Source organism: Triturus cristatus, chromosome 7 (assembly GCF_964204655.1).
Source record: "Triturus cristatus chromosome 7, aTriCri1.1, whole genome shotgun sequence".
Classification (NCBI taxonomy): Eukaryota; Metazoa; Chordata; class Amphibia; order Caudata; family Salamandridae; genus Triturus; species Triturus cristatus.
In genome coordinates, this window is record NC_140590.1 from 1,692,652,955 (window position 1) to 1,692,761,314 (window position 108,360).

At 47.5% G+C, this 108,360-nt stretch overlaps 2 pseudogenes across 1 annotated transcript; both read right to left on the reverse strand.

The window, feature by feature from the left end:
* Nucleotides 1-25,678: 25,678 nt before the first annotated feature.
* Nucleotides 25,679-26,308, reverse strand: LOC146812779 (complement C1s subcomponent pseudogene; annotated as a pseudogene).
* LOC146812780 (mannan-binding lectin serine protease 1-like) lies at nt 26,170-89,114 on the reverse strand (annotated as a pseudogene). The gene is made up of 7 exons (XR_014966895.1): nt 88,829-89,114; nt 85,856-86,072; nt 68,692-68,869; nt 68,295-68,429; nt 45,152-45,289; nt 26,954-27,028; nt 26,170-26,445 (listed from the first exon to the last, which is right to left on the reverse strand). The product of XR_014966895.1 is annotated as a mannan-binding lectin serine protease 1-like (transcript).
* Nucleotides 89,115-108,360: the final 19,246 nt, after the last annotated feature.

The window sequence follows — 108,360 nt, forward strand, 5'->3', positions numbered from 1 at the left end:
ATCCAGGCATTGTTGACATGTCAGACATGCCGGTGACTTGTCCTTCCCCATGGTTGCACTACCTGTATAACTCATTTCCCTTGGTGATGATGACATGAATATCCAAATGTGTGAAGCACAAATCTGGGGCATGTGTGTTAATGTTCTTTTAACTTTGTCATCCTCACAGGTTGATGCCCACCAGAAGCAGGAGATATGGCTGACCATTGCGCGGGCTGTTCGTTCGGTGGGGGTCTACAAGCGCCGGATCCGCAACTGCCAGAAGAGGTGGCAGGACCTTCGGGCTGGGCCCGGAGGATAGCTAGAGTCCAGCTGAAGCTGTCACCTCCACGCAGGAGGGGCAGACACCGGACCCTGACCCCCTATATGCTCCGGATGCTGGCGGTGGTCTTCCCGGACCTGGATAGGCAGCTGAAGGCCAGACAGCAGCAGGAAGGGCGTAAATCCATGCCTAATCTGTGTACTATGTCTGACATGCTAATTGCAGTCTTTTGGCCTGGTCACACTTCCACATTACGTAGGTCTTGTAGTCCAATACTCAGGTCCCTCAATTGTGTGATGCACCCTCCTCATCTGTTCCACAGGTGTGGCCCCTACAGTCTGTTGCTTGTGTCACTAGGGCTCTGTGTCCCTTCCCGTGACTCTGTTGTGTGTTTCATGGGTGGGTCAATTGTTTGCCCAATGCCTGAGATCTGACATGTGATCTGTGTGTGCCCTTGAGATGTGTTCCAACTGCTGGTCTGACTCGCCACATGTGGCTGGGGTATTCCAAACAAACCCATGCAGCAGGGGACTCCAATTTTGGGGCCTCAGGAGTATGTATATAAAGTATGTCACACTTGCTTAGCCACCTGACTACTGTCCAGTGCCAAACATTGTTTCATGTATTCCTGGCCAGTCATGCCTCCTCAAGGGCATTTAGAAACACTCTGTAATCCCACTCCTGTGTATGAAATTACAGGTTGTGCTTAGTGACATGTGCCCTCAGGTGTCTGCCTCTTTGTCATTAGGGTGTGGCTTGTTGTTACGTACAACTGGGGTGTCCATGATTCAGAGGGTCAGCAGGACATCTGAGATGTGACTGTGAGAGACAAGACTTGTGTGACGTATACGTGTGTGATCATCTGACAGCGCACAATGGTGTATGCAACTGTGTCCTTCATGCAGCTGGGTTACATGCATGGCAGACTGTGATGTGTTAATGTACATGGAGTTGTGTTTGCAGAGACTCATATGTCTGATTTGTATGATGTGGGTTCTTCTGGGTCTAGTATATGTTGTTTGCAGAGGATAGGCAAGTGTGCCGGTTATTTGCAGAGTTAGCTTTACCCCTGAGCTAGGATTGTGAGTCAATGCATATTGTTGTTGTCTGGATGCCCTGTCCCTGTGACAGGAGACAGTGTTGACTGACTGACCAGGCATGCCAGTGCCATGGCATTTAACTTGCTATGAGTGATTCTGCATTGTGTTCAAGTGTGCACCATGCACCCCATTGTGGCATTGCCCATCAGGACATGAGAACATCATAGTGTGTGTTGCTGGCATGCATCACAAGCATGTGAAATAAGTCTGCCCATCCCTTCATCCGGACACCTGTACTGAGTCAGTAGCAAGAGATGTGCTGTGTGTATAGTGACATACTCCTACGTGTTCACTTGCATGTCCAAATGAGGTGTGGGTGGTGCATGTCGGCACATTGGGGTATTAGCATCCAACATGCAACAGACATATGTGTGCAAGTCAAGGAGGGATATGTGTGCCATGGTTGATGTTGAGAATGACAATTGGCTTATTCTACACAGTGTTGGCACTTTGAGCAGTGTTCAGCTGATGATGCCATGGCTTGCCATGTGATGTGATGTACTCACTGTGGTGTGTGCAGTTGGTGCAGGTGACTGATGTTGTTCTCTTACTTCCTATTCCTATCCAGATACATCCACGGCCACAGGAGGGGACAGCTCCACGGACCAGGAGGAGCCACAGAGCCTGACAGGGACAGAAGGAGAGGAGTCGGGGGACCCAGTGGCACGGAGGGCGAGTGGAGCCACACAGAGGAGTCAGCAACATCACCCCCAGCTGAGGGCCGCAGCAGCTCTGAGGATGACTCCCTTGTGGAGGCAGGTGTCAGCAGCCACCAAACCCCAGCTAGTGAGGCTGTCCCCACCACCGCCACCACCACCACCACCACCACCATCACCACCACCCTCCCATCAGCTCCCATCCCAGAGGTCCCTGTAGGCTCCCGTGTTCGTAAGCATGTCTCCTTTGTGCCAGGCACCGCAACCCCTGCCCCTGTGTCCCCTGCTGCCCTGAGTGAGGGGTCTGTGGACTTACTTAGAGAGATCCATGTAGGGCAGACGTCGATGCTGAAGGTTCTCCATGCACACACAAGTCTGTTGACACAACTGGTGTCGTTCATGGAGGGCATTTCATCTGGTACGTCTGCCCTACAGAGGACCAATCAGTCCATGGCCTCCTCCCTGACAGCAGCAGTGTCCCTCCTCTAACAGTCCCACATGCCTCCTCCCCCTGCACCACCCACGATTCCTAGCAGCCTACCTGTCCCAAGCACACAAACATCCAAACCAAGGTCTAGACGTGCACACAAGCAAGCGCAGGGGACTGATACCACACTCACAGGGGCTGGTTTGCAGACACACACACAGTCATCCACAACCACTCCGCAGTCCTCCGAGACCTCTCCCTCCCAGCCCCCTTCCCTTGCCTCACCTGCAACCCCATCTCCCCAGAAGCTCTTCCTCTGTGACCTTGGCCTCTTCCCCACCGACCCAGCAGATCCTGATTACAAGGCGAAGAGGAAGTCCCCACACAGAGAGGGGAGTGCCCCTCACACCTGGACACCCTCCCCCAGGCGCAGTCAGACTGAGACCCCCACCCGCAAGTCTCCCCGGAGCCGGAAGAGCAAGACCCCCCGCCACCATGCAGCTCCAAGGCAAAGTCTCCGTCCTCCATCCCCCAGGCCACCACTCCAGAGGTTCCCCCGCCACTCCCTGCCCCGGGTACTCCCACCCACAGATACACCATCCCCAAAATGCTAAGGCCCTCCCCCTCTGCCACTTGCTCCTCCACACCTGGTCAGACGGTTAGTGCCACTGATGTGGGGACCGTGTCCCCCCCCTGTCCTGCTTACCTCACCTGCCCCCATTCCGCTCCCGTGGATGTAGGCACTGCAGTGGAGTCCACAACCACCCCGTCTGACTTGGGCACTGCAGTGGTGACCCAATCCACTCCATCTGACCTGCCCACTGGAGTTGTGCCGGCACCCACCCCATCTGACTTGTGCCCCACAGTTGTGACTGCACCCACCACTTCAGTCAGCTCCACTGCAGTTGCAAGTGTCTCGCCTGCATCTACCACCTCTTCACTGCCTCCTTATGCTGCACCCTGATCCCATCCCTGCTGTGCCTGGCCTGTCCCCATGTATGCCCCTCCGAGGGGATGACCCCGGTCCTTAGCAGTGCAGGCAAGCAAGGTGTGACAGTGGTCAATGTAGTTTACTCCTTGGCATTTGGACATGGACTGGCCATTGGCCTTTTGTTTGAACGGACGTTTAACTTTTAATATGCTGAATGAAGCTTTTTTCTTTATCCCTGTGAACTTGATTTAGCTGTACATTATGTTGATGATGTTTAACATGCCCTTGCACCTGTAATGCTTGGTTTCCAATGTTGAATACTGATGTGTTGCTGTGAGGTACTCCATGTGATCCATGAGATATGTATCCTATTCTAGTGGGTATCCATGCCATCCTTTGCAGCTACCTGGGTGTGTCGTGATCAACTATTTGTGGACATCTCTGTGAACATTTCATTTGCATGGTCACATCTCTGGCTTTCACCCATGCACATATGATGTGCTTCCCATTGTCCAATTTGTCAATTTCACAGACTTTGTGCGCATCACCACTTGACCTACAGTGGGCATCATTGGTATAGGAGCAACTGGGTCCTCTGTGCAACTTGCTAGACATATGTTTTGAGTATGTGCAGATGACTTAGGGGAGACTCACGTACCCAGGCTGTTGTGCCCAGAGCCTTCATTGTGTGGTAACTGATGGCTGACTGACCAAGTGTTCTGCTGACATGAGGGAGACGTGCTGTGAATATGTTTGGCACAGCTGGGCTTCCACAGGAGTTGGGTCCCCTCAAGTAAGTGTGTTGTCCCGTGACATAGCCTGGTCCCATGGTGTGTGTTGTATGAGCATGTGTGTGTGTCCACATCCCTGTTCATACACAGGCAGTGTTCCCTTGATATGTTCCTGTTGTTGATGCTTGCTGAGTGATACTGGGTTCATCCCACTACTTTGCCATGGGCTACCAGATGTGTGGGTGCATGACACACTACTGTTAATTGGTGTATCATCATTGGGATTTGTCAGTTCTGAGTGGTGATGATGTTGTCAGACACAGATGGGACACAGTTAGGGTTCCCCACGGCACTTGTTTATTTGCAAAATCATGTAGTTGGCCCTAGGTGGTAGTTTTCAGTGATTGAGACATTTGTATGTGTGTGTGACTGCTCCCACTTGTCGGGTTCATGGCTGCGATGCTGGCAGGTGTCAGCATGTTTGCCTTGTGGTTCTCCTTGGCTTCTGCATTGTCCAGGGACTGTGGAAGGTAGTCTGAAGGTTACGTGAGCTTTGACGTCATGGCCATGTATCGCATACTGTACAGTATCTCTGTTATTCCCCACGGTTGTAAACTGTCCTTGTGTGATGATTCTGTGCACTTTAGTTCCTCCCAACATTCCTGTATTTGTCATGGGTGCATGTGCAATGTCACCTGTGCATGTGGGCTTCACAGATGCACATTGTTGCAGTTCAGGGTGTGTGGTGTTGAGGGTGGACTGATGTAAATGTTTGCATGGATGGTCCCCTAGCTCCCGTTTGTCCATGGATGAGGGGCCATGCTGAGTGATTTGTGTTTGTGTATGTGTGATGTACGTTTGTGGAACAGAACACATGTCTGGGTTTCCCAGTTTGTACGACATCTGCCTTTGTCATCACAGTGGAGGTGTCATGAATGCTTGTGTCACTCCAATGTCCGGTCCCTGGGGGTAGTGCTGTTGTGTGTCAGTCTCTTGCTGTGTTATTTTGTGTTCATTCCAGCTTGTGTCACATGTGTCTGTTGCGCTCCCTCTCATATCACAATGCCTGATTGCCCACTAAGGGTGTCCCAATGATGGTTTACTTTTGTATGGCACTGTGTCTACATCTGTGTCACTGTGGTTCAACCCCCCTCATGTGTTGTGTAGTTGACTGGGGATACTGAGACACACACACACACACACACACACACACACATGTTGTGTCAGATGTGCAGTGTGAGGTTGCCTGTTTGTGATTGTGCATCTGCATCAGTGCATTGGTATTGGTGTTGTGGGCCATTGTCTGGATGCAGTTTCTGTGATTTTCCCTGCTGTCCCTGTGAGTCATATCACATCACATCATTGTGCACATTCATCCTGGTTGTTAGGTGCCATTGCTGGCATGGAATGTGAGTTTGTGAGCTGACACCTACAGTCTATACAGGTTGTTTTGATTAGTGTGTCTATTTTCGAGATGTGTGTATGCTTTGTGATGGTCACTTCTGCTCTTGTGTCATTGTACACTGTATGCATTGTCAGCCCCCATGGGTGGTGCCTGTCTGCACATGGCCGAAAGTGTGTTATGTTTTCACAGCACTGTTAGCCTCACCACATCTCTGTGGGAATGGGACACAACCATTACTTCGCCCCAGAAGTGTTTAATGTGTTGGGAGCAGGGATCACACATGCTGTTTGGTATTTGCAGCTTTGACCATGATGACACTTACCTTTTGGTCACTGTGATGAGGAGGGGTTTAGACCCTATCACCACAATGCGCAACACCTGCTGCAGTTTGGAACCCCACACGTAACTTTTGTTCCACACAGTGAGGGAGTGTTCTTTTTACATTGACACAGTGCTAGTGATGGGCAACTGGTCCCCTTTGGGTGGGGTGGCAGTAGTGATGGGCAACATATGCCCTATAGCTGGGGGTGGCAGCGGTGATGGGTAACATAAGCCCTATAAGTGGGGGTGGCAGTAGTGATGGGCAACAGGTCCCCTATGGCTGGGGGTGGCTGTAGTGATGGGCACCAGGTCCCCTGTGAGTGGGGGTGGCAGAAGTGATGGGCAACAGGTCCACTATGGCTGGGGGTGGCAGTAGTGATGGGCCCCAGATCCCCTATGAGTGGGGGTGACAGTAGTGATGGCCAACAGGTCCCCTATGGGTGGGGGTGGCAGGGGTGATGGGCAACATAAGCCCTATGAGTGGGGGTGGTAGTGGTGATGGGCAACAGGTCCCCTATGGCTGGGGGTGGCAGTAGTGATGGACACCAGGTCCCCTATGAGTGGGGGTGGCAGTAGTGATGGGCAACAGGTCCCCTATGGCTGAGGGTGGTAGTAGTGATGGGCACCAGGTCCCCTATGAGTGGGGGTGGCAGTAGTTATGGGCACCAGGTCCCCTATGGGTGGGGTGGCAGTAGTGATGGGCAACATATGCCCTATGGGTGGGGGTGGCAGGGGTGATGGGCAACATAAGCCCTATGAGTGGGGGTGGCAGTAGTGATGGGCAACAGGTCCCCTATGGCTGGGGGTGGCAGTAGTGATGGGCAACATATGCCCTATGGCTGGGGGTGGCAGGGGTGATGGGCAACATAAGCCCTATGAGTGGGGGTGGCAGTAGTGATGGGCAACAGGTCCCCTATGGCTGGGGGTGGCAGTAGTGATGGGCACCAGGTCCCCTATGAGTGGGGTGACAGGGGTGATCGGCAACAGGTTCCCTATAGCTGGGGGTGGCAGTAGTGATGGGCAACAGGTCCCCTATGGGTGGGGGTGGCAGGGGTGATGGGGTACATAAGCCCTGTGAGTGGTGTGGCAGTAGTGATGGGCAACAGGTCCCCTATGGCTGGGGGTGGCAGTAGTGATGGGCCCCAGGTCCCCTATAAGTGGGGGTGGAAGTAGTGATTGGGCAACAGGTCCCCTATGGGTGGGGGTGGCAGGGGAGATGGGCAACATAAACCCTTTGAGTGGGGATGCCAGTAGTGATAGGCAACAGGTCCCCTATGGCTGGGGGTGGCAGTAGTGATGGACACCAGGTTCCCTATGAGTGGGGGTGGCAGTAGTGATGGGCAACAGGTCCCCTATGAGTGGGGGTGGCAGTAGTGCTGGGCAACAGGTCCCCTATGGGTGGGGGTGGCAGTAGTGATAGGCAACAGGTCCCCTGTGGCTAGGGGTGGTAGTAGTGATGGGCACCAGGTCCCCTATGAGTGGGGGTGGCAGTAGTTATGGGCACCAGGTCCCCTATGGGTGGGGGTGGCAGTAGTGATGAGCAACATATGCCCTATGGGTGGGGTGGCAGGGGTGATGGGCAACATAAGCCCTATGAGTGGGGGTGGCAGTAGTGATGGGCAACAGGTCCCCTATGGCTGGGGGTGGCAGTAGTGATGGGCAACATATGCCCTATGGCTGGGGGTGGAAGGGGTGATGGGCAACATAAGCCCTATGAGTGGGGGTGACAGTAGTGATGGGCAACAGGTCCCCTATGGCTGGGGGAGGCAGTAGTGATGGGCACCATGTCCCCTATGAGTGGGGGTGGCAGGGGTGATGGGCACCGGGTCCCCTATGGCTGGGGGTGGCAGTAGTGATGGGCAAGAGGTCCCCTATGGGTGGGGGTGGCAGGGGTGATGGGCAACATAAGCCCTGTGTGTGGGGGTGGCAGTAGTGATGGGAAACAGGTCCCCTATGGCTGGGGGTGGCAGTAGTGATGGGCCCCAGGTCCCCTGTGAGTGGGGGTGGCAGTAGTGATGGGTAACAGGTCCCCTATGGGTGGGGGTGGCAGGGGTGATGGGCAACATAAGCCCTATGAGTGGGGGTGGCAGTAGTGATGGGCAACAGGTCCCCTATGGCTGGGGGTGGCAGTAGTGATGGGCACCAGGTCCCCTATGGCTGGGGGTGGTAGTAGTGATGGACAACAGGTCCCCTATGGGTGGGGGTGGCGGGGGTGGTGGGCAGCATATGCCCTGTGAGTGGGGGTGGCAGTAGTGATGGGCAACAGGTCCCCTATGGCTGGGGGTGGCAGTAGTGATGGGCCCCAGGTCCCCTATGAGTGGGGGTGGCAGTAGTGATGGGCAACAGGTCCCCTATGGGTGGGGGTGGCAGGGGTGATGGGCAACATAAGCCCTGTGAGTGGGGGTGGCAGTAGTGATGGGCAACAGGTCCCCTATGGCTGGGGGTGGCAGTAGTGATGGGCAACATATGCCCTATGGCTGGGGGTGACAGGGGTGATGGGCACCAGGTCCCCTATGAGTGGGGGTGACAGGGGTGATGGGCACCAGGTCCCCTATGAGTGGGGGTGACAGGGGTGATGGGCAACAGGTCCCCTATGGCTGGGGGTGGCAGTAGTGATGGGCAACAGGTCCCCTATGGGTGGGGGTGGCAGGGGTGATGGGCAACATAAGCCCTATGAGTGGGGGTGGCAGTAGTGATGGGCAACAGGTCCCCTATGGCTGGGGGTGGCAGTAGTGATGGCCCCCAGGTCCCCTATAAGTGGGGGTGGCAGTAGTGATGGGCAACAGGTCCCCTATGGGTGGGGGTGGCAGGGGCGATGGGCAACATAAGCCCTATGAGTGGGGGTGGCAGTAGTGATGGGCAACAGGTCCCCTATGACTGGGGGTGGCAGTAGTGATGGACACCAGGTTCCCTATGAGTGGGGGTGGCAGTAGTGATGGGCAACAGGTCCCCTATGAGTGGAGGTGGCAGTAGTGCTGGGCAACAGGTCCCCTATGGGTGGGGGTGGCAGTAGTGATAGGCAACAGGTCCCCTATGGCTGGGGGTGGTAGTACTGATGGGCACCAGGTCCCCTATGAGTGGGGGTGGCAGTAGTTATGGGCACCAGGTCCCCTATGGGTGGGGGTGGCAGTAGTGATGAGCAACATATGCCCTATGGTTGGGGGTGGAAGGGGTGAGGGGCAACATAAGCCCCATGATTGGGGGTGGCAGTAGTGATGGGCAACAGGTCCCCTATGGCTGGGGGTGGCAGTAGTGATGGGCAACATATGCCCTATTGCTGGGGGTGGAAGGGGTGATGGGCAACATAAGCCCTATGAGTGGGGGTGGCAGTAGTGATGGACAACAGGTCCCCTATGGCTGGGGGAGGCAGTAGTGATGGGCACCAGGTCCCCTATGAGTGGGGGTGGCAGGGGTGATGGGCACCGGGTCCCCTATGGCTGGGGGTGGCAGTAGTGATGGGCAACAGGTCCCCTATGGGTGGGGGTGGCAGGGGTGATGGGCAACATAAGCCCTATGTGTGGGGGTGGCAGTAGTGATGGGAAACAGGTCCCCTATGGCTGGGGGTGGCAGTAGTGATGGGCCCCAGGTCCCCTGTGAGTGGGGGTGGCAGTAGTGGTGGGTAACAGGTCCCCTATGGTTGGGGGTGGCAGGGGTGATGGGCAACACAAGCCCTATGAGTGGGGGTGGCAGTAGTGATGGGCAACAGGTCCCCTATGGCTGGGAGTGGCAGTAGTGATGGGCACCAGGTCCCCTATGGCTGGGGGTGGTAGTAGTGATGTACAACAGGTCCCCTATGGGTGGGGGTGGCAGGGGTGGTGGGCAACATATGCCCTGTGAGTGGGGGTGGCAGTAGTGATGGCCAACAGGTCCCCTATGGCTGGGGGTGGCAGTAGTGATGGGCCCCAGGTCCCCTATGAGTGGGGGTGGCAGTAGTGATGGGCAACAGGTCCCCTATGGGTGGGGGTGGCAGGGGTGATGGGCAACATAAGCCCTATGAGTGGGGGTGGCAGTAGTGATGGGCAACAGGTCCCCTATGGCTGGGGGTGGCAGTAGTGATGGGCACCAAGTCCCCTAGGAGTGGGGGTGGCAGTAGTGATGGGAAACAGGTCCCCTATGAGTGGGGGTGGCAGTAGTGCTGGGCAACAGGTCCCCTATGGGTGGGGGGTGGCAGTAGTGATGGGCAACAGGTCCCCTATGGCTGGGGGTGGCAGTAGTGATGGTCACCTGGTCCCCTATGAGTGGGGGTGGCAGTAGTGATGGGCAACAGGTCCCCTATGGCTGGGGGTGGCAGTAGTGATGGGCAACATATGCACTATGGGTGGGGGTGGTAGTGGTGCTGGCCATACAACCCCTATGGTGGGCTGTTGTTAGTGGCCAGGATGTGGATCCCCTGTGTGTGTGCCATTTTGCGGGTACGTGTCGTTTGTTTGTGTGGTAGGTGTCTGACATACCGCCTGCGCCGACGGCATCGGTTCTTGATCCGGTCATAGATGTAGAGTACTGGTATGACCTGCGCGATGGGATTCATGATGTGTTCGTGTCGTACACGCTGCTTGTTGCTCCGTCTCGTACCCGCTGCAAGCTGGTCTGTCTCGTAGCCGTGGATTGAGTTGTGGCGCGAATCGTAGCTGATATGCTTGTTTTCGGGATGCTGTGACGTCCCGTACTTGGCGACCCGTCTGGTGCGTAGGAAGTACGCATCGTACTTGTCAGGCCGGAAACTACTATGGATACTGCTTCCAGGCGACTCGGTTCAGCGTTAGGAGTTACGGCTCTGACGGAGAATGGAGCTTGACTCACAGCCTACGTGTTGGTCGGGTTTTTGGCAGTTATGCGCATCGTACATACTCTGCAGGACGGACCGGCTACGGGTACGTGTCGGTCGCACGGTAATGCTACGGACAGCTCTCGGAGAGCTGTCCAACCCGGGATCGGAATCGACCCCTAAATGTGAGTAATGAAAACGTGGATTCTGCTTTGTGGCCTGCTTCAGCAACTTCAAACAACACAGTAATTAACTAAATAGTGCGCAGTACCTGTCGTAGTAATTCATTGTGAGCAACTCATTGAGCAGAACAAGTTGAAACACTATCGTACTAAAAAACAAAGAGTTTCTAGTGACTGTATATACTTTTGTTAGGTGTGTGGGGACTTGGGTCAGTGAGGATACATTAATTAATGTATCATGGTAATGTGCCTCCCTTTTACAAAAGCTGCATCCTTCTCTTAACAACACCAGAGGAGATCACATGTCCTCTGGTTCATGGTAAACAACATACGTTCAAACATGCATGCTCTTCTGAGAACAGGAATTTATAATAGTTGCTTGAGCATTGTCTGTAGACATATGTTGATGCCAAGCCTTCACTGTGTCTTTCTGGATCTACTTTCTGACGCATGCAACCTTAATCCCCAATGGCCGGGAGGGTCGGCCGAGGACAAGGGGAGAGGTCTCCGGGGAGAGCCGTCTCCAGCGATCGTACAGACAAATAACTTCCCCCCCACAGACAGATACCACACAAGGAGATGAGTTAGCGTTCTTTATAAGCACTTCTTAAGGTACGATGAAAAGGTACAAGGAGGTCTGGACTCAGGGGTCCCCTCGATTCAAGTCCCTCAAGATGGGAAAGGGGGTAGCGGGACAGTCTGGTTACCAGTCTGGCAGTTGAGGTGGTATGGTGATTAGCTCACAATCCTCGAGCTTAGGTGGTCTAGCTGGTACGGGCCGCGGCAGCGCCAGCAGGTCCCAGTGAGGATGGTCGATACACGGGCCGCGGCAGCGCCAGCAGGTCCCAGAGAAGATGGTCGATGTACGGTCCGCGGCAGCGCCAGCAGGTCCCGGTGAAGATGGTCGTTACAACGGGCCGCGGCAGCGCCAGCAGGTCCCGACGAGGATGGATGTTGCAGAAGGCCGCGGCAGCGCCAGCAGGCAGGACGATAGATCACAAGATAGGGCTACGGCAGCGCCAGTAGTCCGTCAAGGCTGAGTTCTCTCGGTGTCTCTCGACTCCAGGATACAACTGCCTTCCTGCTCCGCAGCTGCTCCAGTTATAGGGCAGGTGCCCTTTGATGTCCGGACCCTCGCACTTGGGGGTCGGAGGGTCCGGGATGAAGGTGTCCAGACACCCAGCGGGGGGTGGAGCCGGTGCCTGGGGGAGCTGGAGGCGATCGTCACCTGGCGGGGGAGAGTCCTTGGCACTTCGTCCTCCCATTGACCTGCCAAGTGATCCGCTCACCTCCTGGGTGGATGGTGGTGCCGGGATGTCGGGGCCGGCCAGGCCCAGGGTTAGGGTCGGGGGGAGGCCACGTGGCCTCGTGGCGCAGGGCCCAAGATGGCGGCTTGACCCGGCCGAGGGAGCCGGTGGTGGCTTGGGCCCGTGCTACAGGGAGGTCCGAGGGCAGGAGTTCCGTCGGGAGACGGGGTGCGGGTGATTCTCGTGGGCCGCGCCTGGGGGGCCGGGGCTTGGGCCCTGTCATGCGGGGAGGGCGCAAGCCCTTCGTGTGGCCTGTCCAACACCACCTCTGCTGCAACTCCACTGCCAACTCCTGCAACAGCAGCGCGTGCTAACTCCATTCACCTGGCTCCTACAACAGCAGCTCGTGCTAACTCCATTCACCTGGCTCCTGCAACAGCAGCGCGTGCTAACTCCATTCACCTGGCTCCTACAACAGCAGCTCGTGCTAACTCCATTCACCTGGCTCCTGCAACAGCAGCGCGTGCTAACACCATTCACCTGGCGCATGGGGCAAGGTCTCAATAAGTTCCAGTCTATTTTCAGTTAAGTATTATTTTTGGCGATCACACATGCCTTCTTTAATATGCCTAAGGACAACTTGAGCTGTCAGATTTTAAATCATTCAATGGATTTAACTCCTACTGGTTGGGCTCCTCGATAGCATTGCCATTCACTACCACTGTATCTGGCACATTTCTGCAGTAGAAAGCTCTGCTCAAATTAGGCCCTGGCACAAAACATGAACAGAAGCCCTTCGCACGCCCAGTCGAATCAACTTCCTCACTGCTGCACCTGGAACGTGTCGCATGGGCACCTTTCCCCTTGGGTACGACTGCTTGCACCCGAGTTAAGCTGTCTTTTAAAAAATGCACCTATCTGGTCTTAAGACACATTTACGCCCACCGTTGCGTCACTTCTGTGACGCAGCGGCGGCGTAAACCATGCGACACGTTGCGCCTTATTTACAACGTGATGCATCTAGGGAGATGCGTCACGTTGGAAAGCCCTGCGCCACATGAAACCTGCGTTAGGTCTCATGTGGGCGTTCCGTCGCAGGGTGGGCGTTCCATCGCAGGAACGCCTCATAAAAATCATGCAGTGAAATCTATAAGATTTCACTGAGTCACCTTTCCAAGACTGCTGCGACAAAACCCTGCGCCTGCTTAAAGCAGGCATAAGGAGTGGCGCACCACGTTAGGTATGGGCGGCCCCTGTGAATTGCTGGAGATCCTTCACGCATGCGATGCGACTCCAGCAATGCGCCGCCCTTATGCCACAAGATGCGACACGCATCTGCCTATGCTTGCGCCACGGTGCGCCGCATTCTAAATGCAACTCCTCCGTGGTGGCACAAGGGGAAACTTGAGTGTCGCATCTGTTCTGGCGCATCCCTGCTGATTTGCAGAGATGCGCCAGACATTGTAAAAATGCCCCTAAAATGCTAGAGAGGCGTATTTTAAATTAGCATTTTATTAAGTGTATTGCAAATTAATAGGGAAAAAAGTAAACTTCGTGGCAGTGTCAAACCACATAATCTCCTGCCCCTGCTTCACTAATTAACCAGTTGAAGCCAATAAAACAAGGAACACAGGGGCATATTATCAAGAAACGGCGTTAAAATTATCGCTGCTTTAGTGGCAGAAAACTGCCGCTAAAGCGGCGATAATGGGCTTGATAATATGCCCTTAAGAATTCCCATAGAAGCCCATGTTCTGGTGTGAACATGGGCTTCTATTGGAACTCTCTGCGGCATATTATTAAGCCCATTATCGCCGCTTTAGCAATAGTTTTCTGCCGCTAAAGCAGCGATAATTTTAAAGCCGTGCTTAATAATATGCCCCTAAATCTGTATATTTTTTTTTTTTTACATAGGTCAGCAATGGGGTTCTAACGACCCGGTTTTGACGTTATGATAAGTAGCAAACTGAAAGAGGGCTTTTGCCACCGTAATTCCGACGGAGTGGCAAGAGTAAATTAAATACAATGGGGCAGATTTACAAAACCCTGGCGCCACTTTAGCATGATTTTTCCCATGTTAAAAATGACGCAAAAGTGGCGCAAGGGCCTTGTAAATAAGCCCCTATGTTCGGCTTGGTTGTTTAAAACAAAGGAAACTGGGAGAGAGGGACTAGGGGAAGGGCGAGGATCAGCTGAAAACACAAGCTGCAAGCGCTTGTGTTTTCAGCCGATCCTTGTTAGTTTGCAAGCACTTAACCGCTGAAAACACAAGCACTACTTCAATAAACACACACCTTTTCCCCTGCGAGAGAGAAAGTGGCGAAAACGGGTCTGGGGCAGTTGCAGGAGTACTGAGGGGCAGATTTACAAGGGCCTTGCGCCACTTTTGCGTCACTTTTCCCATGTTAAGAGTGACGCAATAGTGGGGCAAGGGGCTTGTAAATCTGCCCCTGAGTGCATCCGGAGCAGACGCAGCGCCATGTGTCCTGCAGAGGCGGGGTTGGAGTAAGGAAGGGGAGGGTTTGGCCAATATGGGTAAAAAAATAAAAGGCAAACACCATGAAGCAGACATGCAGCGCTAAGCTAACATAAGAAAGCTAGGCAGAGGAAACCAGAAGAAGTAGTACCTGCATTAAAGCAACAGAAGTGGACGGCAAGACAATCAGTGACGGGCCAAAATATACAATAATTAAAAAAAGAAGAGTTAGAAGATCTTTTAACATGCCCGGGGCAGTGATTCCTAAATCACAAATTTCTTTTCTCTTTCAGTCGTGCGCCTGAAACTGTATTTGAGGTCTGTGGAGACCGGTAATAACCGGCGCAGAGTGCCAGTAGAGTGTGACAAACAGGGAGAGCAGGCTGTGAACAGAAAAACACATTCAGCACTCATCCGAATAACAAAACATATAAATAAAGGTAGTGCTTTTTTTAAAAAAATGTACATTGCAGCTATCATACCCAGCATGTTGATTTTCCTTACCCGACTTTCTGTGGCTGCTGTTTGCATGCATCACTGTCTGTGTCACTCTGTCCAGATGGAATTCTTTTTCGTGCTTTTCTATGACTTCACAGTGAGGTCATCAGTGTGATCAATTACGACATTTCCTCTGGCTCGGGGCGGTACGGGAGAAGTTCACGTATTGTTAATGGTACGTGATTTCGCTCAGGTGACAGTGGGGGAAGCAAAGGGTGCAGAGGGCATTGGGCTCTTAGGGCCATATGTAGGTAATTTCTATTTACCGATTCCTAAATACCGAATTTTACTGATTCGGTATTTAAGAATCGGTAAATAGAATGTAGGTAAACAATCGATAAATTTTACCGATTCGGTAATATTCATTACTACAGATTCGGTATTTACCAAATCTGTAATAAGGAATACCTTCCCATTCATTCCTATGGGCCTGGAGGCCCATAGGAATGAATGGGAAGCCAGTCACTATTACCGATTCAATAGGGGGAGCATATTCAAGGGTGGCAGGGTGTCACACTGAATCGTGCATGTGTACACATGTGGCGCCCATATATGCCCTAAGGGCATGTATATCTGCCACATGGCACTTTTAAAAAAGCACAAAATTGCTTTTTAAAAGGTATTCGGTATTTACCACCAACTTGTAGTTGGTGGTAAATAACAAATCCTTAAACCAAAAATGCACTCACTTGAGTGCTCCCTACATAGGATTTCAGGATTCGGTAATTTACGGATTCCTTAAATTAAGGAATCTGTATTTTACCGATTCCTTAAAATAACAAATCTGTAAATTACCAAATCCTTAAATCCAGCCTCCTACATCGCAAAGGGCTAAATACCGGTCGGTAACGGGAAATTTACCGATTTTCGGCAGTTACCGACCGGCCCTAAGTCTCTTACAGCATGTGATAACATGAACACATAGGAACCAAAAGAAATAACAAGTTAACCGCCTTGATCAAATAAAATCCTCTCTATAGCAGAGGGTAGAGCTAATTGGCAGTAGAAAAATAGTTCTTCCAAACAACACATTTGCCGTGAAAGCTGGCGGAAACTGTACTCAGCCGGTGCTCCTCAGCCTTCTACGGAAGTGAGATATTGGCTGCAGGAACCATTCAGGAGGCAGGAAAGATGATCGACACTGGAGTTGGCTTAATGGGAGTAGGAGGTGGGAAAAACGTGGTTGTATTCATACCAAAAGGTCTTGCAGATGGCGCATGCTCGCTGATGCTCGACCTAAAAATGACAAAATAATGAGGTAATACTATCACATTATGCAGCATAGTTTGAGTCTTCTTGCCACGTAATTTAGTTACCCCGCCACATAATTTGGTCTTCCCCGCTGCATAATTCTAGTGGCCATATCTATAATGCAAGATGGCACAGAGGCAAAATGTTTCCTCATTTGCATGGTGTATTCCACCAAGCAAAGAAAGGAACACCAGCGCGCATTCAGCAGTAACGCCATCTATAGGACAGTATGGGTGGTAAAGGAATCTGCACCCCATCTGTTATACCAAAGTGCCAGGGGCACTAAAAAAGCAGGTGTACATGCCTGTCGCACCCCCGTCGCTTGTGTCATACAGTCCAAGTAGGTGCAGCCATAGTTCTTTTGCTTCCCAAGAAGGCAGCTAACAAGGCAACAGAAAGAAGCCCAGCTTTAGGTACATGAAGCTAGCCTGAGTTGAGTTTGGAAGTCTACTTAACCTGTTTAGGTCGAGCCTGAGCCAGCGCGCAAGCGCTGCTCTGGTGATGATCTGTTGTAGTGCAGTACGGAGAGTTGCCCCACCCACTCCCCGCCCATATTTTTCATTGGCTTGTGTCTTTATCCTGCGTAAATGCTGGCTTCTGATTCCTAAATAGGCTTGTTAGTCCCTCCTTGGTACGGCCATGTCTTCATTTGTATCCTCCCATGGCTACTGGCCCCTTCACTTAGTTGATACACTGTACGAGTACTATTTTCTTTATTGAGTTTCTCCTACATTAGGCACGATGACGTGCTTTGCTTACATTTAGCGGGCCATGCGTGCTTTCTTTTTGGAAGCAGCCGATACTGGCTCAGGTGGCAGGAGATCCGATGTCCTTAATACTGCTGGACGCCGAAAAAGCTTTCGATCGGGTCTTCTGGCCGTTTTTATGGTACACCTTAAAGGCTATGGGTTTTGGGCCCAGAATAATCCAGGCTATCCAATCCCTTTATTTAAAACCTACGGCTTATATCTCAATAAACGGGGGACTCACTGACCGGCTGAACATCACACGGGGTACTAGGCAGGGACGCCCCTGCTCGCCTTTTTTTTTTGCCCTGTACATAGATCCCTTTATTAAAAAAATCGAAAATAATTAATCAATTATCCCCATGACCATTCAAGGAACTTCGACAAAAATTCTGGCATATGCAGATGATTTAGCCATCACCACCCCTGATCCAGAAAACGCTATTAAGGTTTTTGAAAGTGAGGCAAAAAAAATTGGGAAAATCTCTGGGTATGCACTAAATCAAAATAAAACACAAATCATAATCAATAGTAAAATTATTTGGACCGATAGTCGAGTTATCACTAGCGCCAAGTATTTAGGGGTGACTATATCTGATAAACTGGAAGAAATCGTGCAGATGAACCTTAACCCCCTGGCCACTGAAATAAAAAAAGCCCTTAAACTCGTTGACAATTTACACCTAACCTTAGTAGGTAGATGTAATGTCATCAAAATTACATATTTTCCCAAACTACTCTACTTTTTCCGGTCTATCCCCCTTGAATTTAGTAAGACACAACTTCAAACATTTCAACAAATCTTCTCACACTTTATCTGGGCGTATTCACAACCAAGGCGGGCATTGAAACAGCTTTCCCAACCCAGGGAGAAAGGCGGCTGGGCATTCCCTAACATAACACTCTACTATTGGGCCTCGGTCCTACAATATAGTACCGAACTTTTAAAGGAGCAGTCTCCTCTGCTCTCTCACACCCTTCCATCTACATTTTGGTTGCTGTTAGGAAAGGAAGCTACCGGTTGTCTATTCAGACAGATTGCATTTGGCTACTACAAACGTGTACGATTTAAGACACTGATAAATTCGTTCAAAGCGCTCAGCAACATTCGCCGAATGTTGGGGTTGGGTAGATACAACTATTATACACCCTTAGATGCAAACAGCAACCTACCCACCCTCTTTGAAAACTCTTACCTTTCAGCCTGGTACAGGGCTGGCATCTTAAAATTCGGGGACATAATATGTTCTGAGGGAGCTTACTCTTTTAACGATCTACAAACCAGATATGGCTTGTTACCGCAGGATGCTTTTAAATACCTGGCAGTTCACGATTTTATAGCTCGTAAGACTGGTGGGCCCGCAGGGTTCTCAGAAATAGACTTATTGAACAAACTTAGGCTCCCAAAACCCCCTTCAATAGGGTTCATCTACTCTATATTAAATTTGCAGACTCCAGATGACTTAGAAAGAATAGCGGACAAATGGCATGCAAAACTAGAGGTCCCAAATGACACAGTCTACAACTCACTGAACATGCTCCACAGCAATCTGCTTTCATCCAAACTACAGGCTCAGCATTTTAAAACCATCTTTTTTTGTATATTATGCCTAGCAAAATCGCTAAGTGGGGGTCAGGAAAAGGGACTCTTTGTTCTCGATGCACTTTTTTTGGAGCTGATTCAATTCATATGTTTGCCACTTGTCCAAAAATCCTCCCTACGCTTCTTAAAATACAGGCCTTCCTAGGCAAGGTTATCTCCCTAGACATATTATTAAACTCCACCACTATAATGCTAGGCACTCAAGAGGAGATTAACAGGGCTAAGGGTGGGGCCCTCATTTTCATTGCCATGGCCGTATGGAGGATATGTGTTGCATCCCTCTGGCTTGATGCCAAATCTCCGTCCTTTCCTCAGTGGCTTGCCAGATTCATGGCCACTTACCATCAAGAAAAAGCCATTTCTGCCAGAAAGGGACGTAAAGGGAGGAAAAAGGGCCTTGATATCTGGGGCCCTCTTACAATCTGGTTGGAGCAACTGGATTAACTATGAACTTACTACAAACTACGAACTAAGTCATAATTGTTCACCTCTTTTGATTTATGTCTACCCAAAATCATTGTTTGTTTTTCAATGCTCGCAAATGATCAATTTATCTACTTTTCTTTTTTCTTTTCCTCTTGTAAAAAAAATGTTTAAATAAAAAAAAAAGTAGGCTCTGATCTGGACTCTCCCCTAATCTTGGGGATAAAGGCGAATACTGTGTCCCCAGAGCCTCAGATTAATCTTAAAAAGGAAAAAAAACCAAAAAAAAAAACAGGAACTTGAGAACCTTAAAAGGAGAATCATGAATTGAGGCTATTCGAACTACACTCTGGCCTCTGCAAAAGAGAAAATCAGTATGGTAAAACGATCTGACTTGTTACGTGATACACAACATGGTGGTTCCCTATAGTGCAGCTACTCCAGATCTCTTTCGTATTATGAACAAAACATTGGCACATATTGAAAATGGATGCCAGTGTAAAAAAAGTAATTACAGCAAGGCCAAATATCATACACAGCAGGGGAAAAACACTTAAACAAACACTATGCCATAGTTATTTGAAACCTATACTCACTAACACCTGGATGCCGAAACCGCCTAGTGGCTTTCACAGATGTGGACAATGCAGTATTTGTTACCTAGCAAAAATCAAACTGACTTCTTTTAAATACAATACACACAAAACATATAAAATCAATGAATTCATGACCTGCAATTCGAAATATGTGGTATATTGTATTTAATGCTGCTGCGGCATCATATATATAGGTAGCACTATACGCCCCCTGAAAGAACGCATCCAAGAACACGTCCGAGCTATAAGGAATATTAATCTAGAGTACCCACTAGCTGTACATTATAATGAACAACATATGATAAAAGGCAAAATAAATATCACCTTTCATGGAATTGAAAGCCTGAAAATATCCAACAGAGGTGGCAATAAGACCTTACACCTAAGACAGTTGGAAAGTAAATGGCTAATTAAATTGAGAGCAGTGGATCAGGGTCAAAATAAAAAAAGAAGCCACAGGGGAAAAAAAAAAAAGGAAGCAGCCAATACAATGGCGGCCGTTGGTTGCAATGTTATTGGTCTTGCATTTATAGCATTGCAAATATTTGTATTATATGTGAGGGGGGAGACCCTACAACAATACTGCACGCTGTACCCACACTAAGGTGATAAGCACACCAACTTTAGTGACCCTTTGGTTTCCTACACCCCGCTCTTCCAAAGAAAGTAATCCGTCAGCGACGCAAACTTTCAAGAGGCTTCGTAATGTGTTATTATTTTAATTTGAGTAGTATAGGATGGAAGTCGGTATCTTTCTTACATCTTACTGGTATATGCTTGCCATGTAATTCAATGCCTAGAAGGGCAGTGAAACCTGTGCCGGGCCTTGTTTCGTTTATCATGGCGGTGCATTCTGGGACGTGCAGTTTTGTTTTAGCTGGCCGAGCCTGTAAACGATGATTTGAGGGGGGGAGAAGAGGTGCATCTTTGTTACATTTTGTCACTGGTAAACCTACCACTTTTAACTGTAATCCGCCCCATGTGTTTTTAATTTCTAACATTACATTTATCTAGTGTTAGACCTGGCACCATCTCCCTTCCATTTTTTTACTGTTGCCTCCTGTATTTTTGCTATGTTTTAGATGGTCTAGATGCTTTGGGCACTTTGCCACTGCTATTCAGTGCCAAAGTGCAAGTGCTTCCTATTGTAAATGGTTGTAATGGATTAGTGACTCCATGATTGGCTATTTGATTTACTTGTCAGAACCTAGTACAGTGTACCATATGTGTCCAGGGCCTGTAAATCAAATGCTGCTGGTGGGCTTGCAGCACTGGTTGTGCCACCCACAGAAGCAGCTTGTAAAATATGGCTCAGGCCTGCCATTGCTGAGCCTGTGTGCAGTCTGGGACAGCCATGTCGCCATGGCAAGTTCACACACTTGCCAGTCCCTAAACCTTCCCTTTTCTACATGTTATTCACCCCTAAGGTAGGCCCATGGTACCCCCAAGGGCAGGGTACATTGTATGTAAAAGGTAGGACATGCCCTGATGTGTGTGGCATGTCCTGACAGTGAATTACAGCCAATTTAGTTTTTCACTAGTGCAAGGCTACCTGATTCCATAGGCCAGAATGGGCAGTTTGATTATAACATATTATAATCTTAAATGACCCAGGGAATAAGGTGGAAATTCGAGTTTAGCATGCCTGAACTCAGAATGTTAAAATACATCTTTTAGTGAGGGTGATTTTTACATTCTGTGTTTGAAAATACCACTTTTAGAAAGTAGGTATTTTCTTGCCTAACTATCCCGTATGTCTCTGCTGGGTTTGTGTATTCCATGTCTGGTTTGTGAGTGACAGGGGCTGGAGAGGGCCTTGGCTCCAGCAGTCTGATGGCTCAGGGCTGGGCTGAATAGGACCTGCATTGAATAGAGAGTAGGGGGAGGCGATTTCCTTTCACTAACCTGAGCCCTCATTGAATTGAGAGTATGGGGCGGAGATTTCCTTTCACTGACCTGAGCCCTCATAGAATAGAGAGTAGAGGGAGGAGATTTCCTTTCAGCTACCTTGGCCAGGTCTGTTCTCAAATAATGCTGTCTCCACCTCCTGCCAGGAAGCTGCACCCAGGAGGACAGAACTGGTTTTGACTAGGTACAGACACTCTCTGTCTTCAGAGAACAAAAGATTTTGCAGTTTACTTATTGGGACCCAGACCCCAGAACTTTAGATCACTTCTGGGAATCAAGATGAACCTTTGCTGAGGCTAGAAATCAGGGAAACCGAAGGAGGAGACTGCCCCTGTGCTGTTTGCTGTTTGGGGTTGGCCTTCAGGGGTTACTTATTGCCAAAGAAAGGAGAAAAGGAACTTTGTGTGTACATTTACTATCTTGAGGAAGATCTCCAAGGACTTGAAGCTGAGCTTGCCTCCTGTTCTGATGTCTTAGGGACACAAAAACTTCACTACCAGCTCCCCCCCTGAATTTCCTAGCTGGGAATTCTACAAGCAGTGAGGTGCCTGCTGTTGTTTGGGTCCTCTGAGGGATTGCGTGTCACTTGGAGCTGGAAGCGCGACGCAATGAGGAGAAGCCTGTCGCCGCCGCAGCAATTGCTGTCGCATCCCCGAAGACGCGTGCCGTCGCATCGCAGACGAAGAGTGTGCTATCACCGGAGACGCGTGCCGCGGCGGCAGAGGTCGCTGTCGAATCACCGGAGAAGCGTGTCGCAGGGTCTGTCGCAGCTCCAAAGTTAATCTATTATGCCGCACGGCCGTCGGGCGTGCACGCATCGCATCCACGTTGTCACATCGCATCCAAGACGCCATTTTGTCATATCGCACCAGATCGTCCCATCACATTGAGGCGCCCTCTTGTCACATCGCACCGGGTCACAGTAAGAAACCGACGCATCGTCTCCTCTCCGGTAAGGAACAGACACGTCACCTCCCCTGCGCTGCAGTAAGTAACCGACGCATCGCCTCCCCCAAAGCAAGGAACTGACGCATCACCTTCCCTGTGACCCTATTGTTTGTTTTGTGTGACCCATCCAAGGTACTTTGAGAGTAAAGTGTCGCATTTACCATCTACTTTGAACTAAGCTATTTCTACCATTTTAAAGTCTTATTTTTGATTACAGTATTGTGGATTTTTGTTGTTTGGTCTTGTGTTAAATCTAGTAAAGATTACTTATTTTTCTAAACTGTTGTGGTGTCTATTTGTAGTGTTTTCACTGTATTACTGTATGTGTTCACAAATGCTTTACCCACTGCCTCTGAGATAAGCCTGTCTGCTCGTGCCGAGCTACCAAGGGGGTGAGCAGGAGTGTATTCCCCTTTCCCTGACAAGAAGCAAGGGTCCCTATTTGGACAAAGGTGTATACCATTGCCAACTAGAGACCCCCATTTCTAACAGCCAGTATGTGCGGAAGAGCTTTCTTTGAAAACTGAATAAATCGATAAGAAGTCAAGCACGAAAGGCTGGGTTTGTAGCAAGGCTGCAATACTGCTGATTATAACAACTTTTTTTATCATTCATGATAGTCTTTTACTGAAGTGAAACCACGATATAAATGAAGGATGGCTGAATTGCAGCGTGAAATTGAAAAATCGGGGATTAATCCCAGCTTCCCTGCTTCACCAATGTGTGTGATCCTGGGCAAATTATTTTTCACCAAGCCGCCTTTGTGTACATCACATATGACAACAGCTACAAATGCGCGAGTTTGGGGTGTGCGCTGCTAAAAAACCTCTCTTGTGTTTGATTTTAATTATAATATTACATCTATAATAAATAACTAGGCCTGATATAGGGTTCATGAGACGACTGACTTTCCTCGTAGGTCACTAACAGAAATATCATCAGGACAGGAATGTTTCTTAGTTAATATTTTAAAAAAATACTTCTAATAAAGACTTATCAACGCAAAGAAAATCTGGAGTACTACTCTGAAAAGCTTCTGCATGTTAAAGAAATATTTATTTTACTTTAAAGACTTGTTATAATTTATTTTTTTTGCGTGATTTACATGCTGAATATTGGCGGGTGCTGGGCGCACATTTGCCTCGGGTCTCTCTGTTAATTTGTGGGCTCGCCCACCCCAAGATGCTACACTAATTTGTGACCAAGAAAAGGCACTATCTGGACTCCCGCTGAAGGGCAACAAACCTGTCCCTTGGGGTCTGGCGAGCCACAATAGAGCCCAGACAGGCATCCAGGTGCTACATTTCCACCTACCTATTATAGGCAGAGGGAAAGTATTGTGGTTTTAAGACAAAGCACTAAACGCATGAAGCTGAGCACACAATCTAAAACAAGTGGGTATTTTTTTGTCTGCAGCCGAGCTGAGCTCCAATACACAATTAATGGGTGTCGTCCTAATGCTTGCTAATGCTGTCATTGGGGTGCCGACCCTCTCGCCCCCTACAGTGTAGGTCAGAGGTAGGCAATTGTATTAACATAAGAATAGTCTCCTGCCTTCCCTTACACTTACACGAGCCGGATCCGGAGTGTTTTCCGACCGAGCTGGAGCCCTGCAGTCCGACCGAGCGAGTACGATGCGGCCGTATGCTGCCGGACTCGGTTCGGTCGGACTCCCATAGAAGTCAATGGGAGCCGGTCGTACGACGCGTACATGGGATCCCATTGACTGAATGGGTACGTCTCGCACAAGGGCGCCCCCTACAGTGGGTACGCGTCGGTGCCATCCGCACCGTACATGCCTGTGTTGGGGGGACCCTTGAGTCTCCCCCTGTGTCCGAGTCGTAGGACTGCGGGTGACAGGGGGTCCGACGCGGACCCCCAAAGGCAACCACCCAGACGTTTTGCGAGCCGGACACTCCGGCTCGCTCCGGCTGTCCAACGCATGCAGCGTACTGGCTCGGTCGTAAATCGCCAGACCGAGATGTACGGAGCGTTTCGGACCCGGAAACGACTTGGTCGGTGAATTTCACGTAGCTCGCATCGTACTTGCTCGCTAGTACAGCTGTACGAGTCGGGCGGAAAACACGCGTACGGCTCGCAGTTTTTCCGGGCGGATCGCGTTCTGTGCCCTTCCGACCCGGATCGGAATCGGCCCCTTAAAGTTCAAGAAACATTTGACATTATAAACATATATCAGGTCTCAAATTCTGAATGAATTAACATGCAGTACTTGAATCGAGTAAACATAATGTACAAATGAAGGCCAAGAAATATGAAAACTCAAAAAATTGTCCTTTTATGATATGGGATAAAAGAGGAAATATTAATCTAGTGGCTGAAAAGTACCCTTTATCCCAATAACGCAGCTTCAACACCTGATCAAATTGATCCTACGCAAAACGCTTCATTGTGCCTCGTTTTAATTTAGTGTCAAACTGAGACCACCTTATATAAATTCAATGCTATAACAATCATTTGCAATGCAATCGGTCTCGCATTCCTGAAAGTATGAGCTATTGGCGCTGCTAATAATAATGCAACGCCAAGAGCTCAAACTTTGAGCAATGCGAGAGCTATTGCATTGCAAATGTTTTTTTTCTTCTATTTATTTGTTTTTTAAGCGCGGGTGCCGCAATTACTTTAAAAAAGATAGAAAAAAAATTGCAATGCAATATCTATCCATTACTGAAACTTTGAGCTCTTGGTGTTGCATTAATATTTGCAACGCCAATAGCTCAAACTTTCAGTAATGCGAGACCGATTGCAATGCCAATGCTTGTTTTCTTTCTTTTACCAATGTTTGGTTCTATGTGTTGGAGTGGGCTGCTTGGCTTTTGACTTTCACAGTCAGGATATCACTCATGGCCCAGTTGTATGCACTATAAGCATGTCATGGCTGCACACCACACGTCACAGGCATAGCAAATGTAATGTCTCCTTGTGCACTTAAGCTGCGAGTCTCAAGTAAAGTTGGGTAGTTTTATCTGAGACCAAAACAAAATTCATCTTTAAGGAACTATTTCAAGTGTGACAAAAGAACAACTAAAGAGTCCAGGGATACAAATAGAATGATTTATTCTTTTTAATTTCTTTTAATTGCATTAAAACAAATTGTACAATGACTGAGGGAGGGTATTTGATTGCTACATTACAGAATACATTGCCTCTGATGGTAGTGTCTCCTTGCCCTGACAGGAGCACTCTAGATGTCCTTGTTTTCCATCATGGTCTTCTTGATCCAGTCCAGGGAGTTCCTCACATTGGTGTACAACCCAAAGGTGCCACACTTTGGGCCCCAGGAGACGATGCCAGCTGCGAAGTAGAGTGTATCATTGTGCGGGTCCCGGACAACGAAGGATCCACCGCCGTCACCACTGCAGCTGTCCTTGCCGCTACCTCCAGCGCAGATCATGTTTGATGAGAAGACGTACTGGCTGGACTCCCCAATTTCTGGTTTCTCGTTCTGACAGTGGGCCATCTTAACTGCGGAAATCAATGCCATGTGCAGAAGTCGTTCTTTGTATTTTGCCTCTGTTGCGCCCCAGCCAGAGATGTAGCCAAGCTCTCCTTCCTCCAGTATGTACTCAGGGCCTGGGCCAGGAAGGCAGATGGGTGAAACCTTATCACTAAGCTCGACCTTGGTCTCCAGCTTTATTAGGGCAATATCGTTGTCATAGTCTGTGCGAGGGTAGGGCATGCCTCTCTTCCACTTGTCAGGAAAGAAGACTTTCTTTGCAACAAGTTGATGTCTGGGACTGATGGCACGGAGATCTCTGATTCCCGCATACATTGTAGGGTTCTCCTCTTCCTCCACCACATGGGCTGCAGTCATAACCCACTCATCGGAAATAAGGGCTCCACCACCCCTTGGGTTCTGGAAGTAGACCTGCCATGGGAACATCCCCTCCATGCTTTTAGTACCCCCAAATATCCGTCCAGTGCCAGGAAGGTCAACGCTGACCCCACAGACTGCAAAGACAGAAAAGGCAAGAAGTCAGGATCGAAAGCAATGATTTGAGAGAGCGCGGTGCAGGTGAGCCCTCAGCCCTTTACTTCCATCTATGGACTTTGGGCCATTGGTGTGAGAAGTGTGAACACCAGTACACTGTCTTTACTTTCTCAATGTTTTATTTACACTTTTGTTAATAAATTACATACATTTAACAACACAACACAAGTCCTGGTACAAATGCAGGTGGAGCTGAGTACCCCAGTCATTGAGTTGAGAGCTGAAGGGAGATAGGTCATAAGGAGTACATGCTTCATCCAGATGGGACCAGATGGCATCTCTTCAAGAGACAGAGCAGAGCAACTAACCTGGACGCTTCATGTGCCCGCCGGATGTGGGTCAGGGTGGTGCTGAACTAGGTTGCAAAAAATTAATAAACTCTGCTTCTTCAAGCACATTCTGGTAGGAAGTGTGGTGTCTACTGGAAGCTTTTCAACATTTAGCCAGAAGAATCAAACAAAGTATTACCTGGAGCACAGGTTGGAAGCTCTGTCCCGGCTTGGCTGTTTACCCACTCACCATCAGCAGAGCAGCTGTAGATTCCTCAAATCAAAATTAAAATAACAATGTCAATTGTGCACTAAACAGCAGTGATTACAATGACTTCCATACAGTTGAAAAGAAATAGGATATTCGTATGTATCCAGTCCACTACATGTCTCACCCTTGTCCTGCTGAACATTTCACCAGCTTTTGATACTAACAACCACATTATACAATGTAATCAGACTCAAGGATGTGGGCATTTGTGGCATGGCTCGGAAACCATTGCCATCACCTTAAAGAATATCTCTAATTCAGTCTAAGCCCAGAGCCCCCAACTGTGGTGTCCAACAAGTTTGTATTCTCTTCACCTGCGGTTTAATCTTTCCATGGAGCCTTCGTCCCAGCTTCTCAACCAAATGGGAGAGAGATTCTTCATATGTGCAGATAACATCCAATCGGTCTTTGGGTTCTCTTGTAGATCCTCTATTGACTTAACCTTGGACCATACTCAGGGACACTGGAATTGTGTGATTTTGTGGTGTTTTCCGCATAATTCTGAATTTCTCTATTTCCCACCTGCGCAAATTTTAACAACAAAAAAATAGTTTTTACCTCAAACTGATGAAAATGCAGTGGCACGTGTTACTACGCAGTGTAAGCCCCTTCGCAAAATTTAACTGTCCACATTTCTGTTGCTTATTGATGAATTTGGAGGTTAAACGGGTATTAATGACCATGAGGTGAAATCTTTTGCCCAGACAGTGTTAACACTGGTTAGAATTACAAATATTACAAAATATGCTGCAGTACACCGCATAATTTGCTTTTTCTCGCCGCATAATTTAGTCAAATCTGCCACATAATGTTGTCCTCTCCTGCTGCATTATTTCACTGGCCCTGCCCATAGTCCAGCATTAATACACTGATAGTCTGCTAACTTTATGAATATAAATTCATTGAAAATTGAATTATTAATAACACCTGCCAGAGACATTTTCCAAAGATCCCTGCCTTGCCGGACACCATGGGCCAGTGTCTTGTCCCCTCATTGCAAGTATGTAACCTCTGGATTTTACTGAATTCTAAATTGTCAATCTTGTTTGGACTACTGAAATTCACCTGGCATCTCTCATCAAAATCTCTAACTCTCTCCAAGTAATTCAAAGTGCAACTGCTCAGTTTATTTGCAATATCCCAAAATACCAGAGTGTACTGTTGCACTTGCTGCCTACTGGAAGTAGCGAGGTCTTTAAATAAATGGTTATTCTGCATAGGGCTATTCATCAGTGCACCCCCGCCTTGTATGCCTGCAAGCCCTCATGCGATTTATGTTCTCCCTCCCTGTTCTTCATTAATGTTACCTGGGTTAGACCTACCGTGACATCGCATTTCTATCTTCCCAGTGCTTAATTTGTGCCGGTGTTTGCCAATGCTTGGCAACATTACTTAATTATTAACATTGGCACTTTCTAATGCCAATCCACCACACTGTGATGCTGTCTGACTATTTTCAGGACAGCACATCAGTTTAGCAATTCAATATATATTAACAAAAAATTAATAGGACCCCGTCCAGGCCATTGGCACCAGCGATTTGCATCACTGGCAGGGGCAGTGAGTGCTGCAAGCTGTAGTTGCATTCTAAGAAATACCGTGAGCCCTAGCACTTAGTTTTTGAGAATTAAGCATGATTTAGTGTTGGACTAGGTCCTTTCAACAGGCTTTTAGGACTCTGCTCACTATATCACTATACCAGTGTTAAATTGCCTGCGCTCTCTCCTTTAAACATGGTGAAATTGGCTTTACACCCAATTGGTGCATTTAATTTACTTGTAAGTCCCTAGTAAAGTGGCACTAAATGTACCCTGGAGCTGTAAATTAAATGCTACTAGTGGGCCTGTAGCACTATTGTATCACCAACTTAAAAAGCCATTTAAACATTTCTCAGGCCTTCCATTGCAGCCAGTATGGGCAGTTCTAAACTGCCATTTTGACCTGCCAAAATAAACGGGCCTAAAGCTTCTTTATTAATACATATAAGTTACCTCTAGGATAAGCCCTAAATAGCCCATTGAGCAGGGTGTGGTGTATTTAAAAGGTCGGATATGTCATTTTTAAGTTTTACATGTCCTGGTAGTGAAAAACTCTTACATTTGTTTTTCATTACTGTGATGCCTATCTCTTCGATGGTATAACATTGGGTTGCTTAATACACTTAATAAGTCTATTTTTTAATTGGAAACAGATGAACCTTTCATGTTTGCCTGAGAAATTGTAATCAAAGTCCTCTTTAATGGTAAAGTCGGAAGTTAAGTTACTATTTTGGAAAGGCCACTTTTAGAAAGTTGGCATTTTGTTGTCCTAACCATTTGGTGCTTGCAGCCTGTTCCTGGGTTACCTGACTAGATGTAGTTGGCTGTGGGACTTTATTAACTCTCCCAGATAGCCACACAATAGAGGGATTAGGTGTGCCTGAATATGCCATCAACTGGCAGGATGGGGAGGCGGGGCTGGGCACAGCCCACGTGCAACTGAATAGGCTGTGCCCTGCCTTTACACAAAGGACTTGTCACAACTGCACTGTACATGCAGCCAGCCTGGAGCCAGGACAGAGTGGGCAGAAAACTTCAAGGACTTGAAAATTAATTTTCTAGAAACTTCTCTTATTTTAAATTGGGCACCTGGTTTAAATAGTTGCTCCACAGGCCCAACTCATCTGTACACCTCTGGGCCTGTGGATACTACAGAAAAAGGACTGCTGTGCTGCTTTGCTGCCAGAAGGACTACTACCTTGTGGCTCTGTCACTCTGCTGCCCTGCTGCCTGCTTCCTGAGAAGGGAGACTGAACCTGTACCCTTCATCCCAGGCTCAAGTGACTCTGAGGGTCAGATGGCTGATCTCCTGTTCTGAGGCAGAGGGACATACCAAGCTCCAGAGGCCGTCCTGCAACTTTCCAGCTGGCCTGCTTCCTGGACCTACAATTAGACTGTCAATTGGACCTGCCTGAGCTCTGATGACCTCTGCTGGAGTGAGTTTCTTTCCCCCAAGAGATTCCCCTCTGTCCTCGACCATCAGGTGAGTACCTCTCCAAGATAAAGGAGAAATTCTAACGTTTTGGGGATCTTTGCGACCATGACTGGCCTGGTCGCACCTAGAGCTTGCCACCCACACCTCGCTGAAGTGTGAAGCTCTGGTGGACCTGACTATTCGCTCCACTATCTGTGACGCTCAGCAAAGCAAAACCTTCCCTTCACACTACAGCATCGACACCCCACAGTGACCATAAATGCAAAACTCCTGCAATAATCATCTGCGACACCCAACTGGATTTTCATGCTACAGCAACAACCATCCACGCTGCTCGGCTTGCTCTTCGCACTACATTGATGACCGTCGGCGATGCTCTGCCTGCTCCTCGCAGCCCCTTCCACTGCGAACAGAAGTCTTCATGCTAGACTATTGAAGGTAACTCTTTCAGTGGGACTAACCTGTTCCCTGTAGCTGGCACGCGCTCCATCATGGTCGGCCTGAACTTGTGACTTTCATCTGGTCTCTCCCAACGAGATGACCGTGAGTGGTGCTTTGTGCTTTTAGGCGCTTCAATTACCTAAACCTTTTAAAAACTCATAACTCCAGTTCTACAAATTCAACTTTCGGCATTTTAGTGTCAAATAATTTATTAAATTATACTTTATTATACTAACTTGGTGTGGGATTTTTCTTGTGTTGTTTTCACTTTATTACTGTTTGATGTGCTGCAAAAACACTTAACACATTGCCTCTAAGTTAAGCCTGACTTCTATGTGCCAAGCTACCAGATGGTTAAGCACAGGTTAATTTGGGGTTTGCTTGGGTTTCACCCTGACAGAGATTGTGATTGCTGCTTAACGAGTAACCCAATTTCCAACATTTAGGGACGAGGGGATTAGGGACATGCATGGTTTTGGGGTTCATACTAAGACATCCTAGGGCTGCTTTGACTTTGCATTCAGATTTATTTGTAAGTACTTCTTGGTTTGTGTGAATCTACTTATCTTGTTTCGTAGACTGCTATGGGCAGAACCAGCTCTCACTCAATGGCTTCTCTGCAATGCACTTTCCATGCAATCACCTTTTATACCTGTCAAGGTAGTCTCAGTTATATTATCCCTTGCTTGATGATTTTTTTTAAAATTATTTTTCAAATTTGCAATGGCTCAAATTTCTTGATTTTGCGGTACTAGGTTATGTTGATTCACTGCAACATCATATCTTTCATATTTCATTTACATGTAGTATATAGCAGCTGTTCCTAACACCTCTTGTCCTTAAGGCATTTTGGTCACTTGTGTGCATTTCATCAGGAGGTTGCAGAGTTCTGCTAAACAGTAACCTCTCTCTGGACCAATAGCTAAGCTAAAAATGAAAGACAAACAACATCAGATTGTTGTGCCCATAGATAAAAATCAATGTTGTCATGAGTGCCATGATTGTCCCTGTTTAAAAATACCAGGGGCCATTTTATAGAAGTGCCCTGGGGGTGCAACAGGCATTTGCGCCTGCTTTGTGCACCCCCTGGGCACTTTGGTATTACAGAAGGGGTCGCAGACTGAAAGCACTGGCGCACATGTATCGCCAGCGTTTCTTCAAGAGGGCGCTCCCTCATTTGCATAAGTCCGTGGCCCCATGCAAATGAGGGAATCCTTTGCCTCTGCGCCGCGCCGTATTACAGATGCGGGTGCAGAGGCAAAGTTGCTATCAGGCGGTGCACCCCCTGATTGCAGCCCTCTGGAGGGTGAAATCCCCTTGCCGGCAGGTGAAGTCACTCACGAAACGAGATTTTAGGGAATAACAAACAGGATTCTGTGTTTCCTCATCACTCTTGGTTAGTTTTGTCCCGAAGCTTTACACAGAGGTTGCACTTTGCTTTCAGCAGCTGGCATCTCTGTGTGAAAAATAGATACTGTATCATATTTGTAGCTCTGATGGGATTATAAACCCATTATTATGCAATTATTACCCCATCCCAATTTATGGGCCGTTCATATTCCTGGCGTCTTTGAGGGCTCTAAATGGTAATATCATTTTATTGCAGTTTTTTTCCTGTTCTGCACCATGCATCTTTCAAAGCATTAAAGATAACAAGAATGAGAAGCAGTGCAGGTGAGATGGACAGATGAAGAAAAATGAGTAAAGGGGGAGGGAAAGATTGTTAAATTATGTTGTTGCTTGTGTGTTTATGCCGCATTAAATCCGCTTCAAAGCTTTAAGGCTAGTACATTTTTATTGGAACCATAAATTATTCATTTTTGAACGTTCTTGAAGTTTTCATATATTAAAAAAAGTTATTGTTTATATGTCACTCATGAGGGTTGGGGTTATGTTTATATAATAATTTTTGGTACTACAGGTGTTTCCTTGCTACTCTATGTGTTCTAGCAATTAATCTGTTTAGGGTTAGTATGAGTAGTGAAAGAGCCACTCTTGTGGTTTGGCACTCTATGATGACCTTCGACTACCACCATTTTAATTGACTTTAGTGTTGTTATTTTAACCTAGCCTTAGTGTAGGACAGTCCTGCATACGCCTGCTTCTCTTCTCTCTTGTAATCTTGGTGTCTTTCAGTGGGTGCTGTCGCGGAGTGGACAGCCTTGCCAAGAGCAGAGCATGTGAGATGTGCATTTGAAGGCGTGAGAGGGAGAGAAAGGTGTGGAATGTCGAAGTGCAGTGTTGTGAGCGGTGATGCACACAAGTGCTCGGTGTTGTACAGTTATGAGAATTATGACTGCTTACTATTGGCTTTGACATGGCCTGATGTCATCTTGTTTTCTGACTTTGCCTTGCTGCATTTTTCCTGCGTGCACATTGGAGCTTGCAAGTTGTTTGGGTTAATTATGAGTTCTTACTATTAGCTTTGACATGGCCTCATGTCATCTTGCTTTCTGACTTTACCGTGCTTCAAGCTTTTCTGTGTGCCCAGCAGTGCTTGCAAGTTGTTTGGGTTATGAGAATTATAGGTGCTTACTATTGGCTTTGACATGGCCTTGTGTCATCTTGTTCTCTGGCTTTGCCTTACTGCTCGCACGTAGCTGCGAAGTGGAGAGAGCAGGTGTCTGCTCTTCACTTGTTTTTTGCTCTTCACAGACCAGAGTGAACTGGATATTATCTGTAGAATGTGCAACTCTGCCTCGAAGTCAAAATACGGGAGCTTGGCCAGCCTCCGTCTTGGCCTTGACGCAGACTGGTACAGCCAGCTCGGTTTTTCCCAATGAGAAGGGGCGAGGTTTTCTAGAAGCTTCGCTTCATGTTTAGTAATGATATTTAAGCTGGGAACCTTCAAGGGCCAGGTGGAAGTTCACCACAGAATAGACGTATTGCTATGGAGGTGACAGAACTTGAGTCCTGACTGAACTCCTTCCTGGGCTGTTGAAGGGGCTTCCCCAGCTAGAGTTGGCAAGGATGTTGCAGAATCAGTCGGTGAGGTGTTCCTAACTATTTCTGTACATATTTTCTATTCTTTGCTACTTAGATATATATATATTGCATTTTATTTCAATTGTTCATTTAATCATCCATTTGACATTTGGGAATCTGCATTTAGTGATATATTTGGCTTACCTTTCGAACATTGCATTAATAAACTTGTGTGTCTTTAGGGGGTGCTGCTCAAAGTGTATTATTAAAGGTGCAGTGGTATATCTGCCTCCAAAGTGGGAGTGCAGGGGTTGGGTGTGTCCTTTTAGTGAAAAGCACATTCATTACAGTATGCAAGCGAGTTGGTCAGTTGCTTGTTTAGGAATGTTTGGTTTAATATTTTTAAGTATCGTTCATGTTGACTCTTGTGGGCTGGATTTTGTCTTTACTCCATATCAGATGTAGATTTTTATTTTGCACGTTTGCTAGGTAGTGTTTTTGGCACATTTTAATTTTGTTGCACAAAGTGTTATTTTTAGATTAATTTCAGTTTTGTGTATTAGTTACAACATTTTCTTTCGAGGTGGTCTTTTTTTATATTATATGTAGTTCATTGTATGTGTCTTTATTTTCTTTTTCTGTTAGCATTTTTTCCTTACTGTAGAGGATGCGTCTATGATTTGGAAAAAATAAACACATAGCATAGTTGTAATTATTTTATAACTTAAAATACTATAAGTGATTTATTAATTTTAGCTTTCATTTATTGCCACACTTACTTTGTTTATACTATTTAGTGGTTCGTTTAAGTGTTGCAGTCTTCTTTTGTAGATCTGCATTCTGGCAGAGTGACGCTGTTCTGCCAAGAAACCGCTCGGTGTATGTGCGCTCTATAAATTACTTTTAACATAACATAACAAATCTTTTTTAGGAAGCATTTTGCTGTTTATTTTTATACCCTTTTTCACTTGTTTATTAATTGAAAAAGCATTTTCATGGGGTCACGTATGTCACATATGTCACAAATATGTATATAAAAAATTCCTTTTTGTACTGTATATAGATTCGGTGTGCAAACATGCTTTTTAAAGAAAAAACTCCTTTTGTAATGAATAAATATGTTACTCATTTCAGCTGAAGTGAGTAAAATCAGTTAAACTTTGCAGGCTACCTATTTTTCTGTATTTCTGAATATTAAATGTAATTGTACGTACCTAATTTACTCAGATCCTCTACTCTTATCCCTTCAGTTTATGATTGAATCATAGCAAAAGTACATACTTGCTCAAATCTAACTGTTTTTGAATACGTTCCTTCTGAACAATTGTTACAAACTATATACAATCCAAATAAGCCATTTAAAAGTAATATCTATTCTAAGTAAACACTGGCATCTGTTGAGAGGTGACGCCACGATTGGAGGTGAAATAACCAGGAGGCTACTTATCACATTCAGAAGAGCAAGGTTTATGAGAGACGTATTGGTCAGGAGTGATGTCAGGACTGAAAAGCAAACGTGGTTGAAACCTAGGGACAGCTTTGTCAAGTGTAATAAAAATAAAGCATGTAAAAATGGAGAGAACATGACAGAGACAGTAATCCCAGGCAAGACCAATAAAAAAATCAGAGGGCACTTCAATTGTGAAAAAGATCATGTGGTTTACACGTTATGATGTCCTTGCCCCCAAGATTTACGTGGGAAGCACCACACTATCTGTACACAAAAGAGTTCTGCAACACCTCATAGCTATAAAGAATTTGGATACCACTTATCCGGTAGCCAGACACTTTCACGCAGTGCATAAAGGAGATGAGAGAGATTTGAAATACAGCGTGATAGATGGGATATCTAAAGGCGTACAAGAGGGAAACAGAGAAAAACTATTGTAGAAACTGGAATCCAAGTATATTTTGGCATTAGACAGTAAAGAACCCAGAGGTCTTAATTGTGATGAAGAATTGCATGTTCATTTATGATTGAGTGAGGACTCTACCTTTTCCTTCTGCTATTATTGTCATAGTAACTGACTTTTACTTCATTAAGCACATTGCTATCTGTATATAAAGAGAGTTTTTTGTGCTTGAGGTAGTTGTTAATGTTTTCATTCTTCAACATTCTTATTTTTTATTCTATTGCAGATCAGTCACCCAGGGGAATTCCCCGACTTATGACAGTTTTTATTGTATGAAGGACAAGGAGCTAATATATCTGAGGTAACGCCCACTTGGGCTTAATTGTGTTTTTTGATTTCTCCATGTCTTAATTGTACACTATGTTATTGTGCTACTTTAGAAGTTGATTATTTTAATTTTGAAGCATGCACATGGATTCATGTCGTAATCAAAATGGTATGATGATAAGCAATAACCTTCATTCCTTGACATTAGGCTAATTGTCATGTGGGTTGTGAAAGCAGCACATGCCCACTTGGGCACTATGTTGATAATATGTATGATGAACTGGCCAATTTTGCTTCTTGTGTTTCATAACAAATGTTTGTGAAACCATTGTAACTTTTATTTTCGGTTTATAAATGTTTGCCACTTTATTTTGGTTTTCTATTGTAATAATGCGGTCACTGACATAGTATGACTTCAATGTTTTCTGTTTTTGTACATTTCACGTGATTATAAACATTGATACAAAACGCTTCTAACATCGTGATCAAGGCTGGTTGCCAGCCAGAATGTGCAGATGTTAGACACTTGCTGTTGTAGCAATAAACCTTTACCGACACTGAGCGAAAGTGCCGATCTTTACTTTAAAATGGATTTAAAACCGTCAGAGCGGAGACACAAGACCACAACACCGTCAGCAATCAGGTTGTGCATCTGCAACCACCAGGGTTTTCTGTACATAAATATATACATATATATGCAAAATAGGAAGCAGAGAACACTGGGTAGTTCCCAAATTTAGGTGGAGAGCAGCTCCTACATAGAGCACCCTGCAACACCAGCGACACTCTGAATCTGCTCACTTCAAATGTCTATTTTTCTAGCAGAGTTTTTAAGCAAATGATTTTGCCATCGACGCCGAGCTAGAAAGGGACAAAGGCTTTTGCCAACTGTACAGCAAAATCTTTAAGCATAGGTTTATCAAAGTGATATCCATGCCGAGCTGTAAAATGATAAAAGCCTTTTACCACTCCTGGCACAGTAGTACAGCTATGGATTGCTAAAATACCATCCAAACCAACCACAAATGCATAAAAGCAACCCCTGACCCTAATCCTATGCTTAAAGATGTTGCAGTTTTTCATGTTTCCTAATACTAATGTGTATGTGATATAGTTTTCTTCATTTTTATTTGCAATATTCTATTTTAAATATTTTTTCAGTAGTATTTTTGTCATCCATATTTGTGTGCTTACTGTTTAAGTATTAAGTGCAAAATGTATGATTCCATTTTTTGGGATCCATCAAGCAAATATTGATGGATCAACAGATGAAAGGATGTATAGGTGGAAAAGGATAGAGTTATAAATGGACATTGTTAGACAAGGGCAGTCTTCCCCCTAACCTTTTGCCTTTGCTCTCCACTTTTTGCTGAAAATTCATTATTCTTGGCTTTAGCACTCTGTGAACAATACCACTGCTAACCAGTGCAAATGTGCCTGTGCACACTCCCTAAAACATGGTAAAAGTGGCTTACACCTGGTTGGCATATTTAATGTAATTATAAGTCCCTTGTAGAGTGGTACACCATATACCCAGGGCCTGTAAATTAAATGCCACTAGTGGATCTGCAGCACTTATGGCACTTATGGCACTTAAGTAGCCCCATTGAATCATGTCCCAGGCCTGCCCATGCACCCTAAATGCAGTGTTAAACTGCCAATTCGACTTGCCAATATAATCCATCGCCAAGCCATACACTCCCCTTTTATTGTATAAACGTCACCCCTATGGTCGGCCCTAGGTAGCCCATACGGCAGGTGCATTGTAATTAAAAGGTTGGACATGTACTTTTAAGTTTTACGTGTCCTGGTAGTGGAAAACTCCCAAATTTGTTTTTCCCTACTGTGACCCGTACCTCTCCTATTGGATAACACTGAGGTGGCTTATTAAATAAGTGCTAACATTTGATTGGGAGAAAGTTAACATTTCATGTTTGGTATCTGAGAAGTTATAATTAGGGCTCCCGGTTTTATGGTATTTATTTTTTTGCCATTTCCGTCTGTATTTATCCATATTTACTTTTTGGGCATTTTATCTGTATTTATTCACATTTATTTTTGCCACAAGCAAAAGTTGACGCTGCTGCTAGTATTTCCCCACATTTATTTAAATTGACAATGCACACATGCACTCAGTTGTTATTGGCCAACACATTACATTCATCTTAAAAATTTTCCATTTGCCGAATGTCCCAAATACGGTTAAATGTGCTATCACTAGCCATTTGTGTCAGAGCCTTGCACTTTCTGTCATCGGCACAGAGTGTCAAATCCTCTCCCTCACTGAACACCATACTGCCCCGCTGAGAGAAATACACTCCCTTCAGCTACAACTCAATTGTGCCCTGCTATAAACACCTGGAAGCAACTCAATTCAAATTATGCACTAGACTAGAGTAATATGCTGCATGAAAAAAAAGTAACAGTGTACTGGAAAAAAGCAAACACTCACAGGGAATACACCATAATGCTTTTACACTCATTATTCAGAAATCAATGAGTGTATTTGCTTGAAAAGCTAACGACATGAAAATAAAAGTAGCGCTTCACTGGCAAACTCTGAAAGGTGGCGCTAATGTGTTTGGGTGTAAATAAAACCAAACTGGCCACTTTGCGACTACTCTGTCTTGTTTTATTTAGTTATGTATTTATTGCTCTCATCTTAAAAGCTTTTTTCTCTCCTCCTGAGGCTGCATTTTGGTGTAGAAAAATTTCAGACAAAGACATTTGCAGCAAACGTGTTTCTCCTTTTTTGGATCCATTTCACAGAGAAATGAATGATGGAATCATGGTTTTCTATAAGTGAGGAGGAGCGCAACAGGAAGAGGGAAGAAGAGGAAGAAAGAGAAGCAGCAGAAGTGGACACTGTCCTGGTCTTGTCCAGTAAATAGGAAGAGACCGCAACGGTTATGGGCTCTGCAGTCCAGCCACAAACTCTGCATACACTCCAGTCTGTGGCGTAGAAAGGCTTTGAATTTGTGGCTGGATTGTTCTTGCAGCCACACATACACAGTGTACTACTCTGCAGTCCGGCCACAAACTCGGCAACACTCCACTGATGCAGCTAGGCTTTGGCACACCAGGGGGTGCTGGCATTCGATTCCTGTTTTTGCCGCCCCCAAAACTGCATAGGCCACTGACTCCAGCCCCACACCCCTCCCCTCTTTCCCGAGTGCACTTACTTTTGTTTACGATCCCGGCAGCTAATTACCACAGAACAAAACAAGACCTGGCAAAACCAGCAACCTGGCATGCACAGTTAAACAATAATTATAACGAGGGCAGCTCTTGCACGCCATCGCCTTTAAACAATCTTACCTGTTTTTTCGTTAGCACCAGTCACTTCGGAAAGAGTTCTAAGCTTCCGGCCGGGTCAGCGCCCCTTTAAGGACTTTCGAGGTGCTTGGCGCAGTAGTTTGGAGACGCGCAGAGGTGAAGTACAGCTTTCTTTGTTGAGTCTTGGCCTAGGGCGTTGCACGTGCCCCGCTGGCTAAGGTTACCACATGTTTTTATCAGGCACATCTGGGACACGCTGTCTTTATGGCACTGAGCGAGCAAGTGCAGAGTTCAGGCCTTTCCGAGTTAGTGGTGCTGAGGGCGGGGAGACTGAAGTAACCTGTGTTGTTTTACTACTTTGCCTGGGATGTTACTTCGGGAAGACCACTAAGTTACACAGGGTTGATTAGTTGTCCTGAATTCTAGTTAGGCCCTAACACCAGTGACAGAGAAAACAGCTTTATTAAGATCATTCTATGCAGCAAGGACCTCTAGGCGCTCCTGAAAAATAGACTATACATTTGTAGAATAAGGATTTACCAGAATTAATTGTGGAAGGAGAGGCAGTGCCTCACAAAATATCTTTACATGGAGGAGTAATGTCCACAGACACTGTACCTGTCTCAGACGAACAAAATAGTTTCATTCCTCTGACTTCACCAGGTAAATAAACAAGAGGACGGCGAGGGAAGGTGATGTTGTCTCGTGGCTTGATTGTAGCTGTAAAAGGCTGGTGCAGAGCTCCCTCAAGGGGCTGAGCGGAGTCTCGGAAATGACTAGGCGCCCCCCTCGCCTAGGGGAGGGGCGCCCTTAGTCGCGCCATGAAACCCGAGCTTCAATTGCAGAGGCTGGTTTGGGTGGCCAGATTTCGTGATGAAGTGTGAGTACACGTTTGGAAACTGAAACCTAGCTAATTTTTGGTATATAAGGCAGCGTCCCTGGGGTCTCCTCCTCTTTGTCTCCTTGGACCCAGGGAAGCTGCAAGAGCGTCGGAAGCAGCGAGGCGTGTGGCACGGTGGGTCTAGGGAGGCCTGGCGTAGTGTTATGAGCGGTTAGCTCACCGCGGTGAGCTTTAGTCTTGTGTACGGGGGTTCGACCCTCACGTGTTTAAAAAGTAAAAGTAAGAATAGATAAGTTAGGGGGCACATGGGGCAGAGGGTACTTCACCGGATACAAATTTGCCTTCGGTAAAGTTCCGCGCTGGGTATCGCGGGTGGTCAGTTCGGGTGGCATGTTCCAGCTTCGGGAGTCTCGTGGGGTCGCGGCGGTCATCGGGATCGATGGTATGACCGGCAGCTCCCGATGGCGTCATTTTTCCCAGGGGGGCGGGGCTTCGGTGCCTTGAAATAAGCGAGCAGTGCATTACCGTGGTTTGGCGTAGCGGAAGTCCAGGAGTGATGGTGTGCACAGGGAGCGCATGTACAGCACTCCAATACCTCCCGGTGGAATTCGCGCTATTGTTATGCAGCGCAGCCAGGCACGCAAAACCCATGGCGGAGCACTGGCAGTTAACACCAAAGGGGGCATGCGCAGCAATGGAGGTTCAGCGACTGGATGGACCCCAAGAGGGGGTATGATGGAACTGTGCAGTGGATAGGCGGGGAGGGGACTGACCTACTGGTGGTCCTGGACTCTACTGCCAAGGGTAGGCGCGGGGAGGGGACTGACCTGCCGGTGGTCCTGTCTCTACTGCCCTATCCCGCAACGTATGGACTGTGTGGACTCTTTGGGAGGCTGCCTGTGTTCAGGTACCTCGGTGGGCCGGTGCGCTATGCGGTGCCCAGTATTTCAAGCAATTCAATGTTTGCTGTAGCGCGTTGGGGTTTGCCGGCACAATGTGCGCAGCTGAGTTGGTCGGCCGAGTCGGCCAACGAATTTAAGTACATATGTATGGCAAAGCTAAAATCAATTATAATGTTATGCCTAATTTCCTTACTGCCTTTGACATGTGGCAATGTTTGCTGTAGCGCGTTGGGGCCTGCCGGCACAATGTGCGCAGCTGAGTGGGTCGGCCGAGTCGGCCAACATATTTAATTACATGTGTATGGCGAAGCTGAAATCAATTATAATGTTATGCCTAATTTCCTTACTGCCTTTGACATGTGGATGTTGCAAAAAGTATTTTGCTGTGGATCCTGATATATATCCAAGTAGTACTTTACACCTGTAATGGTTGTGTAGATTTATATGATTTGATGTGAATAAAAGTCTACGCCTTGGACAACATAACCGATGTTTGGATATTCTTGGGCCAGTGGGCGCTGAGGGGTGTCAGAAGTGAGGGGGAGTGAGTGTTTCACTGTGCGCGTACTATGGGCCATCTACAAAAATGTTTCATGTTACTGTAGGCAGGCACAGCCCTGGAATCAGGAAGAGGGCTTGGCGAGGCAACTCTGCGGGGAGCATGGCAGTAGTATTTTCCAGTTTTTACATATAAATACAGACAAAGGAAAACTGGTTTTCCGTCTGTATTTATATGTAAACATCCGTTTAAACGGAAAACCGGGAGCCCTAGTTATAATTAAAAATCCTCTTTAATGGTAAATTCCGATTTTAAGTTACAATTTTGAAAATGCCAATTCTTTGAAAGCTGTCATTTTCCTGCCCTAGCTGCAAGTAGCCTGTCCTTTGTCTCATGGCAGGGGGTAATTGGCAGTTGGACTTTGTTTATTTGTCCCTGATAGCCACACAACAGAAGAATAAGGTGTGCTTGGCAGGATGGGGGGCAGAGCTGGGCAAAGCCCCACCTTTGCACAAAGGACCTGTTATCACTACATTTTCCAGGTTGAAATCAGGGTAGGGGAGTCAGGAAACCTCAAGCTCTTCAAAGGGAATGCTCTAGAAACTTTGCCTACTTCAAAGGGGGCCCCAGGTATAAAAATAGGACCCTCAGACCCACCCTTCAGTTTGCTTTCTGGACCTGCGACAGGACTCTCAGAGGACTGCCTGCTGCTATGGCCTGCTATGTTCTTGACAAGACTGCTTTTCTACATATGTAAGGACTGCTTAGCTGCCTGGAGACTACCATGAACTCTCAAAAGCCAGCCCTGCTGCGTTATCCTGTTTCATCACTTGAAACCAGGACTACTAGAGTAACTCCAAAGGCTAGTTGGCTGTACCCCTGATCAGAGCTTCAGGCTTAGGGACGGAAAATGCTCTAACCATCTTCAGCTGGCACCTGGACCCATCCTGAGTGAGTCCTAAGCCCCCAAGTGATGCCACCACAGTCCTGGACCCTTGGTTGGGGTGTGAAAGATGCCCAGATAGCCAAAATCCATAACATGGGATTGAGAAACTTTTTGGCTGAAAACTGCTCTGAAAACCTAGGGAAGACCGGGAACGACCTGCTTGTCTATCCTCCCAAGGTGCATCGCCGGTCGGCTTGACTTTGCGGCAGCTCACGCTATGTTCTTCTCCGTAGTAGGAAATTCTTCGCAGTGGTCCTTTGCCAAAGAAATACCCGACCTTGTGGAACTATCGTCGGCTACGGCCTCATCCTTTGTTCAACCCGAGGTTTTCAACTTCCAAAAAAGAGAATAAGGGCCTGATTACGAGTTTGGTGATGTGGCAGCGGGCCACCACACCAGCACCCCGCTGCCACACTGCCAAATTTGTCCGCACACCGCCTGCCAGATTACAAGTTTAATTGTGGTCTGGCAGGCGGTGCTTTGGCGATCCCACGGCAATGCCTTTCAAAGGCTCATGTGTGATCCTTAGAAAGGCACCGCAATGGAAGCACCAAAGTATGTTCCTACATAGAATGGACTGTGCAGTCCATGCCATGCAGGAACAGGAGGTGCACACTGACAGGGGAGCACAACATGTGACCCCCTGTATGCACACCCAGGCCCTGAGGCAACAGAGGCTGTATAGGGCCCCCTTAGTTTCCTCACCGCCACAGTTTTAATGGCGGTCTCAGCATCATGATAACTGTGGTGATGTAGATAACTCGCAATATGCTGGGCGGTGCCGCTGCAGCATTGCCAGCATATTGCGGTCTCAAACCGCTGCAAGACCGCAGAGGGATCACAGATCCCCGGTGGTAGCAGCAGCGGTCTTATGGCGGTCTGACCGCCAAAATCATAATTAGCCCCTAAATCTAAACATAGAAATCTTCACCGCAACTTTGTGCTGTTGCTCCCTGACGACGACGCTCCCTCCTAGGACACCACCTGCAACCTTGGCCCACTGGGACTTTACCTTCTCTGACCATTTTCTTTGAAATTTCTTCTAAGTCTGAAGGTAAGCGCTGGCCGGTCCCAATTAACTTTTTGTATTCTACTCGCGCTCCATCGCAGTCAGCCATATTTTTGCACTTTGAACCGATTCTGCACAAATAGATGCCCTCAATTGGTGATTTGATTTTTTAGGCGCTATTTTTTTCCTTAAACTTTAAAAATTCATAACTCCTGTTCTACTGCTTGGATGTTAGGCATTTTGGTATTAAATAGTTTAATACAATTTACTCTATTTTTCGAAATTGGTGTGGAATTTTTCTTGTGTTGTGTTTTCGCTTTATTACTATTTGTGGACTGCATAAATACTTTACACGTTGTCTGTAACTTAAGGAAGTCAATTTTTGTGCCATGCTACCAGAGGGTTGAAGCACGGGTTCATTTTGTGACTTTTGTGATTCACGCTGACAGGCATTGTGGCTGTTGCTTAACCAGGGCTACACCCCAGTCAACCAACAAGCCAATTTCTCACAGACCTAGAGAAGGAATTATGTAGAGATAGAAAAATCAGGAAATAAAAGTGAAGAATAGAAATAAGAAGGCTGGATGGATTGTAAAAGATTGAAAGTAGGATGGAGACAGCGATGAATGGGTGGAAAAGGACGAAATGATTGCGAGATGGATAAATAAAAAGAAAGAATGACAAATAAGGTAGAAAAAAGAATGGAAGGACAAAAAGAAGGAAGTGTAAAAAGACAAAAAATAAGAAGGTATAGAAGTAAAAAAAAATAAAGGTCAAATTGGTATGTAGAATGCTTGATGTGGCCGCATTTTTTCAAAATCTCCTTTGGAAGTAGTGACATAATCAACATCTTTGAGGAGGATCAGCCCCAGTAGGCATCCCTGGATGAATTTGATTATTTCATGGGTGTCCAGAGATTACTTCCTGAAAGGCCTGTAGCTATTTCAGCACATTCTTTGGGAACTGACATGTGAAAGGCGTAATTTGATCCAATTGTTTTAAGAATTCCTTTGCTGGCATATCCTCCTCACTTCCCTCTCCCTTACTCTCCAAATGAGTGCCGGCACTTTGGTTTACTCAGTACCATTTGGGATATGGTTCAAAGTGGGGGTTATTTTATTTCTCTAGCTACTCCTTTGACCTTAACCACAATAATTATGTAAAAGCACAGAAGGATGCATCAGCCTGCAGTGTCAGCTTCTGTTGCTGCACAGAATGAGGTGTAGATTTCTTCAAAATGCTGCCTTAGCAGGAGGGCAACTGTGTACACTCAAGCTGACTGACAGGAAATGAAGATGTGCAAGCAACAGACTGACTACCAGCTCACAATCGAACAACTGGAGACCCCTGTCCTAAACAATAGCTCTATTCCAGATCAGCTCAGACATCCACAAAGGCCATCAGATGTGTGTGAGATTGTTCTTCACAATAACCGTTCCTTACACCAGAATGAAATGTACCTTGACAATCAATGGATACTTAAGGGCTCTAGAAGTTGTGTCTCTCTTATGCCAGCCTTTGTACTGGAAGGCATGACCCTGCACAATCAAGATGAGGGAGCTAGCGCTGCTAGGTGATTGGCAAAACTGTCTTTTCAGTTTTTTCAAAGAACACTATTTTAAAATTATTTATGAGGTGAACGCCAGAGTGGAGGCCAGCAGACATGTTGGCGTGGGCCCCATACAATCTCCAGAGAGGCCTGACAACACAAGGCACCCACTCCAAACTAACTTCACCAGAATATATTCTAGAGCCTGAGGCTTGCCTTTTACTGACCCCACTATGCCATATATAAGAATATGGGACCTGTGATTTAAAAACACAGGTGTTCTTTATTTCAAAATAAGCAAGATATTACTTGGCTGATTTTATCAGACATTGTAACAGCACATTAGACTCTTCTCACTTAATGACACACCTGGGCAAAATTGTAACGTCATAAATCTGCCTCTTATTCACCACCCAGAATGCCCAGAATAGGTCTTCTAATGACCAAATCTCCATGCTGTCTTCTGGCTTACTTGGGGCCTACACCGATATTGTGATATTCCACACCCAGTGCTGGCAGCATTACCTACACCCGAAGTAAGGGGTCATAACCACAGCTGGGGGACATAAGAGGTGGGCGACATACCTTTCCCCGGGAAGGGCAGCTCTTGATAGCGCTCCACGCAGTGGTACTGAATAGTTGCTCCGTAGGTGGTTGAGTTGGTATGTGATAAGTAAGAGATGTAGCCATTATCAATTTCATCTGGACGGCCACAGTCGATCGCTGAAAACGGAGAGGATGTAAACAAATCAGAAATTGCATTACTCAGTTGTGTCTATCTAGTAATTGCTCTTTATGGTACTACATTCCAGATTTATAATTTAGGAATTTGATTATCATGATTAAATGTATGCACATTCAGAAGAAAATAAATAATGAAACTGTACTCAGCCTAACAGGTGCAAAAGTAGCACCATTGAGGCACTCAGGCTGGGCCTCCTACACCCACTAACCCTGCCTAACCAGTTCACAAGTAGATATCTTCTGGCCCAACATACACATGACAGCTGACAGCACACAAGCCATGACCAGATATACACCAGGTGTATAGGAATCCTGCAAAGGGCCTGCAAAGACACATCAAATACCATGTCTGTTAGAGGCTGTCCCAAGAAGTGGGACAAAAAGTGGAGTGGGTGGAATGCATATCGAGGACACCTATGTATATCCCCGACTGTGGAAATGGAAATGTCTAGGAATGATCGCTGTTCACCTGATATGCTTGATTGAATATATGTCTGCTGTTAAATAATATGCACCTGATGCCATAAGATCGAATTGTATGTTCATTACTGCATGTGCTGATTAGAAATTTGTATTTTCTTTTGATAACCAACTTTATTGACTTTTGTAAGAGACATTAGTGAAAAGACAAAAGGCCAACAGCAAGTGTAGATTTCAGCACATATGAGAAACATAGTGTCCTTAAGGCATTATATATGATCTTGATGGACAATAAGAAGCAGAATAATACCCACCACATCTCGCGAGTGTCCAAAGAGAGCGTTAGTCTTCTATCACCCCCACCCATTTATCCCACACCTTGCAATATTTCTTCGGACGTCTGGCCTCGTACAAGGGCCACTCTTGTGCCGCGCACTAGTCCACCCCTCTGCGTCACCGTGACATGGCGGGGGCAGTCGAGTTCAGGCAGTTCGCCGCAATGTCTCTCTTAGCCACCATCGTGGCTGTATTTAGAAAGAGTTTGTTGGCTCTAGAGCCGTCCAGCCCTTCAGTGATTCCCAGGAGTACATTCGTTGGGTTAAGGGGTACTACCCAGCCTAGGACCTCAGTCAGCTCCCCTGTTACTGATTCCCCAAAGCGTGTGATTACAGAGCAAAGCCATACCATGTGGAAGAAATCAGCCTGTGGGTGGTTACAGCATGGACAGGATGCCTGGGGATGGAGCCTTGCGCGGAGGTGGCGCAGCGGTGTGAGATAGGCGGTGTGTAGGTAGTATATTTGGACCAAGCGAAGCTGCGCTGAGGCTGTGATTGTTCTGGGGGCCATTAGCGCATCCCTCCAGTCGTCATCATCTAAGGACCCAAGCCATCCCTCCCATCTGTCTCTGAGCCAGATTGCGTGTTGGGGTGCTATTCATGAGAGAGCGGTAGATACGAGAAATCCCCCTTTTCCCCAGGTTGCCAGTCATAATCTGGGCTTCAGACGGGCTGTATTCGGGTATAGACGTGCCCTCTGGGATGTGCGAGTGGAGAGCGTGGCGCAGCTGCAGGTATCGGTAAAACTGTGAGGTATGCAGGTAGTACAGGTGTTGAAGATCCTGAAAGGTACACATATTGTCCCCATTCCAGACGTCCCCCAGCTGTGAGATCCGAATTAGGTCCCACGCTCTAAAGCCAGATAAGCTGGCGACCTCCCGGAGCTGGGCGCCCTGCCAAAATGGGGTGTACTGAGTCAGTTTGCCCGACCAGTGGGTGTGGTGCAGAGAGGCCCGCCAGGCCAGAAGCACCCCACGCTTGACCTCGGGTAGGGTTCTGGGGACAGTGTAACCATATATCATCCCCTGAATGTTGGGCATACCTAGGGTGTGCAGTTCCGGTCTATATGCCGGGTCCGACCAGACACCGTTGAACCAGTCATGCAAGGTAAGGAGCCGGGTAGCCAAATAATAGAGGTACATGTTCGTCATCCCCAGACCGCCATCAAAAGGCGGGATCCAGCACTGAGTGAAGGCCAGACGGGGCCTCCGACCCCCCATAGAGAAGGGAAGGGGTGTGTTCTGGAGTATGTAGAGAAACCTAGGCAAAATCATCATTTTGAATAGGGCTATTCTGCCCATTGGGTTCAGCGGCAGTGTTAGCCATTTGAAGAGGACAGCCCGAGCTTTCCTCACTAGGGGAGTTACGTTGAGCGCCCAGGCGAGGTCTGGGAGGAGGGCAACCCAGATCCCAAGATACATGAAGGACTGCCGTCGAAGGGGTATCGTGGACTGCCACTCAAAGCACTCTCGAGAGAGAGGTGAAGTGGGACCAGGACGGACTTAGTGGAGTTCAATCGAAAGGCCAGAGGTCTGTTCAAAGAGGATCAGTGCCCGGAGGCACCGGGGTCCCGACTGCGCGGGCTCCGCCAGGTATAGGAGGAAAGTAATCCGCGTAGAGAGCGATTAGTCCAGGCTATCTCTACCCCATAATTCGCTCGTCTGAGCGTATGAAACACACCAATGGCTCCATTGCCAAAGCAAAGAAGAGGGGCGAGAGGAGGCATCGCTGCCTCGTACCCCTTCTGATGGGAAAGGACTGCGACAGAGCTCCATTGACCAGTACTCGGGCCCTCGGCCGGCAATACAGCGTCTTCACTAGTTTGTAAAAGTATGCCCCGAATCCCTTTTCTGTCAACACCGCATCCACATACCGCCAGTCCACTGAATCGAAAGCTTTCTCGAAGTCAATGAGAAGAAGGGACAAGTATGGAGTCAAGCACTGGCGGTTCGCTAGGGCGAGGTGGAGATGCCTGAGGCTGTGTCTGGTGCCCCGCAATGGCATAAAGCTGCATTGGTCAGGATGGACTAGTTTGGCCAGGTACGGTCGTACACGGTTAGCCAAAACGGAGGCAAACACCTTAAGCTCCCAGTTGATGAGCAAAATAGGATGGTAGTCAGAGCAGTGCTTCAAGGGCGGCTGAGACTTGGGGATCACCACAATAGTGGCCATGTCGGTTTGGGTGTGAAACAAGCCTTTATCAGTCACCTCCGCGTACAACTCCAAGAAGTGGGGGACCAGCGTGTCCCGGTAGCCTGCGTAAAACTCCTGTGGGAGTCCATCTGGCCCCGGGGTCTAACCAGAAGCTGTGCGAGAAATTGCCTCATTGACCTCCTCCGGAGTAATCGGGAGGTCCAGCACCTCCACCTCAGGCTCACTAAGTCACGGAAGAAGGATCCGTTCTCGATGAAGCAGCTCCAAAAGTAAGAGAGTGGGGGTTGTGTGGTGTAGAGGGCGGTGTAGTATGCAGCGAAGCACTGGGCCACTACCGCCGGGAACCTTTGGACCTCGCCACTCGGGGCTATCACTTCGGGAATTATGCGGTTGGCCATCGGGTATGTGGCCAGCCGATGAAGGAGCTTCCCATTCTTGACTCCTCACCTGTAAACGTGCGCCACCGAAGACCTCCATAGCAGTCTGGGAGCCTCCAGGGAGGTTTGCCTGATCTCATCTCGCAGAAATGCCAGCCTACTGTCCAGGGCCTCGGTCCTCTCTTCGGGCTGCTGGCCTTCAATTAGGGTGGCTTGAGCTTCTAGGAGGGTAAGCCGGGAATCCTGCGCAGCACGTTTAAGTTTGAGCTGGCCCTTGGCGAAACCACAAATAGTGGCTTTGGCAGCCTCCCATAGGGTATCAGGGGAGGGAACGGAGCCCTGATTGGCAGTGAAGTAGTGACGTAGCTCGATGCCCACTGAGACTCCAAATTCTTGGTCCTGGAGAAACCAAGCGTTCATCCTCCAAATCGGGTACAAAGACTCCAGGAGGACACCCACCCGCAGTGTCACCGGAAAGTGGTCGGATATACCTCTAGGGAGTATGGTTATCTCTGTGATTATCTGACAATCTAGGGCCGGCATGAAAATGTAGTCGAGTCGTGCATGAGTGTGATGGGCTGCCGAGGTGTGGGTTTAGTGTCAGGCTATGGCGTGCCACAGTCTCCAGGCAGTTCGACAAAGGCTTGGCCTGGGACATTCTAGAGGTCAAGGGGGTTCCAGCCACATCGAGGGCAGGGTCCATGACTGCATTAAAGAGTCTCCCCCTATGATGGTCATACCTGGGGCAGGACAGCTATCAATGCCGCAATTTGCTTGAGTGTAGGAGCCATCAGCGAAGGTGGAGAGTATTCGGACAGTAGGTTTAGAACTCAGCCTCCTACGGCTCCCTTCAGGGCAACGTAGGTACCCTGAGGATCCGTTGTGACCTTACGTAGAGTGAATGGGAGGGCACGGCGCACAAGGATGGCTACACCTCTCGACCCCCAAGTAAAGCCAGAGTGCCAAACCCCATCATAGCCGTACCTTGCCAGGAAGGGGCAGTTGTTTTCTACCAGGTGGGTTTCTTGAAGTAGCAGTACTTGTGTGGCGCTGTGCATATCGCAAGACCGCTATTCGCTTGACCCTGTCTAGCAGCCCATTGACATTCAAGGATATTACGTGGAGTGACCCCTTCCCTTTGTGGATGTCAGTCATGGGGGATATAAGTGCAGGAGGAGACATCTTAAGTGGGAGTCAAGCGCGGGCGAAGTATTTGGCCTAAGTGAGGCATTGGGAGTATCTCTGTAGGGCTGATAGTGTGCGCACTTGCAATTCTGCTGGTCAAGGATGCGAGTGTGGTGTACGAGATGGAACAACGAAGAGCCGGGACAATGGTCTCTATTGTGTGTGCGGTCATCGTGCTGTTGATCAAAGATGCTAATGTAGTGAACAATGTGTGGCAAAGAAAAACTGGGACAACGCTCCCCCCCCAACCCTATCCCCTCCCCACTCCCTATACTTCAGGAACAGAAGCATCTGTCGCCCTAACAAGGAATAACTAAAAGAGAGAACCAAACTAAAACGCTTGGGAATCGAGGAGGACCCCTCCTCATAGCAGGATGTTCAGTGATAGTGTCCATCGAAAGATTGAAGTGATGATAAGCTGAAGTGCAGCACCAAGTGCCGCGGAACTAGTTACGGCCGAAAGGTTAGGGTGGGCTCAAGAGGGTCCCGTGGGAATGGTTGGGCTTCAGGAGAGGTCTGTGTCTGCTAGGTCCAGCACCAATGGTCGGGGTGAGGCGGGTCTGACCGGTTCGAGGAGCCAGTGCGCCTCAAGGCAAGGAGATCACTCGAGGGCGCTCCGGATGCTGGCTGACGAGAGGGACCCAGCGGTGAGTCCGAATGGGCCAACCTCGGGCCCTGCCTCCTGCGTGAGCGGGTGTGCTGCGGCCGTGGGCCAGGAAGGCCCACGTAGGTACCTCCAGTACTGTCTTTGGGAGAAGGATTCCGGGTGTTGAGCCTTAAGGGGCGCTCCTCTGTCACCCATGTCCAGGCCTCCTCAGGGGAGACGAAGAAAAGGGTTCTGTTCTGGAACACTACCCGGAGGCGGGCCAGGAAGAGGAGCCTGTATTGTATGTTGAGGGCATGCAGCTTTTGTTTAACTTCTCCAAACGAGCGACGTTGGCCCTGGACCTCGTGGGTATAGTCGGGGAAGATCATGATTGTCTGGCCTTGATACTTGAGGTGTTGCTGCTTGCGTGCTTCGGCCAGGATGGAGTCCCGATCTCTAAAGTTAAGGATCCGCATTGTTATCGTCTATGGGGGGCACCCGGCGGTGGTTTGGGTGCAAGAGATCGGTGTGCCCGCTCAATTGCGAACCATGGGGAGAGGGAGCCCTCGGGCATCCACAAGCGCAGCCAGCGCTCAGTGAAGTCAGCTGTCCGGCCTTGTTCCGCACCCTCTGGAAACCCCACCAAACGGAGGCTGTTTCGCCGTGACCAGTTTTCAGCATCTTCGGCCCGTCTGTGTAACTTTTGGGTATGAGTCTGAAGGCGAGCGACCTGGTCTTTAAGTTGTTGGACTTCATCCTCCACCCTGGGTATACGGGATTCCGTTTCCTGGATCCGGGGCGTAGCATTGCGGAGGTCTTGTTGGATAAGAGTCATGTCAACCCGGACTTTGACGATTTTGCCCTCCACCGAGGATTGGGAGGTATGAATGGCTTGGAGGATGGTGGAAAGAGGGGGTGTCTTTTTCGGTGGTCCCTCCCATCGCCCCGGAGTCTGTAGTAGTATACTGGTCCATTTTAGCCTGTGTGGTGGGGGTTTCGGTGCCTGGTCTCTTCCCATGGTTGCTGCTCAACACGGCTGGAGGTCAATGTTGTTGTCCGGCGTTCAGGTGGATGGCGAGCAGATGGGTAACCCTCGCTCCAGAGGTGTCCCAAGGGAAACCACGGCTGGGGAGAAGGGAAAGAGGAAAAGAGAGGAGGGGGGAACAGTCTACCCGGCTCCCCACCGCCCGAGCCTATGGCCGATGCTCCCTCTCAGCAGTCCCCCTCCATGCCACCAGAAAAGGAGACAGGCGTGTGGGCCCCACATTCGGGCCAGGATCGGCGCTGGGTCCGGAGCGCAGGGGCTGGTTCAGGATAGAGTACAAGAATAGTGTTCAAAGGAGATGCAGGGAGCAGGCCATCCAGGGAGGGAAGGAAGACCCCACTCACCCCGCCACCCAATGTGGCGGCCGGACCCCTCCGGGGGGCACCTGTCTACCCCAGGACCGCAGCCGAGCACGGCAGGTCCCACAGTATTTCTGCAGGGGAGGGAGGGAGAAGGGACTCCACCAGCCTGCCACCACTGTCCGGATTGACAGCCGAGACGCTCTCTGCACACCGCCGCTGCACACATGAAGAGAGCGTGCAAATCAAGGAATGTTCCACGTGGCAGCAGTCAGCCCGGAGCCAGGGACCACCACTTAGTCGGGGCGCAGGGGAGCCCCATGCACCATTAGCCCTAAGACATCAAAAGGGCGGGAGGAAGGACAGGACTCTCACTCTCTCTCTGTGCTGCCCGAGCCAACGGCCGATCTCTCCCTCCTGTCCTCTGCCCACCCCGGGGTCCACGGCCAAGCACGGCAGGCAGGCCCGTCCTAGGTCGCTCCCAAACTCCTCACCTCCTCAAAGCGGGCTCCGTGACAGGTCAGCGGATGGCCTTCCGGCTCACTGTTGACCCAGCACAGACAGCTCCTCAGGGCCTCATGCCCAACCCAGTCGCTTGACCCCTCCTGGGGGGGCTACCGCCCCACTTGGGGCCTCTGCTGAGCACGGCCGAACCTCTGTGTAATGTCGCGGGGGGATAAGTCCGCCACCTCCTGCACCGTTGTCTGGATGACAGCCGAGGGCTCCCAGCACCCGCTGCGGCACCAGAGAGAAAGCCCGCAGGTCTGAGGTGCTCTAGCCGCCGGCAGCAGGTCCAGATTCCTGGGCGGCCCAGCACTTGGTCAATGCACGAGGGGCAACCCCGGGCTCCAACTGACTGGATCACCAAACGGGCGGGGAGTGGAACACTAAGCTCCTCGCCACCCAATTGTAGGCCGATCTCCTCCGGCACATCGGGAGCCAACAATGAGCGTGGCGGGCGGGGCCGTCTCAGGCCGCTCCCGGCGCCCCTCACCTCCACCAGGCGCAGTCTTCAGCGGATCGATGGGCAGTTCTCTGGTCCCCAGCCAGGTCGGCACCAGCAGCCCCTCGGGGTCACCCCTCCTCGCACGGCACACCAGGCAGCTACAGACCGCGGGGGCGTCAGGAGGAGCCGGGACACCGCTCTGGTGGGGCCACCATCTTGGATTCGCCGCGAGCCGGGACTACCCCTCCAAGGCTGCCTGCGGCATCCAGACACCACCCACACTGCCTCCAAGAATGGTCCCGGGACCCAGGGCAGCTAGGCAGCAGGATTCCGAGGTAGGCACTCCTCGATGGTGGCGGATGAAGGAGCAGATGACGGAGGGGTCCGGAGCACTTCTAAAGCGTGACCACCATCTTGACGCTCCTGGCCACGCCCTTGGAAATTTGTATTTAATAAACACAATAAATAAAAATAAAAAAATACATGTCTGTTAAGCACCCATTCCCAGCATTTTAGTGAAACTTCCAATTTCATTTTAACATTGTAATAATGGTCTAATAAATCCTGGAGTGAAAAGGGCTTGGGGGGGGAGTAATAAATAGCTGGATGTGTCACACATGGAATATATGGACACCTGGCAAGCAGGATTGCTCACCAGAACAGTAATTATTTTAATATGTCTTTTTTTTTTTAAATAGACCCAATGATGCTGGACTCAGATCACAGCAGGTGAGATCTACACCACATACGTATAGGTCTCCTTCACATGTTGTCATGTGGAAGCAGCAAACACATAAGGACAGTTCGCAAACACAAAAAAGGGAGATTTGGAGAATACAATGGGGGGAATTTAATGTGCCCATTCGCTTGCGTTAGAGCAGTTGATGTTTTAAGAAATGGAAATCTAAAATAACTTCATTTTTTAGCTTTTAAAATGGGGAGTATTCCACCTAAAGTGAGATTGTTGGCATGTGTGATGAGCCAGATCATACTAAGCACCAGGAAAGACAATAAATAAAGATGATTTGTAATCATTTTTGGTCAATCAAACCTGAAGAGCTCACTGGTGATATCTTAAATTGCACACGAACAACCTATATTGAGATGCACAACAAGTTTAAGGATGCACTCTCGGTGACCTCTATGATATAGTTATGTACTAAAAAAAGAAATCATATATTATCAGACACTTATAGGGAATTATATGCATAATTGAAAATCACACGTCGGCAGAGTATCTGTGGAGGTTTCAGGAAGCAAGGCTTCCACAAAGTATTGTGAAAGCAGAGGTACATTGTAAGCAGCATTTGTTATATTATGAAAACTACGTGTCAGCACCGACAGAGTCCTGGAGAATTTAAGTTTTATGTTTTTAACTTCTTGCTGTTCTTTATAATATGACCTGGACCAACATAGGCGTTCAGTGTGGGGAAAACCTGACTGCCCTCTCACATTGGCCTTGCTCCAGACACCCCCTAGTTGGTCCTTAAAAACTCCAGTGTCCCCTCTGTGAGGTTCAGCAACCTTTAGCTGGCTGGCAGTCATGTCTATGTAGCTCTCAGAGATTGCCATCTTACTATCAGAGGCCTTAGCAACATTTCAGACACACTCAGTTGGCCCTACAAGGGCCTGATTCACAAAGGTCATTACGACAGAATTCACAAAGGTAAACTTAGGCCAAAAGTCTAAGTTTACTACTTTTAGTATTCACAAAGGTCAATTATGAGTAGTATCTTTACGTCTGTACTCGGGGGGGGGGTGAGTTTCTGCACTTGGGTAGAATCTCCACCCAAGTGCGGAGATTCCACTCCACACCCAGAGTGGAATCTTCACCGCCGCCCCAAGTGTGGAGCTCCAATCTGGGTGTGGAGTGGACTCTCCCAGAGTATGGAAAATCCGCCCCAAGTGCGCACGTAAAGATACTGCTCGTAACTTACCGCTTTGAATACCAAAAGTTGTAAAGTTAGACTTTTGGCCTAAGTTTGCCTTTGTAAATCTGTCCCATTGAGTGTTCAATGAGACTCAGAGAAGATATTTGCTGATGACTCTGCCACGACATGTAGCCTTCAACTTTTTGCAGACACCACCAGCCAACTCAGAAGCATCTCTGACCCACCCTTAGACACTCTGATCCAGCTCTTAGAGACCCTCAATGTGTCATCAGGCACCTTAAGCCTCAGTCAGCCTTCAGAGACCCTCATTTGAGTAACAAATACATCAGCCATCCTTCAATAAACATTCAAACTCTTTCCAGCTACTCACTGTACACCCACAAATGTCCCTCAGAATGTCACAGCATGCATCCAGAGACTGTCAGCCGGTCCTCAACTCTCACTCAGCTGCCATTCTGACAATCTGACTGATATCACCTGAGTCAGCTTCAAGACTGACCCTCTCTTCCAGACAGCCCTCACACCACCCTCTGCCTTCATTCCTTGCAGGGCTTCAGAGAATCAGCAATCACCAGATGACCTTGCGCTCCATAAAGACACTCCCAGACCGGCCCCCCAGTAGGCATCTCCATTTGATCATTAGACACACAGATTGCTCCCTCAACCTGCCTTAGGGCAACATCATCTGAATTTTACACAACTCAGATGGGCCTTCAGACACATCCTGCGTGACCTTAGAATACACACTCATGCTCTCATATCAGAAAGCCTCTACCTTTAGCTGGGCCTTAAAGGCCCCCAATTACCCCTCAGGGGCTGTTGGCGTGCCTTCAGATAACCCCACCCAGGGACATACCTTAGTCAATAATTTTAGGGAGTCTGAGATTTCCCAACTAGCAACAAGATGTATCCAACTAAAGAGGACAGGGCAGGCTGGGGCCACTGGCAGTGGTCATGGGACTGGGTTAGAGGGATTCGTTCTCAGTTATTTGGTAAAGCAAGGCCAGTTAGTATAGTGCCTCAGTGAGATAGTCTGGACTCTGTTTTCCGGTCTAGTCCTGTTCTTCCTCGCAGCAATGTGAAGCAGGGAGGCCCAAGAGAGCAGACTGGAATACGCCCATACATAGGATGAATAGACCAGGCTTAGGGTGGGCAGCAGGTCCAGACCTTTAGTAGCCCAGTCTAATTAACAGACCACACATGGAAGAGAAGAGGAATCAGAAAGAGCAGGGTACGTGAAAGCTGTAGAATAGTAGCAAATGCAAAATACCTGATAGGGTGTAATGACATAAGAAACCTAAAAGTATAGGAAAGTGAAGCTTGAAGCTATCTGGACCATAAAACACTTTTTATACCGTGGTGAGCTACACAGTAAGGAACCTTTAATCCCTCTTTTTGTCTCCATTTTAATAGAAACTATAAACACAGAATCACAAATTCAAAGAAATTAAGATTATAGACGTGGATTTGTGTGCTTAAGGGCAGTGCAATTTGTTTTGTGCTACTGGCTGTACAATTGGCCATTGTACAACTTGGTGGTTATGCCATTCTCTCTGTTTGTGGTTGTAGTGGGTTTAATCTAACTTTGCCACAATGGCTACATAGATTGATGATAGGATACCATTTGTCATTTATAGCTTGAGAGGATCAACCATTGAGGGAGAAAACACTTAGACGACTGCATGGCTGTGATTTGTATTGTGCTCATGATGGTGACGGCAATTGTGTCTAATGTGTTGTGGGATGGGGGTGTGTTAGAGTTGAGATAGTAGGGTTGAGCTGGATGCACAACTAATCTAGCAAACACTGAACCCCCTGGATGGCTTGTAAGGGACCGACCGCCCCAGGAGTTGTCTTCAAACACTATGATGCAATGGCTTGAATGGTGAGAATGATGGAAAGGGTAGATGGAGCCAAGATGATGAAGGAAGAGGATGGGAGAGACTGGGTCTCAGTCAATACTCCCACCACCACGTAGCAGATGGTGAGGGCCCTTTGGGTAGACTCAGAAGGAAGAGAGCATGTGCCGGAAAATGTTACACCAGGTTATCTATAATAAAACCATTAACCCACTGAGCTATTCGAATTAATGAAATCTAACACTACATGAAATGCTCTGGTGCATGTACATTAATCATCCGAGGTATTTCAGGAGGATTGAAAGATTTTAATGCAAAGTCCGATTTAACAAATCATGCAAATAATCAAAATCCAGTTCCCCCCTTGGAAATATAAACATAAAGCAGCAACAAGATGCTAAGATGCCAAAAGTACTTTAGAGTGGTGCAGTCTATTAACAAATATGTTAGTGAAAATAGAGGCAGAGTTGCCATATTAAAGAAAACTGCTAATTGCGTACCATCTCCTGGCTAATCCTAACCTCAGAATACACAGAAATGCCAGGTGTTTTTATCCGAGACAGGTGGCAACCCTTCCTGCAGTTCTTCAAAGACGAGGGCACCCGCTGGATGCGCACAGTCATGGTTAGAACCCACGACCAGATGCACCCCGGCAGTACGAACAGATAGGTACACACAAGTGGGTGTGATTAATGCCTGTGAAACATGGAAATGCAAGCTCCTGTCTGTCACAGAATAGGTACAGCACAAAATCTGCAGTACCAGTGTCCCTCGCAGAACAAACACAGCCAGGCAGTAGCAGTGCATTGTGTCCCTCGCAGATGAGACACAGCCAGGCAGTATCAGTGCAAGGTTCCCACTCTTGCAGAACAGACACAGCCAGGCAGTAGCAGTGCAATGTGTCGCTCATCGAACAGACACAGCCAGGCAGCAGGCAGTAGCAGTGCAATGTGTCCCTCGCAGAACAGACACAGCCAGGCAGTAGCAGTGCAAGGTTCCCTCTCTTGCAGAACAGACACAGACAGGCAGTAGCAGTGCAAGGTTCCCTCTCTTGCAGAACAGACACAGCCAGGCAGTAGCAGTGCAAGGTCCCCTCTCTTGCAGAACAGATACACCATGTGAATCAGTTGACAGGCGTGTCATTAACACAGATGAAGTACACCCCAGCAACCTTCACACAACCACTAGAGCTAGGCATCTCCAGTGCAAGCTTCCATCTCATGCAACAGGTACAGCATGTGCAGAAGTGCAAGCTTCCCTCCTTCATGGAACAGGCACAGCATGTCAACCCTGACACTACAGCAGCAGTACAAGCTTCCCACTGTCACAGCACAGATAAAGCTCAAGAGGTATCTATGATGTCTCCTCTCTCACATAACAGGTACAGCATGTGCAGAAGTGCAAGCTTCCCTCCTTCATGGAACAGGCACAGCATGTCAACCCTGACACTACAGCAGCAGTACAAGCTTCCCACTGTCACAGCACAAATAAAGCTCAAGAGGTATCTATGATGTCTCCTCTCTCACATAACAGGTACAGCATGTGCAGAGGTGCAAGCTTCCCTCCTTGATGGAACAGGCACAGCATGGCAACAGTGGAAGCTGCTTTCCCTGACACTACAGCAGCAGTCCAAGCTTCCCACTGTCACAGCACAGATAAAGCTCAAGAGGTATCTATGATGTCTCCTCTCTCACATAACAGGTACAGCATGTGCAGAGGTGCAAGCTTCTCTCCTTGATGGAACAGGCACAGCATGTCAACCCTGACACTACAGCAGCAGTCCAAGCCTCCCACTGTCACAGCACAGATAAAGCTCAAGAGGTATCTATGATGTCTCCTCTCTCACATAACAGGTACAGCATGTGCAGAGGTGCAAGCTTCCCTCCTTAATGGAACAGGAAAGCATGGCAACAGTGGAAGCTGCTTTCCCTGACACTACAGCAGCAGTCCAAGCTTCCCACTGTCACAGCACAGATAAAGCTCAAGAGGTATCTATGATGTCTCCTCTCTCACATAACAGGTACATCACAGTCTGCAGCAGCATTGCTAACACCCTTGCCTATTTCATGTGTATGTTTCATTGTGGCTATGTGGGTTGGTACGTGCATGGATGGTCGCGCAAGTAAAATAGCTAAATATAGAGTGTTGAGTGTAAACATTTGGCATTTCAGCCCCAAGATGCACCTTGGGGTGAACATGCACTTACAAATACGCATAGCACATCATGTTGTGGTAACTAGAGGTGTAAATGACGGTATTGATACATGAGAAGTAGATGGCGGAGTGAGTTGCTGGACAATTGAGTGGGAGGCTGGAGGGCTCGTGAATTTATGTTTTGATGAATGGTGAATTTGTGTGGATATATGGATGAGTAGATGAATGGAGAAAGTGGATGGAGAATAGAGGAGGAAGGAAAATGACAGTGGTTTGATGGGGATTTTAGCAATGATTGGTGGTGGTTAGTTTGTGTGTATGGGTGTATTCAAGGCCAGTTTGTGTATGTGGTACATATGTGTGCCTGGGGTGTGTGTATGGATGTGTGTACACATAGACAGGCATTGTGTGTAAGCGTGCACTAGAGCCCAGACACATATGTATGTGGATCGATGTGTGTAAAGGACCTTGATGCTGCTGCTTTTGGGGCTGCTTCCCTTGTGCACATGCTGAGCTGTAAAAAGAGGCTAGTGACTTTGAAGGGCGAGTGTATTTACCTGCTGGGCAACGAAGCACAAGAATTCTCTGTGATGGGAAAGCACTGTTAACAAATCTCACTAAAAATCCTGACACTGTACAGTGACAGTGAGTTGTCTTATGTGCACTTAGGAGTCATACCCCAGTAACAGAAGACTCTACAACGACACACATGATGTCTTGATATAGCACTGTGACCTGTCACCTGCTGGCCGTAAGAGAAGCTCATAACAGAAAGAATAGAAGTGAGCCATCTCAGAATTATGTATACATGGTGTTGATATGAATGTTCCAATTCTAAGGTCACACATGCAACTGTGACTCCAGCAATTGTGTTTACCATGTGCCCCGATTTATCAGAAGATTATTTACAGTGCTTCAGAACGACACTAAATTAAGAGTGTACTTGTTTGCTCTGCTATTCTCAGGGTAGATATGGAGCACTAGTCCTGTGACCCAATGGCACACTGCAGAGATAGATCAGTGGCAGTCCAGGAGGAGCCTAAGGGGAGCGGGTGGTGCATTGTGGGGGGTCTTTGAAGACACAACTTGTACCTGGGGAAAGTGAACAAAACTTAATTTTTTTATCCTCAGGCTGTAAAAGATAAAATCACTTGCATGCAGCTCCTATGTCTGGTACCTCTCATATACACCAGGGAATATAGATGGAGGCAAACCGATGCTGCAGTGTGGAACATATAATTTAAGAGTCAACTTCAATTGCTGAAGCACTGTCCCCCAAGTTTCCAAACACCACACCTGGGAGGGGCAGAAGCTCCAATGATGCGTGTTGACCGGATCACTGTGGTCATCATCCCAGGTGGCCATGTTTTAAGAGGATGAAAAGGATGTGAGTATCTAAAAGTGGCATTGGCAAAGACATTTAACTAGGAATCCTTCCCCAGAGGCACGGCCTACCTAATTATGGGTGTGACTTAAAACATGAAAACAAAAATGTTGTGTTTTATAAAGCATACCATCTGGTCAATAGTGAGTGCCTAACTCCTCTCATAGGCTAGCATTGAGAATTCCCTTATAAACCTTTAGACAGTAATTCGTGGTCAGAAAGAGTGGCGTTGCCATGTTTGGTATGTTTAGAATAGTGGTGATAAATCCTACTTACTGGTGTAGTTGGATGTTACATTACTATTTTAGACATGGCACTTTTAGAAAGTGGGCATTTCTCTGTGAGTATGATTTCTTGTGCTTTGCAGCCTGTCTCCAATACTTGTCAAGGTTGGGTGCAAGCTACACTTTGTACATACTTTCTAGACAACCACAACAGAGGAAGGGCTGGCTGTGACAGGGGATACATCTGCATTCATCTGCATACTGATAGTCTTGCTGGGCTGGGAGAAGAAGAGGTGGTTCACACTCACATCTGAATAGCTTGTGTGCTGCCCTCACACACAGGGCTGATTTGACCCCTAGTGATCATCTGGTGCCATGACTGGGCTGAAAGGGATTGTTGCACACTTCCAAGGGTTCCTTTGAAGTCAGCTTTTCATCATTTTTTAGATTAAGTACTTGGGCTCTGACCCCATGATTCCGGTCTAGGGAAGACATGGTTGGCAGTTCGGGCTGGACTGTTCCCATGAGGCACAGGGTCAAGACTGATTTGCATATGGCCATGTCTGAACTGGGGTGGCGTGGTGAGCAAAATAACAATGGATTAAACCCAGATCTGTGACTGGGGGTGAATGTTTTGCCAATGTGCAACATTCCGTCCATCATCTTGTGTGTTTTGCTGTTCGCCCTATGTGGGAAGGGTATGCCCAGACGTGGGTCCCATGCTCACTACGCCACTGGAGTCAAGCTATCCTGGCTGAAGAGGGGTGAAACCCTGAAACCGGTCCTAGGATGCTTGATTCTGGTCTAGAGAAGACATTGCTTGGCAGTTCGGGCTGGACTGTTACCATGAGGCACAGGGTCAAGACTGATTTGCATATGGCCATGTCTGAACATGGGTGGCGTGGTGAGCAAAATAACTATGGATTAAACCCAGATCTGTGACTGGGGGTGAATGTTTTGCCAATGTGCAACATTCCATCCATCATCTTGTGTGTTTTTTTGTTTGGCAGATGTACCACACACTTGCGGGCAGCTGCATTGGTATCGTGATAGAGAGGACCAAAAGCGTACTCCCCGTGTTGAACGTTATGTTTGTGCCTCCTTTTGGGACGGACCGTGGGGGCATTGTTTTTGCTCCATTTAGTGAGGGAAAATCTCTGGTGAGGACCCCTAAAATAGCGCCACGCCATATATAGAGACAAGACTACTTTAGGATTGGATATCAGATTACTGTATCACATCTTGGAGGTGCGCAGGTGCGCTGTGCCCTACATTTTGATCACAAATGCACGTATTTTAGCAAGGCTCACAGAATTTACCATAACCGTCTTAATAGGAGCGCCGATGCGCTGCGCACAATGTTTTGATGGTTGTATATCATGGTTCATGTGTTTGTCTTTAAACAAGACTGCATTACCTGCAAAGTATTTATGATGTATGTCATTTTAGTCTTGTAGTGATCAGGATAACAAGTACTATCTGAATAATTGCATTATTTATGATTCATGTCGTTTTTGGTCTTGTTGTATAATATGGAAGTCTATTTTTACATAATCCTATGTGGAGCCTCTTTTGTGGTGTATTTATTGTGTTGCTGTGTGAGCGTGTTGCACAACCGCTTTACACATTGCCTCTTTAGATAAGCCTGACTGTCAGTCAGTCAAATACTCTTTATTCGAATCGTTAGACTCATAAAAGACATTAAAAAACAACAGTACAAATTTACAATCACAAAATACACATATAACACTCAATAACAGTTTTACATAAAAACGGGACAACCTTAAAAAGTTCTTGGCAAATTATTTGATTGTTTAAAAATTGTTTAAAACCTCACGTGTTTCATTAATATCGTTGAGGGGAGTTTGCTTTTTAATCCTGAGAGCTGCCACTAAAAAGCTAGCCACGCAAAAAATGATACGAGTAGACCCCAGGTGCTGGAGGTAGACCAGAGCGGGCCTAACCTGTATGAAGCCAGCCTCTTTCAAAAATGGAACCAGGTAACTTTTCCTTATATCCCTGAAAATCTCACAAAACATGATAAAATGTAAAGTGTCTTGTTGCGAGAATTTATCTCAGCTACAGGGGGGGCCTAATTCAGGTTTTATCCAGGAGGGGTGACTACCTAGGATCTGGTGAATCAAATTAAACCTAAATTTAGTCAACAAAAACCTATGTAAAGGTTTAGTGACAATTTTAAGGTAAGGCTCCAAAGAGGGGGAAGAGGTTAACATAAAATGTGCCCTAACCGCAGGTTTCTCCAGTTCCTTTACCTCCCGCTCCAGTCTGGCCCTCTCCATGAATTTAATTTTGATCCATTTCACGTCCTCCTTTTTGATAGAAGCTGGCGATTTAAAAAGGTCTATACGGCCTAGTTGATAAAAAGTTATTTCCAGGTAGGACATCCATGGAATTTTGTGGGCTCGGTCCAGACCCCTGACATCAGACAAAATGACATGGTTTAGTGTTAACTCTGGATTGAGCCAGGTTTTTAACCAAAGAATCAAGGGGGCCAGTTTCAACCTATCCGTAAAATAATCCAAGCCCACCTCCGAGTGTAAGGCAAAGGTTGGGGAGGATTTAGGGAGGGAGAGAAGTTGTCTAATAAAACCATTCTCCACTCTTTGGATCCTGTCCACATGAGCATAGCCCCACAAGGATGCACCGTAAGAGGCGATCGATAGGCACTTAGTGTTATAGATTTTCAGAAGGGCCTCCATGGGCCGAGACCCTAATCTCCTTGAGAAGCCCATGAGTGCTGAAGAAGAGCGAGCCATGGACACGCTCTTCGCCTTAATCTGGGGGCCCCAAGATCCCTTATCGTCAAAAAGGACGCCCAGATAAGGGAAGACCGTGACTCTAGAGACCAGCTCCCCTTCGCAAAAAAAGGTCTTGGATTTTTTCCTGCCTCTACATTTGCCTACCACCATCGTCTGTGATTTTTTGGCGTTAATTTTTAAGTCTAGCTGGCACATGAACGCCCCGAATTGATCCAAAAGTCTTTGGAGCCCAACTCCCGTTCGTGCTAATAAAACTGCGTCGTCCGCGTATAGGAGTGCTGGTACCAGTATATCTCCCACACGCGGGACGTCCGTCCCCACATTCACTAGACTGTTTCCAAGTCCATTAATATAAATGGTAAAAAGGAGGGGGGCCAAGATGCAACCTTGGCGGACCCCCCTCTCGGACTTGAAACGGTTTGTGCACCTGCCCTCCCTAGACACCCTAACCACTGCAAACAGCTCCTGATGAAGAGAAGCCATGAAATGAACAAGAGCTGTATCAACACCAAACTCCAGTAAAATACCCCAGAGCTTGGACCTGTTGACCATGTCAAAAGCCGAGGAGAGGTCCATAAAGGCCAAAAATAAGGACCCCTCCTTGGCCACCGTGTACTTTGAAATCAGCAGATGGAGATTTAGGCATTGGTCAACAGTACCTCTTTTTTCTCTGAAGCCATACTGGATATTTGCAAGACCCCCCCTCTGTTCAATATTTTCCCTCAACCTTTTCAGTAAGACTCTGCCCAAGATCTTAATCGCCGAGTCAAGCAAAGAGATGGTTCTGTAACACCCCGGGTCATCTCTCTGCCCCTTCTTAAAGATCGGTACTATAATTGAGGTGACCCAGGTAGAAGGAAGGGTGTTACCATTTGCAGCGCAAAAGATGTTTGTTAGGATCCTAGCCCAAAATTTCGGGAAATGGGAGTACAGGTCTGCGGGCACTCCATCGGGACCCGGAGCTTTATTTCTCGAGGACTCTAGAATTGCGTTCTCCACCTCAGTACAGGTGAAAACAAGGGGGGCACACGCAACAGCCACTATGGGATTTTGAGTCGAAACAGAGACTGTATTTCCATAAACTCCCTGAAAATGGAGCAACCAATCTGAGTCACAGATTACATTGTCCATGACCGTGTTCTCGGATTCAGAGAAAAAAGGGTGGTTAATAATGGTCCAAAAGTGTCTACTGTCACGCAAAACATCCACATTAAGGAGACTCTCCCATGCCTCTTGTTTGATAGCATTCTTCCTACTAGTAGTTGTTGCCTTGTACTCCTTCCTGAGATTGGCAATAAGGACCCTGTCTCTTGGAGTAGTTAAAAGTGCCTTCTTTAAAGCCTTATGAGCTTTAGAACAGTTTGAATCAAACCATTTACAATGATTGGTACCATGTCTCTGTGATGTGGTTGTCAAATCAAGGGATATTTGGGCACATATGCTTTCAAAGGCCCCCATCTTGTCAACATTAGCAGCTGCTGGTTCCTGGCAGATGGCTACATTAGCCTCAATTTTAGGGAAAAGATTGTCAAAAAAAATTTCCGGGACAACCTTTGCCCATTTAAGTCTTCTACCTTGGTCCTTAGGTAACAGGGCATTTTCCCCTCCCAGTGGTATCGCACCATTGGCCTTAAGATCACTCCAGATTAACTCGAGTAGCACCGGGTTGTGATCGCTATAGGGGGAGCTAATTACTCTATAGGTCACAGCCCTATGTAAGATACCCGGGGTAAAAAATATGTAATCAATTATTGAGCCGTGGTCATGCCCCTTAAATGTAAGCCTGACTGCTCTGCGCCAAGCTACCAGTGGGTCAGTACAGGTTATCTTTGGTGTGTAACTGACTTGCCGTGACTACAGTGCTGGGTTCTGCATGGCTTAAGTGCATACCCTAGCCAACCAGAAACCCCATTTTTAACAGATGCCCATCTAGTGACTGAATGCACAGTGTGAAAAACAGGAAATATGAGTTCAATTCAGTCTTCCACAAATTGTGTGATTCTAGGCAAATATTTTATTTCAGCAATCCTCCTATTTATTCATTATAACACTTGAGGATATCTTCAAATTCATGAGTTCAGGAAGTTAGTGTGCTGCACAAACACCTTTTGTGTTTGATGTAACAGACTATATGTTGCTCCATACATACTAAGAATCTCTGCCACATATAGGGTACGCATAACAACTGACTTTGTTGCTGAGTTAACTAGCTGGATTTTTAATCAGGACAGGTGTGGAACGTGAATGTAACTAAATTCATGTTTTTAAACTATGGCTTATAACAGATGCCTCTCAATGCAGTGATATAATATGAAGAACTAAGATGAAACGGTAGCACATCTTAAAGAGATGCACTTTTTTCCACATTTGGAAGGACTTCATCATACTTGTCCAAGATATTTGTTGCATGATTTATATACCAAATATTTTTGTGGCTCAGCTTGTGTGTGGGCTCTTAGAGCCAAGCCTCACTGTTGGCTCTGTTCTGGACCGTCTCTTACTGTCAATGTGTTGGCTCGCCTTCGCTGCCCAGTCTGCAGCAACAGCGACTTGATGTCACCGTTGCTGCCAATGGCTGATCTGACTGCCACTGCCAGACCATGACTAAGACATTACTAAGGGGTGACCCACCCCATACAACCCCCCTGAATCCATGTCCCTGTCCCCAGGAAGCTCTAAAAGGAAACTAAGGCTGTCTTGTGCCACCCCAGGTAACCCTCCTGTCTCCAACCCTTGGAGAAGCTCAGAAGACCTTCGGTAACCTCCAAAACACCCTAAAAGACCCTTGTTTCATCTTGAGAGGCCCTCAGCTGGACAACAGGACTCGCCTACAAGCATAACTAGTTGCCCTTCAGACAGCATCATCCAGCCATCAGACATCCTCATTTGGTCCTCAGATATCAGTACAACTGCCCCTCATAAGCCCTCAGCGACCCAGTGTTCAACTGGCTAAACGTGTCCTGATCTTCACTGACAGAGTGACCAGTTGCCCCTCCCCCACAGGTACTCCACTGATAAATACAGACAGAAATATCAAAATGTAAACATCAATAAAGCCAGGAGCCCATTCAAAGAGGGTCTGAAGGGGAAACACAAAGTGACACTACTAATCCTGTTGTGCTGAACATTGTGGGAGTCAAGCAGTAAGCTGAAATCCACAAAGGATTAATGCACCCAAACCCACCCTTTGCTTGAGCTCTGCCTGGAAATCACGTGGATACCAGAAACAGATCCTGGGTTTTGCAATGGTTTGATTTCAACATTTGTAAACACGCCACATATCTCAAACAGTTTACGAACTGACGCTATCCTCTGTCCTCCCCATATGAAAGGACACAAGGGGTCACACTGAGCCAACAACAAAGCCAAAAAAGAAGTCCCTACTGTTTCAAAACACACAGCCAAAAGTCCTGCTTATTTGAAAGTGCCCATTTATAGGAGCTATGGTCAGCCAGCTCAATCTTACGGTTGATGAAGGAGAAGCACAATTTTACTCATTTCATCAACCTCACAAGAAAGAGATGCTGAACTAATCCAGCCAGGAACCTAACCTGTGCCATGTAAATTAGACACAGACCTCTGCAGCACCCTCTTCACACACTCTGCTTTCTCACAGACATAACATTTCACAGGACTTCTAGGAGAACATAAACATTAATCAGAGGGCACATAATTCAAAGTCAAGTGTCAACCAACTCCATTAGGTCCAATATGTGATTAGAGACAGTCTTGATGCACTACAAAAAACTTGTATTATTAAACTCCAATTTTAAAAAACAGTACAGCCTAAGAGTTTTGTTTGGGTGAACTTCTTCAGGGCGTAAGAAATATAAGCCTGACGGACGCTATCGCCCACACGATAAAGCAAAAGGAGGTGCGCCAGGTAAGGAAGTCCAGCCAGTCTCGTTATTTCAAATCCTTTATTTATACTTTTTTTTCCATCGAATATAAATCCTTATCAACACAAACTGCTCAGTCAACGCGTTTTTTTATTCCAAACAGTGGGAACTTCATCAGGGCTTAAATAATAATGTTGGTAAATTCAATCTCCACAGGTAAATTAATATTCTTATTCCAGCTCAGTGCGCTGATATGAATTCAAAACGTCGCAGGAAGGAGCAGTATACTTATCAGGGTATTCAGAAACGGGCATGGTGATGCCTTGGGAAATCCCTAGTTTTCCAGTGCACTGAGCAGGAATAAGAATATTGATTTACCTGTGGAGACTGAATTTACCGAAATTATAATTTAAGCCCTGATGAAGTTCCCACTATTTGGAATGAAACGCGTTGGCTGAGCAGTTTGTGTTATTAAGGATTTATATATTCGATGGAAAAAAAGTATAAATAAAGGTTTTGAAAGAACGAGACTGACTGGACTTCCTTTACACCTCCTTTTGCTTTATGGACTAAAGATCTGGAACACAGGGGCACCGCACAACAGCAGGTGCTGGAGTGATTATGAGCAGGACTCTTGAATAAACGAAACAAGTGTGAGGTGCAGATTGGAAGGTCCGCTGTTAGGTTCTTTTCATTTGGCTATCTCCAACACGCCACATGTCACAGATTTGTGAGTCAATATTTGCTTGTACCACTTCAAATTAAATTAAATGTTTAAGAACAGATTGGGAGTTCCCTCTTTTCTGCAACTTGGCGTCTGGATAGACCTAAAATTCACTAATTAAACTATATTTCTCATGCCCTGAAGAAGTTCACCCAAACCTAACACGATGACTATGGCTGTACTGTATTTTTTCATTGGAATTCAATAAAGAAGATTTTTGCACTATACCAAGACTACCGCCAATCATATATTGGACCAAAGGGAATTGGTTGATGTGGATTTGAATTGAGTGCCCCCTGATCAATATTTCAGATGTTACCGGCTTTGGCAGTAGCACCTTGAGCAGCTGGTACTATTCAGAAGTGCACCGAGACATAATTTGGGATGGGTTTGGATGTGCTGTACTTGTTGTCCTAGCTGCTTTGTAAATTGTTTGGCAGTTCAAAGAGTACATTGGAACTTCATTTGTATGAATTTTAATTGCTGGAGCATAATTCGATAGGTTTTCACCCTGCATATCCCTGACAACAATTTATTTTACATTATTGTTTGCTGTTCCACCTTAAAAGGCAGAAACAGAATTTAAAGCATTTGGGACCAGGCCTTCCCCAGTAATTGATATTTATGGTTCTGTAATTCAATCCATTTGATTCAAATTATTTGTAATTTGTACCAAATGATTCAATCCTGTCACATTGTATCCACAATTGTCATCATTACTACTGTGGCTAGTCTTATTGCTATCGACATCGTTATGTTATTCTAACCCCGGCTCACTCACCCGTCTCGCTCTCTTCACAGGATGCGTTGTCCCTGCCCAAGACGTACCCATATGCGCATGAGCAGAAGTATCCCTCAGGGTGGCTGTGGCAGTAGTGGGCACAGGGCGTCTTCCTGTTGGCACATTCGTCGTGGGCTGGGCAGTGGGTGAAAGAAAGAAAGAGAATTTGTTCCTGAGGATTCATTGGTTCGAGAGGCCCCACCACACAATCAGCATGCCCTGTGTATCGGCATGTGTCCTGGTGAAGATGCACACGTGATCTTGCGCAAATCAACATTTTGCATCACATTGGGCCGCGGGGCCCTGTCATTCTGCACCACGCCTTTGATTATCAGAGTACCCTTCCGTAGGCCTCCCTCTCAGGTTAAGACCCACCTCTGTGTCTACAGTAACCTACCAAGCTCAGCGTAGACGGCGCGGAAGCCCCGGTAGGCCCTGCTCTGGACAGGCTGTGAAGCAAATGTTACAGTTAGGGCATTTGAGACGGAGATAAACTGAAGTGGTTCCGGGATGTCGTCTGTGGCAGCAAGGAGACGGCCGCAGACTGTGACCAGGGGCTGCCCAACGTCGATCACCTGTGGGAAGAGTAGAGTACACATGATGGAGGCTAAGGATGCATGCAGTTTATTCCTGTCATTTCTTCTAAAGGGGGCTCTCCTAGAGGGGCAGCAACTTCCACAGGAACATTTTATATCTAGCCTTCCAAGTACATTTTCCTATTTGTAAGACACATGTTTACTTTTTCCTTTCTATTCGACTAGACGCATTTTTTACCCACAACATTTAATGTTTGCTTTTTTTTTTTTAAATACTCCCATTTGTATCAGCCACTTTGCTTTTTCACTCCCAATTATTTTATAATTCAAATGTGCTTTATTATAATATTGTACTCCTGGAAAGTAGATGTTGACAGGAGGGATGCTATTAACCCCTTCGCCGCGGCAGGAATTCCGCCGCGGCGCTGGGGGGGGTTTGGGGGCAGCGCGGTGGCGCTGTGCTCGTGACGGAACCGTTCCCTCACGAGCCACGGTTGAGCTGTGCTCATGACGGAGTGGTTCCGTCACGTCTCCGCCCACTGCGTTAATCGCCCGCACAGGCGGGGAATTAGCGCCGCGTGGGCGGAGCGGCGGCCAACGGCCGCAGCATGACGGAACCACTCCGTCATGAGCACAGCGCAACTGTGGCTCATGACGGAGTGGTTCCGTCATGAGCAGGGAAGGGGTTAAAAACAAGACAACATCTCTTGATCTACGAAAGAACTACTCTCTGTCCTACTCATAAACTAGGGAACATTTGAATTGACTCACCATGCTAGAATCAGACATTTAAAAATAGGTATTAGTAAAGTCAGCAGGGCTGGCTTTAATCTGCTAATGCATGCACACATAGGCATGTGCAAATCAGCCGCGGCTCGTGCAGGTAAGAGCGGTGGGGCCCTGTGTGGGGGGGGGGTTGTATTTCCACAGACGATGACGAGGAGAAATTAATTATTTCTTTTATTTTCCCCGGGCATTGTCCGTCGAAATCCCCCCACCCAGCCCCACCGCTCTTACCTGCACGGGCTGCGGCTGCTGCAAATGCTTTTTGCACATCAACAACAATACACAACACCACGGCACAAGACAAAAATAACAACATAATTTAATATTACATACAACACTGCAACGCAATACAAACACCAGCAAAATAGCATACCATGACAATAATAAACAACAACACTCCACCATATTGTACTGCTAATACATACACTAGTCCAACAATCAAGCACAGCAAAAACAACAGAATCAATCAAACAATAGCAAAACCTCAGATCAGCAACAAACCTCAACACAGCAGCACAAAAATGTGTTACAGCAAAATGCACCACGCCAAAGCAAAAGCCAGCACATTTACAGAAAATTAAAAAAAACAATATACATCAGTACAATTACACACTAGCAAAAAATAACAGCACAACATCTACATTTGGCCCGATGTCTTCATAATTAGGCTCCTCTGCTGAGGAATTCAAGCTGTCCTCTGACTTAGCTTAAGGTGGGAAAAAGTGTTCTTCGAAACGTAGAAGGGCTTCTGAGGCATCTCAGAAACATGGGATCTCTGGTGTTTTCTCTACCTGTAGTGGGGAAAGCTCCTGTGAGAAACTGGGTTATTGGTTGACTGGGGTGTGAGCCCTGATCAAGCAGCTATTACATTCCCTCTTAGGGTGAAGGACCACCCAACCCTAAATTAACCTGTGCTTAACTCAGGATAACTTGGATCAAAAAGAAGTCAGGCTTAACTTACAGGCACCGTGCAAAGCATTTATGCAGCACTCGAACAGCAATAAAGTTAAAACCCAACACAAGAAAAATACCAAACTGATTTAGTAAAATAGAGTACATTTTACTAAAATATTTGAAACCAGCAAAAAAAACTGAGTTATGATTTTTTTAAAAATTTAAGCAAAAAAGGCACCAAAAAGCACAAAGCACATCTGGTCGAGCTGGACCAGGTCAAAGTCAAGAGTTCAGGCCGACGCGAAGGAGCGCAGGTCAGATACAGTCCTAGATTAGTCCTGCTAATAGTTTATCTTCTCAGGTTTTGTGCCAACATTCCCGTTCACGTTGAAGAGGGCCTCGAGAGACAAAGAAAGTGTGGTGGTAGACTGGCGATGTGTCGCTGAGGGCAGACCGGGCATCGCGGGTGGGCGGCATGGAGCTTCGCACTGCCAGTCCCCAGTGAGCAGGCGATGCAGCAGTGTGAAGAGACGGGCTGGTGGCAGCTCATGCTGATTTTTGGTGCAAGCAGTGTGGTCTTGGTGCGAACTGGCCCATTGCAAAAGTGCCCAAAAGCTTGATTTCAGTATCCGTGAGCCCCACCGAGGGTTTAGGACCTGAAAGGCACCACTTGGGGATGAGGAACTTGCTGAAGCTTGGTCCAGGAGCTGTTTGAGGAGTCTTTGATGTTCCTGAGGCTCAGATGAGGAGTCCAGCAGATTAGCCCTTCGAGTCACCCTGTTGTCCTGGATTTAAGGTGAAGTTGCAGGTCTAGTTCTCCTTCCCCAGGCAAGAGGGCAGCAGGTCAGCACAGCAGGACAGTAGCTCCTTCAGAGTAGCAGTCCAGCAAAGAAACAGTCATTTCAGCAGCACATCAGTCCTTTTTCCTGACAGAGTATCTACAGGCCCAGAAGTGTACTGAGGAGTTGGTGTTTGGGGGTCCTCTTTTTTATACCCTAGTGCCCTGGTTCTGGAAGGTGGCAGAGGCATCTAGAACGTGTCTTTGAAGTCATGGAATCTCATGCCTCCCATGACCACGCTCCAATCTGACTATATTAACAATGTGGGGTTATTAGGCCCTCTTTGTGGAGGCAGAGCACAGGCTATTCAGTTGCAAGTGGGGCTGTGCTCAGCTCCGCCCCCCATCCGGCCACCAGATGGCCCATTCAGGTACACTTAGTCCCACTAATGTGTGACAGTCTGGGAGAACTTCAAAAAGTCTGTGAGTTACACCCAGTCACATGACCCAAGACAGGCTATAATTAACCCTAGGTAGAGCTGGCATAGTAGAACTCAGTGGAATTTCACTTCCAAGTCTGGGATTTTTATGCAACAAAAATCACTGTATGGTACTGCACAAACACAAGTCCTGATCCACACTGCTGAACACCAGTGTGAGAAATTGGTTTGTTGTATTTATGCAGCATAAAAACAGCAATAAAGTGAAAACACAGCACAAGGAAAAATCTCAAACCAATGTATAAAAACAGAGTACATTTTAATAGATTATTTGACACCAAAATGACAAAAATCCAATCAGTAGAATCGGAATTATGAATTTTGAAAGTTTAAGGTTCAAAATAGCACCCAAAATATAAACCGTGGAAATCTGGTTGCGCTAAACCGGGTCAAAGTTGAAAATTAAGGCCGACCGCGATGGAGTGGGGTTTGAATTCAAGACGTGAATCGGACCCGGTCAGCGCTTACCCTCAGCTTTAGAAACATTTCTGAAGAAAAATGTCTGAGAAGGTAGAAGTTCAGCGGTGCAAAGCTGCAAGAGTGTCCGATGAGGAAGCACGGTCATTGGATAGCTGTGGAGTGAAGCTGCTGTCAAGAATTTTGCATCCGGATTTCGAAAATCTCCAGTGGGACAGAGCGCTGTACCCAAAGACAGTTCCACAAGGTCGGATACCCCTCTGGCGAAAGACCCCTGAAAAAGATCTGCTACTGCGGAGAACAACATAGCAGGTGAAGCCGCAAAGTCAATACAACCGGTGATGCACCTCAGGCAGATAGACAAGTAGGTTGGTCCTGGTTTGCAGAGCACGTTTTGGTCAAATTTTGTCCTTGTTTTGGAAATTGGCCATCTTGGCACATTTAGCACCACAACCAAGGGTCCAAGAGTGGATGGCCACCTCTTGGGGATTCAGGACTCACTCAGGCTGGGTCCAGGTACAGGTTCAAGATGGTGAGAACCTGTTATGTCCTTGTGGCTCTGAACAGGTGGCCAGCAAACTAGCCTTTGTAATCACTTCTTTTAGTCCTGGATGCAGATATGGATTCAGGACTCATTAGCAGGGCTGGCCTCTGAGGTTTCAAGACAGGTTCCAGGCAGCAAAGCAGTCCCTCCAGGTACAGCAGCAGTCTGGTAGAGTGCACAGCTGCAGTAGCGGCTCGCTTAGGGCGTGCTGCGGGCGGTGGGGGGGGCGGGGAGGGGTGGGGGTAGCAAACACAGACATACGTAGCAATTACTTTCCTCCGTTCCGTCGTATGGCAGTGTTTGCTACCCCCCACCCTGCCCCTCCCCCGCCACGCCCTACCACCCCGCAGCACGCCCTATGTGAGCCGCTACTGCACAGCAGGTCACAGCGGGCACAGCAGCAGGTAGTCCTCTGAGAGTCGTTCTGCAGATCCAGTAGTGAACTGAAGAGTTGGTCTGAAGTAGCCGCAGCCCGTGCAGGTAAGAGCGGTAAGGCAGAGGAGACGGGGGATTTCAATGGATGATGCTGAGGTAAAATTAATTAATTATTTAATTTGCCCTCATCATCGCCCATCCAAATCCCCCCTCACCTGGCCCCACCACTCTTACCTGCACAGGCCGTGGCTGGTCTGAAGATCCTGTTTTTATACCCTGGTGCCCTTCTCCTGGAAGGTGGGAGAAGCTTCGAGAGAGGTTCTTTGAAGTTCTTGGAGTTTCTAGACTCAGGACTGTGCTCGGGGTTTTATTGGTGACATTTTGAACTGACTCGTGAGCACAAACTTCCAGATTGGGGATTCCGGTATTCATACTATTACGCAGGACTAGTTGTGGTCCATCTACAATTCTGGCTTTTGATTTCAACGTTCATGCCTTGAAAAAGTCTTAGCAAAAGACGAAACACGTGTCGGCAAATCGTGTGCTGGGAGTTTTAACACTTTTATAATATGAATAAAGTCGGCTGAACAGCAAGAAGATTGACCTTTCTGGGTTTCTCTTTTTGACCTTAGAGGTGTTTGAATGAAATCCATGGACTGTATGTTTTGTCTTGGGATTTCTTCTAAAGGATGTTCTTTGAGTTCAAGACATTGTTATGTGAAAACACAGTGTATGTGACTATGGGTATCCCGATCTTGTTTCTTCATTGGCAGTTCTGCTTGTAGTTTGCAAAGAAGAGGAAGTAGGGGCTGTCTCAGGACTATTTGTAGGATGGTTCTTGATGTAATGCAAGCTCATTGTAATGTCATGGGTTCTTGATGCACAATATCTTTTTGCTAGATTATAATGGATACTTTCAACGGCTATTTTGTTTTTTTGTGTAATACCCTTTTCATCTTTGCTACTATAGTTTTAAGTAAAGATGTTCACTCATAATATTCACCTTTGTGTCTTTAACCCCTTCAGTGCCACGCCCTTTCCCCCTCCTGTGCCGGGCGTTGCACTAGTGGGTGGGGTTCATGACGAGATAGTCTCGTCATGGGCACAGCGCAACCGTGCTCCATGACGAGGCTATCTCGTCATGGGCACTGAAGAGGTTAATAGAATCTAAACCTCCTCTCATGCTACTGGGGGAGATTTCACATTTTTTAGCATTGCTGACATTCAGTGACAGTGCAAGATGATTAAAGGCACTGAATTTGCTGCCACTGCTGCATGTCATTACTACAGATGCAAATTCAAATCTGTTCTGGCAAGTGGATTTCATACACGTTTCAATGCAAAATAGATTTGGTTCAATAACATGTAAATCATACAGGCATTTCCTTCTTGAGGGCCTGCTTTGTGGCAGCTCTTGCCCTAAGTAGACACCCTTCTCATTGTATCCTAAGGTTGCTCGGAAAGTTTAGCCCCAGCGTATAATACACTGTAATAATACTCACAGGTATATAACAGAAAGTCTACCTGCGCCGACTGCAGTATGTGCCACTTAACTAAATCAGCAACATTTCTGAATCTGGAACCAGGCAAAGTGTGGGTAATACGAAAACACACAAATTGCAACACTGCCCACGCAATCTCAGGTACGTCGGCATGACCAGTCGGAAAGTAAAGACACGAATATGCGAACACAGAAGCAACGTTTGGTGCAAAAGAAACACAACGCGGGGGGCGTGGCTTGCAGCCGAGCAAGATGGCCGCAACCTAGTTGGGCTCCGAGGGTGAGATCGACTCCCCTGACATCCGTGTAGCATCCGTGCAGCGATCCGGCTCCAAGGTCCTCGTACCGACGGCGGAACCGAAGCGGCGCCGAATGATCCGACCCCGAAGTTTCTCGGGCACCCAGGGCGCGAACAGCGAGGCCCGGAGATCCGCGGCCTACACCAGCACTGAAAGCCGGGGCCTCGAGTAACGGAAGTGCCCTGGTCGGAGCACGGCTGTCTCGGGGGCGGAGGCAGCGTGTTTGCGTGTCTGCGGCCCCGGGCGGACCGTTGCCTGAGCGGCTGGGCGAGGCCTGAGCGACATTGCAGAGGGTGGCCCTGCGGAGGCGGCACAATCGAGCACAGCGATCCTGATCGGCCCCTGTTGCGAGGAAGGGCCGGCGGTGTGGAGCCGCGGTGCTGCCCATCCTGGCTGCCTGCAGCGCGACGCTGGTGAGGACTCGGGCTGCCCTGCTATCACAGGCGAAGACGACGCGGCCCCGACTGATCCAATCCGGAGTTGCCTGGACGCCCAGAGCGTACCCAACGAGACCCGGTGAGTTGCGGCCTGCATCGGCGCTGAAAGCCGGGGCCTTGAGTGACGGAGGTGCCCAAGACGGAGAGCGGCCGTCTATGAGGCGGAGGCGGGGTGTCTGCAGCCACGGACCAACCGTTGCCTGAGTGGAGGGGTGAAGACAGTGCTATACCGCGCGAGTGGCCCTGCGGAGAGGTGCTAATCGGGCCCGCTGATCCTGGTCCGCCCCCGGCTGCGAGGCTCAACGAGTGTAGCGGAGAGGAGGTGCTGCACGCCCTGGCTGCCTGCAGCGCGACGCCTGGCACTGCTGCCTGGCACCTGTGCGGTACCCCGAGACGCCTGCTATTTACTGTGATCGGAGGGGAGAAATAAGGGCTGTGCGCCCGCCTGATGCCGGACTTCGCCGAGACCTGGGCGCTTCGTGGTGCTGCCTGAGTTGGACGTTGCCCAGTCAAAGAGGTCCACTTCACCGGCTCGTCAGTGGCGAGCGGGAGGGAGAGGGCCGCCGGCTGCGACCATGAGCGGGAAGGGGCTCAAAGGGAATTCACAGGGCAAACTTGATAAATTCGCCTATATCAAGGACTCCTCCGCGACGCCTGACCGTGGCGGGCGCACCGAGAAGATGGCGACGGACAAAGAGGCGCCTAAAGTAACGCTGGAAGACATCATGGCTGCCTTGACACAAGTACAGACGACGGTGGGGTCAATCTCCACGGACGTGTCTCTTCTCCGTGCAGACTTCCAGAAAATGTCCGCCAGGGTCGCGGAGGTTGAGCAGGTGACAGAGACCCTGGCAAAAGACTCGAGTTATCTCCTACAAAAGGTGTCCCAGCTGGAGACGGACAACAAGCGCATGGCGGCCAGGCTGGACGATCAAGAGGGGCGTTCTCGCCGCAACAACGTGCGCATTACAGGGATCCCCGAAAGCGAAGGGCACCCAGCCATGGACCTCTACATTGAAGACTTGATCAAGTCCAAGTTGCAACCCAGGGGCCTGTCTACCTTCTTCTCGGTGGAACGCGCCCACAGGGTGCCCGGCGGCCGACCGCGAGTGGGTGCACCCCCGCGGCCCGTCTTGGCCCGCCTGTTCAATTTCCGCGACAGGGATGCCATTCTTCAGGCGGCGCGGGTGGCGCCGCCCATCCGTCTCCAGAACTCCACGGTGTCCTTCTTCCCGGACTATACGGCGGCGGTGGCGGCTCAGCGCCGAAGTTTCCTGGAGATCAAAAAGAAGCTGAGGGCCCGGGAACTTCCCTACGCTATGCTCTTCCCGGCGCGACTCCGTGTAGTGGCGGATGGCAAAACTGTATTTTTCAACACACCGGAGGAGGCCCACGACTGGCTGGAGGGCTGGCGCCCGGCTGCGGGTGGTGGACGCTCGGCCCGCAGGACGAGACGCATGGGGAGTGAGGAGGACTCTGAGGGCCGCGACCGGCGCGCAGAGGAGACTGAGGGAGAACCCAACGGCTGATGCCGCAGCGGCGGCGTGAAGCTGGAGACTCATATCTGGTGCCCACCGATGCTGGACTGATCTACGTCCTATTGCCAGAGGGTGTGAACGATGGGACCTGGGGACAGGGGATGTCTTGGTCTTCCTCGGACCCCACGCTCCTTACAGCGCAAGTACTGGTTGGGGTTTTGGGAATGGAGCACTCTGCTGAGTTGGGGTGGCGGGCAGTTCTGAGTCCGTGTGGCAGGGAGGCAGGGAGGGGGGGGGGGGGGGGGGGAGTGGGGAATGTTTTGTAGTTTTGTTTTTCTGTTGAGGTTCTGTAGGACACGGGCCTTTGACCTAAACTCCCCGCACTTTCACTGCATGACACATGCATCACGCCACGTTATCCGCACCATGCTCCGTCACTTTGCCCACCCACCGTAATGTCTGTGATGCAGCGTGACCAACCCCCTGCCAGCGCTCTGACTTCGGCGCCACCCCTCTCTTTACTCACATGGAATGTACGGGGCTTGGGAGATAAAATTAAGCGGGGCCTGGTCCTGCATAGTCTCAAAAGATGTTCCCCGACGGTGGCCTTGCTCCAGGAGACCCACCTCACTGGCTCCACAACTAAAGCGCTTGACAGATGGGGGTATAAGATGGTGGCACACTCTGAATTCACCTCTGGGTCCCGGGGGGTTGGTATCCTGCTGCGGTGTCGGTCCCCCTTGATCGTGCTTAGTGTACACACAGACGGGGCTGGGCGCTTCGCCGCAGCGCACGTACAATGGGAGGGCCGGCCCATCAACATAGTGTCTGTCTATATCCCACCTGGACTGCATGCTTCGGCGCTCCCAGCACTCAGTGAATTCCTGCTCTCACTACCGGGGGGGGAGGTATTATTGGGTGGCGACTTTAATGCGGTGATGGACGACCTCACTGACCGGTCTCCACCTAGGGGAAAGATTGGGGGAGTGTCTCGCCTCGCGGGCTTCGCGACGGCGATCGGATTAACGGACATATGGCGGCTGCATCATCCGACGGCACAGCACTACACGTATCACTCCGGGGTGCATGACAGTCTCACCCGCATTGATTACTTTCTAGGTTCCCCCGGTTGTCTCCAGAATGTTGACAGCATAAACATTCAACCCAGAGGCATCTCTGATCACTCCCCGATCCTCTTGCAATACGCCAGTTATCACCTACTGCGCCGTCGCGTTTATCCGCTACGCCCTAGCTACATTCGCCTGCCAAAGATCAGTAAATCCATAGTGCAAGCGACGAAATTCTACTTCCAAGAAAATGCAACTTCGGTCGACTCCCCTGCGATTCTCTGGGAAGCGTACAAAACGGTGGTGCGGGGCCGGGCGATGGCCGCCGTTTCGGAACACAAGCGCGAACAGGTAGCTGAACTACAATCGCTTGAGACCGAGCTCCGGGCGGCGGAGGCCCGCCAGGCCGCGGCTCCCTCCCGTGCAACCTCGCACGACCTGTATGTGGCTCAGACGAAATACAAAGAGCACCTCACAGAGCGAGTCCGGCAGTGCCTTGAGGCTTCGAGGCATACAGTTTACGATGTGGGGGACAAAACTGGTAGGTTACTGGCGTGGCTTGACAGGCGCGGTGACGGTGCCAGGGGAATTGCGCAGCTGAGCACTGATGAGGGACTGACAGTAACAGACCCACGAGTAATAGTGCGCACTCTGGCGGAGCACTTCCGTGAAGTCTACTCCTCCAGCTCGTCCATGACGGTGGAGATGGCACTGACTTACGTCAAAGACCTGCAGATGCCCAAGCTCTCCCCTGAGGCTCGAGAGACGCTCGAGGCTGAGCTCACGGTGGAGGAGCTCCAGGCGGCTATCGGCGCGCTGCAGCCTGGTAAGGCGCTCGGACCGAACGGCATCCCAATCGAGCTTTACCAGCGACTCTCCGAGACGTTAACGCCACACCTGCTGAATATGTTCACGCATAGCCTTGAGGTGGGGGAACTCCCTGAGGACCAGCGGACGGCCACCATTGTGGTAATTCCGAAACCGGGTAAGCCGATGGACCGATGCACCTCATACCGTGCCATTTCACTGATCAACGCGGAGGCAAAGATCCTCGCGAAGGTGTTGGCCGCCCGGCTCACACCTCACTTATCTGACATTGTACACCCGGATCAATCCGGTTTTATGCCTGGCAGGAGTACGTCTCACAATCTGAGGCGGCTGCATGGGGTGCTGGCCCGAGTGGAGCGGTTGCAGGAACCGGCTGTTATTCTCTCCCTTGACGCACGAATGGCGTTCGACATGGTGGAGTGGCCCTTTCTTTTCGCGGTACTCCAGCATCTGGGATTCGGACCGAAATTTTGTGCCTGGGTCCAGCTCCTCTATACTAAACCTCTAGCCCATGTCACGGCCAATGGACACATGTCGGAGGACTTCCCATTGACACGTGGCACGAGACAGGGCTGCCCTCTGTCACCTCTGCTTTTCGCCCTAGTGCTTGAGCCGTTGGCGGCTTGGATCCGCTGGGAGCCCATGATGCGGGGCCTCCGGTGGTCTGCCGACTGGGAGGACCGCGTCTCCCTCTACGCGGATGACATACTACTCTATTTGTCCTCCCCGAGGCGTTCCATCTTGACGCTATTGAACATCTGCGAGATTTTTGGCCGGGCGTCTGGGTACACGATCAACTGGTCGAAGTCGGTCCTCCTGGTACTAAGGGGCCCACTCCCGCGGCTACCGCCGAGTTGCCCACTCCGGGTGGCAGAGGGGTCTTTCAAATACCTAGGAATACACATCGCGCTGGATCAGACGGAATTCTTCAAGCGCAATCTAAGCCCTCAGATAGACCGCCTTAAGCGGGACGTGCAGTACTGGGGAGCGCTGCCCCTGACCCTGGTCGGAAGAGCGGCGCTCTTCAAGATGATGGCTCTGCCGAGGTTTCTCTATGTACTGGAGAATACCCCATTCCAGGTGCCTCCGGCCTACTTCCATGCGATAGCGGCACAGGTGTCCAGCCTGCTCTGGGGCAACAAGCCGGCGCGCATAGCGCAGTCTAAGTTGGTCTGCGGGTGGTATGATGGGGGAATTGCACTCCCAGATATCCAGCTTTATTACTGGGCGGCGCAACTGAAGGTGATTAACCAGTGGCTCCACGCGCCTCAATCTGACCCGGCATTCAAGGCGGATAGGGACGTGCTGGGTGAGAGGGGTATGCTGTCCCCACTGTATGATACCCGACTGGCCTCGAGGATGATCGGCCCTTTGAGGCAGACTATATCCATCTGGCATGCTGCTCAGGCCAAGTTGGGATGGCGAGGAGTCCTGACTCAGCTAACACCTCTGTGGGATGCCAAGAAGCTGGGACGTCTGAGAGACAGCAAGGGCTTCGACGCTTGGGATACCATTGGAATATCGACGATAGGCGATGTGTGGCACAAGGGGGAGGTTGTCCGGTTCGCGAGCCTGCAGCAGCAGTACGAGCTGGCCCCCTCGGAATGGTTCCGATACCTCCAGATGAGGCATGCCTTAATGACACAGCTGGCTCCTGGAGCAAAGGTTCCGGAGGCGTCCCCGCTGGAGGACAGGTTGCTGACGGAATATATGCCAAAGAAGGCCACTTCCTTCACGTACCGCAAGCTGGTCAACAATCTACCGGACCCTATGGGGACCCTGCGGGAGCGGTGGGCTAACGAGCTCGGCGATCTTGATGACCCAGAATGGCGTGAGGCACTGGCCTCGCCGCGCGAGGCGGGTATACCCTCGAGGCTGCGACTAGTGCAACTTCGTATATTGCATCGCTCCTACTACACCAGATGCTTACTACACAGGCTGGGCAGGGCGCCACATCCCTTCTGCTTGCGGGGTTGTGGGGAGGAGGGAACCTTTTATCACACTATCTGGGACTGCCCAATCATTCAAGACTTTTGGAAACGAGTGCTGCGTACAATGTCACAGGCGTGTGGGATATCGCTGCTGCCGGAACCCAGACGCTGCTTGATAAATGTGTGGGAGCCCAATGACCTTAATCGTCAGACGCAGGGTTGGGTGACGCTGGGCATCATCACGGCCAAAAGAAATATAGCCCAAAAATGGGGTGCAGAGGAGGTGCCGCTGCTGTCCACGTGGCGCAAGGAAATGGACGCAGCCATGTTTGCAGAGCGCTCTGTATTCATTAGACGGGGATGCCCCCGCAAGTGGGATAAGGTCTGGGGGGCATGGAACAAGTACAGGGGTGAAATATGCGAGCCGCCGCCTCTCTCGGATGAGGACTCCTCTGACTCGGATGGTTAAAGGGACCTGCGGGGCGGTGGGGGGATGGGGAACCAGAGTCTTTCGAACTGCATTAGAACTTGGGTTGGTTGAGGGAATGTGCAATGGGGTGGTGCTCTTTCTAGGGATATGTATACAAGGTCTGTTTCAATGTCCTACTGTTTTCACTGTTTTACAAAACAATAAACTTCTTTTAAAAAAAAAAGAAACACAACGCGGATGACAAACCATTTCCTAGCAAGGGGCCACACTACTAATGCTATGGAATGGACTATCATTGAACACCTTGAAATCACCACTAATAATGCCCAACAACAACTGCTGGAGAAAGAACAACGATGGATATATCGACTATCCACCCATCTACATGGGTTAAACGATAACATTCCATGGAATAATTTGACCAAATGACCCTACTGTAAAGAAACACTAACAATCAAAGTAGTGAAACTCAATAAATGCCCATAGAGTGATCAATCACATGGTCACAGTTGTGACTCCGTACAAACACTCCTCCTCATTTGACCTCACAGTTACCCAATAGAGCCTAGGGCTGTAAATGCACTCTTTCCCAGTGTGAGCAAGATCCTACATGTCATATCGTGTTTGGCAATGAGATATGCCCTTAATATGAATCATGTCACTTACTCACTGCAAATAAATACAACATATGCGTGTGGGTAATGAACTACACCATAGTTGTGTTTACGCTGGGTAATCAATCATCCAACCCATTCCCCGTTCTTGAGCACCTAGCAGCCTTAAAGCGCTGACATTGATGTACCCAGTATTAAGTACAACTGACTGCCCTCCCGTTTTTTACTGTAATGTTTGCCTCACTTAAGTTAAGAACATTAATTCTTCAAATGGACACGCTGGACATGCCCATTGCAGCCAGCTGATTTAACCGTTGCGTAAGCCCGCTAACATCAACATTGTCACCAATATTTGAGCATGTACGCTGGAAACGCCCCTTGTGGTGGGGGACACAGCGCATGCTCAGGTTTGCCGTTGTCCCGGCACGCTCTTGAGGTTAGCGCTCCAGGCTACACAAGCCGCTCGTGCAGCACAATTGACGTGCAGCAGAACGGCACCTTCCCCGCGCTTTTGCACTACTAAATTAGACAGCGGGACTCCACTCGGGAACCATCCTGGTCCTGCGGAGCCCGAATTTGGTGTATATGCGGGTGAGCCCTTCATTGCAAGTAAGTGAACCTACCCTAAACCGGACATACGCGCCCTTCGCGTACTGTCGGACTTTGTGACCTCCTTCTCACTTATTTAAAGAAGTAAGCTTAACACGGCAATCCTTTATTTCCCATACAACAGATAGTGAAGTAAGGGTTCTCCCCACCCGGGACCAGATTTACGCTGTATTTGCATAAGCAAACATAAAAATACCTTCTTGCATACTTTCCTATAATAGTAGGATTTAATTAACCCATGGGTCCACAATAATAGTTACGGGCCACGCTCTTCACAGAATGTAAAGATAGAGCTAATCCATGTACAGCGCTTCGTCAATTGACGGCACACGATGTCTTAAATCGCAAGTACCAGGCCGGTTAACATCGGGCCTTCACGCATTTTTTAAGTGCCACAACAATCACGTATTTAACCACGATTTGAGCGCCTTGTCTAGCCCTGCCACAAGCATGTTTTTCCTCACATACAAAAGTTTATGGCATGCATGACTTGTGAATGAATGGCTCTACACGTCTGAATGACACTGCGTGTTCGTTTAAAAGAAATCCCCAACATAACCCAATTGAATGATGGAATAATGGATTATTTCATGTGCTGACATTTTAAATGTTACATGTTGTATTGTCGTGTCTTGTAAAATTCCTTTATAGGTATTTTTCAGAGGTGGACACGAATTATGGTCAGTCCGCACAGCATAAGTTAGCACACCTTAGCGCATGGGCTATAAAATGCATATACACGTGGCGTAATTCCCTTATGCCACTCACTTTTCACTTTTTTCACCTACACCACTATTTTTAATTCACTGCGAGAAAGGTCCTGAAGAAAGCCCCACAATTGTTTTACATGGGCTGAAATATGTCAACCTGGCTGATAACTGAGACACAATTAACTGTCTCTTTTTGTTATCCACTCATTTTTAATATACCCTGGACCACTGGGAATAAAGTAATTATCAGGTAGAGACCCAGAGGTATTTTAAATACACCACTTCATCACACGCTCACCCCCAAAAAAACAGCTCCACTTTAATCAGGTGTCACAGCACAGCTGAGTAGCATTAAGCTACTCAGCTGGGAACCCCATGATGAAGCATGACACCAACAAGGTTGGTGTGTGAGGTTTCTTCTATCAAACCCTTGCGGTGCCGGGCACTGCAGTGTCGGACTTACTGCTAGACAGGTCCGTCCTAGTTGTTTACCAATATTTACCCAGGGACAAGGACGGCCCATAAATAGTCCTAGCTCTCCCATTTGTTTATCCTTATACCTTTTATATAGACACAAAGGCAATTATTATGCATACTCCGTCCTTTAAAAGTTTAATACCAAATACAAAGATTTATAAAATATTGAAAGATACCATAACCTATGCTGCCTAATGAGATCTAACCGATAGTCATATGATGTGCTACTGAATCTGAGACAAAAAAATCTTTACATTTCGGAGCCAATAGAACAAGTGCATCAATAACCCAAAGAGCATTACAGTTGAAATGAAACTGGAAATTTAAATTCCTCAGAATGAGAATTAAAACTACTACTCACATGTGTATTAAAAGAAGAGTACCTCCAACCTGGTGATTTGAATCATTTACCCTCCAATCAAAAGGCTGATTCTTTACTGAGTAATCTTATCTGATTCATTAAGTAATTAAACAGTTTAGGTTACATTCATGTACCAATATATTTTTGGAATCTATTGAAATTGATGTTGTAAAGCATGCGTGTACCACACCCTCTTTTTTCCCATTTGTGGCAGCATTTGTGATGGTCTCTGATCTCACACACACACAGCAAAACTATTCTTTTTCTTTTTTGCCTCTTGTCTAGTCAGTTTACTAAAGTGAGTTACTCTGTTATTATCCATGTTGGTGCACAATGTACTCTATTTGTCTTTATATGACTTTCACTGAATCAGTTTGCAAGAGAACATTGATCTATTTGTCAAATTCCAAACAGCTACGCACTAGTTGGCATGCTAATGAAGTAAACACATGGAGATGATGTACAGAGCACTGAAACTTTTCAGACACCTACCCCCAGTCAAAGATCTGCCTTGAATCCATCATCATTCTTTAGCTCACTTTGCCACCCCAGTTCAGACCCAGCTATATGCAAATCAGTCTTGACCCTGTGCCTCATGGGACCAGTCCAGCCCAAACTGCCAAGCCAAGTCTTCCCTGAACCGAAAACAAGCATCCTGGGACCGGTTTTGGGGTAACACCCCTCATCAACCAGGCTAGCTTGAATCCAGTGGCAATGTGAGCAACGGGTCCACGTCTGGGCATACCCTGCCAACTCCTTGTGTTTGCTTTGTTCGCCCTAAGTTGGCAGGGTATGCCCAGACATGGGTCCCTTGCTCACTTTGAGGCACAGGGTCAAGACTGATTTGCATATAGCTGGGTCTGAACCAAAAAACATAAACAAATGAGACTAAACTTTTAGTTCAGATATGCTTATTTCTACAGTGACACAACTAAGCACACGATAAAATAAGGTAACCAAAGAGACTACCTAATACAGCTGAGTGAGGGGAATTTGCCTCAAGGTTAGAGCTGATGACTTTGGAACTGGGGAACCAGTTTTTAATCCCAGTTTCTTCTCCATATCCTATAATTCTACAAAAAATACTTAATCTCTCCCAAATCTAATTCTTTTATAAAGCGGTCTACTGCCCTATATAAAATTGCAAACACCTTGACATTATTCAAAATGTACCATCTCTACACCATTCAAAATGTACCATCCCAACATCATTCAAAACGTACCATCCCTGATGCAATTTTAGATCTCAACCAGATTAGTTGAACATTCCTACTAAGAGTTACAGTCATCATACATCCAGAAATGTCAGCGACATCTTGTTCAAAATGATTGCGAGGCATTTTGTAGGTTTCCATGCCCCGGCGGAACATGCTGGTTCAAGGAGTGTTGTCAGTGTTCCTGTCCCAAGATTTTGCCAGTGTCTATTAGAAGCTTCAGACATAACTCAGAACTTGAGCCTTAAGTAGAACTATCTCCTGGTGGGGTTTAGTATTACCTAGTAGTACATGAACCATTTATGTAACCTATTTTTGCTGTAAATCTTCTCATGCTGCACCTAAACGGATGGAGTGGACTTTTCTCACAAATGCAACATACTGTTCGGGGACAAGGACTGAGCAAGAATATAAAACCCTCTCTTAAGGAGGCAGGAGAGGATGACAGGTGTGTATGGGGGAGTATTGTAATGGAGGAAGCTCTCCTTTTTAGTTGGCAACACACAAAGTATTGTTTGTTTATTTGTGCGTTTGGTAGGTTCATGGACCAGGCATTTATTGGCACAGAGGAGGCCTCCTAATTCTGTTCAGTGGAAAGACTCCATTGTTTATAGGAGGAAGTAGGTCACCTCCACTATCATGAAGGAGCTCAGTAGATGTCCTTTGGCTATCTGTAGGAGGAGCATTCATATTTGTGCATGCTAGGCTTTAATTGGACAGACTATAGAGGGGATGTAAGACGAGATACCATGGCACATGCGCATAGATATATTACCTTCACATAGTCTTCACAGTGCTCATTACCTTCACCAACATCAAAGTGGGTGAACTGGAGTTTGATTCTCCTTCCTTGCGGTACATAAATTGTCCATGTCATGGTTTGGTTTGGAGGATAGGGCCCGGGGTAGCCTGGGGATGAGATCTGTCCAAATAATACCTTGGCGGTGCCTTGAAGTGAAAAGCAGGACACCAAGAAGAGCCAGGTATAAGTCCTGAAATGGGAAGAGACAGTCATTCAACCATTAGATATCTACAATGAGGTGTCAAAGTGGGCACATACGGGTCTGTTATGGCCATCAACATTTTATTGTAAGTAGTTTTAACTAACAGTATGAGAGGTCCAGGATACCAGTGAATAACCTAGAAATCTGGTCCAGGCGGTACAATTGCTCAATGGTTGGTGTTCAGGAGGGAACAGAGTCTAGAAGTTGAGTCGCTTGTGAAGTGGTCAGTCATGGAAGATAAATAGTCATGCACTTAGGGGTCACATCACAGGCCTTCGCCAGAGTCCAGAAGGCTGTAGGCACAAGATCTGGCTTTCTATCAGACATCTCTCTCACAGCCTTTAGCATTTCACCTTGGAAATGACCTTGCAAACATCCATATAGAAAGAAGGTTGTGAATAGACTGTCCTTTCCCAGATGTGGCTTAAATCTATCATTTCCATTTCTGGCAAAGCCAATAGTGATGTGATATTTGTGGTCAGGAATGATGTCATCTGAAATGTTATCTGTCTGGTGTCAGGTCGTGAGCTGTGCATTTGGAGGGTGTCAGCTGCATATGTCATCATAGTTGGTGGAATGCAGTATGTTCCAGGTTAAAGATTGCATCGACCTGCCTTTTTCTTAAAGAATTGTTGTTGTTTTTAATAATTGACCTTTTTATCTGATCTTAGTAAGGAACCATAACTTCTCGTCAACAAATATTTTTCAGTGATTGTTTCTGTTTATTTATGATATAGTTTGGCCCATTCCTTGCACAGGGGCGGCTCTCCAATTGGAGCGAAGGAGCGTCATCCCACTTAAATGCCCCCACAAAAACCCCAGAGATGAAAGATAAAATCGTAACGAAGTTAATTAATTCCAAATTTTGTTTTTTGTCAACCCATCCTGAACTGAGAGTGTCAGGATGGGATGGGGGCTTCTGAGTAGCAGCAGTGGTGGGCTGCCTGGGCTCTAGTTTTTAGTGTGCATGTCACTTTGGCCAGCCATCTTGCGACAGCCAAACTGACATGCGCACTATAAATCTATCAACCCTGAGAGCCTGCACAGGCCTCTAGTGTCCTCGGGAGCACCAGAGAGAAGCTGCTCCCTCCAGTCCTGGAGCTTCTCTCATGCTGGTTAACAGCACAACAGCAGCACCAGGATTTGTTAAGGGAGTTAGCTGGGGCCCTGGGTGTGATGTGAGGAGGAGAAGAGGAGTACTGGAGCGAGGAGGACGTGTCTGCAGCAAGCACAGTAATTACCTTTTTATTTATTTAACTTATGTATTTTTTTTAATGTATTTAATGTAAGCACCCACCCATTTTCCTGCCCTTCCAATCGCTGTACTTGCCAGCCGCCACTGTTCTGCTCCCATTCCTCTGAGCATAAGGGGCTCAGTGATGTTCAGTAAAATCTCCCAGAATTAATTGAAAAAAGTATGTTAACTGGAATGTAAACTTTTTTTCTCATAAGAAAAAATACAGTTCGTTACCAAAAATGTAGACATTTCCCTGATCAATTCAAATGAGGTAGTTGGTTAAAATGCAAACCGTAAAATCCCTAAAATTCACCAGTAACGTTCAGCACCTTCAGCCAGAGTTTGCAGGTCACAGCTGAAGGACAAAAGTTAATTCTAAGTTTTGAGTGGGCACTGGCTGCTGTGGTCACTTGTGAATCATTGGTTGCCTCCAGCCTTCGGGACTCCTAGAAAGATGTCCCAAAAGATTACATGGGTGTGATGGAGAAGGTGGAGTCCTCCCATCCAAGTGTTTGCTCGAATGAAACATACTTTTTATGTCAAAAAGATATTCCTACCGACTGAACCTTTTTTCTAAAGACTTTATGCAATTTAACAAATCAATCAAATTATTTAGATTTACAGCAGGTGGCATTCACATTGAGTACTTTTTGTCGTTTTCCATCCGAATTCCTGAAGGACTATCCCTGGTTGACAAAAGCATGACCAGTGCAGAGATTTTGAATGGGCTTCCAAAACCAGACTTGCAATTTGTAACTCATGTTTCTATCCTCCACCCCTGCCAGCACAAAGGAAAAACCAAGGATTCGATTGGCAAAGTCGATAGGTCTGGCTTTGTCTGCCAGCCATTTGGCTTTGTCAGTGCTTGTTTTTCCATGGTTTTGTTAATTTTGATTTACAAGTCACCTTGCTGCGCTACCCTACGTCAAAGTGAAAGGGCAGGAATGCACCGTATTTATCTATTTATCAATGGAAGGGGGCCTGTGTTGTCAGCAGGAGTGTTTTTGTGCAGGAAGGGGCGCCTTCCTGCAAAAAAAAAAATCCAGAGGCTTTTTCCTGTTTCTATGTGTGCTGCAGAAAGAGGAAAGACAAGGAGAAATAAAGTTCTTTCTCCTCGTTGCACAAAGTGGCTTTGCGTGGCCTCATTAATATGATTTTATAGTTTGCCCCGCAAGAGCGTCACAAAAAGTGATGCTGCAACAGCACAAGGCGGTCATAGATTTGCCCCCTAATTTAAGCAAAATTGAAAGGTCTATGGGTAACGCCATTCCTGATTAGTCGCTTGCGGGAGCGATTATGAGCCCCCCACTGTTGCTGGTGGCCTGCAAACTGGTCACATAGTCTAACTTTGTTCTAGGACAGACACCAGACACTTCACAAGAGCCATCAGTTATGTTCTTTACATATCACAACATAAACATGATCATTGGCAGGGGAAACTGAACCTGATTAAAGACTGTGTCAGCTTTGTAGGGCTCCAGAGAGGGAGACAGATAAAGACACTCACCTCATTGTGCTCTGAGGCCAGTTCAGCATCTAGGATACACCCCGTGGAGAGCAGCACCTCCACGAGACGGCGTTGTGCAGAAGCAGGTCTCAGGGAAGCCCCTGAGCAGAACCAGGTCTTCAAGAGATGCACAGTGCAGAAGTAATCATACAACAGTATCCCTGCAGTGAAGCAGGTACCAATACCTCCCACCACCTGAGCAGACTTAGGGTCCCCTTAGTGTCCAATTCACAGCCAGGTACACTCAATACACCACAGTGCAGGCTGCGGTGCTCTCCTGTGTTCTGTGCAGTCAGACCTCCTGGCTGAAAACTATTAAACTGGTATTTAAAATGTGTGGTATCTGATGGTCAATGCCCCTTGGGCATGTGAACTCTTTGGCTCAAGGATCAGAGGACTTGGTCCTTGTGCATAATGCAGAGTTTGCTCTTTGAAAGAGCTGAACGGGCAAGTCACATGTTTTGGGTTTTTGCATCATTTCTTATTATGGAAAAATATAGGTGGTTTGCATCACAACCTCTGGATGGCTGTAAGTTAAAACGAAAAGCAGTATAACGCAGCCAGCGCTGGCTGAGTCATAGACCGCTTTTTAATTGCTGACTGGATGGTGGGTGAGAGGCAACTCTGAGGGGTGGAAGGGAGGGATGTGGGTGAGGCAACACGGACAACAAAGAGTGTGGGGGAAAAAGCGCTATGATACGCCCAGCGCGTGATGTGTCACAGCACTTTTTTTTCTATTGCGGGTGGAAGCCAACATGGAGGAAGGGAGGAGGAGGCAACATGAAGGGCGAGTTGTGGGTTACCATAGTCAATATAGGGTGTGGGGAAAACAAGCACTTTGACGCAGCTAGCAGTGCCCATGGTATAGCCTTTTTTTATGTTATGGCAGGTGGGTGGGGTCAACACAGGTAACTGAGAGTGGGAGGGAGAGTGGGGACAGTAACACAGATAATGGAAGAAGGGTTGGCAGGTGGGGCAAGCAACACAAACTATGGAAGGAGGTAGGGTTTTGGGGGCAAGCCGTATGGACAACGAAAGGAGGGAGGTTGGGTGGTGGCAAGCAACATGGATAACGGAAGGATGAAAGGCAGGTGAAACACGGAGGGCAGGAGAAGTACACAAGTGAGACTGCTGAAAAAGAGACTCTCTGCTCTGGTGGAGTGCTCAACCACAAACAAAAAAGCAGCTCCTAAAAAAATGAGCAGCAGAAGCACACAAGTAATGCATCCATCCTCCGGGGAGGGACGAACACACGAAGAGGAAGGAAGCCTACGGCAGCTGACCAATAAGAAGCAAGCAAATGAGAGTGACAACAAAACCAGCCAACGGTTACCAATTGCCAGCCTGTAACTTTACTTTTGGATAACAATATATGTTGCATGAAGCCGTGCATGTGCTGTCTTATACAAGACCTAAAAAAACTCAGTTCAAAAGACAGTGGACCTTCAACTATTAATTGAATTTTATTAGTTTCCAATAATTTTCAATAATTTCTAAACAAACTAATCTGATTGATGAGGTAAGTTCACAATGAAATTAATGAGTATTTAAATAAGAATCATGTAGTACTTCTTAAAAAACTCATAATTGATCCCAGAACATTTAAAATTGGTATATTCAGGCAATATTCCTTTACAACTAGTTCAAATAGAAAGGACTGTATCCTCTTTGCACTTTTACTAGTAGGCAGTTGGACATTTTGCAGTCAGTTCGCAAAGAAATGTACTCCTGTGCGACTTCTTAACATATTCTTAAATACCTTTGTGAATTGGCCTCTATATTTAATCTTCTCTTTTCTCTCTGACTGATCTTGTGTTATTTCATTCCTTCCCTTCACATCACCTCCATAAAGTTCTGATTTTGGTGCACCTCAAAGTTCAATCGTATCCCACTTTTTATCAAACTGCTGGAACCCGCTACCAGGTGTCATTAAGTCCTTCACATTAGCCTCCTAATACTAGGCTGACAGCACAAAGATGTTCCTGAATGTGGAGAACCTGGTGGTTCTATATAACCCAGACTTACACCACTGTCTTCGAGTCGTTGATCAATGGATGCAGCTGAAACTTTCCGACTCTGTACATAGTAGCCAGTGGCCCCCTGCATTTAGTCCTCACTTTTTAGGTAACAGCACATTTCATGCCTTTTATTTCTGCAGTCTATACTTGTAATGTTATATGGGAAACTACAAGTCCCATAATGCAACACGCTGTCGTTTAAACATCTGAAATTGACTGAAGGTATCACATATCAGGACACCTGGCCACTTAGCGATAATGTCTGTCTCATCTTCGGCAAGTCATACATGTGTTGATGTGTAATATGCGAATATAAGGCATTCAGCTGTTAGATCTGTGTAAGATAACTCTGCTATTTTATGTGTGAACCTGAATGGTTTATGTCATCTGTGGGACAGCTGTATGACATTGTTCTGCATTCTGTCCATCAACTGTCGTTTTTGCATTTGTCACCCCGAGTGGGAAGGGTATGCCCAGACGTGGGTCCATGCCTCTGGAATCAAGCGGTCCTAGGATGCTTGTTTCCAGTCCAGGGAGGACCTGGCTTGGCAGTTCGGGCTGGACTGTTCCCATGAGGCGCAGGGTCAAGACTGATTTCCATATTGCTGGGTTCAAACTAGAACGGCATGGTAAGTAAAACAAGCATTGGCATAGCCAATAGGTCTCGCCTTTGGGACCTTATAAGTGTTTAGCCATGCAACAGTTGCATAACTAAATACTTATAAGGTCCCAGAAGCGAGACATATTGGCTATGCCAAGCGGCCGTGAAAGTTAAAGTGATCGAGATCTCAATCGCGATCAAACATCACAGCGGCCGTGAAAGTGAAAGTAATCGTGGTAAAGCGCGGCGTGCGCGAACATGCACTATAGCGCTAGGCTGGCCTGGTAGCACTTTTTGGAGCCCTCTCAATAAGTCTCGCCAGACCAGCGCATGCGCTGGGTCAGGCGAGACCTAAAAACGATGGATTTAGGCCCAGATCTCTGTACTGGGGTGAATGTATGACATTGTTCTGCATTCTGTCCATCAACTGTTATTTTTGCATGTGTGGGATAGCTGCCTGGGGTTCACACCAGTGAATTCCCTGTAGCTGGAAAGTTAAGGCTGGTGTTTAAAACAAGCACGAATAAGATCTATGCAATTTAATTGACCATTCTGCCGGCTACAATATAATCCTATTTATTATAATCCCCTGGAGGTATAGCTTTGCTGTGTGAGGCCTAAGGTGTGTCTCGTGGGAAGCTGTGCAGTTAAAAGCTGGAACCTAACTCAGTGTATCATCTAAGGGAGTCTGGTCATGTGACGTATGACCCTATAGGTGATGTCTCACAATATTGAATGATTTGAACATTTTATGCAGGAGTGGGCCTGGGGACACAACTCATATCTTTAAAAAAAACTTCCAACAATATAGTTTCTTGATATCTCAACACCACCCCCATTTGGAAGCCCTCGATGGCCCAGCAGCCTAATTAACATTTGTCAGCATGACAGCTAAACAAATCTAGAAACAGTTGCACCAATATACTGGCCACAAAAAGTGGTTTCAATTTGCAAACAGTCTTTTAGTGACCAGAACAAATTCAATGCACGTGTGTACTGATGGATCAGTTCACAGAATTCGGAATCGGAGTGGGTGGCAGTGCGACCCGCCGCGTTAATATTTATAAGGTGGGTTTCGAATATTGCAAATCACTCTGATTAGTGGCAATCCCAGGGATGGTGGGCTGTAAGTTTCTGCAGACCAGCATGTCTGAGATGCTTCTTGATAGACATTTTTTTCAGAAAAGCCTGATTTCCTTCAAGGAAATGGGGATGTTGTTAATGTTTCTTTGAGAGTTGGCTGTGTTATCAGGACCACTGACTACTTCCCCAGGAGCTCTTTCCACTCTTCACAAAGATGATGAGGTCAAAGGGATCCCTTCCATTTTGCAAATAAGAAAGCACCCCACTTCAGTGGCGGTAACTTTTCAGTGGAGTACGACCAGAAATCTAGTTGCAAAGCCTATATCTGGGACCAGGTGGATATTTTAAAAGAACCCACAAAATCCCACTTCCTAATATTGAATCGGTATCTAGTTGCAATCCCATTTTATCAGTCTGTAAAACTTTACTAACTTCCAAAAATGGGATCAGTAAATGGCCAAAAACTTTCTTTCTCTGCAGACTCCAAGGGGCTTATTTGCAGGCCCCTCGCGCCTAAGGTACGTCACTTTTTCCCATGTTAAAAGTGATGCATTGGCGGCGCAAGGGGCTTGTAAATAAGCCCCCAAGGGGCATATCAGCAACAACCGGCGATAATTATCGCTAAGTGCACTGAGCGCTAGGATAATTATCGCCGGCTAACGTGGATTTTTATCGCTGAGATAGCGTGCTATTAGCAACGCTTATCTCAAAAGCGATAAAAATCCTAGCGCTAACTGCCTAACGTGAGATTATCGCTGGAAACCCAGCGATAATCTCACGAAATGTGGCGTTAGCTTGTTGATAGGGCCTCACAAACTTAGCCATGATATCCACCCTCCATAGGATATCATGGCTAAGTCAGTCCTGAAGCAGGCGTAAGGAAAGTAGGGATAATAGGGGTTATCGCTACTTTTCCTGCCGCTATGCTTCATAGCGTGGGGCTTGATGATAGGAGAAATGTCGCTTAGCGACATTTCTCCGGTCAGGTCAGGAACGCCCACTTTGCATCTCATTAGAGATGCAAAGCTGGGCGTTAAGAATCCGTGCGCTAATGCAAGGTTTCACGCGTTAGCGTGACCTTGCTAATTAGGCGATAAAATTATCGCCGCTTTTCGGCCGAAAGAGGCCGCAAAAGCAGCGATAATTTTCTATCGCCGCCTTGTAGATATGCCCCCAAATCTTTTCAACAGTATTTTCATCAGACAAATCTGAGCGTTGTATTTTGAGTGCCGCACTTCCTTCTCAACATGATGGGTCTGATTAGCAAAGGGCCTCCACATTTATGAGGGAATCTCTGCACTCGGGGCGGAATCTCCACAATGAGAATTATTAATGCTAAGCTCCCGCCCGACGGTGGGGACTCCCCCATGATTGCGGGGCCTCCGCCACCACTGCGGAAGCCCTTCGTGAAGCAGGCCGTATATTCATTGGTCATTAAACAGGTGCAGAAGATGGTTTGTCCTGTACTTCAACATGCAGCACTGCACTGCTATCTGCTGTGGCAACAGAGCTGGACTAGGGGTGTGTGAAATTCATGTAATTTGCCAATATGTGGAAAACTGCAAAAATTGCGAGAAATTTCACAGGATGCAAAACTGACATTTAGTGCAATATTTTAGCGTGAATTCTATCCATGCGCCCATTTTGGGAAGTAAGGACACATTATTTCTCTCTAGAGAAAACAGAGTAAAATATTATAGAATCCGAACAAAAGCCAGTCGCATTCTGCCCCCTCGCGTTGTTCCAGGGCTTCTGCCACGTGGTATAATGGCGTCATTTTGTGAATTTCAGGTAACAAGCATTACTCGAAAATCACAAAATTATGCAACATTACACTGGCATAATAAAAATGTCAGCAAAACACACAAGATGATGGAAGGAATGTTGCACATTGGCAAAATATTCACCCCCAGTCACAGATCTGGGTTTAATCCATTGTTATTTTGCTCACCACCCCACCCCAGTTCAGACATGGCCATATGCAAATCAGTCTTGACCCTGTGCCTCATGGGAACAGTCCAGCTCGAACTGCCAAGCCATGTCTTCCCTGGACCGGAATCAAGCATTCTAGGACCGGTTTCGGGGTTTCACCCCTCTTCAGCCAGTATAGCTTGACTCCAGTGGCGTAGTGAGCACGGGACCCACGTCTGGGCATACCCTTCCCACATAGGGTGAACAGCAAAACACACAAGATGATGGACGGAATATTGCATATTGGCAAAACATTCACCCCCAGTCACAGATCTGGGTTTAATCCATTGTTATTTTGCTCACCACGCCACCCCAGTTCAGATATGGCCATATGCAAATCAGTCTTGACCCTGTGCCTCATGGGAACAGTCCAGCCTGAACTGCCAAGCCATGTCTTCCCTGGACCGGAATCAAGCATTCTAGGACCGGTTTCGGGGTTTCACCCCTCTTCAGCCAGTATAGCTTGACTCCAGTAGCGTAGTGAGCACGGGACCCACGTCTGGGCATACCCTTCCCACATAGGGTGAACAGCAAAACACACAAGATGATGGACGGAATGTTGCACATTGGCAAAGCATTCACCCCCAGTCACAGACCTGGGTTTAATCCATCGTTATTTTGCTCACCACGCCACCCCAGTTCAGACAATAAAAATGTCACCCAGGCCTAATCTTGATGACTGACTTTTGCAGTTTTGCACTGAATTAACTCTTGCACCTTATTTTAGAACTGGGCTTTGACAGAAGTAACTGGCATAGCCACACTAGAGTGGGTAACCAGCGTATATCCACAGGACCTTCATGGGTCCCATATTTATATTTTAAGCGGCAGAAGCAGTTTGAAAATCCTGGTGTTTCAGGTAAAAATGTTTTTTACTCGTGAACAAATGGCCATCTGCTGCACATGGGCTCATAACAAGCACTGACCAAGCCAATAGGTATGGTTTTAATGTGCTGTAGCATGAAGTGTTAGCACTTTACAGTGAGACACCCAGGCAGGAAGAGTGGAGGGCTATATTTGTAAAGTGGTCTTTTATGCAGTTCAGTCCAAACTGTGGAGTGGATATGGAAGGATACACCCAAACGGTAAGAGATTATTATGCAACTTGGCTGACCTAAGATGTGATTGACAGCTGAGCTATCAAACCTAGGCCTAAAAATGCAATGCAAAGCAAACATAATGAAGCAACCCTTGCCACACCCTCCTTCCTGTTGGTAGCCGGCTGGAGAAGTGGTGCTTGCCTGGGAGCAACAGATGCAGTGACCTGAAAACAGGTGCACCACACTTGTTTACCCATGTTGCAGGCACTCCAGAGCTGCACTGTGGGAGCTCATACAACACACAAATGGGCCATTTTCAAACCCTCACGGTGCGCTGTCACCCCAACCTCAATCAATCAATCAATCAGGGTTCTTATAGAACGCCGCTAATCACCCGTTAGGGTCTCAAGGCTCTGGCGATGGGGGGGAGGGGAGGGGATCTTCAGTTCAGTCAACGAGCCAGGTCTTGAGGTCCTTCCTGAATTGAGGCAGTGAAGGTGATTGCCCGTGATGTAGAGGTAGAACCCAAAACACAAGGATCAACTGGGAATCAGGGCCCCGTCTGGCACGTTTTCTTGACAAAAGTGATATGTGTGGATGGGTAATTCAATTGGCGAACCCTGGATCTGGGGTCATCCTACTTGTATTTTATCCTAAGTGTAGTAGTGCCGATCTATCCGTAATTTGATTAGTGAAGCTCTCTCTGCTCAATAGAATCCATTATAATGAAGCATGTTAATTGGCTACGCTTGATGGTTTATAGTCTCGGATGGATGCACAAGTTGTTAAATGCTTCATGGGGGACTATTAGAAGATCATATTAGCAACTGGGGTGAATTTGGAAATTAAATATTAGCAGTTCAAACAGACGTGATCCCATGTTCCTTGGTCTCCGATGACGTTACTCTCTCCAGTTACAGCCGACACAAACAAGAAGTGGTGGGGCGGGTGGAGGGGGCAGGGGGGAGCATGGGAGGGGACACGCCGGGAGGGTAGTAATAATTTAAAAAAGACTTATGTAAAAGTGCTGGCTGCCTCACACCTCTCTGTTCCTCTTTTTCCTGGTCCCAGAAGACACTGGGACATCATCAGAGACTCCCTGTGTAATCCCCGTGCTGCTGTCATACTGAGAGTAGCACAGGGACTGGCCTGAGCAGGATGGTTTAACGCTCGCTCAGGCACAAGGAGTCTGTGCTGTTTCTCCAACCTGGCTGTGCAGTACAGGTGGTTTAGAGAAACCTAACTGCGCATGTCTGTTTGGGCAGCCTAAGACAGCCGGTCAAACAGACATGCGCTCTTAGAAGTGCACTCCAGTCCTCCGTCCCATGGCACGGCCCATCCCCTCCCTACACACAGTTCATTTTATTTTTCACCTGCTGACAGAACCAGTGGGGCGGCGCACCTCCGCCATTGTGGAGGAGCCGCCGCTGACTCTCTCTCCAGTTAGAGGACACTGCAGTGTCGTTTTGAAATGCTTGTTGTATGCAACTGTTGGCTTTGCCTTTCGTTGTGTAATTGTGCTTCCACACTGAATCCATGGCCCATATCAATAGGGTAGTAATGTGACCAATTACTGCAGGATAAGATAATCAATCAAGCTATAAAGTGGTAAAGAGAGGTTTGGACAATGGCCACTGGGACTAATTGTAATTGTATTTATATAGCGCTTACTACCCATGACGAGGATTCGAAGTGCACTTCAGGCATCAGGGCCCACAAAAGAATGGGAAGTGCTGGCTTGTGAAGTCATGAAGGATAAACTTGGAGCAATTATCAGGGCTTCTTATAAAGATAAACAAGTTGAGCACAGACACATGGACCAAAAAATGTACATATTTTCCTGCCATTTTCCTTAATTATTTACGCATGCCCTTACAAGTCGCATGTACTTGATGAAATATACCTCAAAGCGGCAAGCTAATCGTTTGCGTTGTTCTATCACACGCGTTTCACATCTACCCCTGCTCTTTATATTCATGCATGCTCACATAAGTCGCATGCACTTGTAGTTACATACTTCTTAAGCGGTCAGCCAACCCTTCTTGTTATAAACAAGTTTCCCTCCATTTTCTCTATATCTACCCTTTTGTTTTTCCCCACAGGCAATTTCATTCAAATCAGGCATGTACACATCTCAGTCCTGATGATGATCCTGTAATTCTTTTAATAGGATCGAAACGTCGTCGACCCCTGCAAATAGCATGCACGTTGTTCCATTGTGTTATGAAAGTGCATTCGCTGTTTCGTAAAAGCTTTTGACACCGAATAATCTCACAAAGCTCCAATTTTTGTCTTGCCTGAAATGCCTTGTTTGTTTTGTTAATGTTTAATGTTCTCTCTGGACACAGGACTGTGTCCCACACGTATTGCAATTTGAAGATTGTATATGTTCTTTAATCATTAAATCAGTTGTCCGGCTGGACTTCTAGAATATAGTTTCGATTGTGTACTATATTTATCTGTTGATCATCCCTTCTCTTGAGGATCACTGTTGCTTGTATTATACGATTACCCAAGGTCCTCAACTACCTCTTTGGGTTCCCTTGTTCCAAAAAAAAGCGAGAGGAAGGTGGCAGGTGACGTCATACTCCCCCTTGCTCTATTTGCGCAAATTTATGGAAATGAAGCAATGTTAATCCATTAGCGGCTTTTGGTGCTCCTTACTGAACCAGTGTCTCATTAAAGCATTCAAAACGACAAATTCAATTCATAATGTCCTTCAAAAATGACAGACAGCGAAGTCTTAAACCTTAAATGTTTATTTTCAGATTTAGTCATACAGAAATCGATTATGATGGTTGAAATCAATAAATCAGAATGCAAAGCTCAGTTAAAATCCAGAACCCAGTAAAGTTCTGGTCAGCCAATGCTTAAATTGAGCCTGTGGTTTCCGCTGCTGGCACCGGCACATAAATGACAGTTGTCACATGGTGGTGCTGTTTGTATAATTTAGAGATGAGAAGAACAGCAACTGATTATTAATATAGTTGTGTAGGTATTATCACTGTCAACGCCGGCAGTGGCAATGGGTGGTGTAAGCTGCGGAGACCTCCTAACAAGAGCCCTGGCACTTATGTTTTTTACAAATTAAGCACTGTGGTCAGCAAAATACAAAGTGTAAAATGGGAGAGCAATCCCACATGGATTCACCTCCAAAGGTCAGTAGGAAAGGGCTCTAACACATCCAAAAAGAGCGCACCTTTCTGAACAATGGATTTCGTACATTCACTTCGATTATACATGATTCTCACGAGTTGAGCCAATCAGAATTAAACTATGTGAAGCAGTAGCCAATGAATACGTTTACACCCTCTCATAATTCTACAATACTGACCTTCTCATGAACCCTACCTGTACCAGAACAAATTTTGTAACAGCACTCAGTTTTTACCTATGTTGTAGAGCAGTGTGGCTGCTGTGCAGCATGGCTAAAAGTTTTTTTTTAAAAAGGTGCTATGAAGCTGAAATGAGAAGTTTTTAAAAAGTGCTATGATTTGGCTACCGCTGACTGCGTAATAGCGCTTCTTTTTCTTTTGATAGGTGGAGGTGGTGGAGCAACCCAGACAACGGTGGTGGGGATGGGAGGGAAGAGGAAACATGGACAAGAATAGGGTGGGGGATGGGAGAAGAGAAGCAACAAGGATGACTGGGCTAGCTAGAAGTGAACAATTGTAGTTCAATCAAAGCACAAGTAACAGAAGTACCCTAATCAAGATCAAGCAATTAGTACTTGGTCCGCGATCCGGATGAAAGAAGGAAAGTGAAGCCACCTTGCACTGTCCAATTAAGAGGCAGCAAATGAGAGTGACGGGAAGCCAGCAAATGGAAAGCTACGGGCGTCTCCAAGCCCCTTGTGAAACACAATATCTCTCACAAACGATAGCGCATGCTCAGGCGAAACCTAAAAAAGCAGGTCCCGGTTACTCCAAAGGACAAGGAAGAATTCATGTGGTGTGAATGTGTGTGGCATTACAGACCCACACTTCATAGCTGCGGGGTGACTGGCACCGTCCAGCTCATAGCTCTGTTTGTAGAAGGTGGAGTCCAAAAGATACAAGAGAAATAGAGTGTGTGCCTGGCCCTCACTAGAGCATTACATGTGTTCTGATGAACCTCAGTTGTGTACACACAGGGCTGTACTGCTGTATGCACTTACTGCTTGTGCTGGAGGACATTAGCTTGGTGATGGAGGGGAATGTTGCATGTACAGACTTGTTCAGACACATTCTCTACCAGTGTAGAGAATGGACCAGACACAAGCACATCCAACTACAATGGAGCTGTTGGGGCATCAGGTATTCTATTCTAATCTATTACTTTCTTAGAATTTGTTAAACATGACTGTCACTCAAACAGATATGTTGGTGCAAGGGATCTGCTAATAAGAAAGCAATGGGCCTGAAAGACATGGGAGTTATGATAAGAAGAGCCAAGTTGTAACCACCTTCCAGAAGGCTAGATGATGGAAGGTGAGCCGAAGCTTCAGCAGGGGCATAGCTTGGTCAGTAAGACTGGGGGAGTGTGAGCTTCAGATTTTCCGACAATCACGCTGGCTTATGTCAATTATTATATGGGACGCAGCGCATGAGGGTGCTCAGGGGCCAGTGGAAAGGGAAAGGAGAGCAAATTGTGAGGGGGACAGTATTTTGTAAAATAACTAGGTTTTAAGATCTTCAAAACAGAGATGAGAGAGAAAGAGAGAGAGTGTGTGTGTGTGTATGTGTGTTTGCGTGTGTGTGTGTGTTTGTCAGAGGCGCAACTAGAGTCAAATATTGGGGGGGCTAAGAGAAAATTTCGGGGGGGGGCTGATTCTTCCAGCAACAGGAGAAGCAGAGATGTAGGGGCTTTAAGAAGGGGTGAAAAACAACAAACCCTCATTAACAATCAAATGGTCTTTTAAAGACCTGTGAAGTACTCAGATGCGGCTGTGTGTGTGCCCAAGATGCTGTCTCAGCCCGGGCTGCCACACACGATGGGTGGTGGGGCTGAAGCCCTTTGAGCCCAATGGCCATTGCGCGCCTGGTGTGTGTGTGTATTTGTCTGAGTGTGTATTTAAAAATCCCAGGTGAAATCCGAGAGACACCTTACCTTACCAGACTGAAAGTTCCTGTATCCAACTATTTATTGAAAACTACATTTATTAGAGGGGTGTGATGCCCCAAACTCCCCCCGCCACCCCATTGCTACATCCGTGAACTTTGGAGGAAGAGAGTTCCAGTGTTTGGCTGCAAGATGTGAGAAGACTTGCCCTCCTATTCTTTGAAAGAGGAAGTAGGAAATCTGGAACAAGCGAGTGGATGCAGATCCAACAGCTCCAACCAGAGCATAGGGAACTAATTTGGCATGGAGGTACAGAGGACCACGATTGTAGAAGATCCGCTCAGCCAGGCAGAGGGTTTTCAATAAGATGCGCTTAGAGAATGGGAAACAATTGAGGGATGGCAATGTGAAAAGAAATAGGCAAGTGACGAGAGAGATTAAAGCTTACTTACCTATTTTTAATCTGTTGAAGTCTGAAGAGAAGATGTGCATGAGGGTGTAGATAGAGAGTTGCAATAGTCGATCACAGGGCCGTTGGTATCAAAAGAAGGGTTTTTGGTTTATGTTAGTATTAAACTGTGTATCATTTACACAAAGGTGTTGGTGTGCTTACAGAAACTCTGTGTAAATGATGGAATGCGTATGTAGACACTATCCTCTAAATCAACGTTTCGGATGTGAATACGCATCCACTTTCTTATACTTTATCCCTCAAAGATGCATAATGAAGGCAGGTTCTCGACACTATGAAGATGCTGTTGTCATTCCTTTCCTTACAGCCTTGCATGATGGTGTCTGTCCATCACTGTACCAAATATATAAGTGACAAAGACCAACTAGCAAGATAACTTTGGTCCTATGTCAGTGATCTAGTAGTCGCAACATCACCAGTGGGTAAACGTCACCAACAGATGACAACCCGCAAAGGTCTAATGAGGCTAACACTTCTTCTTCTTTGGGAAGTGGCAAGGTAAGGGTTGCATGCTTTGTTTGGCATCCTGTGATGCATGATGGGGATGGTGGCAGTGAAGGAGATATTGTTTTTTTTCCATCCCAGAACACAGTTCAGGCCAAGGGACAACTGCCAGGGAAGTGGACATGGATGTGACTAATGCATCTGAGGAGGGACTTACTCTAGGGCATATGCATTGAAGTGAAAATTAGGGGAAGGTAGGGACAAGACACAAGTGGTGGCAGAGCATGCTAGGGATGAGGCGAAAAGCCCAGAGGCAAAGACTGAAATAGGATCATAAGTCAACATGAGTCAGCAGGTGACAGGACAAAGTGAAAGACCACAGCATTGCAGAATAACTCTTTTGAGAAGGAGATCACCCAGGCATACATGTCAGTAAGAGTTAGTACAGGTGATGGGCACTATGTTGGCCCTTCAATGGCAGATCCTCATAGTTGGTCGGGGTACTTGATGCTGTGCATCAGCAGCATGGTGGTGGAAAGGCACAAAGGATGCAGCAATCATAGTCGTCTGTGAGTCAGCAGGCATATCACCGGGGGAGTGATAATGACATCACACAAGTACACCTTTGGGCTCATATATCTGCACTGACACGTGCTTGTTTCCTATGAAGTCAAGTGGCCGTTCCTCTGCCCTTCGTACTGGTTCCCATGGTGCTGGTGATTCCAGTTCTGCACCCTTTGAACTTGCCCTTGGCATCCTTTTGGGCATTATTCGGGGGTTCAGTGGGTGTGATTGGCTTTACTGACATGCATGTGAGCTTATGAAAGTGTGAGCTTGGTTGTACTTTTGGTGGCAGTAGCCAGGATTAGCTTGGTTGGTCAGACAACTTCCTGTATTGCAGTACACCATCTTAGATGTCTGTGTGTGCTCCTTAACTGTTTTTGTGCTTCTGGTGCATACTGCAGAGAAAGTGTACCCTCGGGAACTAATAGATGAGGGTCTTGTGGCTGCTGCAGAATCACTCCTAGCCTAGGCTGTTGCTGTTGTAGCCCTTGTACGGTAGTTCATTGTCAACCAAGATTAGGAATTGTTGTTGATTGTCCTTTTGGGGCACATTAGGGAGACTTTTTGAAGTTTGCCTTCAATAGGCAGATGTTTTTGGATCATGCATATGTTTTGATGCAGAGACATGGACGCTGTTGGAGTCCTCCAGTGGTTCGCCGAGTGACACATCATGTATCGATATAAGTCCTAGTGCATAGATTCTTCTCTAGCAACCAAGTAGTGATATAGCGACATACACATTGCCATAGGTCAAACAAAAAATAGGTAGTAGTGTTCCTTACAAGGGAAACATCGCACAACAGAATATAGCAAAGAGTAAATTAGAACAAGTTTTCTATCGGCGTATAATTTAAAATATTCTCAATTAAATCGGGGTGGTCAAAGCAAATATTGACATCTACTACCTAAAGACATCACCAGCATATTAAAAAACATGTATACATTGATAATCAGAAAGAGCCTGAACAGCACACCCTTATGTAGAAAAGTCAGTCCAACATTAGTATAAGTTGATTACTGTATCCAAGAGAACATGTACTCATCAATACATGTAGGGAAGATCAATTCCATCAATCAGTAGTCTCCGTTGCCAACAAAAATCCAAACCCCTACAGCTTTAGTAGATTGTCATCTTTATTGTTAAAAAGAGGAATCCCAGCACACGATCTAGCCGACACGTGTTTCGTCTTTTACTAAGACTTTTTCAAGGCGATTGATGTGTAACAAACATCACTGCTGGTTATTGAAGGTGACCATTAAGGAACTCGTCCAAACAAACCGAAATAAGGATTGACTACAGACGGCTGTGAATCTATAAACACAAGAGAACCACTCGACTGGATCTCGTTATCCTTCCTAAATTCGAAATTCAAAGTAACTTGTGCACTGTCTCCCAAACAAAAATCTTACAATAGTTTGTGATTTCAAGTATAAATGCAGACCGGATGATGAGCGGTAAGCTTCAGTCACGCTGTAACAGCTATTGGTACAACTCCCTGATACGGGTGTACACGCTATCCAGAGGCGGTTCTAAGTGCAACCGGTCGTGCAACAGCCCCACGAATAAGTCTTAGTAAAAGATGAAACATGTGTCAGCTAGATCGTGTGCTGGGATTCCTTTTTTTAACAATAAAGATGACAATCTACTAAAGCTGAAGGGGTTTGGATTTTTGGCAACGGAGACTACTGATTGATGGAATTGATCTTCCCTATATGTATTGATGAGTACATGTTCTCTTGGATACAGTAATCAACTTATACTATTGTTGGACTGACTTTTCTACATAAGGGTGTGCTGTTAAGGCTCTTTCTGATTTACATTGCCATAGGTGGATAGCTAGCATCAGCTCTATCAGGGAAATTGAGAGTTGTGATCGGTTATCAGTTATTGTGTGTGTTGGCATGGGCTGTGTCATGTATGGCTGGGGGTGTGGCTCTAGTAGCTAGACACAGTTCCTGTATCTGTTCCTGGACATCTGTCTGGGGACACTGCTGATGTCCAGGATGAGATACCCATAGAGTGACAGTGGAAAGAGTTTGAAGTATGCAGTGAAACATAGATGGACATCACAAGTTAACTGGATGTTGAGGTTGGCATATGCCAGGTAAGTCTCACCTCTGGGAGGATGTCGGTGGAAGACTGATGCTTCACGGTTGGGGCGCCAGACATCGGGGTCACGCCAACATCAAGGGTACATTCATACATTCCGCACCTTCCTTGTTTTCACCCTGGGGTCCAACATTGCCAGGATGCTTAGGGCCTTGTTCCCTTACACAGTTTGCGACTCCTGATCTTTTCCCACATCTTGGCTATCTCTATTTTACACAGCTTGCCCTGATTATTTCTGGGTGATTGGATCAATTCGTGGTGATCGGAATTGTTGTCATTGCTACCGGAATTTGGATTATGAATTTATTCAGGGTATAACACTGCTACTCGTGTGACGTTGTTTGCTTCGGACTCTCCGGACTTTGCCACTCCCCCCATCCTCCCCCGGTGGCTGTGCCAAACCTCCTGGACCCTCTGTTATTCTCACCCTCCCCCCTCGTCCCCATTTGACACCCTGTGTTCAGTTATGAACACTGTTAGCCCATTATAGAGTGGAAGTTTGATGATTGGCAACTGGAGTCCGTTAATATACCCCCTGCTGGTGGCATACCTTCTGGATGGTGATTTGTCATTGGTTGCCAATGAAAGGGGAGCATGAAATACATCATAGACGTCATCAAGTGCTTGTCTACTCTCTTTTGGTTTGTGTATTGTGTGCTACATGACATTATAAAGCATCTGGAACTTCTTGCACTGCTTGGCATATAAAATGTTGTGCTATGTGTCACATATGAATCTGGTGACACGGAACCGTGCCATAGTATAGAGGTCTTTACTCCTCTGAACTGACAATGGGTTTGTTCCTTTTGGGAGTAAGGTCAAGTCCCAATATGCAGGAGCGGTCGGCACAGGTAACCAGGGTCGGGTGGTGAGGCAGGGCGGTGTGGAGGGTAAATGGACAGATGATGGAATAGGGAAAATACAAAAATGAATAAATCCTATTCCGTTGTCTATCGACTTCTCCACCACCCCCGCTCCGCCCCTCCCGGTCTCACCGCCACATTGGAGTTACCTGTGCCGGCCGCCCCTGCCAACATGTCTGGTAGGTTTTTGATTATATACATGATCAGTGGCTATCTCTGTGCCTACATCCAGTTTGTGAACTCACGGAATATTCCCTTTTCTTGCAGCCTCCTTCTCCAGTGAGCACCCCTCCTCTTGATGTGGTACATTTTTATGCATGCCAGGGGGCGCTACACATCTGGGTCGGTTTAGCTCTTCATATAGACAGCCAGCAGGGGCATAGTCTATATCAAAAACCTTCATAGCTGTGCTTAGGTCGCGTTTTGAGAAAGATGTTGCATAGACTGTATTTAGTGTTTGTATTTGCAAGTGTGAGTGTTAATGGCCCTGCGGACCAGTCTATTATCGTTCCCTGATTGAGATGTCACAGGTATTTCCATTGTGATGCATGGTCTTGACTACACTTCCCTGGCTGCAATAGTAATATTTACCTTGTTTTTCTATTTCACTTGCAACTAATAGACCTGTGTGTGGGTGTGGTGCTCGGAAGTGATGGTGATGGCCACAGTTAGCTTGCTGTTTAAGGTGAGTAGACTCAAGCGTATGAACGTAGGGGGTTAGGGCAGTGCATGTGGGGTTTATGCCCCCAAAGCGGCTTTGGCCTTGATCGCAGGAGCCAATTCCATTAAACAAATTACAGCAGCACCAGGGCCACCGTGCCACAGCAGGCTGGCAGACCTCTTAACACTTTTTCAATTTCCAAAGACTAACCTCCAAAGGGAGGATCTGTTTTCGGTGGAAAAGAAATCCATTACGAGCGACATGTTTTTTCCCCCAACATTAGGGGGATATTTATGCAGTTCTCTTGCCCAGGGCCTCAATTGCACTCATGGTGGGGCTATATAGAAAAAAGCCTACCAGGAGTGGGATAGTATGACATTCAGTGACCATGGGTCCACCCAAGGGTTTTCCAACACTCGAGCCAGCCGTGGAAAGGCTCTTGGGAAAGCCCCATCCCCTGCACTCTGATGAGGCAGCGGATGCTTGAACTGGGCCAACAGGACACTGTGAGATTTAAGACATTTGTAGATTTCCAGGTGAAAGACCCTAGCACCCTAAAGCCCCAAACTGATCCTAACCAGATTCAGCAACAGACTTACAGTGTTTTATGTCTTTTTTTCAGAAAAACTGCTTTTTCTTGTGATGGGGAAACACATTTTCCCAGTGAAGAAAGTTCTTCCCTAACACTGATTACACCTGGATGTTTCCTTTCTCCTTCTCACTCTGGAAACAAGCGTATTCATACCATTTGCAGAAAAATGTTTACTAGTGCATCCAAGATGAAAGTTGCCATAGAAAATGTTTGCTAATATCCACATGGTTACAGCTCTGTGAGTGTTCACATGAGTTTGCAAGACCACTTCCTCTCTATATATTATTTTTAGACCTACTTCAAAACCCAAAATTGGTTTACATACATCCACAAAGAAAACCACGAAGAATTTGACTTGTCTGCATGAAGAGGTGGAAGTTCTGTTCTTGAAAAAATCAACACATCTTAATTCTGTGAATCTGGATTTGTTAATTACAACATATTTGAAGCATTCTGATACTTACATAGCCAAAAGGTTTTGGGAATGAAGCCCAACGTGCAGGATGTCCAGGTCCTGCAAAATGTACTGGGCTACACTGTGGCACCCCTTTAACTATGCACACTGCGCAGATCAGATAAGAGCACATTGCCCCCCCCCAACTGTAGTAAACCCATGCATGACCTGGGGCAGTGCATCAGTGAAAGGCAGATAGACTTCATCCTGCCCACCGTTCACTGTGCAGCCGGCCCACTTTTCAACTGTGCAGTGGGCCCACCGTTCACTGTGCAGCTGGTCCAGCTTTCACTGTGCAGCCAGCCCACCTTTCACTGTGCAGTCAGCCCACTGTTCACTGTGCAGTCGGCTCACTATTCACTGTGCAGCTGGCCCACCATTCACTGTGCAGCTGGCCCACCATTCACTGTACAGTCGGCCCACCATTCACTATGCAGTCGGCCACCATTCACTGTGCAGCTGGCCCACCATTCACTGTGCAGCTGGCCTACCATTCACTGTGCAGTCGACCCACCGTTCACTGTACAGTCGCCCCCCCATTCACTGTGCAGCTGGCCCACTATTCATTGTGCAGCTGGCCCACCCTTCACTGTGCAGTCGGCCCACCATTCACTGTGCAGTCACCTCACCGTTCACTGTGTAGTCAGCCAACCATTCACTATGCAGCTGGCCCAGCATTCACTGTGCAGCTGGCCCACCATTCACCGTGCAGCTGGCCCACCATTCACTGTGCAGTCAGTCCACCGTTCACTGTACAGTCGCCCCCCCCCCCCCATTTACTGTGCAGCTGGCCCACCATTCATTGTGCAGCTGGCCCACCATTCAATGTGCAGCTGGCCCACCATTCACTGTGCAGTCAGCCCACCGTTTACTGTGCAGTCAGCCCACCGTTCACTGTGCAGTCAGCCCCCCCATTCACTGCACTGCTGGTCCACCTTTCACTGTGCAGCTGGCCCGCCATTCAATGTGCAGCTGGCCCACCATTCACTGTGCAACTGGCCCACCTTTCACTGTGCGGCAAGCCCACCGTTCACTGTGCAGCCGGTTCACTGCTCACTATGCAGCCAGTCCACTGTTCCCTGTGCAGCCGGGCTCACTGTGCAGCTCACTCACCGTTCACGGTGCAGCTGGTCCATCGTTCACTGTGCAGCCGGTTCACCGCTCACTGTGCAGCCGGCCTACCATTTATTGTGCAGCCGGTCCACCAGTCACTGTGCAGGCTGCAACCAGTATGTACTTTAGAGGACAGCAGAGATCCCCCTGCAGGCAGGTGCTATGTGTAACTGCACTCATTTGCAGGGCAATGTCTAGGGAGATTAATGGGTTACCCTTCCCCATTCAGCGGGTGGCTTTGGGAGTTCCCCTGACTCTGCCCTAACTCTTTCTGTTCTTTGTGGCACACAGACAGTGTACCTCCATTGGCTCCTTAGCACTGTGCCATTCTCTATAATATGGCAGGGATGCAGATTGAAAGTGTTTCTTCATCTGAGTGGGGCCACGCCCTCATGCTGAGGGAAGACTCCTTTGAGATTGTGCAGGTCCACATGTGGCTCTTACGTAATCTGTGACTCAGAAGGTCCGCTCAAGCACCTGCCGAAGCATAGGCAGCCTGTCTGTAA